The sequence below is a fragment of the Schistocerca piceifrons genome, chromosome 3 (assembly GCF_021461385.2).
Source record: "Schistocerca piceifrons isolate TAMUIC-IGC-003096 chromosome 3, iqSchPice1.1, whole genome shotgun sequence".
NCBI classification, from domain to species: domain Eukaryota; kingdom Metazoa; phylum Arthropoda; class Insecta; order Orthoptera; family Acrididae; genus Schistocerca; species Schistocerca piceifrons.
In genome coordinates, this window is record NC_060140.1 from 309,979,085 (window position 1) to 310,113,686 (window position 134,602).

Consider the following 134,602-nt stretch of genomic DNA (forward strand, 5'->3'; position numbering starts at 1 on the left):
TTCCGCATTGAAACTCTCTTTGTCTAACACGCTGTATTCTCCATGATTTTATACACTCACGCAGACCTTTACTAGTGATCTTCTCAGAGCAATAGAGCCGCTGAGTCAACAATGTGCCCCGAAACTGGGCACGGACGGCGACGAGCGCATCACTGTATCCCGTGTGAAAACTCCCTTAAGGGTCTGTGTAAACCGAGCAGGCGATTCACTTGAGAAGCTACACTGTGGCTCAGTGAGACGAAGTCGAAGCTCTGAGTCTCTCGTGTGAAAAGACGCATAAGGTACAATGTAACACGAATCGCTTCAGCTCTCTGCAGCTGGATGCACGGCCTCCCGTGTGAAAGGGGCCTAAAAGAGGGCGGACACTATATTTGTTTTAGGCTGTGCCTAGAAGGAGAACTAACGGGTCGGAGTGAAAGTCTCAAGGACTCAGAGCTAGACAGAAACAATTTCTACGTAGAGAAAATCATAGGAATGTGGTCATTCATAATGACAATGCACCTGTTTTATGAACGATACATTTAAATGTGCACTGAAGGTTATTCCATACAAATTTGACAGTTGCAGCCTCTGTCTGATGAATTTACAGTGCAGATTTTGTAATGAAAAATATTTCGCATCAGAGGTTACTGTACGTAATGCAATGGCTTTCACATTGTATTCTCTTAAGGGAAAAGTTAAATTGCTGGCGTTAACACAAAATCTATTTTTCAACACACTTTAACAAGGACGCACTTCAAATGATCCAGGCATTCAAGAGAAATCAAAGACTTATTGCAATGATATTCATCGCTACAGTGCAGCATTTGCTGTGGTCAGTTCTGAGCCCAAAATTTCAGACACAGTTATATGTGGAAGGTATCACTTTAAGATCACTACGTTTTTTATTATAGGTCAGGTCCAATGACTTCTATGTATGGTCGTTTACTATGCTATACACAACTATATTTTTATGACAATGACAGTGTGTCTGCTATAGACTGATCAACTATCAGATCAGATCAGTTGTGTTGTGCTATACTGATAATGTAATGTATGAAACTGCTACTGAATTAGGAAGCACTAATTTTTTGTGTGTTTGTTAACTGCGATGAAAGATTATTGTGCAAGAGTGGAAAACGGAAAAAAAGAAAATGTATAGTTGGTGCTGATAATAAAAATTTAGATCTCTGCCGTTACAATGATGCAATTCAAACAGATGTGACCACTATTTTTACCACAGTTGATGGCGAGAGAGGAAAGCGGTGCGATCTTTCTAGAAACACCGACACAATCAAAAACATCTCGGTTTTAGATTCCTCACTGGATTCATTACCATATCCATTGTTATTTCCTAACGTAGATCCCGGGTGGCATGCAGATTTGTTCCATAATACACCAAATAAGACCACTGCAAGACAGCCTAGAAATAAAGTTACTATGTTGCAATGCACGCCATCGAATTTCAAATAGAGATAGTTTCAGCCTTTTACGTCATTCACAAAAATAATTTTTGCAGTGGGTTGTTGTTATGTATCTTCGTACTGAAAATAAAATGCTCTATTTCATAAGGCAGGTCTGTTCTAATTTGAGAAATCCATACTAACTTACGTGACAAAATTTACCACTAAACCCAAACGATGCCGGAAAATACTGTAAGAAGAGTTATTTTACGAGTATCTTCTTCATTTAATGGCCTCCCAGGAAATGTTATCACAATTATTGAGATACGATGTCCATTGTTCAACATTTCAGGAATCCTTCATTATTTGTTACAGCGGTTTGAAATCCTAACTGGCCTGAAATTATTAACAACGTTCATCCACATGAATCTACAAATCTCGATCCATATATTATTGTGCTGGTATTCAAGGCTACATTAAAAGAACAAAACAGGTTTTTGGTAAAGTAATTTACACAACTGAATTTCAAAAAGAAGGTTGCCACGTGCCCATATTTTAATCACTTTATGTGAAATCGATTAAATAGTTGACATTTTTGATATTGATAAAGTCGTATGTGCAGAGATTCCAGATATTCGAACATATAGTAAATTACAGGAATATGCTGCGAAACTTAGGATGCATGGACCTTGTGGTGCACTTAACCAAAATTCTGTGTACGAGAGATGGTAAACGCACAACAATCAGTTAGTGGATATCCAGTATTGCCAGCTTCTTGTTAAGTTTAAGTCGCCTGTTTGCAATGGAAAAATCTATATTACTACTACTCTTAGTGAAGAATGACTGCAGCGAAGAATAGCGACATATTTTAATAAGGCAGAAACTAAAAAATTGAGACAGCAATTCTTTTGAAGATGTAGAAGTCATGTATTTCAGAACCAACTTAAATTTGTGAATACAATGAATGAACTCGTGTTCTTCGTGATGCTCAGATCATAATTCTGCAGACAACTAATGAAGAAAGTTGTTTGCAGAATCTTTCCATCCACGCTGTTCGTTCCTTGTTGAGGACGAGAATAGTTGTTATGGCTCGCCTTGATAGTAATTGCAGCTGTCCTGGCCAAGGTGATTGCATGGTGCTCAGAAAGGGACCCTCGGTATACCGGCTGTTGTACGCATTTTCTTTCCATTATTGACGACCACAGAGTTCGTGTTGTCTGCAACAACGACGATGTAGCATAGCTGCGTCGACCACATTGGTGCTGCAACAAAGAAAATTGCCAGATGAGCGTATGTGCGGTTTAGATATTCGGTGGAGAAACATACGCCTTGTTAGGGCCGTCGAAGCCCTTAAAAACAACTTGACAGTGCGCGAAAAGTTAAAAATTGTAAGGCGTATTTGCCTGTGAGACATCGATGCCTAGACTGATTATACATTTGGGAAGTTTTCCGTGTTTTCACCGTTTGTGTGCAATAGCTTTCTTGAAATAACTAGCCTGGCCGTAGTCCTACTCTGAAACTAAGGGAACACCTTTGGGAAAGGCTGGAATGTCGTTTTGGCTCCATTGCCCAACATCACTATCTTCTCTGGTTTCGCATTCTGAAGAAGAATGGGCTACCTTTCCTCCACAGACATACCGTTTAGTTCAAGCTGTCATAATGACGAAAGGTGAATACAACCCGTATTAATCTCCACTAAAAGGTTCCATTGTACTTTTGATCACTTAAAGCATCATTCATTAGCAGAACAAGAAATGGGAGAAACGATAGCTATACCACTCAGGTCACTTGTGGAGTATAGACATAGGTGTAGAACGACGCCATGTTAGAGTGGTTTAAGCCTACCTCATACGACGAGTGAAAAAAACTAAGCGGTAGATCAGACCAGTGGTTCTCAACTTTTTCATCTCAACGCTCCCTTTCTTCCTTGGAGAGATGACCGGCGCACTCAAAGTTTATCTTTTACACAGGTCCTATTGTGTTGAAAGTACTGCTGTAAGCATTGGTGAAAACATGGGATGGTCCTTACACATAATAACTTTATATAAAGTAACTAAATATTCTAATGTTAAAAAAAATGTTTTGACTAATCACTGACATTTTTCAAAATTAATTTTTAAAAGAAAATCGTATATTTCATGTGATGAACATACTTTTCTAATATTCATTGTAAAAATCATTAAAGAGGTATTATAATCAGCTGAATAATTAGAAGGTAAGTCACAGATACCATAACAAATGCCACATGGGTAGTCCGTGCCGAGCCGGTTAGAGGAATCCCTAGTCAGAACAATGAGTTTGAGCTCATCCACTTCGAGACCACTACTGACTTTCATACAGAATGTTTGCTCACGTAACAGCTTATGGATGATGGAATATTAATCCTTACAAATTTGTTTCTAAAACTGTTTTCGTATTTATGTGTCTTTCCTTGATCTGACCTCATTCATAAACAAACGGTAAATCTAAATATCGGCTTAGTCTATGATGTTGAATACGTATTATTGTACCAGTATTTAGGAAATTAAATTCACGTACCATTTTGTCTGTTGGTAACTAAAGTAAACGCTGAACACATGGCTCCTCACCCTCTCCTCCCCCCACTCCCCCCCCCCCCCCCCCCCCCCCCCAACTCGATTCTCACTCTCTGCGTCCTTTTCGTTCAAACGTCACCTCTGGAAATGAAATAACATCCACGATGAGAACCACTAGACTGATACACACTGAAATACGTGAAGATTAAACTGGTCGTTAGTCATGTGGTGTCATCTATGACAAGATTCAGGAACCGCGGTGAGAGCGGTGGTGACGTAACGTAGAGATACAACACATGCACCGTCAGTTATTAATACCGAAGCTAAGCATCTGTAATAGCAGGTACAAATGGGTGCAGCTGTTTGCGAGTAACGTGGCTGAACTTGTCTTTGGTACAGATTAGCAGAAGTAGAAATCCCACGAGATCAGTTTGCAGCACGAAAGACAATATTAGGCAGGACCTGTTTAACACCCACAGCTATAAGAGGCGCCAGATGTGCCACAACTAGAAGATTTCTCTACGAGACGTGTCACAATTAGCAGCGGCCAATTGGATGCCGTGCTGAGAGGGGCACTAGGGGTGTTCAACTGCAAGATGTCTCGTATTACAATTATTAGCGAAAACTGACACGGGTGGAAGTGTACAAGGTAAAAGAGGGGCGCCAAATGAAAAGTCATTCGTGTAGAGAAATGTTGTCAAACTGGTCTGGGAATAGGTATTTAGGGAACGGCATACACTATGCCATCAAAAGTATCCGGACACCTGGCTGAAACTGACTTACAAGCTCGTGGCATCGGTAATGCTGGAATTCAGTATGGTGTTGGCCCACCCTTAGCCTTGATGACAGCTTCCACTCTCGCAGGCATACGTTCAATCAGGTACCGGAAGGTGTCTTAGGGAATGGCAGCCCATTCTTAACGGAGTGCTGCTGCTGCACTGAGGAGAGGTATCGATGCCGGTCGATAAGGCCTGGCACGAAGTCGGCGTTCCAAAACATGCCAAAAGTGTTTATATGATTCAGAGCAGAACTCTGTGCAGGCCAGCCCATTACAGGGATGTTGTTGTCGTGTGGCCGCCACAGACCGTGAATTATAAACAGGTGCTCGATCATGTTGAAAGATGCAATCGCCATCCCCGAATTGCTCTTCAATAGTGGGAAGCAAGAATGTGCTTAAAACATCAGTGTAGGTCTGTGCTGTGATAATGTCAAGCAAAACAACAAGGGGTGCAAGGGCCCTCCATTAAAAACACGACCACACTATAACACCACCGCCTCCGAGTTTTACTGTTGGCACTACACACGCTGGCAGATGACGTTCACCAGGCAGTCGCCATACCCAAAATCTGCTATCGCATAGCCACATAGTGTACCGTGATTCGTCACTCCATACATCATTTTTCCACTGTTCAATCGTCCAATGTTTTCGCTCCTTACACCAAGCGAGGCGTAGTTTGGCATTTACCGGTGTGATGTGTGACTTATGAGCAGCCGCTCGACCACGAAATCCATTTTCTCACCTTCCGCCTAACTTTCATAGTACATGCAGTGTATCCTGATGCAGTAGTGTGTTTACATTTTGCGGCGTGCACTGCAGCTGTAGCGTTTATAAAGTTAAGAACTGACAAACTTATTTGCGCACTGTTATATAGTTATTAAATTTAATAGTTTTCAGCGGTCTTTCTTGCCGTTTGTGGCGAAATAAGAATTTAATAAACTTTTGAAAACGTTCGCTCGCTGTGTTTTTTAGAGTTTTCTGTGTGTTGAAGTCGTTTAATAAATTTCGTGCTTTAGTATTCAACTGACGTTTATTATTGTTTCTAGTGAATTACTTCAGTAAAATTTTCATTCAGTGTTTTAACTTCGTTTAGTGTTCCAGTGGCAGGTTAAATTTTTTGGTTTTAGATAATAATTTTGTGAAGTTTTGTATTGGTATTGGTATTAACTGTGGTGTAGTAGTATTAATACAAGTAGTTGCTTTCTTAGTAGGTAGAGAATTTCGAGACCATTATTGTTAGTTCTACAAATAGTTCTATTGGTGTAGCTGAACTTCGGTAACGTATAGTTTTCTCACTAACTGTAAAATTTTACCATGAGTGTGAAGTGTGGGCTCAGTAGTAGATTTGTGAGTAGTAGGTTAGGGTGTGGGATTTGTACAAAGTATATTCATTGGGGGGAATGCAGTGGGGAAGACAGTGGCCATTTTAGTGAGTTCCTCTCCTGGGGATGCTGAATCTGTAGTAGAAATAAGTTGATAGAGGAGCAGGAGCTTAAGATCTGTGCCCTTCAGGTGCAGTTACAACGCGCAAAGGTGGAACTACATAGGTTGAGGAGGGTGAAGGGTGGTGGGGAACGGGAACTGGCAGTTGGCAAGAAGGCAGCTAGGAAGAGGAGGTATTCAGACAGTTTTACTTTGCGTATATGCAATAGATTTGACCAGCTGTCAGAGTTCAGTGGAGAGGAGTCTCGTGTAGCTGTAGATGTAGGGAACATGCAGCAGTCCCCAGCAATTAGGAGGCCTAGGTTAGTTGCAAAATCTTACAGAAAGAAGAAGGTTCTGCTGCTAGGTAGTTCTCAAGGTAGAGGTGTGGTCCAGCAGTTGCAGGAAGTGTTGGGGAGTGAGTACAATGTCACCAGCATTGTGAAGCCTAGGGCAGGGTTGGCTCGAGTGACTGACAGCATAGGGAAGTTATGTAGGAATTTCACGACCGGGTAGTGATAGTGGGTGTAGCAGGGAACAGTCTTGATAGGCGCGGGGAATATGATGTAGGTGGTGACCTGGTGAAGATAGCTACTCAAACTGGTGACGCTAATGTGCATTTCGTGCAACTGTGTCAGCGTCATCATTGGCCTCACCTTAATGTGGCTGTCAGGCATGTTAGAATGGGGCTGGGGAGGGCGCTGATGGCAGAGGGCACGGGTCACATCTCAGTGGTGCCAGTTGGGTCTATCAGTAGATCAGATTTCACTAGGCATGGCGTGCACCTCGGTAGGTTTGGGAAGGGAGGCTGGCTAAGCTTATAGGTGACAGTGTAGTGGGTGGTGGTGGTGGTGGTAGGGTCACTCATGGAAAAATTCCTGTAGTAGTTAGTGTTAGGGCTGCACCTTTTTTAGACTGATGTCAGTTGATAGGTGTACCTGCTTAAAGGAAGTCCCTCTATCTAAGGGCTCACCTTTCGAGGATGTAATGTTTCCAAGTAGAGAAGGAATTAGCATATTTCATCAAAATATAAGAGGTATTAGTGATAAAGTAAGTGAACTGCTTATAGATGTTGACTCTGAAATTATTGGTATATCAGAGCACTACTTAAATAATTTGACAACTCAGAGGCTTCCTTTACCAGGATACAGATTAGCTGGCTGTTTCTCAAGGAGTTCCTTGTGGGGTGGGGGAGTGGCTATGCACATAAAAAACAGTATTCCATTTGAGTCCATAGACGTGTTGTGAATGGGCAGTTGAATTTGGTCTAACTAAATTTCTAATTGTTGTTGTTTATAGGTCCTCTAACTCCAACTTAAGAGCATTTCTACTCAAGCTAGAGAGGGTTCTTGATTCACTTTGTAGGAAGTGCCAGAAATTAGTTTTGTGTGGTGACTTCAATATTAATTTTCTATATGATGGTGCAAGAAAAAGGATGTTGGTAGATCTCCTAAATTCATATGCTCTGAGGCAGACTGCGTTTTTTACAACTAGGGTGCAGGGGAACAGTAGCACAGTCATAGACAATATTTTTACTCATTCTTCATTACTAGATGGGCATTCTGTTAGTAAGAGCGTTAATGGCCTTTCAGACCATGATACACAAATTTTAACACTAAAAGGCTTTTGTACTCAAACCAGTGTTTCATTTAATTACAAACTATGTAGGAAAGTTAATCCAACAACAATAGAAAGTTTTTTAAACCTTGTCAAGGAACAAGAGTGGCAGGATGTTTATAGTGCTGATAACATAGATGATTAATACAATGCTATCCTTAACACATTTCTCATGCTCTTTGACAGTTGCTTTCCATTAGAACGTTCTAAATGGGGTATTAGCAGTAATAGGCAGCCCGGGTGGCTGACTAGTCGGATAAGTATATATTGTAGAACGAAGTGGGAATTATATCAAAATATTAGAAGTTGTCACAATCAAGCTACAGTAGCCCATTACAAACAGTATCGTAAGGTGCTTAAAATGTTATTAGGGAGGCAAAGAGTATGTGGTGTGAAAATAGAATAACTAATTCACAGGCTAAAATGAAAACCATATGGTCAGTTTTGAAGGAAGTGTCTGGTCAGCAGCACAAGGTCGATGATATAAAGTCAGTTCGCAGTAAAAATACTTCTGTTACTGATAAATCAGATATATGTACAGTATTTAACAACCATTTACTGAGCATTGCTGGTGAATTAAATAAAAATTTAGTTTCTACAGGAAATTGTATAAATTTCTTGGCAAATGCTTTTCTGAGGTTGATGTCTGAAAAACTCCTCTGTGACACAGACAAGAGGGAGATTGAGTCAATAATTAAATCACTGAAGACTAAGGACTCTCATGGTTATGATGGAGTGTCTAACAGAATATTAAAGTACTGTGCTGCACATGTTAGCCCTGTATTTAGCCATATTTGTAATTTTTCCTTTAAGAATGGTCAGTTTCCTGAACGATTAAAGTACTCAGTAGTAAAGCCGCTTTATAAAAAGGGAGAAAGGGATAATGTAGATAATTTTAGACCTATTTCTATGCCATCAGTGTTTGCAAAAGTTATTGAAAAGGCTGTGTATGTAAGGATAATTGATCATTTTATATCACACGATTTGCTATCAAATGTACAGTTCGGCTTTATAAGTCGTTTAACAACTGAAAATGCTATATCCTCTTTTCTCTGTGAGGTACTGGGTGGGCTAAACAAAAGTTTTCAAACGCTTGGCATATTTTTTGATTTAACTAAGGCATTTGATTGTGTTGATTTCAAAATATTTCTCCAGAAGTTGGTACATTACGGAATATGGGGAGTAGCTTACAATTGGTTCACCTTTTACTTCAGCAACAGGCAGAAACAGGTCATTATTCACAATGTCGATAACGGCTGTGATGTGGGGTTTGAGTGGGGTACTGTCAAGTGGGGGGTGCCCCAGGGATCAGTGTCGGGGCCACTCCTGTTCCTTATTTATACAAATGATATGCCCTCTAGTATTACAGGTAACTCTAAAATATATCTGTTTGCTGATGACACTATCTTGGTAGTAAAGGATGTTGTGTGAAACATTGGCTCAGTTTCAAATAGTGCAGTAAGTGACATAAGTTCATGGCTTGTAGAAAATAAACTAACGCTAAATCGCAGTAAGACTTAGGTTTTACACTTTCTAACACACAGTTCAACCAAATCTGACGTTTTAATTTCACAGAATGGGCATATGATTAGTGAAACTGAATTAGTTAAAATTTCTAGGTGTTCAGATAGATAGTAAGCTGTTGTGGAAAGCCCACGTCCAGGATCATGTTCAGAGACTTAATACTGTCATTTTTATTATTCGAACGGTATCAGAAGTGAGTGATAGTTCGACACGAAAATTAGTCTACTTTGCTTATTTTCATTCGCTTATGCCGTATGGTATTACATTTTGCGGTAACTCTTCTCATTTTAAAAGGATATTTTTGGCTCAGAAACGGTGGTTCGGGCAATAAGTGGTGTAAGTTCACGAACCTCTTGTCGACTCCTGTTCACGAGTCTGGGTGTCATTGGCCTCTCAATATATATATTTCTTACTGTCATTTCTTGTTAACAATATTAGCTTCTCCCCAAGATTAAGCAGCTTTCACTCGGTTAATACTAGGCAGAAATCAAACCTGCATTTGGATCGGACTTCCTTAACTCTTGTGCAAAAAGGTGTGCAGTATGCTGCTGCATCCATTTCCAATAAGCTACCACTCGAATTCAAAAATCTTAGTAGTAATCCACGCGCTTTCAAATCGATACTGAAGAGTTTCCTCATGGGTCACTCCTTCTATTCTGTCGAGGAGTTCCTTGAAAAATTAAGCTGTTTCTTTTTGTATTGTTGATTGCGTTTACTTAAACTTATGGACTGAATTTTTTCGGGATCATAAACATTTATTTTTATCTGTTGTTACTTTTATGTTGTAAGTTCATGTACTGACAAGTTTCATGACCTTGGAGATTTACTCTTCAATTTGGTCCTACGGAACTTGACGTGTAAATAAAATAAATAAAAAAGTTTGGATTTCCTGTGTGATGGTGTGGATAGATGTCTGCCTATTACACATTACGACCCTCTTCAAATGTCCGCGGTCTTTGTCAGTCAACAGCAGAGGTCGGTCTGTACGCTTTTGTGCTGTGCATGTCCCTTCACGTTTACACTTCACTACTACATCGGGAACAGTGGACCTAGGAATGTTTAGGAGTGTGGAAATCTCGCGTACAGACGTGTGACACAAGGGACACCCAATTACCTGACAACGTTCGAAGTCCGTGAGTTCCGCGAAGCGCCCCATTCTGCTCTCTCACGATGTCTACTGACTACTGAGGTCGCTGATATGGAGTACCTGGCAGTAGGTGGCAGCACAATGCACCTATTATCAAGTAGTATGTTTCTGGGGGTGTCCGGATACTTTTGATCACATAGTATATACAAGTAATCTGCTTAGGTTAAGAAGCTATAATTAAAATTAATGTGTATATACGTACCGTAGAGTTTCGGTGACCGGTTAACGCAGCCTAAGGTACGATGGCTTTCCAGTGACCTTTTTGCGTCGTTTGTCTGTCCGCTATTTGCGTTACACCTTCGTCAAATGCTGTGTTCTCGATGCCCTCATTGACGTTTGCTTTCTGTGCTCTTTCTGAAACGAAGAGAGATAAAAGAAAGTAAAATGAATACGTTTTTTAAATTTCAGTACGTATCTATCGCTGACCCTGATAATGTATTTATAAAAAGTACAATTTGTGGAAGTGATGTACAGTGTGGTGTTGATATCATATGAACAATAACTTACAGAAAAATCATTAATAATGGTAACGTAGTGAGAATGGAAAAGTAGGAATTAATTGTATGACATTGATAAGTAAAATAACGTAGTTAATTAACCAAACATGGCATCAAACTATTAGTGTGGCAGAGTTACTTAAATTCGTGACCAATACGAAGTGATACAAGATATAGTCCTGACGATTTTAAAGGCTTTATGCTGTTTCTGAGTTTAAGAGACAGTGTCATTCGCAAATTGAAACATTTCCGTCATCTTTCCCATATAGTGTAGTAGTAGGACAAAGGCATCAGTGACCCGATACATTTGTATTGAGGCAAGAATATCTTTGGTTAAATTAGGGTATTTAATGGTTTTGTGGTTTCTAAGAGTGCGTGAGTGGTAATCACGCTTTCAAGAAGCTCATTAATGACACATAAGTCCATGGTCAGCTACTTTCATGCGTTCAACAACTATTAAATGTTGTGGAAGCACTGTGCAACATTTTGCTTCCACAGATAAGGTATAAAAATTTGTGAAAACCGTATTGTCCACTTCTTATTCGACTTTGATTTGACAGTCACACAGCTTATTACTGATTAGAATACATATTCGTAAATTTTCATCCCACGACCACACGAATTTCCATGTATATAGTCCCAACCCAACCATACACACACAGTATCTCTCTCTTACACAGAGATCGCACCTCTCAATTTTGCACTCCACATTCATGTACAGGTCAACACAGTGCGTTTATATCGTTGTTTGACTGAGTCATGTGCTGTAATATTTCCATACTGTCTGAAGCAAGAAAGTTCAATAGTAATTTGACGACCTGGACATCAGCCGTAGATAGATGGGTTATGATGCTTGGTGTCTCCTGTACCTCAAATCGGCAAATAACCACATAGGATGGGCACTGTGTGTTTCCGCTGCTGACAGGGGAATATAATGTGTTTAATGCCCTATTTCTCTCCTCGGCTATCACGTAATGGAGAGTCCACTGTCCCAATTGATTTGGTGTCAATTCAGATGAGGATCCAAGGCAAAGGATCATTTTAGAAGGTAGTTTATAATTTTCTATGTATGTTTCCAAAAATTTCAGCTAATTTTTGGATAATAAATTAACATGAAACGGACAAGGAAATCCAGAAATTACAAGCTAAATTCAAAACACGATACTTTTCAGCGCTGGCGTGAGAATCAGGTCACGAGGATTGGCTTGCAACCTCACTGCCTGCAGAGAACATTCCAATCAGGAAAATGCACAAATTCAGAGATTGACTGTACTTGTTCCCACCAACAAATTATCCGATTCATGAGCCTTCCTCCAGGAAATACTGCCTTTCCCGAAAAAAAAAAAACATTTCCTCCTTTTACCCTCTCGCATAGTCTCTGGCAAGCACGTAAGTGTGACTTGCAGAGTAGACCTGCAGATGTAGGCGTCGCTGGCCTGTGTTCACAACCATAGTGCTACGTGCCTGCATGTAACGGTGAGTGCACACTTTATTTTTTAATGGGTTCAGGCGATTGCACATATCACGTAAATTATGACTTGGAGATTGAGAGTTTTTGTTATTACTGATCTTAACTCACTGAAAAGGCATAACATACTCCTCACGTTACCGGATGACTGCTTTTCAATTAGGCTACTATGTTTTTGAACGGTACTTTCTTAGAGGTTGTGCTAAAGCGATTCAGCTCTTTCGTGGGTTATGGGTCATAAATTGTCCCACGAACTCTGAGCATCGATTTGAGTCCTGGGACCTAATGTTATTCGCCTTTCGGGTGGTGCTCCCATGTGAGGACGACTGTACTTGACCTGAGAAAAATTCGGGACAACTTTATACTAACAATAGAGAAGGCTGTGACTGATCATATTGACTGGCGCGTATACACACATCAAAAATAGTTTTGCATGATCCCGGTTTCCAGAACTCCTGAAGATAGACGTTAACTGTGGATACTGTACCACAGACACAGTTCCTTTGCTGTTCGGAGATGTCACTAAACCAGCCCAAAGATTTAAACAACCAAGCATGAACAGAGCCTATTAGACTGAGGGCGTCCGACAGCCAATCAGTTCCAGTCATTCCACCATGAAGGACGTACACGGCTCGTGTTGTCTGTAGTTCAACCATGCCTAGGCGGTCAATACCACGGTTCGATAGCGTCCTCATTGTTACTTTGTGCCAAGGACTGTCAACAAGGGAAGTGTCCAGGCGTCTGACCCAAAGCGATGTTGTTCGGACATGGAGAAATTACAGAGAGACAGGAACTGCCTTACTCAGGCCGCCCAAGGGCTACTGCTGCAGTGGATGACCGCTACCTATAGATTACAGCTCGGAGGAACCCTAACAGCAACGCCACCATGTTGAATAGTTTTTTTCCTGTAGCCACAGGACGTCGTGTTACGACTGAAACTGTGTACAATAGGCTACATGATGCGTAACTTCACTCCCGACGTCCATGGCGAGGTCCATCTTTGCAACCACGACACCATGCAGCGCGGTACAGATGTGCCCAACAACATGCCGAATAGACCGCTCAGGATTGGCATCAAGCTCTCTTCACTGATGAGTGCTGCATATCCCATCGACCAGACAATCGTCGGAGACGTGTTTGGAGGCAACCCGGTCAGGCTGAACGCCTCAGACACACTGTCCAGCGAGTGCAGCAAGGTGGAGGTTCCCTGCTCTTTTGGGGTGACATTAAGTGGGGCCGACGTACGCCGGAGGTGGTCATGGAAGGCGCCTAACGGCTGTACGATACGTGAATGCCATCGTCTGACCGATAGTGCATCCATGTCGGCAGCATACTGGCGAGGCATTCGTCTGTGTGGACGGCAATTCGCGCCCCCATCGTGCACATCTTCTGAACGACATCCTTCTGAATAGCGACATCGCTCGACTAGAGTGGCTGCATGTTCTCCCAACACGAACCCCGTCTACCTGTCTTTCAGACTGCCTGGGATAGACTGAAAAGGGCTGTTTATGGACGACGTGACCCACCAACCACTCTGAGGGATCTACGCCGAATCGCCATTGAGAAGGGGGACAATCAGGACCAAGAGTACCTTGAAGAATTTCTGGATAGATGCCACGATGAATATAGGCATGCATCAATGCAAGATTACATGCTACTGGGTATTAGAGGTACCGGTGTGTACAGCAATCTGGACCACCACTTCTGAAGGTCTCACTGTATGGTGGTACAACATGAAATGTGTGGTTTTCGTGAGCAGAAAAAAGAGCGGAAATAATGTTTATCTCTATTTCAATTTTCTGTACAGGTTCCGGAACTCTCGGAACCGAGATGATGCAAAACTTTTTTGATGTGTGTACGTGTACGCTGTAACCTAACTGTTTCGTGACATATGCCAATTTTTATTGTTTCACACTTTCCAAAAGATGTCTGAAGTAAGCAAGTCTTCGTCTTATTAACTTAAGGATCATTTTTATAGTTCCTTACTCCAGTCGATAAAAATGGAACCCTTATAATATCACTTTGTTGTCCGTCTACCTGTCTATCAGACTGCCTGACTCTCTGTCCGACTGTTAACGACACACTCATCTCAGAAACGGGTGGAGGTAGGAAGTTGAAATGTATCTCACATACTGAAGTCTACGGTCCCTTGACAATGTAAAAAATTTAAGTTTCTAAGTCACAGCAATCAAAAGATACTATCATTTATGTCACATGCTTTGATACTCGCAAACGCATTCACCAAATCCTTCCAGTTGACCTAGAATCACAAAATTTGACAATAAGCAAGTTTCCACAGTACAAGGAAAGAAAAAAATCCGAAAATTGTTAATTTGTATATTTTACAGACAATACAAGACAATGAGATCCTGGATTATCTTTTCTCACTAGCAGACGAACTTGAGAAGTCAGAAGTTGAAGCTGATAATATAGAAAAGGACGATACTACAGCTTCAGAGACATTTGGAAGATGTATGCCACATATCAGGTCAAAATTGTCAACGGCAGCTGGCAGATCACAAATTTTACAAATAATATTGGCAGTAGACTTATAACTGTCTATCCTCAAATTTTCGCTGATTAGAATGCTGATGAAAAGGCTGAACACAGCTCTCAAGATGTTAGTGGCTTTGATAGTGATTGTGGTAATGATACATCATTCTTCGAAAACAGTATGATTCTGTCTAAGAAGCCAAAATCTAAAGTGGATTTCACTGTGTCAGATAATGAATTGTTTGAGAAACCTTTTTGCAAAAATATTATGGAGCACATATGTTTGCCAAAAAAATTATATACTGCTCCAAATAATACGTATAAGTAAAACGGAAAAAAATAGCTGTTCTTGAACTGCGTAATTCATAGGCATGCTCATAATAACTGGAATCCTTCACCTACTGGTAACTGATAATTGCCGTAGTGCAGACCCAATGCTGAAAGTGAGTTCAGTTACAATCATCATGACACTGTCAAGGTACAAGAAAAACGCACAGAACCTGCACTGCAATGGCAATAGTGTTAATTTTCCTCCAAAAACTGGTCCATATTGTAATAAAATGTGTAAAATTGGACCACTTATTGCGTCACTGAACAAGAACTGTTTGGCAGAATATGAGCAATCTTCTGTACTGGCAACGGACGAATTACTGTTGGCACTCAAGGGGCACACATTTCAGATAGTATACGAAGCCCATAAAAAGGGTTACAAAACCTGGTGTCTTGCATATCCTAAAAGCAGTTTCATTTCAAGCTTTGCAGTGTACACCGGTAAATCCAGCAACCCAATACAAGACTTCAAGAATTACCAGACGTGTAAGCGAGCAGTGCTGGAGCTGTGTGAATCATTTGCTTTACACGGACAGAAGCACTGTATTCGATAACTCTTTTATTATAGAAGATGAAAAGATTGACAAACTGAATTCTTTACAGTTGTGGAAATGTAAGAGGAGAGGATTGTCATAAATATTAGCATACATAAAAGGTGATTACAAACGTGGAGAGTTTCTGTTTGCAGTACGGTGTGGTGTAACTACTTTGAAGAGGTAGGACAAAAAAAGCAGTCTGTGTGATGTCTACTCACAACGACCCAAAATAAGTCAAATTTATTGAAATAAAAATTAAAGATGGCTCTAATATAAATGTATCTTGTCCTGAAGTAGTATGCCATTACAACAACACAGTGGGCGGAGCCGTGAAGTTCGATATGCTACGGGAACGTTACATGATAAGCAGACGATCTGTAAAATTGTAGCATGGATTACTTTATTTGTTGTTTATTTGGCTATTATCAACTGATACGTCTTGTATAAAATACCGGTAGAACGGCAAAAGAGAAAACAGCTGACCTTTCGTCTAGATTAACAACATAACTGATTCATATGTATTCATCCGAAAAAAAGAGCGGTTCGGTGCCCACTTTTCTAGTCTGCTAGTTGATGTCCAGCTAGTGAAAGCAGATAAACATGTCATGAAAGACAGTGGCACTAGGGAGAAATGCAGGTACTGCATTATAAAATCTAAAGATAAAAGAACAAAAGTAATTTGTGATGCTCAGATGTACCACTTTGTGCCAGACTGTGCTTTTCTTTCATGGCATGTAATAAATTAGTACATGTATAGGTAATTTGTCAATTACATTATTTCCTACCAAAGCCTGTTTGCGTCTAAAAAAGAAAATTACAAAATCCTCGAGTCAACTGAAAACTGTATTCACCGTGAAAGCTTGCATTCGCATGTAGCAGACATCTACTGTATCTTCTAGATGCTGCAGAAACTTCGAATTAAGAAAGCAAATGTGCGTAACAGACTGGCTTTCGTACAGCATTGTCGGGACAACGACATTATGCCGCGGTTTGCTCACCTGCGGCACGCTACCCACACGACAAGGACTAACGGATTTTACAGTGTGCTAGTTTGGCCCTGGTATGGGAGCACATTCGCATCGCGAGACTTGAACTAGACAAAATTGGACGTACTCTACTCGCATTCCACCAACGACTGTTATCCACTCTCGTCCTGTACGTGGGAGTGGGTGGATAGAAAAACCTTCGCATCCTGTGGACTCTGCAAGCGCAAAGCTATTTTGAAACAAAGTAACAAGTTGCCCCGACTTCCGGAGGTACACAGAAAATCAACACCAAGGACTCGAGGACCATCATCAGTTTGACTGGAAAGGAGCTTTACGAGGCGACAACATCCATGCTGTCAAAAGGAATAAATTTGGCACCGGTTCCAAACACATTAAGCAAACGGGAGATCATCAGCAGCATCGAGCTAGCCATTCTGGGGCTGCTCTCTGATACCGCCGAAGAAGTGAGAAGAGAGACCTGCAGAGCCCTTTACAAAGCAAACATGCCGAAAACTAGCGTCTCCTCGGCATAACACAGAGCGACATGTGACTTTCGAGAAGACAGTTGACATAGGCAGTGCGACGATGGTGCTACGATCAGCTGACTACTGGGAGAAGATTGAGATGCTATTACAAGACCCGGCTTACAAGCCAGTAGGAAAGGATCCTATACCATCTATGACTAGGAAGTCCAGATCACTCCTAAACAACTCAGTCCAGTAGTGGAAACGATAAATTCACCATGCTGAATAGCTAAACACTTGGCCCAGTTACTTTATAGTAAGTGTTTAGCTATTCTCGTGGGTCACAGCACATATGTCAAGAGTTCAACTGAGTTTATGAAGATGCTTCAGAGGATACATCTGGTCAAGGGTGGTCTCGTGGTCAGTTTCGAAGTCACTTCTCTCTTCATATGGATACTGCTAGAGGACTGCTAGGCTTTTCTAGGGACCTACTTGACGAACACACTGTGGAACTGTTGCGCGATACGCTCACTACCACCTACTTTCAGTGTGGTGGAAAGTTGTACCAGCAGTCAGACAGGTTTACTATGGGAACCCTCCACCCCCATCCCCACTCCTTGCGCCAGGCATCGCAAACCTATACCTGGAATACTTCGAGGAAATGGCTCTCAAAACCATGCGTCTGAAACCAAAGCCATTCTACCGATACGTGGACGACACATTCCTGGTGTGGCCACAGGGTGAAGAAAACCTGCAGGAAATTCTTGACCTCATTAATAGCATACACGACAATGCAAAGTTCAACAAGGAGGCAGAAGAAAACGGATGGCTCCCTTTCCTCGATATCCTGATTCCTGATAAGGAAGAAAACTGATCGCACACTGCGACATTCTATCTATAGAAAAAAGACACAAGCAGAACTGTACGTAACCGACTATAGCTGCCACCATCCAGCGCAACGCAAATTCGCAAGAATGGCTACTCGGGTACATAGACAAGAGGAGCTCTCCAGCCGAGAAAAAAAAAAAAAAAAAAAAAAAGCCATCCGAAACAAGACATGAAACGTATAGCGTTCCTTCCATATGCTTCCATATGCTGGGCCCCACACGACCAAAATCGCCAGGATATTTGAGAAGAACAACATTAAAACCATTTTCCGCTCTTCGGATAAAATAAAAAGTACGCCTGGCTCAATGAAAGGCAAATAGCACTATGGATACCTGGAGCCTACAGCATCAGTTGCGAATGTGACAAGCAGTATATTGGCCTGACGTGACGCCGTGCGCCGTCATGAGATAAGCGTTCGCTTCGGAAACCGGAAATTTGTGGTAAGGTCTTATGGGAGCAAACTGCAGAGGTCATCCGTCCCTAAGCCTATACACTACTTAATCTAGCTTACGCTATGGACAACACACACACCCATGTCCGAGGGAGGACTCGAACCTCCGACGGGGCGAGCCGCACTGTTCGAGACAAGACGCCTAGACAACGCGGCTACCCCGCCATTCACTTCGTCCAAATGGACAAATCCGCAGTGGCATATCACACTCTCAACAAGGTCATATGTTTGATTTTGAACAGACAGAGATGTTGCGCCAGGTGAACGTGTTCTGGGACTCGATCACCAAAGAGGCAGTGGAGACAGGGATGCATGATGATCATGTCAACCGGGATAGCAGTTTCCAGCTGGGCTCTGCATGAGATGTAGCGCTATCAAGAATACGCTGAGTGCGCTCTGATTTGAAAGCGGCTAATGGAAAAGACAGGCGTCACCAGGACGCGACGGCATGACCCTCCAACACGCCGGAAATCCCCGCCCTCCCGCCACCGCCAGCGATTCCATCCCTCCTCCTCCTCTTCTCACCCCTACCCACCCCATCCCCCTGTCTATGACGCCAGTTCAGGAGGCACGCGATTGACCAAGCAGTTGCAGGCGATACAGAGGAGCCTTCAGTCCAACGTCTATAAAGATATGAACTGAACACGAACCCGACATTTCGCCTGTAGATGACGAGTAGGAAACCTGTCGAAACTTTGCTGTAATATGACGCTGATAACCCGTGAAGACTTTACATCGAAATTTGTCGAGAAAGCCTGCGTTCCCATATAACCATTTCCAAGTTACAGTCTAGAACTTTAAGAGAATATTCCAGAACATTGTGTAATGAATGTACAACTCACCTGAGGCTGGCACGTTCCAGGGCTGCTCCTCAGTGGTAGTGAACACAGCGTAAACGACGTACGACACGGTGGCAACCGCAGCCGACAGGTAGAAGACCGTGTTCCAAGCCGCGCGCGTTGGCTGCAGGCAAATGTTTTTTGCGTTATATTTTAAGCGACTAGACACAAGGTCCAGAGATTTCAGTTAACTTCAGAATGGTTTTACCTCCTTAGTTCCTTGTTGCTAGTTTAGTGATTATTTCACAGTCAGTGCAATAATTGGGTATCAATAATCAGTCTTGCTGTGGCTACGGCACTGTGCTTTTGTCTGTGTCGTATGTGTGTGTGAGTAGGAGTACTTCTGCTAGAAAAAGAGCTAAAGCTCGAAAGTTAGTGTGAATGTTGTTGTCTGTTACGTGTTTCTTTACTTCACGCATTGACATGCTCTAGGTGAGTGTTGCATTTCCCTTATTTTACATGCTGAACTAATAATAAATCCTTCTAGGCTGGTCACCCTTTCTTTTCTGTATGATGACATACTGTCACCTTTAATTGTTTTTTTCGTTGTAGCTGTGAACAAAAATAAATGCAGATTTATGTCTTACGTCACAGCATGGGCAAAACAGCAGAAGAAGGCTAAATAAAGCGAACGGCCCTCCAGCGAGGGACGAACCGATAGCTGAAATTGTTTCACCACGTGCCACATGCTACTACTACTGCCGTAAACAAGCTTTCGTCAACATAACGATGGCTATTACGAAGAGTTCACAATAGGAAAGATACGAACAACTCAATCGTAATTGCAGGAAAATCATAAGTCAGGAATTTTATGTAATTAACAGACTTTTCTTGGGTCCACACGCTAGTACGGGTCCACATGCTAGTATGATGCATTGACTCGAAAGATAGACTGCAAGGAATGCAGAAACAACGAAAGTCAGCGTCTCGTGGTTTTTCTGTTCCAATCGACGTATGGCATTTTCTTGTATTAAAAAAAAGTCGATGAAGTTTCTAACATGTTGTTCAAATACAGTCAAAAAAACGTTTACGTACCCTTCTTTATTGTGCAAGGAGAAATGGCAACCACGCTGTCATTCGATTTTGTCTTGCTTATTGTGGGCTCTTTGACAAGGTGAGTTTTCATTTTCACACACTTTTGCACTTTACAAAAAACATTAGATATACTTCAGTGTTTATATTTCATATATGAAGACAAAATCAACAATTCCCTGAATTTCAAGTGACAGAGTTCGAACCCCCGGATTCGGATTTTGATAACTGGCTAAAAGATTATTAAGACATTTAGCCGTGGAATCAATTGACAATGCCGTTGCTGCCTATCAGAGCAATATATCCTCCCCTCCTCTTCCATATAAATAGATGGAGTTTCAGTACTATTCACAACACAAGGTACTTCCAAGTGTCAACCAGTTAATTCATGGTTTAGTGTATCACTTATTCACTCTCCAAAAATCACGCCAATTCCAAAGTGTCTGGTGAATAAAAAAAGGTAGAAGAAGTTAAGAAAATAGTTGAATATGTGCTGCAGGATTTTATGAAACCTTTTACAGTACTGATGTGGGCAATTATACTGCAGGTTACGAAGTCTTATGAACTTATTACTCTCATTTAATCGTACTGTACCGTTTGTTTTACTTTAGTAAATTTGCGATATGATGCTTTATACTAAAAGAAGATTATGTCAAGTGTTTTCATAAAAGTGTTGGGAAGTCATGTGTTTTGTAATATTTCTATGTTTATTTTTTACCTGGAAGATACAGATTGAATAATATTTTTAGTTTCATCTGTTTTTATGATGAAATATTTACCTTCCTACTGTATGTTACCTTTATCCAAGGATTGTTCGTTTAGTGCACTAAGAACATAACTTGACTCGATTTTTTAGTGACTGAAATATTATCACATAACCTCTCAGTCGGTGGAGTTCATTTTCTCCGCTCCTTCCGCGTGCTCTACTTTTTTTTAACAGGCAGTGAACTGAATTCGTTTTCTCTGGTGACACCTACTTTACAGGATGTACCGTAGTTAATGTAGAAGATATACATGGGTGGAACTACAGAACAATACAAGCATAGATATTACAGTAAACACGGGTCTGAAAGCGAGCCTTTCACGAGATAATAGCAAATGCGATGAAGCGTCACTGCCTTTAGTATGAATTTTATGGTAAGTAATACAAACGAATTTGAAATGTAAACTTTCTAATTAAGTTGCCATCTAATTAGGTTAAGGAAAGGCCACCTGCGTTTATAGCATTGATAGAGCTAGAAAATTTTGACAGTGTCGACTAGAATACTCTCTTTGAAATTCTGAAGGCAGAAGGGGTAAAATACGGGGAGCGAAGGGCTGTTTACAGTTTATACAGAAACCAGGCACACGGCATTTACTAGACTCGAGGGCCATGAAAGGTAAGCAGTGATTGAGAAGGGAGTGAGTCACGGTTGTAGCCTATACCGATGTTATTCAATCTGAACAACAATAAAGGAACCGAAGAAAACTTTGGAGTAGGAAAAGAAATAAAAACTTTGAAGTTTTCCTATGACATTGTAAGTCTATCAGAGACAGCAAAGGAGTTGGAGGAGCAGTTGAACGTAATGGACATTGTCTTGCAAGGAGGATATAAGACGAAAATCAACAAAAGCAAAACAAGATTAATGGAATGTAATCGAATTAAATCAAGTGATGCTAAGTGAATTAGATTAGGAAACGAGACACTTAAAGCAGCAGATGAGTTCTGCTATTTGAGCAGCAAAATAATTAATGATGGCCGAACTAGAGACGATATAAAATATAGACTGACAATGACAAGAAAAGAATTTAAAGAAAAGACATTTGTTAACGTAGAATATAGATGTAAGTGTTAGGAAGTCTTTTCTGCAAGTGTTTGTCTGGTGTGTAGGCATGTATGGAATTGAAACATGGACGATAAACAGTTTAGACAAAAGGAGATTAGAAGCTTTCTAAATGTGGTGCTACAGAAAAATGTTGAACATTAGATGAGTAGGTCACATAACTAATCAGGAGGTACTGAATAGAACTGGAGAGACAAGAAATTTGTGGCATAACCTGACTACAAGAATGGGTCGGTCGATAAGACACGTCCTGAGACAGCAAAGGATCAACGATTTAGTGTTGGAGGGTAGTGGGGGAGAGAGGTATAAAGGGTAGAGGGCACCATGAGATGAATACAGTAAGCAGAGTCAGGAGGATGTAGGTTGCAGTAGTTATTCAGAGATGAAGAGACTTGCACAGAATAGAATAGCAAGGAGAGCTGTATCAAACAAGCCTTCGGTCTGAAGAGCGCAAAAACAACAACTAATTAGTTTTGAATGTCAGCAACGGCCCGTGATAGGAGAATGTAATAGTTGTATGATGGGGTATTGGCATATTTGGCTGTTAATGTAAGACGACACACAACGCATCAGCTGATGTCAGTACTCTGGATTTTACTGTCTGGGATCATCTCAAAAGTAAAGTGCACAGCACCCCGTTGATAAGGTTGAAGAATTTCAGCGGCGAAATTTACAGTCTTTTCAACATATATGAAATAATCTTGTTAGATATGTCATTGCTGAAATTTGAGCCCAATTAGACGGGTACTTAATCGAAAAATTTACATTTCGAATAAGTTTGTACTAACTAGGACAATATTCTATACTGAAGTCAGTCGCAGCTACTACGCAAACATTCGCGATTATCTGACACGCCGCTCGTTTACACACGTTTGCTAGGGCTTTTTTCTTCTATTATTGCTTTCCTCACGTTACATTTCGCTATTAATTGTAAAGGACCCAATATACAAGACGCATTAAGTTGACTTTTTTTTCCTACTCCACCCACCTTTTCATCTCAGAGTAGCACGTGCAACCTACGTCCTCAATGATTTGCTGGATATACTCCAATCTTTGTCTTTCTCTATAGGTTTTACCCTCTACAGCTCCCTCTAAGTATCATGAAAGTTATTCACTGATGTCTTAATAGATGACCTACCATCCTGTCCCATTTTCTTGTCAAGGTTTTTCCTATATTCCTTTCCTCGCCGGTTCTTTGGAGAACGTCATCATTGCTTACCTTATCAGTCCACCTAATTTTCTACATTCTTCTGCAGCACCGCATCTCAAACGTTTGATTCTCGTGTTACCGGTTTTCCCACAGTCCACGTTTCACTACCATACAATACTCTGCTCCAAACGTAATCTCAGAAATTACTTCCTCAAGTTAAGGCCTATGTTTGATACTTGCCAGTGCTTGTTTGCTTTACGTGTGGCCCTCTCTCCGCCCGTCATGGGTTATTGTGCTGCCTAGGTAGCAGAATTCCTTAACTTCATCTACTTCGTGATCACTGATCCTGATGATAAGTTTCTCACTGTTGTCATTTCTGCTGCTTCTCATTACTTTCGCTTTTTTTCGATTGACACTCAGTCCTTATTCTGCACTCATTAGACTTTTCATTCCATTCAGCAGATCCTGTAATGTTATCAGCGAATCTTATCATTGATATCGTGTCATGTTGAATTTTAATTCCATTCTTGAACCTTTCTTTCATTTCCATCACTGCTTCTTCCATGTACAAACTGAACAGTAGGAGCGAAAGTGTACATGCCTATCTCACAAACTTTATTAATATGAGCACTGTGTTGTGGATAATCCACTTTTATTGGCTCTTGTACATACTGTATATTACTCGTCTTTCTCTGTAGTTTACCCGTATTTTCCACAGAAGTTCGGACATCTTGAGTCACTTGACCTAGTTGAAGGCCTTTTTCAGGCCGACAGATCCTATGATTGTGTCTTTATTTTTCTTCAGCATGGCATCCATCATCAAGCGCAACGTCAGAATTGCCTTTACCTTTCCTAAAGCCAAACTGATCGTAATCTAAACACATCCTCAGCTTTCTTTTCCATTCTTTTGTATGTTATCGCATTGGCTTACTATGGCTATAACATTCCTAATGAATCCAGCAAACTAGAAGTGAAACAAATCCTACTGGCAGAGGATGGGATTGTTTGAAAAGGACACGGCCAATTCGTTATTCTCACTTGTTCAATCCGAGATCGTGCTCCGTTTCTAATGAACAGGGTCTCCGAGCAACGTTAAGCTCTGCGCTTCCTTCCTCCCTCCGAAGCCGGACGGCAGTGCACGGTACCAGATGGTGTTTAGTTTCGTCTGTTTCTCCAAGCTGTGGGTGAATTGACAACTTACGTTGTCGTTGGTGAAGGCACCGACGACGTAAGGGACTGCGATGCCCGTCAGGTTTGCGAACATATTGACGATGCCGACGATGGTGCCCGCGTAGTTGGGCGCGATTATCTGCATGTTGAGGTAGGAGCCCGTGCAGTCGGTGGCTGTGCAGAAGCCGCTGATGGCCAGCATCGCGATGATGGCTGCGCTGTCACAGCCCACCAGCGCCACCACAACCAGCGCCACTGCGGGCACCAGGGTACCTGCACACACGACAAGCAGCGTCTCTGTCGAACCCCTTCATCAGCTTACAAGCCAAAATTATTGAAAAGTGCTACACCAGGAAAGGTAAATGTGCCTCAGCATCAAATAATCCTGAGAAAATAGGGATCATTATAACGAATACAGGGATTAAAGACCGCAAGATCGTTGTACCGGGACTGACCCCGTAATATCCACAGCCTCTAAAAGTAAACGCAAAATACACTGCTGGAAAATGTACACCCTTTTAGAGGGTTCCAGTTCACTCAAGATTTATTGTTGCAACAGTGTACAGTGTACAGGAAATGATTTTAATTACATATCAATCGCAGACGTACCGGAAACACCCATATTAATGCGTGGTGTAGCCTACATGGGCGGCAATGCAGGCGGTGACTCTGGCATCCAGTCGATCGACAGAAGGCGAATACTGTCCCAGGATACCTTATGCCACGACTGTTCGACCTATTTATGTGTTTCTGTAACAATTGTTGGTTAACAAGTCACGAGTCAGTTCCCATTCCATCATATCCCACACATGCCCGATTAGAGACAAGTGTGGAGAAGATGCTGGCCAGGGAAGTTGCTCCACGTCTTGGAGAGCACACTGAGTTTTACGGGCAGTGTGTGGGCGGGCATTATCCTATTGGAAAAGACATCACATTCCTGTTGCAAGAAAGACAAAAGGATGGGTCTAACGACATTCACTATGTACCACAGAGAAACATCAAAGGCGAACGAGACTTGTAGCTTATTGCACCCCAGATCATAATGCCTGGGGTGGGGCCAGTTTGTCCTGGACGAATAAACTCTACAATGCAGCGTGTCGTACGCGTAAACGACCATCATTTGCCTGCAGACAGAATTGCTTTCATCGCTGAAGACCATTCCATCTTCCAAGTGACCTTCTGATGGTACCACTCGAGGTGGACGCGTCGATGCTGTGGGAAGGGTGGAAGATGGGCTGGAGTTGTGCGTGCCTGTAGTCCCTGTAATAAACGATTCGCAACAGTTCATGTTGACAAGTCTGGTATTACAAGCCCTCTTATTTGTGCTGTGGTTGCTGTGCAGTCTGCCACTGCTGCCCTTACAATATGATGATCGAGGCTAGCGTCTACGTTGCGAGGACGTTCAGAAACTCGTCTACAGGTGTCATAATATTCACCTAACCACTGATGCCACCATCGCTGCACAACTGACGTCCAACTTGTGTGGCAGTTCTCCAAAATGACCATCCCCTCACTAGGAAGGCCACAATATGATCTCTTTCAAACTCACTCAGTGCGTCTCTGTGGCATGGTTGGCTGCTTGCGTCACACGTTTGCACCACACTGAGCCTTGAGCCTTCTGGTTGTGATCATCCCCTGTTACAGGCTAGACATGAATGGCGCTCTGGTATCTATGCCCCATCTCTTGTTGGACGACGTTAAAACCATTCTCAGTACATCTACTATCCGCCAGGTGGCATACGTCGTCATCGGATCAAAATCGAAGTTGTCTTTGAAGGTGTACTAATTTTTTCCGGTAGTGTAGGTATACTTAAATAAGGAGATAAAATTCGCTTGACGCTTTCCTAAAAGAGAGTTTCCACTGCTCCCCAACTAACTACATAAATGTAGACCAGATATGGCTTAAATTGAAGGAAATAGTATCAGTGACAATTGAGACATTTATAACGAATAAATTAATGAAAGTTGGTACTCATCCCCTATGGTACACAAAACAGATCAGAATAGTGTTCCAAAAGCAACGAATAAAGCATTCCAAATTGAAAAGAACACAAAATTTCTAAGATTGGCGATGTTCTACGGAAGCTCGAAACTTAGAGCGGACTTCAATGAGGGATGCTTTTAGTGGGCTCCAAAACGAAACTTCTTTTCCAAATCTGTCTCAAAACCAAAGAAATTCTTGTCATATGTGAAGTACTTCATAGGCAAGATGCAATCAATACCTTCACTGCGCCTCTCCAGTAGTAATATAAGCAATTACTAAAGAGGAATTATTAAACTAAGATTTGCGAAATTCCTTCACTAAAAGAAGACCAAGGGTAGCGAAGCAGCTTAAATCACTTAATAAAGTAATCTTTTCGGTTACGATAATATAAAAATTAGGTTCTTTTCAGAAGATGCTTATATAGTAGCCTCTCACTTAGGAATCATATACAAGCGCTCGCTCGGTAAAAGATACGTATCCAAAGACTGGAAAGTTGCATAGGTCACACTATACTCAAGGAAGGAAGTGGGAGTAATTCGATGAATTACAGACCCTTATCACTGACGTGTATTTACGTTAGGATTATGGAATACAGGCTGCGTTCGAACATTATGAGCGAGCTTGAAGGAAACGGTCTGTTGACTGACAATTAGAATGGATTCAAAAACTATTACTCTCCGAAAATTATTTCGAGCAGTTAGTCCACGAACCCACGCGAATTGTAAATGGTTGCGAAAACACACTTGACCTCTTAGCCACAAACAATCCAGAGCTGATAGAGAGCATCATGACTGATACAGGGATTAGTGATCACAAGGTCGTTGTAGCTAGGCTCGATACCGTTTCTCCCAAATCCAGCAGAAACAAACGCAAAATAATTTCATTTAAAAAAATCGGATAAAGTGTCACTAGAAGCCTTCCTAAGAGACAATCACCATTCCTTCCGAACTGACTATGCAAATGTAGACAAGATGTGGCTCAAATTCAAAGATGTAGTAGCAACAGCAATTGAGAGATTCATACCTCATAAATTGGTAAGAGATGGAACTGATCCCCCGTGGTACACAAAACAGGTCCGAACGCTGTTGCAGAGGCAACGGAAAAAGCATGCGAAGTTCAGAAGAACGCGAAATCCCGAAGATTGGCTAAAATTTACAGACACGCGAAATTTGGCACGGACTTCAATGCGAGATGCCTTTAATAGGTTCCACAACGAAACATTGTCTCGAAATTTGGTAGAAAATCCGAAGAAATGCTGGTCGTATGTAAAGTACACAAGCGGCAAGACGCAGTCAATACCTTCGCTGCGCAGTGCCGATGGTACTGTTACCGACGACTGTGCCGCTAAAGCGGAGTTATTGAACGCAGTTTTCCGAAATTCCTTCACCAGGGAAGACGAATGGAATATTCCAGAATTTGAAATACGAACAGCTGCTAGCATGAGTTTCTTAGAAGTAGATACCTTAGGGGTTGCGAAGCAACTCAAATCGCTTGATACGGGCAAGTCTTCAGGTCCAGATTATACTGATTAGGTTCCTTTCAGATTACGCTGATACAATAGCTCCCTACTTAGCAATCATATACAACCGCTCGCTCACCAGTAGATCTGTACCTACAGATTGGAAAATTGCGCAGGTCGCACCAGTGTTTAAGAAGGGTAGTAGGAGTAATCCATCGAACTACAGACCTATATCATTGACGTCAGTTTGAGTAGCGTTTTGGAGCATATACTGTATTCAAACATTATAAATCACCTCGAAGGGAACGATCTATTGATACGCAATCAGCATGGTTTCAGAAAACATCGTTCTTGTGCAACGCAGCTAGCTCTTTATTCGCACGAAGTAATGGCCGCTATCGACAGGGGATCTCAAGTTGATTCCGTATTTCTAGATTTCCGGAAAGCTTTTGACACCGTTCCTCACAAGCGACTTCTAATAAAGCTGCGGGCCTATGGGGTATCGTCTCAGTTGTGCGACTGGATTCGTGATTTTCTGTCAGGAAGATCGCAGTTCGTAGTAACAGACGGCAAATCATCGAGTAAAACTGAAATGATATCAGGTGTTCCCCAGGGAAGCGTCCTGGGACCTCTGCTGTTCCTGATCTATATAAATGACCTGAGTGACAATCTGAGCAGTTCTCTTAGGTTGTTCGCAGATGATGCTGTAATTTACCGTCTAGTAAGGTCATCCGAATACCAGTATCAGTTGCAAAGCAATTTAGAAAAGATTGCTGTATGGTGTGGCAGGTGGCAGTTGACGCTAAATAACGAAAAGTGTGAGGTGATCCACATGAGTTCCAAAAGAAATCCGTTGGAATTCCATTACTCGATAAATAGTACAATTCTCAAGGCTGTCAATTCAACTAAGTACCTGGGTGTTAAAATTACGAACAACTTCAGTTGGAAAGGCCACATAGATATTGTGTGGAAGGCGAGCCAAAGGTTGCGTTTCATTGGCAGGACACTTAGAAGATGCAACAAGTCCACTAAAGAGACAGCTTACACGACACTCGTTCGTCCTGTGTTAGAATATTGCTGCGCGGTGGGGGATTCTTACCGGGTGGGATTGACGGAGGACATCGAAAGGGTGCAAAAAAGGGCAGCTCGTTTTGTATTATCACGTAATAGGGGAGAGAGTGTGGCAGATATGATACACGAATTGGGATCGAAGTCATTACAGCAAAGACGTTTTTCGTCGCGGCGAGATCTATTTACGAAATTTCAGTCACCAACTTTCTCTTCCGAATGCGAACATATTTTGTTGAGCCCAACCTACATAGGTAGGAATGATCATCAAAATAAAATAAGAGAAATCAGAGCTCGAACAGAAAGGTTTAGGTGTTCGTTTTTCCCGCGCGCTGTTCGGGAGTGGAATGGTAGAGAGATAGTATGATTGTGGATCGATGAACCCTCTGCCAAGCACTTAAATGTGAATTGCAGAGTAGTCATGTAGATGTAGAACCAATTTTTTTATTCTCATTCCAGTAATGAGTGCTATCGACAGGAGTTCTGAAATTGATTCCATACTTCCACATTTCCAGAAGGCTTTTGAAACCGTTTCACACAAAGACTTCTAATTATATTAAGTTTCTGTGGAGATGTGTAACTAGAATCTTAATCTCCTGTCTGAAAGATCATAGTATGCAGTAACTGACGCAAAGTCATCGAGTAAAATAGAAGTGACGTCTGGCGTCGCGAGGGAGGTGTTATAGGCCCGATTTAAGAGACAATCTGACCAGCCCTCTTAGATTGTCTGCAGATGAAGCTGGCATTTGCAGTCTATGTAAGTCATCAGAAGATCAAAACCAATTGTAATATGATTTACACAAAGTATCTGTGTGATGTGAAAAGTAACAGTTGCCTCTAAATACGGAAATGTCTGAAGTCATCCATATGATTAAGAAAAGAAATAAATTAAATTTTGGTTATACGATAAATCACACAAATTTAAAGGCTGTCAGTTCAACTAAATACTTAGGAACTACAATGCGAACACCTTAAACTGAGCGATCACATAGGTGATGTTATAAGGAAGGCAAACCAGAGACTGCGTTTTATTGGCACAACATTTAGAAGATGTGACAGAACTAATAAAAAGGCTGCCTACACTGTGCTGGTCCGTACTCTGCTGGAGTACTACTTTGCGTTATGGTATCATTACCAGGTAGATTGTGGAGAGACATCGAAAAAGCTCAAAGATGGGCAGCTCGTTTAGTATTATGGCGAATCAGGGGAAAGAATGTCAAAGGTGTGATAAGCAAGTTGAGGGTGGCAATCATTAAAAGAAAGGCGTTTCTCGTTGTGGCGAGATCTTTTACGAAATTTCAATCATTAACTTTCTTCTATGAATGTCAAAATATTTTACAGTCGCCAACCTACATAGGAAGAAATGATCATCTTAATAAAGCTCTGCCGAGCGTCTAAGTGTGAATTGCAGAGAAATCATATAGATGTAGTAATGAACCATAGTTTTAGTTACAGTTTGTTTGTGTCAGAGGGGGACATCCAGTGATAACACATTCGACACGCCACCCTACCCCGTGTGTGGGTGGCGGGGGCAACTTTACATACAACCTCCAATGGGAACCCCCGTTTTTCATTGCACATTACGATTCTACGGCAAAATCTACATACTTTTTGTCTGAAGCATTTTATTCGGTTCGCCACAGATGGCGCTGTAATCGGAGGAGTAGAAATGGGTACACAATCGTAATTTGCGACATACTACTCAATGGCCCTAATTGAAATGATCCTGGTTTATGGAGAATGTATGAGAAATATTGAGGCTGCTGTTGCTTTATATGCCGAGCGTCTTCGAGAGAAAGCTCTCTCTCGTTCGTTCTTTTACGAGGTTATGAACGCCTTTGTCTGTGATGGCAGAGTACAGACCATCAGATGGAAACGAAGCAAACGTGTTACAGGAGAAGCTAATGAAATAGGTGTGCGCCACAACTCACAGATGAGCGCCCGGGAACTACACCGCGATTTCGACATATCTGTAGGTAGTATTGTCACAATATTGCATCGTCCAATGCGTATAGTTTTCAGGATATTTCAGTGTTTTCAGTCAAAATGAACACCCTGGTCACCCAAAATGCAACTCCCTGAAGGGAGCATCCAAGTCGCGTGAAATTCGCAGCATGCGTTTGCGGCGACGTGAGATACACATTATTAGCACTTCGCACCTGAGAGCCCTATATAAAACGGGGAACAGATGGCCGTGTGTAATTGTTCTTTCGTGCTGTTGTTTTCGTAAGCAGCTTCAGTGCGCCTCGTAGAAGACAGCGAGCGTCTTTCGTAATTCGACCGAGGAAGAGTAGTTGCCTATATGGACTGCGGACTATCCTTCAGAGAAATCGGTGATCCGTGTCGGACGGAACCAAGCGACTGTGTGCGGATCTGTAATCGCTGGATGCAGGAGGGAACGACGGATCGACGACGGGACCTATTGCACACACCTCGTTGCACCACTACACGGCCGGCCGTGGTGGCCGAACGGTTCTAGGCGCTTCAATCTGGAACCGCGCGACCGCTACAGTCGCAGGTTCGAATCCTGCTTCGGGCATGGATGTCCTTAGGTTATTTAGGTTTAAGTAGTTCTAAGTTTTATGGGACTGATGTCCTCAGATGTTAAGTCCCATAGTGCTCAGAGCCATTTGAACCACTACACGTGACGAAAGGTATATTGTGCACATGGAAGTGATGGATCGCTTGCTACATCACGAACAAATTCCGTATGTTGAGCAACAAGCAGTGGTCGCACGTATCATTCGACGTCATTTGCAGCAGAGTGGAAGTGCAAGTGTCCATTGTTACATTTACCACTGAGTCAACGCTACAGGAGTTTGAACCGCTAACGGTGTGACGAACGACGAACATGGATAACCCGAATGGATTGACATTGTCTTTATCGACGAATCCCGATGCTGTCTGCCCACGACGATGGTCGGATTAGAGTCTGGAGACACCGCGGTGAGAGACTGTTGAACTATTGTCTTATGTATCACCCTACTGGTCCTGCACCCGTTTTATGGTTTGGGGTGGTATTGGACTCCATTCCCGCAACCCCTCGTACACATTGCAGCGTTACATCTCTGAAGTTTTGGAACCTGTTGTCCTCTCATACCTTGCCGACAGCCACATTGCAACAGGGTTGTGTTCGACCACACGTGGCCCTCAATGTTCAAGAGTTCATCATCGCCCATCGCATTGCACTGCTCCCTTAACTTTCCTGTTCTCTCGATCTCTCGCCTGTCGAAAACGTCTGGTCGATGAATGTGGAACTACTGGCTAGGGAAACACAACACACTGCCTTACCAGAGCGACTTTGGCAATGTGTGGGAGCACTGTGGATTGTTATACCCCAACAACATATCAAGAGCCTTCTTGAGTCAATGCCGAGGCGTCCGCGCCACGATGTTATTCATAATACACCACCGCCGACGCTGCTACAACGCCGGGTGCCGATCAGTCGCCACCATGCTAGGTAAAAACACAGGTTGAGTGCTCAGTTCTTCACAGTTCTCATCCTTGCAAAGACATCTTGCTCTTTCCAGAGTTTTCCTTATCCTTCTGTCCTTATTATTAATCTCAGAGTGCATTTAAGTGTGTCCTTCAAGTCATTAGCGCTCTGGTGTCAGAAACAATGATTATTGTTCTCTTATCTGCCAGAGGGGCAGACCCTATCCTGAATGGCTGATTAAGTTTTGTGTAGGAGGTTCGTAAGAATCATGTGAGCCCACGCCTTTCCTGTATAGTTTTGTCAGTGATATACTTTCCACGTAATTCTCATCGGTTTTAAACAAACTGTGTGATTTCCTCATGTGTCTTCTTATTATGTTTTTTGAACCTGCTATCTTATGCTCCCTTATTTTCTAGTGAGTAATTAATCCAGTAACGCTCATATACTACGACAAAAACCCATGCCTGCAAGTAGGAGGTGTCAGCATTTTAGCAGATAACCATTGCTGCCAGATTTCCTAGCACTTAGTGAATCATAGCAGAAATCATTCAAACCAAGCAACAGTTCAACAACACAGCGCAAACAGATGTAAAGCATTGTGTGTAAACAGACGAAAAGACCCATTATTGTTTGATCAATCATTTGTCGAACCATCACTAGAAACAGTTACATCCCTTAAATAATTGGGAGAAAGTGTATTGTGGCGTCCCTTTTCTAGATTTACGTTTTTCTCTTGGTCTCCAGTCTTCTGATTGATGCGTCCCGCCACGATTTCCTCTCCTGTGACAACCTTTTCATTTCAGACTAACAATTGCAACTTAACGTCTTCATTTATTTACCGGATCCAAATCTCTGTCTTCCTGAATAGTGTTTACCCTCTAGAGGTTCTTCGAGTAGCACGGAAGGTATTGCTGGGTGTCTTATGAAGTCTTATCAGATGTCCTATCATCCTGTCCCTTCTTCTTGTCAGTGTTTCCATTTGTTCCTTTCCCCGCCGATTCTACGGAGAACCTCCTCATTACTTATCTTGTAATTAATAAATGGACAAGGTGCCTAAGATAATCAAGTACCAGAGAGAAGAACTACAAGTTAATCAGAGACACGAAGCAGAAAACGTCATAATGTGCTTGAATTGTTTCTTTTGTAAAAGCATAAATATGCTGAAACAATGTAAAATCGTTTACTCCTCCTCTAGCGATTCCTGTTGTGATTGTTACTCTTATTTCTCTTTATTGTTTCATCTAAGTGTATTCAAGTTGAAAATATAATTTCAAAGAAAAGTATTACTTAGAGTCGTGTACATTATTTAGATATCCTGATTTACATCCCATTTTCATGAAATCAGTAAAAGTGGTCTTCAGCAATGTAATAATTGAAGCTATTGTGGGAGAAATTTCCTTCCGCCTTCACCGACAATTAGTGAGTCAAATTTATCTGCAAAACGGAATTGCATCTTTTTAAAATCATATTAAAGAAGTCCGATAATTGTTCTACAGGTGGTAATTTCAAAGGAATCCCAAAAGCCGAGGTTATTCGAAATTTGACTTGGAGTGTATCTGTTAGACACAAAAGTCAATAACTTTCATATTTAAATGTACGGAACTATAGTGTGGATGCTTTTAATAGTATTCAGACTTGGGAAAAATTTCCAGAGATCGTAGTTATACGTAAAACTGTTTTGTGCTTCACACAGGAAAGTGATATAACTGATCTTACAAAATGCATTGCACTGTGCTGTCTGTGATAATGATATTTATTCTGCTACCGATTTCGGTCTTAAACCAGTAGCAGAATAAATACGACTACCACAGAAAGCACAGTGTAATGCATTTTGTAAATTTTGTACGTGCTGTTGACCAGCTCCTCAAAAAGATGTGATATAACTAAATAAAATGCCTACAGTCTCCCATCACGTAAAATACTTAAGAAGTAACAAAGTACAATATTTTTTTAAATTTCATTTAGCGGAGCGACCATTTAAAACTAATTGTAGGAAAGCTAGATGCAAGGCACGATTTGATCCCTCAGGTTTTCTTAGCACCATTGATTAATACTGTGTTTCCTGTGGTTCTGGTTGGAGTCCAGACGGTGAGTACACATAAAAGCAAAACTCGCAACATGAAACAAGACGGATGGTCGTCGAAAAACTGTGCAGAAAATAGAAGCAACAGCTCGGCAGAACGCCCGGCAGCTCACACGGCTTGACTGTCTGGAAGAACGCACAAGAAGTGATATCGTCCCTTGAAGGAGCTAGCGTACAAAGGCCCTGTAACACGCCCGGGTGTACAACTGGAGGGAGACCTTTAAACTGCACTCACGTTGACCATGCGCCATGTCCACGCCACGTAGCCGATGTTCCAGCTGCCGTCGTATAATTTCTGCTCCACACTGCTGATGGCTTGCCTGAAATTATGTATATAAATATGCAAGCGGGTTTAGGGGAACTACTCAACACTAAACACAACACTGTCCTACGTCTGGTCTGAACAGTTATATTCTGAGACGATAAGAAAATCGCAGGTTGCACTGTTTACACACTAAGTCACAAGTGGTGATGCAAGTTAACATTTTTGCAGATTTGATGAGTGGTCATAATTATCATTCCCTTATTACTGTACAGTATTCTTGACGATGTTAATGTCTGTCACTATTGTACTTCACGCTGTCACACGTATTTCAGGGTCTTACTTCGACCGAACCTTCGGTGATGTATACACAGGCAATGTTGACCATCTTTCCACAATTATCACTTGGACGAGCGTACGCGCAACCGACACGACGCGGGTGATTGTTGAGGATGCGGATGCCGAATGGTCGAACGAAAGTTCTTACGCTCGTCACGTACACACAGATAGTGCTACAACGATGAAAATTAATATTACGACGATGTCAAACCTTATTTTCATGATTTAAAGAAGTATTCATGATATTAAAAGTGTAATTATAATTTTATTATTTTAATTTTTGTGCTAAGTGTATCAAAGACTTTCTAGTGCACGGAAGACATTAGTATTGTTTGTACTACGAAACTATATATGATTGTTAAGGGTGAAGCATGTAATAATTCGATGTAAGACATTTTGTTGAGTCTGAATTTTGTTCTCGTACTGGTCGGTAGAGAAGGAAAAGTTCCTTAATCGATGTGAAGGTATAAAGGCTGTAAAAAGGAGAGAGAGAGAGAAGGTAAATACAATTTATTCAAAACAAATATCTCGAAGGTGTAACGCTTTGTGATTTCCTATAACTAAAAATTGCAAGGTCTAATCTGAGCCTGTCCTGAATAACAGCGAAGAACATTTATGTTATCATATATTTTCTTCGTTTGATCACGGTTGTGATTCGCATGTTTCTTTTTGTTACGCGACGTGTTATGAATATTTTCATTTTACGCGCAAAAGTGCACACAGCTTTAATCGAACCTGCGTCTTTCGGAAACGATAACTTTTAATCAGTACAATTACGCGAATACCGTTCAAATCGCAACCGTGATCGCAAAAGTGTTTCCTGGACCAAATAATTCTTATAAAATGTGTATTCTCCAAAACGAGCAGCATTGCACTATCGCTGACTCGCAACAATCGAAAGAATAAAATCAATGCTTAAATAAAATTGTCACCTTTTAATAATTATTATTATCCCATTAAATAAATAAATAGCAATTCAGTGGCTATACAATCAATAAACAGAGGGGGCAATTCAACAGGCAATGATGACCTTTATCTTTCCACAATTATCACTTGGACGAGCGTACGCGCAAACGACACGACGCGGGTGATTGTTGAGGATGCGGATGCCTAATGGTCGAACGAAAGTTCTTACGCTCGTCACGTACGCACAGATATCTGGTACCAGTCCTTCTTGACACTTGTAATAACATATCACTGTTCGTAAAAGTTAATTTACAGTTCGCAGTTCTCACTCGTACGTTCGTGCGCGTAACCGTCGCGACGCCGCTGATTATTGCTGGTGCGGAAACGCGATGACCGAAAGCATGTTCTCACGGTCGCTACGAGCCACTGAGCCATTGACACTTGATTGCTCTCCTTTGCTGTAAATTATTTTACTGATTCACATTAGTTTCATTCTGGGAGGCCAAACACAACGAGGATGATTGATATTGTACGACACGACACGCAAACGGGCGGATACACAAATTTGTTATTGGCGGCACTGCTCATTTTTAATTACTTCTTTACGCACTTTCCAGTGAATCCACTTCCATATCTCATTACTTCACAATAATAGTACTTACTGGCCACTCTTGAACCTCGATAATAATGCCTTTCCCATGCAGAACTTTCCACAACACAACATAGCAACTCCCTCCCCCGTGGTCGACTCTGCAAATGCAGCCGCTCGCAAAGATACTCCGCATCCAAGCCAGCGATCCGTTTTACCTATACTTTATTGATCGTCAGTCTGATAGTACTGATAGACGAAACATCCAATGAAGAGCAGCGTGTACTGGCACAGGTTGCTTAGTAAGCGGAAAAGCGCCACAGATGTGCTCTTATAACTCTATTGGCAGACACTACAAGAGCGACGTCATACATAACGCTGTGCTTGACTATTAAAATTTCGAGAGTGTGTGTTCCTAGCAGACAAACAATATACTGATTTCTCCTAAGTAGATCTCGCGCAAAGGCGATAAAGATAAAATTCGAGCGGAGATCGTACAGAGGTTTATCATTAATCGTTCTTCCGCCATATCATTTGTGACGAGAGAAGAAGTGACGGAAGCGGACAACCTACCCTCCGACACGCAGCATAAAGTATCTTGCCGCGTACATGTAATTGTGTACATGGACCTTCAGCTTATTTCTCGCGATGTGTGTCTGAATGGTCAAGGGTCCAGAGGGCTCTCCAACGCCTGCGATACCCCGTTTTCGGAACGAAAGAGGGTAGCTGTTCGGTCGCTCATAAATGAGTGTTGCTGTATACTATTTCATTCAGGATAACTTAAAATTATGAAGCAAAACATTAATGCTGATATCTTGTCCATACTATTACTCATCTCTCAATATAGCTATAAATAGATTATAGAGGTATGCTGTTTATGAAAATTTGAAATTTTTGCACACATTACTTACCTAGCGCATTTATTATGCGGAAGGTCCAGATCTTGGATACAAATTCCTTTCGGAGCAGGAAGTTGGTAAACCACACAAACGCCACACTTCCAGCTGCACCAGTCATGTGGGGAACGGCTGATATGATTCCATTCTTTAAAACAAAAATTTAAAAAAAGGCACATATGAAACCATTTATAACCCTATATCCAGATAAAACTACTATTTTACGCCTTATATAATTTTCTTTTGGTCAGAAACATTGATCCTCAGACAGAAGTAAATGTTTTAAATACGGTGACCGTATGGTAGAAGTGTTTACGCTTGTGTGTGGTGCTGTACACTGGTTTTTCTTATATACATCAGGAGAAATGCCTAGTTCTCGTTTTCCATTCACATTGTGCAGTTTGAATCATTACGAAATCAGTCACTATTTGTTCAAAAACGTCACATAGTTTATCATAACACCATTACCGTAGCTTACAACATGATTCGACATTGCACTATCAGTAACAAAGTGTGGGAGACATTGTTTAAGAGGTGTACTGCTGTCCAGTGATGACCCTTTCAGGTTTTAAACTGCTGACAACTCAGTTGTGAATAAATAGTGTAATAGTAACTGCCACTTGCTACTTTAAATGAAATAAGTAATTACCGACACTATTTTTCTACCTTTATGAACGACATAAAATTCGACCCGCAACCGTCGGAACACAGACATTTCCTCAGGGGCATAAGCCTGCTTATCAGCTGGTCTCGCCAGTAAAATATGCAAGCAGGTGAGACAATCGATTCAAGAATTTCAGAAGCGCAAGCAAAATCAACATCTAAGAAATTTAGTGAAGTGAGAATTTGCCACACATCCCCCCCTCCCCCCCCCCTGAAATAAGGAAGATAATCATGACTGTTAAAAGGTGATGATACCTCCAGTAAGATACTACTAATAATATGTAGCCCTTCAATTTGTTAATATTAATTCCAAGTATTTCCCCAGAAATATTAAAATAATTATGCTTTTATTAGGCCTCCTTACAAGAAAGATGACTCTACATTTATAACTACGTGCCAGTCCTACCTTTTAAATCGATTTTCAAAATTTTTGAGAAGATAATGTCCTCGAGGGTGGGGCCTTTGTAGTAATGAGACACTTGATTGATCACAGTTTGGATCTCAAAAGAGGTGATCTGTTTAGACTTCCACTGAGCGTATAACGAAATTGTTAAATGATAAATTATCCCCAGTGTGGTCTTCTGTGACTAATCAAAGATATTTAGTTGTGTCAGTCATAGTCTTCTACTAGCGAAAGCAGTTTTTTTAGGATACATGTTTCAGCACTTGCGTTATGCATGGTTCCATCATACGTCCATTGCTTTCCTTGCTTTGTGTTAATGAGCTACCATTCTATTTGAATCATGAAGAAAAATTTGTCCTTTTGTAAACTATAAAAGAATTATTTGTGAAGCCGATTAGAAAGCAATGACAGAGAAAATAGGAAACAGTAGTAAATTAATTGGTTTCACTAGGAAACAGTAGTAAATTAATTGGTTTCACACGACTTGACTAGCTATATATCTGAGAAAAACGAAGGTCATTCAGTTTTGTACTTGCTATGAACGTAGTTTATCTACAAAAGTATAAACAGGACAGAAATAATTTCGTGAGTGTACATACTGATAAAAACTTAACTAGGCAAAACCATGCAGTAAATCTGCTAAAACAGTTACGTTCAGCTCATTTTAATATAAGAATAACTGCAAACTTTGGGGATGGGGAAACTGCTATAGTAACACAATTTGCATATATTCATTCACCCATGTCCAACAGGATACCATTCTGGGGTAATTTCTCGCTTAGGTCAAAATTATTCATCACATAAAAGAAAGTAATTAAAAATATACACTCACAGATAAAAAATCGCAACACCAGCAAGGAGTTGTGCGACTTAAACAAAAGTTGGCAGGCGTGTTTTAACATCTGAAGGATGATATCAATTCAAATTTCGTGCCAGTCATATAAGAGCGGCGCTAGTAGTGCAACTAATGAGAATACAAAACAAGGTTGTAAGGCGTCCAGATTTTTCGGACTTTACATGAGCTTGATCCATAATAACAATACGATACAGTATGACATCCTCAGAAAATAATAAATTATATCAACAAAAAGCAATTTCAGTAATCTCATGTACCGAAAACTAAGAAAACAATATCTACCAATGTAAGAACAGTGGCATGCATAAGTAAGTTAAAGTGAAACACAATTTGGAGGTGAACCGAGCATGTGGTTAATGGCATTGGAAAACTCCACTTAACAAGACAACGGAGAGCTTCAGCGCAGAAATGTATAAGCCCAGAACAATACATTATTCCTTTTAACTTAAATACGGCTGGGACCGAGGGTGAGTGGCTGGACAGCTTTAACAGGGCTAGGTGGCGACCCGGCAAGAAAAATAAAATTCTCCTCTAACGAGATGGCGATTGGCTGAAGCCATACTGGGCGATGCAGACGCGACACGGTAGGGAGATCCCCATTATATAAAAGCATTTTGAGAACTAAAATTTCTAGAATATCTCTTGTCTTGCGGCGGACCACACAAGTGTGTGGAAAATAGCGAAGGCGTTGAGAGCTTTGCTTTTGCAAAGAGTGGGCGATATGCTTCACATATCGTGGTGACAGATGACAAAGAGGTAGTTAGTTATTCCTGCGGGAATTTTTGGGGGCAAAGAAATTGTGCACATCGCTCCAACCCTTAGCAAGTGTGCAATAGCCATTATTTTGACTAGGGAAAAATTAACGTTCTACGGAACACAGGAAAGTTGAGACTGAGTAAATTCAGTCAAGGCCAGAGTACGGAATTAGCGTTTCAGATCCAGCACGGAGACAACACTGTTGCTTGGTAAAGTACCATCGCGCATTAAACCACAGTAAATGTTGAGCCGAGATAATGCTCACTCCAACTTCCGTGTGCTTTGACCACTGAATATCAAAAGCTAGGATACTAACCAACCCTCACATTGAGTGCATGAGAGGTTTTCATTGGTTTAAAAAGTAAAATTGTTCTCCACCAACTCAGTGCATTGACCAGCTACACCATCGTAGACGTAAATTAGCTCATGAAGATTTTTAATCATTCTTGCCTGTGATAAAGATTTTCATATGTAGAGATAATGAATTAATGATCGCCAATTCAATATGTCCAAGAGTTAAATATTTCGTTACTGAGTGTTGGAAGTAATTGAACATGATTTTTGTGTATCACTAAACCCTTGAAAGCACAGGTGATAAATTATATGTGGAATGAAAAAGGGAATAGTTATTTTGTCCTTCTAGAAGTTCTACTTATGTGACAGCAGCATTTATAATTGCCCTTACCGGGCCAAGTTCATAGTTATATAGAATGACTGTTTAATACCCTGGGTGTGAGAAGAGAGTTCAGATGTTTTCTCCAATTCGCGCGCAATCACAAATTGCTATCCTACCAGGATTCGAAATTACAGCATTCTGATAGATTGAGGTTTTGCTTTTGATAGGTACAAAGCACATAATCCTCCCAAACAATAAGCTGATGCAAAGTGAAAAAAAAATGCAATTGTAAATGTGACTCAACTGTGTAGTAAGTGTAGATAGAATTGTATTCATGTATTTCTTATATGCTGGCGCAACACGTCGTTGAATTGGGTTGTGCTGAGCTCTGACTCAACTCCTGTAACCTAAAGACTATATAAAGGACGAGGAAACAGGTTAGATTATTGAATATAGGACCGTGGATGATATTTTGGGGTAGAATCAAGTCTCATGATAAGATGTTAACGCGGAGTCAGGTTCAGAAAATTCGCGACCAGCAACGCTGTGTGGAACGCTCAAAAAGACAGAAAATAATAGATTAAGACAAAGAGAAGTAATGGATGATATTGATAGGATCGAGTTCGGCACGCAACAGATAGATCAGTGTGAACAACACGAGACAGAACACGTAGGAATACCGAATGAGACCGAAAATGCAACACATGATGTTCAGTATGGTCCGCGCAATGGACGTGAGAATGGCGTTGCTAATGAATCAGACACTGAGTCTGTAGATAGTGAATTACAGCATATTGAACCAAACGTAATCATACTGAATCAGGCAGGTTTGCAATTGAATAAAAGAACGAGTGTTAGTGTTCCTACACTATCTTCGGAAGTGAAGGGAACGGTTCACAAGAAACGAGATAGGAAACAGTTACATCAGATGGCAACAGGCGAAAATGATGTAGATGAAAAGGTCAACATATCTGGAATGTTGCAGCGTTTATTATAACAATCTCAGGAATCAGAAAAGCGTTTAGAAGGGCGCATAACACAAAGACAAAAAGAATTAAAACTGGGACTGAAAGAAACTAAAAACGAAATACAAAAAACGCGTGATAATATTCAAGGCCAATTAGATCAAATGCGAACTGAAGCTAAAAAAGCGCAAATCACGCTTCAAACACTCGTTACAGGGCACAAACAATTGAGAACAGACAATGACACTGTCCAAACAGACATGGTTACGTTGCGTGAAGTTACACAACAAACTGTCAAAAAGGTTAAATAACAAGTCGAAGCTTTAGCCATCAAAGCGACGACGAAAGCGAAACATGTTGTTGCTGAGACGACGTCTCACAAGAGAACGACAAAAGCTCGTATTTTAAAAATACAAGAGAAAAACGAACACCAATTTCAACGACTGAGATCGGAATTTTTATGTTCGACTGAAAGTCGAGATGACGTAGAAAGCGTTAGTGAGGAGTCGCAGACGAAGACAGAATCAACTTTAGTGTCGGTGGATACTACTGTGAAAACTGCAAAATCGACAGTTGCCGATAATACGAGAGAAAGAGTACGCGAAATTACGTGTGACGTAAGACGGAAAGGCACATGTGGATGCCAGTACGAAACCGCAAACCACGAGCGGTAAATTCCATGCCATTGCCTTCATTCTACACGTTCCGCAATGTGCGGTGTCAAAGGTGTTCAGTACGTAGAGCAGAACAAGGTGGAATTGCCACGTGGTATTTCGGATAGTCCATGGCTAATAATAAGACATCATCAGTGATTTTAAGCCGATGCCATATCAGAAAGGTGAACGTCATTCTAGGTTTGTGCCATTAGGCAGGTTCTCCAACTAACGCTGCAGCACAATAGACAAAGCACCCTGTGAAATGGAATGCGCGCCTCATAATGTGGCCGTGTGAGAAAGGTTGCAGGGGCGTGCGCCTCGGTTCTGTCATCGCAGTGTGTCTCCAACCGGCCGAAAGTGGGCAAGCAATGTTGACATCCCCTTCCGAACAAATTAAAGAACTTGACCAGCGTTTCGGATGAAAATTGATCCCCGCGCATCGACCACCTTACCCTGCACAGACTCTAACGGACCGCGGCTTGTTTCCATTGCTTCTTCGCACGCCGTAGTTAGGAATTCGTCGAGGCAGCGTCGCTGACTGTAACGTTCGGCAAAACATGGCGCTTGGTGGCTGCGTCACAGGGCACGTGGGAAAATGTGCCTGCGTTTGAAGACTACATTGTGGACCTATAACGTATCTCGTAACAGTTTCTAAGCAATGACACCCATCGTTGCAGTCTCTGTGCTGCATAATCGGGAAGTTTAGGAGAGGATCGAATAGCAAAACGAGGGGCTTGCGATTAGCATATTAGGCTTTGCACACTAGAGATATGCATGAAACTTCTTGACGCTGTGTAGAATGCCAATGACTTTCTTCATTTGCAAGTAATTTCACCGTGCCATATATAACGTTTTTGACGCAAACTAAATGGATTGTTCTGCGTCGCCAGCACATTGTCGCATAATAGTGCACCACTGCTGAAACGTGAGCCATTGGTGGCCAGCGTTAAGCGTTTGCCTGGCTTGGGCGTTACTAAACAAGGGACCGAGTGCCTCCACTTTTTACTCGTATGTTGCAAGAAAGCTTTCTGCCATGTCTCTGACCATAGGAATTTAACTCCATTTTTACATAACCGAGTAAGCGAGTAGCAGATTTGGGACACGATGGAAATGGATTTTCGTAATGATAAACTTTGTCCAAGAATGACTGCAGTTCTTTGAAGTTCTTGGGAGCTGGTAAGTAACTGATTGCATTCACATGACACTGTGTGAGCGTAAGTCCGTCATTTTTAATATAAGCCTAGGTACTTTATGCTTGGCTCAAAGAAACTACTCTTGTCGAGCTGATAACCCATATAATGAGCTTGAAACCGCTCAGACAAGATCTGCAGATCTTGCAGGTGCTGTTCCTACGTGGATTCGATAATTAGCTAGTAATATAAATGTTGTTGTTGTTGTTGTGGTCTTCAGTCCTGAGACTGGTTTGATGCAGATCTCCATGCTACTCTATCCTGTGCAAGCTTCTTCATCTCCCAGTACTTACTGCAACCTACGTCCTTCTGAATCTGCTTAGTGTATTCATCTCTTGGTCTCCCTCTATGATTTTTACCCTCCACACTGCCCTCCAATGCTAAATTTGTGATCCCTTGATGCCTCAGAACATGTCCCACCAACCGGTCCCTTCTTCTTGTCAAGTTGTGCCACAAACTCCTCTTCTCCTCAATTCTATTCAATACCTCCTCATTAGTTATGTGATCTACCCATCTAATCTTCAGCATTATTCTGTAGCACCACATTTCGAAAGCTTCTGTAATATAAATAGTTAACACAATTGGGGATACCTTGGATGAGTTGCTCAAGGTATCTCTGAAATACCACGGGAAGAATGCGAGCCCAAAAATGATAATCGGTTATAACAACACACACCGAACGGCGTATTAATCACTAAAAGCTGTTTCTTCCTGTCATCTACAGGTGCTTCATTATAGGCATCAGTGGGATCTATTTTAGAAAGATAATGACTGGCCAAGTAAAAGGATACATATCAACGTTAGGTTCAGCATTAATGGTAGATTTAAGAATTACAACATATTCTAATTGATAGTTTTGTCTTCTTTTCTACTTCCAAGCGCATTAGACTTGAGTTAGACTATACTGGGGATATTACTCCTATGCACTGTAATCCACAAATCGGTGCTTTAAGTTGATCGTGCATGACGAGACCCACTGGATGAGCTCTACAAAACTTACGCACTGCCGAATGCTTTAAAGATACATTGGCTAGGAACCTTATGCAGGTTAAAACAATTGCATATTCTGGGCAATTAAAGTACCAAGGTCTTTGAATGGAACCTCGGTCGCGTCCAGATTCACTTAGTCTTTAATATGGAAACCAAAAAACTACAGAAGTGTGTATTCCAAAAATGTCTACTACTAACGGGGTAGGTTATCGAGCAAAAATTTATACTTAGTTTGGGCTGTGACGTGAGGTCAGTACAGGGTGTACATACAGCAGCTGTGGCGAGCCGATGCACCGGTATGTCTCTGCATTCATCAGAAAGACAGGCCGCTCCCAACTGGAATTCTGCTATTACTCCATTAGTTTCCATTTGCAGCATCAGCTTCTGCTGCCTCTCTGTTGCTCTATTGGCATCGCTACGACAGTGCGACGGCTGTCGTCGTTGCTGCCCGGCGACCAAGGCAGACACTTGCTAGACGTACCAGTTTGCGGCTTGAGAAACAGATGATTTCGTACCTTCGGCAGCGATCTTCACACAACTAACTGCACTAACATTTCCAGAACTCTTAGACGATGACGTGGAGGTAATTTTTGTACGAGCATCCGCTCGGTTTCCGGCACGCGTAAGGCGAAAGAAAGCGCTTCTGTTGCTGTGCGTCTGTGAACGATGAGGGTGGCGGATCGCTAAGAACTGCATACCGCCTCATCGGACAACCGGATGATTGGGTGCCTGATAAGCCAGATGATGATTTTGATTGAACACAGCGTCGACTACTACCATGAAAGAAGTTGACATGGATAATATTGTAAAACATAGCTTGCACTGATGCTGTTACTTCGTGTACCTAGTCATTTTTAGGGGCTGGGTGCATGACTAAAAGCTTTGTATTAACTTCTCTCTATTTGGAGTTAGACATACGCTCTAATAAAGAAAAGCAGGGGCCCCACGAAGACAGACCAACAAATGATTACGAATTCAGAAAAATTGCATAATTTATTCAGATACGACAAATTGAGCAAGTTCATAACATGTCGGTCCAACTCTGGCCCTTATACAAATCTGCTGTTGACAGAGATGTTGGATATCGTTCTGAGGGATACTGCACTAAATTCTGTCCAATTGGCGAGTTAGATCGCCAAAATCCAGAAATGGTTGGAGTGTCCTGCCAATAACGCTCCAGACGTTCTCATTTGGGGAGATATCCGAAGAACTTATTGGCCAAGATAGAGTTTGGCAAGCACGAAGACAAGCAGTAGAGACTCTCAATGTGCATGCGCGGGCATTAACTTCCAGAAATATAAGCCCAGGATGGCTTACCAAAACAGGGCGTAGAATATCGTCGACGTACAGCTGTACTGTAAGACTGCAGAAGATGGCAAGCGAAGCGGTCCTCCTATGAAAAGAAATGGTACCCCAGGCAGTCATTCCTGGTTGTCGTGCTGTATGGCGGGCGACAGTCAGGTTGGTATCCCATCGCTTGTTTCTACTGCTTGTCTTCGTGCTCTCCAAACACTACCTTGTCCAGCAAGGTCGCCGGATTTCTCCCCAACTGAGAACATTTGGAGTGTTCTGAGCAGGACCCTCCAACCACCGTGGGATTTTGACGCTGTAATGCGCTAATTGGCCAGAATTTGACACGATATCTCTCACGAGGACTTCCGACAGCTCTGTCACTCAATGTCAACGGAAATACTGCTTGCTGCCGCCAGAACATGAAGAACCAAGGATCCACCCTTCACAATGAATAGCTTCAAAATGACAAAGTCCTCGTCGCCACTTTCCTATCTACATCTACATACATCCTCCCAAAGCCAAAGCGTGGCGGAAGGTACCCTGTATGAATACAACTCATTTCCTTTCTTGTTCTACCCACAAATAGAGCGACGGAAAATGTCTATCTATAAGCCTCCGTGTGATCGTCAATATCTCCTATGTACGTTGGCGGCAGGAGAACCGTTCTGCAGTCAGCCTCAAGTGCCGGTTCTCTAAATTTTCTCACTAGTGCTCTACGAAAATAATGCCGTCTTCCCTTCAGTGATTCCCATTTGAGTCCCCGAAGGATCTCCGTAATAATTCCGTGTTGTTCGATCTGCCTGTAACAAACCTAGCAGCCCGCCTCTGAATTGCTTCGGTGCCTTGAGAAGTACTTAAGCATAGGTCGCACTACCATCCTATACGCCTTCTACTTTACAGATGAAACACGCTTTCCTAAAATTCTCGCAATAAACGGAAGTCGACCGTGCGCCTTCCCTATTACAGTCCTTACATCCTCATTCATATAATGTTGCTTTTCAACGTTACACCTAGTATTTAATCGACGTGTCTTGTTGAGCAGCAAACTTGTAATGCTGTACGCGAACATTATAGATTTGTTTTTCCTACTTATCTGCATTAACTTACATTTCTCAACCTTTAGAGCTAGATGCCGTTCATGACACCAACTACAAATTTTATCTATGTTATCTTGTATCCTCTTACGATCAGTGATCTTCGAGATCTTCCTGTACACCACAGTATCATCAGGAAACACACATTTGTTATCAGTCACGCTGGTTGTGGAGAGATCCCAGTGGAAAAAAGAGGTGGTCGATGACGATGGGGTTTACGAAGTGAACAGTTGGCCAGAGGCAAAGTCCAAAACATAGCGAAAGTCGTCATGTCCACACGAAGAACTATCCAGGGACTGATCCAAATCGAAAAATGTAAACACCGCCGAGGCCAATCACTCTACTATCAATGGCGCACATTGAGGGACTCATATAATAATGAAGAATTAAGGGAAAAGTGTGGTTTCACGGTACTTACTAGTACTAGATGTAGACGTATATGTACTCTCGCGTCCATGAACGGGCCGACATGATGCACGAGAGGCTGCGGAGGTCTCTGCAACTGTGCTCTGAAGATTGAGTTATGTCTGACTTTTCCTCTAAGTCGATACTCAGGCTGGGCGGGGAATCACCATCCGGCGGTGATTCTATCATGTTATCCAACATGGCATTTGCCAAATACCGTGCGCAATATAACAAAGGATCATTAAAGTTAAGGATCATGCATCCCTACTCTGAGGTTTTGCTATTATAGATGCACCCGCACTTTCGGATATATCCTGTTGTAGATGCGTTCCACTCCCTAGAGCACATGAATTAGTGTCTATTTGTTCTTACGACACTCACCATACATGTAATAGGAGGTTGGTCTGGAACAAAAATGGTCCCCTCTGGGAACCAATCAACCCCTCCACACAGCCCCTCCCAGACATCCTCACCCCTCCCCTAGGAACAAATCGACCCCCAGACATATTACAACCCCAGAAAACCTTTTCTACGTATTACATGTATGCTGTTCAGCCACGTAATATTATTATTTCCCATGAATTTTGACTACATGAATTGTAAGATCCATGTGTGCAACACCTTGCAGCTAAAAGAATTCACTACGCTGAAGAAGCGAGGTTAACTTGTAAAAAGACGTTTTTGTTGAAATGTAAATGATGTTTTGATTTAAACGTCACCAGATCAGTCGAAAAATCATCGAAAAATCACTTGCCTTCTTTTAGATCTCTATGTCCAGGACATATTCGTCTTTTTGTGCTATGATAGGAACGGTTTTCATCCTGCTTCCCAAGTTTTACTCTACCATGATTCTGACATTGCCATGGGTTGGCAACAGACGTAGATTTTTGTTGACTCGGACCACGGCTGATCTGGTATAGGACTTTTTATTGTCTTTCGAATCATGTTGCTTGTATCGGGGCAAAGGAGGAAGCTTTCACAAAACAACCGGACGATCATTAATTACATGTATTTGTCTACGTTCTTACAACATTTGAACCGATTCGCACAAGTTTGAAACATAGAGGTGCCGTGTATAATAAAAAGACTCACAAAATATGTGTTTTTTGTGTGTAGTATTCGAATGAAGTTAGATTTTTGAAAGTTGGCAGCAGCTCGTGGCCTGGTGCTTAGTGTTACTGACTCTCGATCACGGAACCCCGAGTTCGATTCCCGGCTTGGTCGGGATTTCCTCCGCTCGGGACTGGGTATACGTGTTGAACTCACTATCATTCCATCATCATCGACGCGCAGGTCGGCGAAGTGACGTCAACTAAAAAGACTAGCATGAAATGCCACATGCACATTTAATTTAATTTTGAAAGCTTTTTTCAGTTTTATTGTAAGTATGCATATTTTGTTTATTTGATTCACTTTAAACCGTCACCGCGCGTTCCATTAACGTAAGAACTAATTTTACGTGCTACATGTAGCTCTGCTTTATACCATCATATCTCGACAACAGGTAAAGATTACTGGATAAAAATGTTCGTAAATATAGACGTGGTGCGCTTCAAAAATCTCCAAGAAAAATGTGTTTTTCGCATGTTTTGCAGATAAAATCCGAAAGGTGCACATGCAAACGATACCATCAGCTGAAAATTAGTTTCAGCCTAATTAATATCTTTTGCAAAAGGAATTAATCGATTTGCACAATTTGCCTGGGTTAGCTACGATTCGTCGTTCAAACCTTCCTTGATATACTGCAACATAGGTACGGAAGATAGAACTTTGAATGGCTTTGCAAATGGGCGCTAGTCCGGGCTTAACCAAAAACATTTTGCAATATGTTCCTAGCTCAAATAGGAACTGAGCAACAAGTCACCGCCTCCTCCCCCCACCACCCTTCAAACAGTGATTCTGCGTGCGGGCTTTCCAGACATACTTGTTACAGAGCTTCCGCGCTGTCACGAATAGTCTTCCACAACCTAGGAAACGGCCAGGATGTAGCCTTTTATTGATATACACTAATGAAACAAAACATTATGACCACTTCGTACTGCAAGACTGAATGTGGCAGGATTTGCGAGCACGTGACGCGGCAAGGAAAATATATAAGCGGAGCGAGACGAATGGTGAATCACTAGCGACGTTGCAGGACGAATTGTGGAAATCCACTGACGTAAGGAAGTTTGACAAAGGGCACGTTATATTGGCCAGTGCCTGGAAAGCTGCAACTCGTAAATGGCGAAGATGGGTGGCTATTTGCATGCTGCTGTTGTGAGTATGTATGAGAGTGGTTGAAGACCGGTGGAAACACGAATAGGCAACAATGTGTTGGATGTCCATTACAGGTCGCGGAGGCCGGAGGCTTGCCACCTCTGTAAAGCAGGATAGGGAGCGATCTGTGGCATATCTCTAGACAAAGAATAACGGTAGTGCAAGCACACGTGTTCATCGCAAGTTGCTGAGCATTGGGTCCGCAGCAGGTGACACCTACAAGTTCGCATGTTGACCGAAAGGTGTCATCAGTTACAGTTGAAGTTGGCATAGTGTCATTGAGATCGGGACAATGGAGCTAAGGAAACTTGTCGACTAGTCAGATGAATCAGATTTCTTTTTACACCAGGTCGATGGTGGTTTCTGGATACACCATCATCCAGGCGATGAGCTGCTTGAAAAATTTGCCGCGCCTCGGTCGCAGACCTGTGGGGACAGAACTGTGCTATGGGGAACGATCAGCTGGGCTTCTATGCGGCACCACGACATCGTGGACTATGGGAACACTAGTGCGGACTACTTATATCCTTTCATGCTAAATGTCTTCCCCACGCTGACATCTTCAAGCAGGATAAGTTTTCGTACCACTGGGCGAGTCTCGTGATACAGTGGTTTGAGGAGCATGACTGAATGTTGATGTGTTTACCATTAAATTTGCGTGATCTGAACCGATGGAACACAGCTTGAAAGTGTCAGACACCATCTCTGCTCCAAAAAATCATCGGCCCGAAATTTACAGAAACTGCTGATCTTTGCATAGACATCTGTTGCCATATACCTCATAGAGATCTGTTAACGTCTTGTTGAAGCCGTGTAATTTATTTCCAGGACAGCTATTACTCTTATTAAATGTTAGATTTTGTAAAAATATACGATCTGCTGTAAGACAATTTGATTAGGCAACATGTAACATATGTAGCAAACTGACGATAATAAAGGCTATAAATAACAATAAATATTATTTTATAATCTACGTTGACCTACGAAGCTATTATCTCTCTTCATTTCCTATGATCTTCTTCGCTTCACAACTCTTCACCACATTTTATATCGGCCAGATTGCAACTGATCAATTAATTCACACTTCCGGCATTCCGTGCTCGAGTTCTGAGATCGTTAGGTTTGTTCAAGAAACTTGCAGTAATTTCCTTTTGAGAATGTGAAACAATGCAGACACTGAATCTGTATTACTAAAGGATACTTTTAGAGTTTTGGAAAAACTACTAGTATACACTCACACTTCGGATATCATAATGCAAGACTTGGCCGAGGTATAGCGGCAGCGTGACCAGCAAATAGAAGCTCCAGTCGAAGGTGATCATGATAGCAACGAGAGCCCAAATGGCTGGCGTTTTTATAATGCTCTTCCATGGCACGGGAAGATTCTTCTGTAACATCAAAGAAGAAAAGTATTTCAGTCAATGTAAACAATGACTTTTTTCTATGTAGGTTCAACAAAATACGCAAAGATATGTTTGGTTTATTAATACAATTACGCAGACTATCTGTAACTGTGACGTCGTCTCTCCACTTGATGGTTGGAGAGACGACATCAAAGTTACAGATCGTCTGCGTAAACCAGTTACGTTGGCCACTGATGCCTCGTAGATATGGATCGTGATAGCCCCTTCTGCGTCAACCTCAAGATGGCGTACTGAAGCGCCGAAACTGGTAGCTGCACAATAAGTAAAATCTTGAGGACGGCTGCAGGCGTTTCATTTTGTTACAACACTGACTGTTAAGATTCAACAATGTTCAAAAGATTTCTAATTGCGGTAAGAAGTTTTAGAGATTGTTCAACAGATATACATGGTGTTACAAAAAGGTACGGCCAGACTTTCAGGAAACACTCCTCACACACAAAGGAAGAAAATATGTTATGTGGAGATGTGTCAGAAACGCTTACATTCCATGTTAGAGCTCATTTTATTACTTCTCTTCAAATCACATTAATCATGGAATGGAAACACACAGCAACAGAACGTACCAGCGTGACTTCAAACACTTTGTTACAGGAAAGGTTCAAAATGTCCTCCGTTAGCGAGGATACATGCATCCACCCTCCGTCGCATGGAAACCCTGATGCGCTGATGCAGCCCTGGAGAATGGCGTATTGTATCACAGCCGTCCACAATACGAGCACGAAGAGTCTCTACATTTGGTACCGGGGTTGCGTAGACAAGAGCTTTCAAATGCCCCCATAAATGAAAGTCAAGAGGGTTGAGGTCAGGAGAGCGTGGAGGCCATGGAATTGGTCCGCCTCTACCAATCCATCGGTCACCGAATCTGTTGTTGAGAAGCGTACGAACACTTCGACTGAAATGTGCAGGAGCTCCATCGTGCATGAACCACATGTGTCGTACTTGTAAAGGCAGATGTTCTAGCAGCACAGGTAGAGTATCGCGTATGAAATCATGGCGGTGAATTGAGGAAGCACAGTACATACTGACGAAACTAAAATGAGCTCTAACATCGAAATTAAGCGTTTCCGGACACATGTCCACATAACATATTTTCTTTATTTGTCTGTGAGGAATGTTTCCTGAAAGTTTGGCCGTACCTTTTTGTAACACCCTGTATAATTTCAGAGTCAGCGTCTTGTATCTTATAATTTACTTTATGAGCCCACCCCAATAGTAAACTGTCGTTAAAACACACTTAACTTCTTAGCAACTAATAATCCTGGGCTATTAATAAGTCCATGTTTACTGGACTTTTCTTTTCTTGCTTTAGGTCACACTACCACCTCCAATAGCTGTTGGTGGAGTTCTGGTTGACCACGTTTGTCATATGGGACATGAAGTTTGGATCAGCTAGTACACATAAACAAAGGCTACCATCAGTATCAAAACTTGTATACGAAAAACATGCGAGGCAATACTGCTCCTACGTCTGATCTTAGAAGAAAGTCAAACCTTCATTCATAGTATTCGTAGACTTTGAGAAAGCTTTTGATGGTATTGCCTGGACTACACTCTTTGAAATTTTAAAGGTAGCACGGACGAAATACAGTGACCGAAAGGTTATTTACGACTTGTACATAAACCACACTACAGTTATAAGAGTCGCAGGGCAGTAGTCGTGAACGGAGTGAGTTCAGGGGAGAGAGCCTATCCCTCACGCTACTCAATCTGAACACTGAACAGGCTATAAAGGAAACCAGAGGGAAATTTAAAGTTCATGGCGAAAAAGAAAAAAAAAGCTTTTGAGGTTTGTTGTTGACATTGTAATTCTTTCATAGGGGAAAAGGACTTGGAAGAGCATTTCAATGGAGTAAGTAGTGTCTAGAAAAGACATTATAACATAAACACCAACAAAAGTAAAACACAGGTAAGGGAATGTAATCGAATTAAATCAGGCGATCCTGTGGGAGTTAGATTAGGAAATCAGACACTAAAAGTAGTAGGTACGTTTTGGTATTTTGAGCGCAAAACAACTGATGACATCTGAAGTAAAGAGGACATAAAAATAGATTGAGAATAGCAAGAAAAGCATTTATGAGCAAGGGAAATTTGGTAACATCTAATATATATTTAAATGATTGGAAGTCTGATGTCTTGCTAATCATTTACTAATTCAGTAATCAGCAAAGAGATGTAACATCTCACCATAATTTACAGTGAGTGAATAGCTACAACCCAGATGTACGGCGACGTCGCCAGTGGATTATTAGCAAGTTAATACTTGCTGCAGGAAGATGTCCAACTTGGGTGCTATGAGGCCTCAGTATCACTGCACCAGGGGTGCTGCAGACTCATCACGAAAACAATAATATGCAAGCACATTACAATAATCTTCACTAAAACCACGGCCACATTATCTAGTACTCTTTTTACTGTATGGACAAACATCTGGCTTCGCTATGAACTTCATATTCTTTCATTACCTCCATGCAATAAATATGGAAATGCAGTTCTTAATTATTTGGTCTCACTTTACATTTCACATTCGGGTAGGAAGTTGTTGTTGTTGTGGTCTTCAGTCCAGAGACTGGTTTGATGCAGCTCTCCATGCTATTCTATCCTGTGCAAGCTTCTTCATCTCCCACTAACCATTGCAACCTACATCCTTCTGAATCTGCTTAGTGTATTCATCTCTTGGTCTCCCTCAACGAATTTTACTCTCCACGCTGCCCTCCAATACTAAATTGGTAATCCCTTGATGCTTCAGAACATGTCCTACCAACCGATCCCTTCTTCTAGACAAGTTGTGCCACAAATTTCTCTTCTCCGCAATTCCATTCAATACCTCATTAGTCATGTGACCTACCCATATAATCTTCAGCATTCTTCTGTAGCACTACATTTCGAAAGCTTCTATTGTTTTCTTGTCTAAATTATTTATCGTCCCTGATTCACTTGCATACATGGCTATAATCCACACAAATACTTTCAGAAACGAGTTCCTGACATTTCAATCTATACTCGATGTTAACAAATTTCTCTTCTTCACAAACGCTTTCCTTGCCATTGCCAGTCTACATTTTATATCCTCTCTACTTCGAACATCATCAGTTATTTTACTCCCAAATAGCAAAACTCACGTACTACTTTAAGTTTCTCATTTCATAGTATAGTTCCCTCAACATCACCCGATTTTATTCGACTACATTCCACTATCCTCGTTTTGCTTTTGTTGATGTTCATCTTATATCCTCCTTTCAAGACACTGTCCTTTCCGTTCAGTTGCTCCTCTAGGTCCTTTGCTGTCTCTGACAGAATTACAATATGATCGGCGAACCTCAACGTTTTTATTTCTTCTCCATGGATTTTAATACCTACTCCGAACTTCTTTTATTTCTTTTACTGCTTGCTCAATATACAGATTGAATAACAACGGGCATACGCTACAACCCTGTCTCACTCCCCTTTCAACCACTGCTTCCCTTGCATACCCCTAGACTCTTATAACTGCCATCTGGTTTCTGTATAAACTGTGAATATCCGCCGGCCGCTGTGGTCAAGTGGTTCTAAGCGCTTCAGACCGGAACCACACGGCTGCTACGGTCGCAGGTTCGAATCCTGTCTCGGGCATGGATGTGTGTGATGTCCTTAGGTTAGTTAGGTTTACGTATTTCTAAGTCTAGGGGACTGATGACCTTAGATTTAAGTCCCATAGTGCTTAGAGTCATTTGAACTATTTTTTTGTAAGTTGCCTTTCTCTCCGTGTATTTTACCCGTGCCACCTTAAGAATTTGAAAGAGTATTCCAGTGAACACTGTCAAAAGCTTTCTCTAAGTCTACAAATGCTAGAAACGTAGGTTTACCTGTCCTTACTCTATCTTCTAAGATAAGTCGTAGGGTCAGTATTGCCTCATCTGTTCCAACATTTCTAAGGAATTCAAACTGATATTCCCCAAGATTGGCTTCTACCAGTTTTTCCATTGGCCACATCTGCCAGTAAATAAGCATGCCCTATCAGAGCTGGGAAAAACAGTGCAACTAAGTTATGGCATGTGTGTGAGTCAGTTAACTACTGTACGGCTACTCCTTGCTCACCTATCGGCTTGATACTTCTCACTACTATCAGCCATCACTGAAGAGGACCCTCCACACCAGGTTCTCAGCAGGGAAGCTGCGGAGTCAACTATAAATTCACCTGTTTGAAGCAATGGAGAGCTATGGTAGGTGTGTGCGCTTATGTTACCTTGGCAGCTGACTTTATCGTAGCTTCGATGTAGCTGCGTTCGACTGGGTCGATGTACGGGTGCTGTGCCGGCGAATCTGCAGCCTGCAGGAACCAAGACACACTCCATAGAATCCCAACGCCTCCAAAAACGTAAAAGGAAAGCGGCCAGCCAATCACAGTCTCGCAAAGGGCGCCCGTCACCGCCATGGACACCAAGTTTCCAATAAACATCCCTGTCAGCAACGCGAAATCTCTTTAAGCCAAGGGTATCATCTGTCAGACTAACTTGTTAAAGCAAGTTGCTGTGAGAAATTAAAATAACATAGTGAGTAAAAAAAAGCAATAAACTTCCTTATAAACTAAAATTTATGCCTCGGATTATGTGACTTATATTCAAGTCGACACACTTACAATAGCGATAAACCACATCTTGTATCTCCGTATGGAAGAAAAGTGGTGCATGTCGATAAATCAGCCACAAAATTGAGAGCATCATCATACAAGTGATATCCTTCCACAAGGTCTGCTGCTAATGCAAACATGTCAGGGAACAGATATATAGAATATAACTGACGAGAGGAGAAAATGCAACAATGTAACAAACGGAGAAACCAAAAGGGAATATAGATGTTAAAGAAAGAAACTGACGGGAAGTGCAAAATGAAAGAGAAGGCTGCAGAAACGCGTGCGAATATGGGAAACTGGATGCCGCTTAAAGTAAGCAAAAGAAACAGTTGTGAGAAAAGAGCAGCAGCTATATAAATATAAAGAGTTCATATCAAAAATCAGCACAAATCAAAGAAATAGAGGTTGAAAGGTGGGAGTAATATGCAGGGGGGATCAGAAACATTTTCAAAAGCTTGTAAGGGTGTTGTAGGATAGGTTATGCCGAGAAATAATTGTTTAGAATCGATACGTTGCACCGTTACCTAGTTAATTAGCATTGAAATTAGCCAATCAGGCCACTGCGCGCGCAAATTCGAGCACAATTAACGTCGGTTCTTCTCATAGGTGGATGCTAATACAAGAAACTGCTTAGCCTTTGGCTCCAGTTCGTTCTTTACCATCATCCCATGTCCAGTTTCTGTATCGCTGTCTTGCTCGGTTTTAGGGAACCAAATGAGGAACACGTTTGCCAACACCGTCTCTGGCGAGCTGCTTGAATCTGCTCACGCAACGGCCTAACTGGCTAAATTCAATGCTAATTGATTCGGAAAGGGCACAATGTGTCCAGTTTTTTTTCTGAACACTTACGTCTCAGCACAGCCAAACCTACAACACCCTTACAAGCTTTTCAGACTGTGTCCGACCACCTGTGTGAAGAAGAACTGTAAAAATCAAACTTAAAGCCATGTTTTGGAAAGGGAGGATGAAGTGGATGTTGTTGAGATGGAAGATAAGATTTTCGTATTACCGAACTATCAGTTTAATAAGTCATGGTTGCAAAGTACTAACGTGAATTATGTACAGAAGAGTGGAGCGATTACTAGAAGACGGCTTGCGTTAAGATCAATTTGGGTACCGGAGAAATGTAGGAACACACGAGGCAGCACTTACCCTGTGGCCTATCTTAGGAGTTAAACTGAAAAAGAAGTCACCATACATTAATAGCAATAATAGATTTAGTTAAAGCTTTTGACAATCTTGACTCGAATACATTCTTTAAAATTCCCACGATAATACGGGTACGATGCAGAAAGTGGAGGTTTACTCGTATCTACAGCTTCTACAGAAACCACACTACAGCTTAAAAGTGGACGAAATGAAACGGACGGGAAGAAAGCGAGAGTTTTTTTGTCTATCCCCAGTGTTATTCAGTACGCATATTAAGCAAGCAATAAAACGAACTGTGGAGTAATTTAGAAAACGAATTAAAGTTGAGGGAGAAGAAAAAAAAGAGTTTTACCGATGATACCATAAATCTCTTGGAGACAGCTAAGGACTTGGAACATCTGTGGAAAGGTATTAACGCTCTATCTAAAAGAGGGTAGAACATCAACAAATATAAAACAGTAATAATAGAGTATAGACGAACTAAACTAGGTGATGCTATGGGAAATGAGACACTGAAAGTTGCAGATGAATTTCGATATTTGAGAATAAAGAAAAGAAAAGAAAAGAAAAGGCTGACGAAGGCAGAAGGGAATGGACACAAAATGCAGACTGGTAATATTTTACGATATAAATTTCAGGATTTTGAAATTTTTTCTGAAAGTAATTGGAGTGTAGTCTTGTTAATTTGTTAATAGAGGGAAATACGTGTGTGTGTGTGTGGTGATCGTGGTAGGAAACATTGTTGAAGAAGACCAAGGATTGTCTGCAACAAGTATGTTCAGATAGATATAGGGTGCTGTATGCAGTGGTGAAGTGACTTGTACCAGACAGTTTAACGTTGAGAACTGCATCAAACCAGTCTTAGGACTGAAGACCACAACAACAAAACACGTGAACGAGCTGGATAACATCCTCTGAATGTTGACAGTCAATGTCCCAGGTTGTATGGTGGTTGTCATGTTCCTGACGTTTTGTCCGGAGCTGCACTGGACGTTTTCAGAGGCACCCCTGGTTTCGACTGACGAGTTGGATGTCGGAGATCGACGGGAATACCATGAAAAAGGGCCGAGACAGAAGTTTACACGTGATCGGCAGAGGTAATCCTTGTCAAAGATAAAACATAACTATCGAACAGTTGTCTTTCAAAAATGGAACTATGTGATTATGTAGAGCTAATGTTCATCAAATATTACTAAGTTTCAAGATTTCTTCATTTGTGTGAAAATCTTTAAGAGATTGATGAAATAGCCATTGCTATGTGAAGTCTTCTCGAATTTCACTCTTCGTGAGATACCATGTGAGAAAAAACATGTGTCAAGTATCCGACAGTCCTAACGAGAACGTACACCATAAATGACCCATACCTTAACATGGTCTACTATTTACTGAAAGGAAGTTAAAACAAAATTTGTTGATGCTTACCTAGGAAAATAAGGGAAAATAGGCTCCTTTCGTGGTCAGGTGCCCACGTGCAAACAGTCGTCTGAATAGCTGGTATTGTGCCACCCTTGAAATAAAAAAGACTTTCTTTATGTTTGATCCTAGAGACGGATAAAAATAAATAAGTTCACTTTCAGTTGAGCAATTAAGCTGTAAGTTACGCTGTATGGATTTTCTGGCTGGGAGATTCCCAGTGGCAGATTCAGCTGCCTAATTTGAAAGTTTAATTTCTATTATTCTAAAATTGTGAAGGTTTTGTGTTTAAGTGTACTGGTAAGTGTAGGTGATTGTAATATGTGTGTATAGTGTGGTGTCATGTTTTTCATGATGATGATAGAAGAGAGAGAGGGTGAAACCCAGTGCTAGTGGTTTACTCCTGTCGAATAGCACCAAAGGGGTCATCGAGATTAACATCCTCATCCGACGCAGGTCTCACTATCAACAGTGCCACAAGCCCTCATTTCACGAGACGCTGTAGAAAAGTTTGGATTTTAATCTAAGACATTGAAGCATAGACGGTTTATCAGGGACTTTACGCCACCATCCCTAGTCCCTTTTGCCACGATGTAAAAGTAAGTAAGCAGCAACAGGTGCCGTACCCAGGCGGTTAATCACCCAAGTACTGACCGCGGCCTACGTTGCTCAACTTCGGTGATCTGAAGAGGAGTATATTTTTTTCATTACTTTTCATCGCCTAAAAAAAACATTTTACAAACGTGAAATAAAAATTGTCATCAAATTAAATATATTCCGCTTTTTCTGCAATTCTGACCTTTTTTAATATATCAAAAAAGACTGAAACTGAGGAGTGCCTTTGTTGCACCAAACTAGTGGTAAAGTGTATGGAGGGGACTGACAGAACGTAATGTATAGCTACAGTCGCAGCAATAGAAAAAAGTTAAATGTATGGGTAAGGGAGCCAAGGAATAAAATCGAAGGGTGTAATCTATACCACCAATAACCGTTACTGCATTGTGCGCTGGACTGGAAACAAAAACAGCCGAGGATCGTTCCTCAGTTAAAAAGAAAAAGGGGGCACACACCGCAGCACAGTGCAAGGGGTCATGACAAAACTCTCCCAAAGCTTAATCATACAAGTACGACTTCTCATACTGAATAAGTTATATTCCATATTCATACGTGCACTGTTGCATGACATCTTTTACTTCAAGCTTCTCCTATCCCTGGTGATCCAGCTACTCGTGAAGCGTACTCGATAAACAATTGGAAAAATATTGTCTATATTTTGGGAGTGTATTTAACGAGGTACGGCCGTCAGTAGTAAAGCCAGTAAAATGAGATACAGCTTTCATTGAATGGATATCTGTTGGACTCAAACATTTTATGCACTTATGCTCGAGAATACAAGGACATGTAGAACGCACGGTGGCCTAAAGCCACAGGTCGTTACTATTTGTGAGATAAATACAACGGATAACTCTAGCTTGTCTTCCGGAAGGGCTTGTGTGTTGCGCCAGAATTGTAAGGCAATTGAATGCAGAATATGTATTGTAGTTTTTAATGTGATCTATCTTTGTCTCGGCGTATTGATGATTAAAAATACCTTGACAACTGAAAAAGTGTGTGTTACAGGAGTCGGCGTTCTGTAGTTCGTGATTGCAAAAGTGTGACACACGATGTCTGGGAAATATATTGAACACCTCTCGTGCCCCTATAATTTGGTGCCTTTACCTAAGAATGTTCTGTCTAGACGCTAGATTATTCTCAGAAGATGCAAGCTGTTTTTGTATCATCGCTAACATTAGAAGATGTAATTTTAAGTTTAACTAGAAGTTATATCATGGTGATATTTGTCTGACGACATGTTTATGTTAGTTCAGTTATGAAATTGTGCACCAGTGCATACCAATAAATTATTTCAATACGCTAATCAGTGACGTTATTAGCACATTAAGCATTCATCAAATAATTAACTATGAAGATGGAAGAAGTAAAAGTACCTGAGCGAGTCCCTGGCAGAATCTGTTAATAAACAGCGCGTAGTAGCCAGCCCAAGCAGACAGTGGTGTCAGAATCGCCAGCAGAGATGAGACAAGAACGCTGAATAGCAAGACGACCTTACCACCGAAACGGTCAGCGAGCACACCGCCTGGAATGTGACCAAGCGTGTATCCGTAGTAGAAGCCGGCCAGGATCTCTCCTTGCATCTGCGTGTCCCAGATGAATTCCCCATCCTGCAATTAGGATACGAGATTTGACCTGTTTATTTAGTACCAGAAATGAGAACGCTACTATCGGAAAACATCATCTGCACAATACCCAAGATTCCAAGAGCCCGCAAGTGCAAGAACTGCCGCACAATCAGCTTAACAGTTCAAAGTTGCTGACAAGAATAATGCACAAAGAATGTAAAGGGAAGTTGAGGACGTGTTAGGTGACGATCAGTTTGGCGTTAGCAAAGGGCACCATTGCGGTTGATAATGCAAGCGAGATTACAGAAAAATCAAGGCACTTTCATAAGATTTGTCGATCTGGAAAAAGCGTTTGACAATATGAAATGGTGCTAGATGTTAGAAATTTTGAGGAAAACTGGGATAAGCTACAGGGAGAGGCGGGTAACATACAACATGCACAAGAGCCAAGAGTGAATAATAAGAGAGGAAGATCAAGAACGAAGTGCTCAGATTAAAAGGGTACAAGATAGGGATGTAGTCTTTCGCCCCTACTATCCAATCTATACATCGAAGAAGCAATGAGGGAAGTAGAAGAAAGGTTCAAGAGTGCAATTAAAATTCAAGGTGAAAGTATATCAGTGAAAAGATTCGTTGGTGACATTGCTATTCTCAGTGAAATTGAAGAAGAATTACAAGATCTGCAGAATGGAATGAGCAGTCTACTGAGTACAGAATATGGATTGAGATTAAATCGAAGAAAACCAAAAGTAATGAGAAGTGGCAGAAATGAGTTCGGCGAAGAACTTAACATCAGGATTGATGGTAACGAAGTAGATGAAGTTAAATAATTCTACTAACTAGACAGTAAAATAGCCCATGACGGACGGAGCAAGGAGGACATCGAAAGTAGACTAGCACTGGCAAAAAGCGCATTCTTGGCCAACATAGGACTTAATTTCAGGAAGAAATTTCTGCGAATGTACGTTTGGAGCGCATCATAGTATGGTAGTGAAACTCGAAATGGGGGGAAACTGGAAAAGAAGATAATCGAAGCATTTGAGACCTGGTGCTACGGACGAATGTTGAAAAATAGGTGGACTGATAAGGTAAGGAATGAGGAAGTTCTGGGCAGAATCGGAGAGGAAAGGAGTATATGGAAAGCAATGACAAGAAGAATGGAATAAATGGTAGAAATCGGTTAAGTCATCAGAGAAGAGCTTTCGTGGTACTAGAGGCAGCTGTAGGGGGTAAAAACTGTAGAGAAAGACAAATATTGGAATTCATCGAGCAAACAATTGAGGACGTAGGTTGAAAGTGCTACTCTGAGCTGAACAGGGTGGCATAGGAGAGGAATTTGTAGCGAGCCGCATCAAACCAGGCATAACAGACTAACAAAAAGTAATAGTTTAATACACATCCAACCGACGTTAAGGACTAATTTCCAAGACCGTAGTCGCTATGAGTTGTTTAAGAGTGTAACTTGTGTAAATAACGCGCTGTGGTTTTGTTAAACATTTAAAGTTGCATATTTATGATCTCGAAAAGTGTGCATTTTTTGGAAAATTGTAACAAAACTGTAAATAAAGATGAAGGAAAACTACACGACGGGGCGTTTTCAGAAATATGACTGGGCACAATACTCTGCTGTAAATTGCAAGTACGAAGTTTCCCAAAAGGCTGAGGCACATATCAGATGTGTAGGTATGCAGATCACATGCACATCCTGTCACAATGGCATACAGAATACAAATGATGAGTCAGCTGATAGTTGGATTGGTGGGGGAAAACAATTATTTCTGGGTAATAAAGCGTTATAATTGATATTAAATGATGACGATAAAAGTAATAGGTAATTAATAATGGTGACACAGTCACATGTCTTTAACAATGGTGATGAAAATTACGTATATGTCATTAATTACACTATCTGGGCAACATATTGTGACAGATCATTAACAAAAGTGATCAAGATAAGTGACTGACGTGCAGAAAACTATAGACGCCTTGCCTCAGGAGGACCTAGACCTGTGGCCTTGAAGGACAAATGTCTCAGGACGGTAACCTTGACCGAAGACCTTTCGATGATCTAGCAATAGCCGGCCGTTGTGGGCGAGCGGCTCTAGGCGCTTCAGTCTGGAACCGCACGACTGCTACGGTCGCATCTACATCTACATCTACGCAGGTTCGAATCCTGCCTCGGGCATGGATATGTGTGATGTCCTTAGTTAGGTTTAAGTAGTTCTAAGTTCTAGGAGACTGATGACCTCAGATGTTAAGTCCCATAGTGCTCAGAGCCATTTGAACCATTTTTTGATCTAGCAACAATTCAGACTGCGTATGGAGTGGTACATCACCACTACTGTGGAATACAAAAACGAAAGGTCGTTGTTTTGTAATTTATGTTGTAGCTAACATTGTTGGGTAAGCAAATCCCTCTAAATTGCCTATCTTGTTTTTCAAATCATTGTGCAGTCGATCAGCACACCAGTTCCCTACGGAATCCAATCTGACATAAATGGGATCTGGTTGCGAATGGATACAAAACACTAAAAAAACGATTTGTTTACAATTAGTTATTTTATTAAATTATTACTTACTAATTGTTGAACTTATGACTGCTCAGTAAATTGAGAGAAAAGTTTAAAATGTCTCAGAGGTCCCATCTCAACTGCCTTCGGTTGTATCATCCTACCCATCGTATTTTTCTTATTCATGTTCTTCTTTCCTGCTGCTATCTTCTTTCTCCAAATCTTCCTTCGGTATATTTTCTGCATGCTGAACAGATTTGTGCCATTGTTCGATTGTAACGTTTTTGAAGGCCTCGTGAGGTAAGTGCTCATCATCTGCGGTTATGAACACGTTGTTTTCCGCGGCTACTTCTCTATGGACCTGGGCGGAAATGAGCTCAATAGTGTTGTCCTGGTAATGATAAGGCGGTAGCCCATTTCACTTGTCAGTACATCCATCTCATAACGATTCTTCTTAGTTTAAACTAACCTTCTCCATTATCTCAGCTCTTGTATCTGCAGCTGACAAGGCAAAATTTTTCACGGTTAGCGAGGTGGCTACGTCAGCCTTTCGCTTCATGACTACGGATAAATAAAAAAAAAACGGTCTTAAAACAATTTTGAAAGTTAGATGTGTTCATTTCTGACTGATAATCATCTGACGTGTTTGTTTTGCTACATCTGCAAACTAATTTACTCTCTTTAATGAAAGCAGTCTACATTCACCCGACAGGCACAACAATCAGCCTCGCCCAACAGGTACCTTAAGTGCCCTGCTTTGGCTAGAATTCTGCCAGATGTACTTTAGTAAATCATTCTGAGTAACCAAGTTTCATCCAAATAGAATATAGGTCGCATGTCACCTGAAGTACGCAGCGAATTAACCTTCACAAAAATTTAATTCTGGAGGTCACTATGTCGTTGCATTCGAGTAGAAATTGACTATCATCATTTTGAAGGAAGGTTGTATTTAAATCTTAAATTGTTTAATGAGCGTCCCACAGATCTATCAGAACTTGAAAAATTTATTTCTTTAATTAAATTGTTCTCAATTTGTCTAATGTTGTGTACTCACCATGTCGTAAAATTCCTAAACTTCCTGCCTGATGACGATTTTATCAAAGTCGCTCAGTTTAGTTAAAGAACGGTGCTGTTTAATGTATTTTCGTGGGAGAATCGGATGTTGGTCGTTTTTCCTCACGACACACTCCTTGAATAGTTCTTAAACCAACGCCATAATTTGCAGCAAAAATAGCCCGTACATTAGTGAGGTTTTTTCTTACAGTGGTCGTTTTTTCGGTAACATATCACTACATTTCTTGATATCATCGCTGTTCATTATGTCTACTTCTGCAAGTTTCTCCTAAGGAGTGAGTATGTAGATGCAAACACTTCACTAGCGTGGTCTGCAAGATTTTTAAATATTTATAGACATTGTCGATTATGGATTTCCTGTGCTTTCTTCAACCGCATTCTTCCTGCTGTCAAAGTGCGTCTTCTTGGAGTTATTTGTAAATCTAGCTCCACATGGCACAGGGAAAATGTCTCTTTCTTCCAGCTTTTCCATTTTAAGATTGCACAAACCCTTCCAGTTAGTAAATAAATTGCACAAGCAATATCATAAAACAACTTTTTTACTTCAAGTCAAACTGCCGAAACTAATAACTATGTACGAAATGGTAATCGAGAAATGTGCGAAGATCTACAAACTGTGCCGCTCCTGACTTCTACTGGACGCTCCGAGTTGCCATTTTTGAATGCTGCAGAGAGAGCGCTACGCGAGACAAGGCACAAGTGCAGCACCAGTGCGGTCGCAGACACCTGCCAATGCGCTTGAGCAGAGCTGCAGTGTGAGAGTACCATGTGTAGCAGTTTGAAACCGGAATTTCGTTGCAATAATTACACGTCTGTATTCTGAAAGTGATAAACAATATTTTATTCAAAATAATCTCCACTGCTATTTATAAATTTCTCCCACCTCTCCGGCAGGCTGTGAATGCCACAGCAAAAAACAGTTCTTCTTTTGAACTGAACCAAAAATGTCCAAATGTGTGTGAAATCTTATGGGACTTAACTGCTAAGGTCATCAGTCCCTAAGCTTACACACTACTAGACCTAAATTATCCTAAGGACAAACACACATACCCGTGCCCGAGGGAGGACTCGAACCTCCTCCGGGACCAGCCGCGCAGTCCATAATTTGCAGCGCCCTAGACCGCTCGGCTAATCCCTCGCGGCGAACTGAACCAGTCAGCGATCCATTTTCGTACATTTTAATACGAATTAAAACTTTGCTCAGAGAGTGAGAGAGAGAGTTCCAGTGAAGCAAACAGATGATAATGGGATGAAGCCAAGTGTGGAGAATAAGCCGCGTGCCCTAGCATTTCCGAGTTGAACGCCTCGATCGTTTCCCTGCTCCGTTTTGCTGTGTGTGATGGGACGTTATCATGGAGCGACATGACTGTGTTGCCTTTTTCCATATTCCGGTGGTTTTTCATGGAATGCTCGATGTAAATTGATCATTTACTGTTGGTAGCAATCAGTGTTGACGGTTTCACCACGTTTTAGCAGTTCGTAATAGATGACACCCTTCTGATCCCACCAAACGCAGAGCATTTTGCCCGTTCCTATCACTAGCCGTGGATCCACATATGCTACCGTCTTCAACAACAGCAGTAGTTCCAGCAACACAATTTCATCGTCGGCTCTGAGTTTCGTTGTATGTACAGTACTGAAGTAAGACTGTTCATTGGTAGATGTCTTCTTTCCAAAGCGAATTGGTCTTACAGCAAATGTCGATGGTTTGTCTGGATTCATCCATGATTTACGACGCTGAGGATTCTCAAAATATATCCATTTTTCATCACCTGCCATTATTCGAAGGAGAAACGACTTTCTTTTGTATTTGGCGAGCGGTATTTCACAAGTGGTCTTTCGATTTCCTTGCTGTCTTTCATTCAGTTCATGCGGATCCCATTTTTCCACTTTCTCCACCTTTCCCATAGCTTTCAACCGAAGAGAAACGGCTTCCTGTTGAATTTGGGTGTCATCTTCATCCAATAAGGCCTGCGATTCGTTGTCTTAGAACTTTTTTCTGTGGTTTCCTGGGCTCGTCTTTCTCACGACAAAATCACCATTTTTTTTAATTTTTTGAACCACTCGAAACACTGTTTTTCCAAGAGCATGTTCCCCGAAAGCTTCGACAAGCATTCGATGCGGTTCTGCAGCAGTTTTCTTCAAATGATAACGAGTTGGAAACAGATGTGAGTATATGGAACTTGGGTTACTGTGTGTTGACATTGAGCGTCAGCCGTTGCAGGAAGCAGATGGCCTGCAGACGCGGTCTCACGAGCCCCACACTGACGGCTAGCACCATCTATAGGGCAATTCCGGTTTCATGCCTCTACACCTGGTATATGTGTAGCAGTGAGCAGAAGTGACCAGAGCCTACAAGCAAACATCTCGGAAGACTTCTAGGGAGCAATACGTCGCGTGATTACCTCGCGCACAGCATGATGCTAAGAATGCGTGTACTCTGGACGCGGCCACACAAAGAACTGCCAGACGCTTCGGAAGCCCCGAGACGACAGAAGAGATGGTACATTTCAAAGAGAAAACATTGTACGCAAATTAAGTGCAAAACAATGAATATTAGTGTCCGTTGCTGTCCTCGTTTGGCCGAAAGAGCGTTGACTCACTTTGCGTCCGCTGGGGCCCTCGAGCACCTGCTCTCCTGGACAGGCGTCCGGGTCGTGGAAGACGGCGCCACCGTCGACGGCCCCTCTCTCCCGCAGCGCCGTCCCGTTCACCATGTCGACGATGGCTACGGAAATGTTGACGCGCGTCGTGTTGCAGATGGCCAGGCCGAGAGTGTTCAGCAGCAGCATCGTGTAGCGCGTCTTCCAGAAGCCTACGGCACATACCGTACGGATTTTAGAATCGTCTCATTTGACTGGAGTGAGGAACTGTTCTGCAGCGTACCTTCAACCTTCTGTCATCGCTTTGGCTTTCGTATAGCCATCTGCAGAACTGAAATCACTGACAATAATTACTAAGGTTAGAAACGTAATTCTCGGCAAGGTGTTTCTGGAGACAAGCTCCCATCATCCGGTTGCCTGTGTTAATCATAAACATGCACTTTAAAAACACACTATGTCCAAAAATTTCTAAAAATAAAAAATATAGAAATAAAGTTTTTCGGACATGAAGTCGTCTTTAAAAAACAACAAGACCAGATTATCTGCTCCACTTATCCATACTACTGCCCATTCACCAAGCCTCCCTTTTGTATAGCGGTAAACACCAGAAGCTGTAATTAGGTGAAAGAGATTCTGCTGTGACTTCTTCGCTGAGAAACCTGCGCCATGATGTATCACCTTTCAGGCAGAGACCATGACAAGGACTTTTATCTGTAGAAGCTCTAAAAAAGTCGCTCAAAAATGTATAAGTACGTCTCAAAAGAGCCTATAATTAAAACGAACAATACGAAAGCAGTTTTGTCAAGACCAGTATAAGTTCCATCAGCTGCCTCACCAGTCACCGGCTAATTCAGTAAATATGTTTACCTCCAACAGCCTGTACTGAGCCACCAGCTGTTCCGTAGCGTTCCAAAAATGTTATAAGGATCTTGTTGAGACAACATATCAACGGTTATCTACGCAAAACCACTCATAATTACCGTACTAACGCTAACCTTAAAAATAATCGAAAAAACCATTAAAGAAAGCATTATCACTATCGCCAGTTTGTACACTAAGGAAACCAATAATTCAGGCGTATTGCCCTACCCAATTCACGTTAATGTTACACCAATGTTACATAACCCAGGATCCCGGGATCCCGCACCCGCTACCAAGACAAACAGCGAAAGTCCTGATAAAACGAAATCAAATGCAAGTAAGTAGAGTGCAGGCTAACGGTATATTGAGATCGCTCCCCCCCTCCCACCCTCCCCCCCCCCCCCCCCCCACCCGTCGCAAAACACAAGGCGACTTACAGCAAATAGCCACACTTAAAAATGGTTCAAATGGCTCTGAGCCATATGGTCATCAGTCCCCTAGAACTTAGAACTACTTAAACCTAACTACCCTATGGACAGCACACAACACCCAGTCATCACGAGGCAGAGAAAATCCCTGACCCCGCCGGGAATCGAACCCGCGAACCCGGGCGCGGGAAGCGAGAACGCTACCGCACGACCACGAGCTGCGGACAGCCCACTTAAAAGCCGGCCGTCGTGGCCGAGCGGTTCTAGGCGCTACAGTCTGGAACCGCGCGACCACTACGATCGCAGGTTCGAATCCTGCCTCGGGCATGGATGTGTGTGATGTCCTTAGGTTAGTTAGGTTTAAGTAGTTCTAAGTTCTAGGGGACTGATGACCTTAGAAGTTAAGAAATTTTTGATTAAATCAGAATTAATTACCACATCCACATACCGTCATTGAAGGAATTCTTGCACTTTCATTAATAGAATCAGTTTCAAACTATTTAAACACACAATAACAATTGGCCTCTCAGTAACTTGTAAGAATTTATAAAACTACTCATTTAGAATTAGACACGTGTCCCTCAGGCACACTATCACTTCAGATAGAAACATAACAGTAATGTTATAGCAATTCGCAGCAAAATATATCCAGGGAAAATTTTATCCATGTATATCTATAGCAACTGGGCGCCTTAACTCCGTCGCGTGAAATAAATACAGTAACTAGGATGCACTTAGACAAGGACCAGCCAAACTGTTTTCAGTGGTGGTTAACACTGGCAGTATCAATCTACAAACAGAATGTACCAGCACTCCAGTCCCTAGTAAATGTTAATCATCACATCACATACAGCTCTCACTAGAACCTTGTGTACTAAGCAAGTTGCAATTAACATATCTCAGGACAAACTCAGTAGGAGTAGAAATGGCCGGCCAAGAAAATGAAGTCAACAGCACTCAATCCAGTAGTCGATTCCGGCCACAATTAACAGCACAAGCAAGGCCCTTACCCTCTTGCTTGTTCAACGAAGCCAGCCGCTGCAGATCTTGGTGCCAGGGGACATGCAGGAAGTGAAATACACCAATGGCTTTCCAGAAACATGACTGCTTCCACGCCGGCGATATTTGCTATTGCGCCGTCACCTGGGTAAACAGCCCCTTTTAGATGTGCTCTTACTGCTGCCTTGCACAGGGCCTGTACTGTCTGCCAGACTTCCCAAACGACGTTACTGCTAGGCGTCCCAAAGCAAAATCCTCGTTACTTGCTAGAGCTTATCCGTCGCTCCCCGATCGGCCCAGTAGGTGGCGCCACAGCGTGCTTTGTGCACACCACTGGGAAGATGGCCCATACTGGCGGCGAGAATATCACTGATCGAGCCACACAGCTCACCAGCAATGTACAGTTCGCAACGCCCTAGCTACAACAAGAGCAAAGATACAGATAAACACGTTTTCTTCAGCCTCTACAATAAAGGACACCGTGTACAATAGGCGTGTTTTGTGGGAGGAGTGTTGGCCTGTTTTAACAGCCTGTTCCGAATGTTGGCTATTACATCAATGGCAAGAAATGTTTTGCCAGCTCCTGATGTATAGACTGCCCTGCACAACAGGAATGTTGTACTATTGCAGTATCAGCCTACCTTACGGAACTGCTCTGCAGAAAAGCCTTCATTTCAGGAGCAATAAAAACTGTTTTCATGCCTCTGACTTCTGGGCTGCCTGGCATTAGTATTGATCGGTTCAAATGGTTCAAATGGCTCTGAGTACTATGGGACTCAACTGCTGAGGTCATTAGTCCCCTAGAACTTAGAACTAGTTAAACCTAACTAACCTAAGGACATCACAAACATCCATGCCCGAGGCAGGATTCGAACCTGCGACCGTAGCGGTCTTGCGGTTCCAGACTGCAGTGCCTTTAACCGCATGGCCACTTCGGCCGGCGGATGGACAGAGAGAGAAGAGGGGATAGAATGGTAACATGGGGGAAGGAAGGGGAGAAGGAAAAGAGGAGGGCTCTTAGCATAGCTCTGTACCACTGTAGTCATTAAATGTGCTATACCTACATGTTAAATAAGTCACAGCTGCAAAATACTAACGCGAATTCTTTACAGACGAATGGAAAAACAGGCAGAAGCTGACCTCAGGGAAGATCGGTTTGGATCCCGTAGAAATATTGGAACACATGAGGCCATACTGACCCTACGACTTATCTTAGAAGCTAGAGTAAGGAAAGGCAAATCTACGTTTCTAGCGTTTGTAGACTTAAAGAAAGCTTTTGAAAGTGTTGACTGGAATACTCTCTTTCAAATTCTGAAGGTGGCAGGGGTAAAATACAGGGAGCGAAAGTCTATTTACAATTTGTATAGAAACTAGATGGCAGTTATAAGAGTCGAGGGACACGAAAGGGAAGCAGTGGATGGGAAGGGAGTGAGACAAGGTTGTAACCTATCCCCGATGTTATTCAATCTGTATATTGAGCAAGCAGTAAAGGAAACAAAAGAATAATTCGGAGTAGGTATTAAAATCCATGGAGAAGAAATAAAAACTTTGAGGTTCGCTGATGACATCGTAATTCTGTCAGAAACAGCAAAGGACTTGGAAGAGCAGTTGAACAGAATGGACAGTGTCATGAAAGGAGGATATAAGATGAACATCAACAAAAGCAAAAGGAGGATAATGGAATGTAGTCGAATTAAGTCGGGTGATGCTGAGGGAATAAGATTAGGAAATGAGACACTTAAAGTAGTAAAGGAGTTTTGCTATTTGGGGAGCAAAATAACTGATGATGGTCGAAGTAGGGAGGATATAAAATGAAGACTGGCAATGGCAAGGAAAGCGCTTCTGAAGAAGAGAAATTTGCTAACATCGAGTATTGATTTAAGTGTCAGGAAGTCGTTTCTGAAAGTATTTGTATGGAGTGTACCCATGTATGGAAGTGAAACATGGACAATAACTAGTTTGGACAAGAAGAGAATAGAAGCTTTCGAAATGTGGTGCTACAGAAGAATGCTGAAGATTAGATGGGTAGATCATATAACTAATGAGGAGGTATTGAATAGGATTGCACCACACATGACTTACATGAGTGCAACATACCAAGATTGGAGCATATGCCAATAGGCCAAGTGCGCCACTGCGCAGAACTCAGAAAGATGTTATGTGTGCAGGAAAGTTCCGAGAACAAGGAGAAACTGCAGCAATTCGCAGAGCATTCAAGTGTGCCAATGATCACGTTGCCGTAACTGTGTCAGTACGTCTCCCACTCACGAACACATGAGACACCGTTACGCTGTGAGACACGCCAGAGGTACATCCACACCTCTCCATGCTGGCCTATTATTACATAACTCGTGAGACATACGCAGATCAGTCGTTTGTGTGGGTGAAACGTTAGCATAATGTTCATATTGTGGGGCAAAATAATTTCCTGCCGAATCACCTGGCATGTATTATAGGAATGGTCAGGTTAAAGTTGCCACAACCTGACTCACTACAAACTCAACTACATGCGCTGACACAAGGGGGAATGCTACAGGCAAAATATTTGTTATGGCATGAAAATTTAATGCAGCATTCCAGAAAATGTCATTTGATACAACAGTATCACAGTGGGCACAAGTTTGAAGAGCCCTGGGCAGATATATGACTGGGTAGGATCCATGTTGCCACTTCAAGACAATGTGTCACAGTATTTCCTAGGTAACCCAGTCCTCGAAGCAGACAGATGATGGGAGAACAATTCCAGGACACATTGCGAAATCATTATTACAATACAAAAATGCTACATACACACAACAAACTAATTGCACAATATAATCTGTCTTAGAAAGTACGCCGAGTGATGAGTGCAAATTAGTTATACGATCCGATAAACGAGCGACAGTGGAGCACGAACGCAGTTTGAATCCGTCCCAGTCGCCTGAGATTGCAGTGGTCATACCCGCAGATGGCACTAATGCCTGGGATATCACTCTACGCTGAAGCAACACGGGTGTTACACGCGTATCTGCACTGCACTGATTATATGACGGTCTGCAATAGCCACTCATTTTCACCCATGAAGATGATGGCTACTATTCCGGCTCCATGCATGTTGACCCGTTGTCTGGTGAGAGCAGGCGAAAGAAGGCGACCGCAATCGAATTCAGTGCGTACCACTTTATGAATCGCAGCGACGTTCCTAACAGTCTATTGAGCTGTTGCCAATTATTGCAACAATTTCTGATGGATACAAAAGCAAAAGTTGAGACTGAACGTCTCCAGTATATACCCCAGTAGCCAAGACGTTTGCATTTCGAGAACTAAGTACATCTTAAAGACGCACTTGCAGAAGAAGGAAGGATATCTGTGGATAAACATCTACATTCATACTCCGCAAGCCACCGTACTGTGTGTGGCGGAGGGAACCTTAAACCATAACTAGTCATTTTCGATCGTGTCCCACTCGAAAATACGATGTGCATTCAAGTTCTAAGGCCTCCGATTTTTTTTCTAATTAACTACTCACCCGAAATCGATGAAACTGGCGTTACTTCTCGACGTAATCGCCCTGCAGACGTACACATTTTTCACAACGCTGACGCCATGATTCCATGGCAGCGGCGGAGGCTTCTTTAGGAGTCTGTTTTGACCACTGGAAAATCGCTGAGGCAGTAGCAGCACGGTTGGTGAATGTGCGGCCACAGAGAGTGTCTTTCATTGTTGGAAAAAGCCAAAAGTCACTAGGAGCCAGGTCAGGTGAGTAGGGAGCATGAGGAATCACTTCAAAGTTGTTATCACGAAGAAACTGTTGCGTAACGTTGGCTCGATGTGCGGGTGCATTGCCTTAGTGAAACAGCACACGCGCAGCCCTTCCCGGAATTTTTTTGTTGCAGTGCAGGAAGGAATTTGTTCTTCAAAACATTTTCGTAGGACGCACCTGTTACCATAGTGCCCTTTGGAACGCAATGGGTAAGGATTGCACCCTCGCTGTCCCAGAACATGGACACCATCATTTTTTCAGCACTGGCAGTTACCCGAAATTTTTTTGGTGGCAGTGAATCTGTGTGCTTCCATTGAGCTGACTGGCGCTTTGTTTCTGGATTGAAAAATGGCATCCACGTCTCATCCATTGTCACAACCGACGAAAAGAAAGTCCCATTCATGCTGTCGTTGCGCGTCATCATTGCTTGGCAACATGCCACACGGGCAGCCATGTGGTCGTCCGTCAGCATTCGTGGACCCACCTGGATGACACTTTTCGCATTTTCAGGTCGTCATGCAGGATTGTGTGCACAGAACCCACAGAAATGCCAACTCTGGAGGCGATCTGTTCAACAGTCATTCGGCGATCCCCCAAAACAATTCTCTCCACTTTCTCGATCATGTCGTCAGACCGGCTTGTGCGAGCCCGAGGTTGTTTCAGTTTCTTGTCACACGATGCTCTGCCTTCATTAAACTGTCACACCCACGAACGAACTTTTGACACATCCATAACTCCATCACCACATGTCTCCATCAACTGTCGATGAATTTCAATTGGTTTCACACCACGCAAATTCAGAAAACGAATGATTGCACACTGTTCAAGTAAGAAAAACGTCGCCATTTTAAGTATTTAAAACAGTTCTCATTCTCGCCGCTGGCGGTAAAATTCCATCTGCCGTACGGTGCTGCCATCTCTGGGACGCATTGACAATGAACGCAGCCTCATTTTAAAACAATGCGCATGTTTCTATCTCTTTCCAGTCTGGAGAAAAAAAATCGGAGGCCTTAGAACTTGAATGCACCTCGTGCAGCGAGGGAAAAACGATTCCCTATTGCCTCCGCATGAACCCTAATTTCTCGTTTCGTCGTTATACTAAAGTGAAATGTATGATGGCACCAGTAGAATCGTTCTGCAGTCGGCTTTAGCTGTCGGTTGTCTAAACTTTCCGAGTAGTGTTCCTCGAAAATAAAGTCGCCTTCACTTCATGGATTCCCATTTGGATCCCCAAAGCACCTCCGCAACATTTGCGGGTTGTTCGAACCTACCAGTAACAAAACTAGCAGCCTGCCACTGAATTGCTTCGTCTTCCTTCAATCCGAACTGGTACGGATCCCAAACACTCGAGCGGTACTCAGAAAAAGGTCAGGTCGCGCTGGCATGCTGTATGCAGATTCCTTTACAGATGAACCACACTTTCCCAAAATTCTCCCAGTAAACCGAAGTCGGCCATTCTCCTTCCCTACCAAAATCCTCACATGAACGTTTCATTTCATATCGTTTTGTAACGTTACGCCTAGATATTTAAACAACGTGATTGCGTTAAGCAGAACACTGATAATTATGTATCCAAACATTACTGGTTTGGCCGGCCAGAGTGGCCGTAAGGTTCTAGGTGCTGCAGTCTGGAACTGAGCGACCACTACGGTCGCAGGTTCGAATCCTGCCTCGGGCATAGATGTGTGTGATGTCCTTAGGTTAGTTAGGTTTAATTAGTTCTAAGTTCTAGGCGACTGATGACCTCAGAAGTTAAGTCACATTTTGCTCAGAGCCATTTGAACCATTACTGGTTTGTTCCTACTCATCCACATCCGCTTACATCTTTCTACATTTAAAGCTAGCTCTCGTTCATCACACCAACTAGAAATTTTGTCTAAGTCATCTTGTGTTCTTCTACAGTCTCTCTGTTTCCACATCTTACCCTACACCAGAGCGTTATCAGCAAAATGTCAAAGATTGCTGCCCCCCCTGTCTGCTAGATTATTTTTGCATACAGAAAATAATAACAATCCTGTCACACTTCGCTGGGACACTCCTGAAAACTCTCTTGTCGCTGATGAACACTCGCCATCGAGGACAACATACTGGGTTCTGTTACTTAAGATGTCTTCCAGCCACGCCTGAGAACCTATTACATATGTTCGTACCATCGTAAACAGTCTGCTGTGGGGCACCATGTCAAGTGCTTTTCGGAAATCTAGAAATATGGTATCTGCCTGTTGCCTTTCATCAACTGTTCGCAGTATATCATGTGAGCAAAGGACAGCTCACTTTCAAACGATTGACGCCTTCTAAAACCTAGCTGATTCGTGAACATAAGCTTTTCGGTCTCAAGAAAATTTGTTATATTCGAAATGAGAATATGTTCAAGGATAGCGCTGCAAACCGATGTTAGGGATATTAGTCTGTAGATTCTGCTAGTCTGTTTTTCTTACATTTCTTATGTATAGGGGTCACCTGCGCTTGGGAGTTTGCAATGGGTGAGAGCTTCGCGTTATATGCAAGCTAAGTAAGTGGCTAATGCCGTAGAGTACTCTTTTTAAAACCGAATTGGGATTCCATTCGGACCTGACGGCTTATGGGTATTCAGCTCTATCAGTTGTTTCTTTCCACCAGGGATGGTTATTACTATGTCTGTTCGATGGTCGTTTGTACGATTCTCCTGCATGAACGGTTTCTTAAATGTAGAATTTGAAACATGGGCTTTCGTTTTGTTATCTTCAACTGCCAAACCAGACCAGTCAACGAGTGACTGAATGTAACATACCTATTTTACATAGAAGCAGAATTCTCTCGGGTTCTCAGCCATGTCTTTTGCTAGATATGACAGTGGTAGTTGTTTTATGCTTCGCATGTAGATCTTCTCACAGACGCAAGTATCTCTACAACCCTTTGCCTGTTGTCGTTTGCATGAGCAACAGCCTTGCTTCCTCAGCATTTTCCGAACTTTGTTGTTAAACCATGGTGGCCTTTTCTGTCCTTAATCCAATTGGGGCACAAAGTTATTCAGACCACGATTTACAGTCTATGTCAACTTTTTCATAATTCTTTCATGTTCATCTTAAGGGGACAGTGTATGTGAAATTCACTGAAATTTTACATTTTCTGTTTTGTACTCTATAATGTACTTTGGACTTTCCTGCACATTTTGGTATATAATACATTACAATCAGACAATTGTGAGACCTTCAAATAATATTTTGAATGTTGACAAGTGACTGTCAAATTTTGCAGCTACGAATATACTGCCACATTTGAGCAGTCGTAGCTTGGGAACTACAGAGTCTAGAAGGCTGTGAACTGCTTTATTTTGTGCCCACTGCTGTGTCTCAGAAGTTGGCATTACGAATAAACAAATCAGTCCTTTGTTTCTGATACTAGTTTTCGTTGAAAGTTGTGTGATTATCGGCTAGTTTTGTAGTAAGCTAACTTCTGTTGCTTTTTATACGTAAATAAAATGACTAAGCGTTAAAGTAACTTCAAGAAACGCAAATACGCGGTTAACAGATATGTAGGACCTGCATTTTCTTCTGAAGCACTTGAAAACACTTGTGATAGCAGTGAAGGAAACCGCAATAATGTTTCTGAAGTGACCATACTCCCCAGGTTCATCGAAAAGGAAGGTAACTTTAGAAATGAATAACAGTGATAAAAGTAATGATATTATGGAGAATGTCATTATTTATCTGCAAATCCTTGCACCAGTTCTTTCTGAAACTGTCTCTTGCTGTCTTTGTGGTGGTGAAGTTAAACTTTATGAGGATGTTGGATTCAGAATAGGTGCTGCACCTAAATTAATTATTAAATTTCAGAAGCGCAAAAACGAAAAAGCATTTCATACTTCATCAAAGTGTTCAGGTAATGAACTGTATGAAACTAATGTCAGACTGTTCTATGGCCTTAGATGCATTGGTAAAGGTGCAAGGGCTCGTAATGTTCTCTGCACTGTGTTGAATTTGCCAAAACCACCTGCCAGGTATACGAAATGTGCAGCAGCCATTGGGAACTCTGTAAATTCTGTAACTGAAGATTCAATGGCTGGTGCTACATCAGAAGCTGTTGAACAAAATGAGGGTGACACAGACATCGGCATTGCAGTGGATGGATACTGGCAAAAGCGTGGGTTTAGTTCTAAATATGGTTTTAACATCTGCAATAAGTACTGACACTGGAAAAGTTTTGGATTTTGAAGTTCTCAGTTACTACTGCCAAGGTTGTACAGTGAACCAGAAGAACAGATTACTTCATAAGCAGCAGTGTATAAAAATTATGATGGCACAAGTGGAGGAATGGAGGTAAAAGGAACAGTTAACATTTACCAGCGTTCGCAGAAGGACAGGGATGTCAGATATGTGAAATACTTACATGATGGAGAGAGCAAGGCTTTCATTGCGGTACAAAACAGTAAGCCATATGATGTTCCTATACAAAAACTTGAGTGTGTAGGACATCTCAATAAAAGGACAGGAACACGTCTGCATAACCTAAAAACCAAACTAGGTAACACAAAATTGTCTGCTGGCAAGACAATAAAACGTGCTGGAAAACTAATGGACAAGGTAATTGATGAATTACTGGAATATTATGGGAAGGCCATTAGAGATAACTGTGACAGTTTAGAGAAGATGAAAAGAGGTGTGTGGAGCACTTTCTTTCATCGAATATCAACTGATGAAAATGTCATACCCCCACCAAACACTGGGTGTCAATATAGGCAAGCTGAATTTCCTTTCACCCTGCATGAATTTACTCACGAAAACTCTCTTGCTTTGGCAGTAATGAAGGTAATCAAACCTATTTACAGAGATCTGGCAAATCCTGAGCGACTAAAGAAGTGTTTACATGGGAAGACCCAGAATGTGAATGAGTGCTTCAAAAATGTTGTGTGGTACCGTGTGCCTAAAAAGTATTTGTTGGCATTATGACTCTAAAGTTAACAGTGTCTGATGCTGTAATAACTTTTAATAGTGGAAACTATGAAATACTTAAGGTTATGGAGAAGTTAGGGGTAAGATTTGGACAGAACACAGCTAAAGGACTGCGGGAACTGCATGAGCTTCATGTACGTGAAGTAGAGTTAGCTGCTCAGCAAATGACAAAAGAAGCAAGAAAACAAAGGAGGAGGCAAGAAATGGGCTGTTGTGGAACTGAAGAAGACATGGACTATGGGCCAGGGCAATTCTAGTGCATAAAAGACGCAGAAATGTAAGTCTGTATAAGAATTTGTAGTAAAAATGTTTTAAACCTCAATATCTCTGAACTACATTTTTTGCAATAAATAACCTGTTTTCTAGATAATTACTGATGGTAGAGACATGAAATTTTCACAGCATGCCAAGTGTGAGATTGAACACATACAGAACTAGAATAATTAATATATCCTGAGTTGTTTTGTTTTTATGTTCATTTATTTACAGAATTCTGTCAAAAAATTGAGTGTTTGGAAAAGAAAGGATAACATGCCCCGCAATACAATTTTAGTAATAATTCTAGTTCAGTGTATCTAGAAGGTGCGTTCAATAATTATGGAAAATTGTAAGTTGGTGTCTTAAAAAGTTTGGCATAATGGGTCACAAAATTCGACAATTTAACATTGGCGGTATAGGACATACAATGTCCTCTTAATGGAACCAAATGATGTCAGTTCATAGTCTGAGATCCTAAGAAATGCTTATCCTCACTCTATCAGGAACATCCTTCTAGCCTTGTTGACTGATTTATTAACTTTATTACCCTTAGTTGCTGTAATGACATCATGATCACTAATTGCCATCTCTATTATGAAGCTGTTGATAAGGTATGGCCTGTTTGTAGCTGCAAGGTCTAAGATATTTCCACTGTGTATGGGCTGCTGAACTAGATGCTCAAGACAGTTTTCTGAAAAGTGTTCGCAAGTACTTCACGAGACTTTCTGTCCGTCCCCCTTGCAATGAATCCATAGACGTCCCAATCTATACTCAATAGGTTAAAGTTGCTTCCAATGTGTCACTATGAATCTTTGACAACGGTTGTACAATTGAGTGACTACGTGTTGAACCATGCATTAACTGGTATAGAGGATCTATGTATAGGCATGTGCAACAAACGATTAGTAGATAATGGTTTGCTGGAGCCTAAAAGCTAGCAAGTGCACCACACTCTCACAGAGGTCAATCGCAAAATAAGTTACGATGTTGACTACCTACTAAGTCTACGTAGATTCACGTAGACCTCTCCTGAATGGTGACCAACGAGTGGCAACGAGCTAATGGGGTGCATAGGACTAAACGTGGTGATCTGTTCCTTCTAGACACACTCCGTGCTACAGCAAAAAACTTATTAGTATCTATACTACCAGTGGAAGTATGATTGTAAGGACACGTCGCCAGATCTGCTATTGGCGTTACATGGAAGAATGACAACACATTACACGTTATGTATACCATTAAATATGTCACACCATGACACCCCATCGTACAATATAAGCAAGTCCTGTGGGCAGACTCAAGTGCTACATGTGTGTTCGTTAATAGTCTGGGATGAGTGCACTGTGGCACACAAATAGCCAGGCATGACACTCAACAGAAAGCTGCAAGACATCCATAGTAACAATACTGTCATGGGTGGCACAGTGGTACTAAAATATGTGGACTTCCACCAGACCTTGCCTGTGACTGCCAGGGTAGACCTGCAGATGTGATGGTTGTCTGCTTAAAATACACACCAATGTCGACACATGTGCTCACTCTATCATTACAGAAAAGCATGAGAATGAACTAATGAGACAACTCTGCACACATCTTCACACATCTGCTAGCATTTGGTGAGGGGCGTCTACCTAGCTACCTTAGGGAAGGATGATACTGTCATCTGAGCTATGTAATGTTATATCAACACCTACTGAGCTCTTATCATGGTGTATTCCGATATACTTTCCAATTATCTGAAAGAGGATTGGTTGCATGCGAAGGACGTCCTTGCGCTCAGAAACGACATGATATCCATGATCCATAGTGAAATCATGGGAATGCTAGTTGCTGATGTAACCTATGCATGTCTGTCAACACCATGGTCGATGATGACAATTCGGTATTATTCATGGTGGAATTCCAGTAGTCACTGACATCACCTCGCACAATGTCACACCATTTGATGCTGAAAACTGGAACATGGATTATGTTACTATGAAACGTGAATGCACCAAACCTGTGCAGCCGAACACAACTGTGCATGCAAAGATGTTACTTAATGAGACTGAAACAACTATCTCAACAGGTAGAATCGCCAGTGATAAGTATACATACCTCACATACTCCTAATTCCATACGACATCCTGGCACCATCTCATAGAATGCAGATCACCCCACAACTGAAGATCGCCATGACAATAAAGCACAGGGGCAAAGCAGGGAGGTATGTGGCTTCAACTTTATGACATCCTTTTTATCACATGTCCAGCTGTAGGTGGCATGTAACTGAGTGATTTCATCCAGAAATTTATACATCGTGTTACCTAGGAATAGTACACCTACTGTTGTAGTCTATATAAGTTGGTACTATCACAAATAAATGTATCCTTAAAAACCATCTGTTCTGTATGCATTTCGTCCCAATATCGATTTTTTTCAGTTGCTGGAGCTTGGGACATGAGGATGGCTGGGCTCGAGCACCATCACACAAGTGGAGCTGAGTTATTCACAAGTGGACGAGGAAATTGACAGATAGGGATGCAAAGATCTGATGAGCAGAGAGAGGTGAGGAGGAGATGGACCACAGCAACTGCGTATTATATGTGACATACACATACACATGTGAAGTTGTGAAGAAGGTGCTAGTACTATGTATGTATGTGTAAAACTCTGCCTGGATCCCTGGGCAGGAGGTGCACAAAATCTGACACACAAACTCCTTACCCTGAAAGAACCAACATGGCAGGTTTATAACACCCCAGCTCTAATATTTATGGGGATCCAGACATGCTTGTTTTTAAGCCACTGTTGTATAGCTGCAGTGTACATCAAGTGTGTTGTTTGGGAATAGTATCAACCTGCCTTATCGACCTGCTTTGCAGGGCAACCGACTTGTCAGGAGCAAGAAACGGTTTTCCAGCATCCAAAGTGTAGGCTGCCTGTCACAACATGCATGTTGTGTTGTATTAGCATGACCCTGCTTTATCAGCCTTAATGGCAGCCTACACATCATTGGAAAAAAGAGACACTTATGCTGGGATATAGACTGAAAGGAAGGACAGAAGAGGTGGACTGACAAGGAGGTGAAGAACTGATGGTCAGAGAGGGGGAGGAGGGAGGAGATGAAACAAGAGATGTGCACACTGTATTCGAAAAGAAATATATACAGTCAAAGCCATGGGAAATTTTATGAGTATCAGCACTGTGGGGTTTGTAATCTACTTTCTCCAATAGGAGTGCAGTTGTAGGCAAAACTGTGCTTTTCCTGTCCCAGCTGTACAGGCTGTCCTTCATCACAGATACACGTGTGGGAATAATGTTGGTCTGTTTTATCAACCAGTTTTGTAGGTAGCCTACACGCCAGGGATAACGAACTGTTTTAAGCTACCCTGTAAGACAGGCATATAGCATTGGTCTAGTAGCAGATTGCTTTATCAACTTGATTTGCATAGCAGCCATCATGTCAAAGGCAAAAAACGATTTTTCAAGCCTCTGTTGGATAGGCTACACGACAAAAAAAGGCATGTTGTGGCAGTAGTATTAGCCAGCTTTATTGACTTGTTTCACACTGGCTACACTTGCATGGCTGAGGCAACATTGACGCAGATACAGGAGGGAATGGACAGGGAGAGGGGGGTAGGAAGGATCTGGATAGGGAGTGAAGGGACTGTAGGGAATGGACATAAATTGGGAGGAGGGGAGGGATAGAAAAAAGGGGATGAGGAGATGGATAGTGAGGAAGAGATGGATAGAGAGAGAGGAAGACAAGATAATAGGGAGAGATTCACAGGAGGAAATAGACAAATAGAGAGAAGAGAAAGGAAGTTGGGCACACAGGTGGAGGAGGTGATGAACAGGGAGAGATGAAGGAGGAGGGGATTGGCAGAGAAAGTAATGGGTTGAGGGGAAGATGAAGGAGCAAGGGGGAAGGTGTGGAGTGTAATGGGAAGGTGTAAAATGGAGATGGGGAGGAGGCAATGGACAGAGAGAGGGAGAGGAGAAGATGGGACTGAGGATGATTTGGGTGAGGAGACTAAACAGTGGGGTCATCAGTCTCATCGGATTAGGGAAGGATGGGGAAGGAAGTCAGCCATTTGCCTGAGGCGATTTAGGAATATCAAGGAAAACCTAAATCAGGATGGCCGTATTTGGGATTTAACTGTCGTCCTCCTGAATACGAATGCAGTGTGCTAACCACTGAGCCACCTTGCTCAGTGGATAAGATGGTCAGAGAGGAAGATGTGGTTGTAGAGAGAAGACACAGGAGATATACAAAGAGATGGAGAAGATGGAGAGATAGAGAAAATAGGGAGAAAGAGATGGGACGATAGTGGTGGGAGGATAAGGTGGTCAGAGAGACAGGGAAGGAAGCAATAGACAAAGGAGGAGGAGAAATGGGCAGAGAAGATGAGTAGCAGAGACAGACAGGGTAGCAGGAGCAGGAGGAGATGCATAGAGAGTGGGGGAGGAGATGATGGGTAGAGTGAAAGGTGAGGAGGTGGTCAAGTAGGAAACAGAATATGAGCAGATCGTTGTGAGCAGAAGATGGACAGAAAGAATGAAGAGGAGCAAGAGCTGTAAGAGACATGTAGAAACTGGAGAGGGGCAGTCAGCAGGTGAAAAATGAAGAGGGTCTGAGAAAGCAGATGGAAGAGAAAGCAGGTATGAGCTGGAAGACAGAGTGTGTGTCAGGAAGCAGGTGGAAGGAGACCTCTTTCCTACTGACACCCTTTGTTTCCCGTCAAACATATAGGAATTCAATCATTCCATAGAATTTCCTGTTACAGTATAACATTCTTGTTTAATGAAAACGATATTGTGATTTACACAGTCAGATGCCTCTGGCAGATCGCAAAATGTAACACTAGCCTGTAGTTTATAAATATATTCTCCCTGTATATGTTGGTAGTCTTGTCAATATTGGTAACTTTAAGAAATCCTATCTGGGATTTTGACAATATACTATTGTTCGATGGCATATATTTCAAAAAGACGATTATATTTTCCATTTCTAACGTTTAAGAAATATTCCACTGATAAATGACTGGTTACACAGATAATTTAATATGTTGCTGAACCCAGAAGCACACTATTTAGTTGACTCTGTCGATATTTTATCGTAACCACTAGAATTTCTCGATTTTAAAGATTTTTATGGTGGACATTAGTTCTACTGTTCTCGTGAAGGTCATATTTATATTACTGTAGTTATTTGTCATGTCTAGTCTGAAATATTCCATGGCAGCATTTACTGAACCTGAGGAATCCATCTTATCAGTAGCAGTTGCAAAATGCTTGAAAACAGTTTTGCAATGCTCTTATCAATGTATCACACTTCATGCCATCTGCTCCTATACATGTCTGATTCAAACCATCTCCTTCCATACTGTATCCCGTACTGTTTTATTTTGTTATCAGGTGTGATGATCTTTTACTTATAGTGTATTACTTTGACGTCTGAATTATCGTGTGTGGAATAATATCCTGATAGAACCATGCCATAACACTGTGTCTCCAAAAATATTATAAAAATCTTTCATATCAACTTATTACACTGTTGTTGTTGTGTTGTACAGAAGGATTATGTTGGTCAGTACTTAAGTAGGATAGCTAACTACTTTCTGGATACAGTTCGACTTTGGACATAATCATTGTCCTAGAATTCATGATGGCAAAAATGATCTTGAAGGTTGATTACATGCTGGGGCAGCTCAATGACCTTTGACCTTAAATGCATGATGTCATCATGCCACTTCCCTCATCCCTGTCCTCCATCCACAACCTACTATTTTATCAGCGAATAAAACGAAACTGCCAATCTCATCTCAGTATTTTACCAGATATTAAAACGAAACAGCAAATTCATATACACCACACTTCGTGTTATTTTTAAATTCCATCTTAAGCCGTGCCCCTTGACCTATTTAAGCCGAGATACACATATTTTGCTGTTCTCCAATCACAGCCCAGTATTTTTCCAGCCATTAAAACGAAACAGACTTTCAATATTCTACTATAAATCCCACTTTTCAACATTTTTCATCTTCTTCCCTTAGTTAGTCAGCGATCTTCTAAGCCAAAATACACATCTTTAACTCTCCTCCAACCACAGTTCAGAACTTGCCATCCATCAGAATAAGACATTCAATCAGTAGATATCCCGGAGCCATTGTCTATCAGAAAAGTGAAAAAGCTTTGTCAGTAGACCATGCACAACTTTACGAAGTGTGCCTCCCAAGAGGCAAGGAACAAAGTTCGATCTTTCTACCGCACTATTGCAAGGCATAATAGACGTTTGATCTTTGTACCAAACGTGGTGCAAGAAACAATGGGCCCTCCCCCAATTTAAATGTTTCCTCACCAAAATAGTTTTACAATTGTACAAAAAAAAATGTTGCCTAAAATAATATAGTAAGAAGGCTACGCAGTAACAGCTGATATTTGAGCACAGCAAGCGATACTAAAAGTTATGTGCTTTTGAGAGGTCTTTAATGCATCTTACCACATAAACTGCAAATCTTTGTAATACACAAGTATAATTATAAAAAGCACAATTACGTATGTAAGCTTTGATTAGACTCTTATGGTGGCTGTGCAGTCTGCTTATGTCAAAGACGACGATTGACAAGCTTCCGCACAGAGGAGAAGTCGATCTCTCATTTTGATAAAAAAAATTTGGTCTTTGTATCAAAATAAAATGGCACTTAAAATTTCTGTGCTGTTTATCAAATATTTCTTCTACACCAGCACAAAACACATGTAGCTCGCTTATTGGGTATTACCAATCTAACTTACAGATAAATGTGTACTTTTTCATAAACGTATTTCCATCTCTGTACCACTTCTTACAGAAACCTCAAATTGTCAGTCTTATTTATCAAAGTACGTGGTGTTTCTTCTATAACAGTACAAAACACACCTGAATCGCTTACTGGTACTACTCACGTAACTTACAGGCTAAAATGGACTTGTCAACAGCAATAGTCCATTTTGTACCATGTTTTAAAGGAACCAAAAATTATCTCTATAATTTTTCAAAATAAGTACAGAATCTTATATAACATCACAAAACACATGTAGCTAGCTCATTGTGACTACTGTTGTAATTTACAGGTTAAGATATGCGTAGTGATGAAAATAGTTCGACATATGTACCAAAGTGGCAATGGCCTTGCCGCAGTGGGTACACCAGTTCCCGTCAGTGCACAGAAGTTAAGCGCTGTTGGGCGTGGCCAGCACTTGGTTGGGTGACCATCTGGGCCGCCACGCATTGTTGCCATTTTTCGAGGTGCACTCAGCCTCGTGATGCCGATTGAGGAGCTACTCGACCGAAAACTAGCGGCTCCGGTCAAAGAAAGCCATCATAACGACCGGGAGAGTGCTGTGCTGACCACACTCCCCTCCTATCTGCATCCTCAGCTGAGGAAGTCACGGCGGTCGGATGGTCCCGTTGGGCCACTTGTGGCCTGAAGACGGAGTGCTGCTGCTGCTAGGTACCAAAGTAACAATGTTATGCCTGAAATCCATACAACACTGAATGACTGGAGGTAACACCTGTACATTTCCTGTACAACATTTCTTCTAGCTGAGATCATTTGGGAATTTTAATTTCACCCTCTGTTTCCTACAAGTTAAACTCCCTCCTCCTCCCGCTCCCGCCTCGCTGTTCTAGCAGACTTTAGCAAACAAATGATCGTTAAGTGTAGTTATTACGTCAGAAATAAACTCTGGAAATGGGTTTCTGTTTATTGATAGATGCGCAGTGTCAAGACTACTAAAATTAGGTACAATGTAACCATTCTTTTAAGGTGATGCAAACGGGATGAATGTTTATAAACAGAATTTCTTTGTCTATCCCTTACTGTAGTGACTACCTCTGGATCCATTATTTGCTGTGAGTACGCCGATGGTATTTACAGCAAACACTGGTATCGTCTATCCTCCCACACATATCTTTTTTTCCGTATACTGTGGTTAAAGTGATTTGTAAGTCTTCGCTGTGCATCTTCTTCCAACAGCAGATTATATTCATCCATCTCAATTGTTTTCGCCAAATACTTTGGTTTTTACGAACTTCCAGCACGCTGAAGTAACTGTGGCTCAGCAACTTCTGTTAATCAGTACAACGAAAAACTAATCCAAAGTTGCAAATCTAACTTTTTTTGGTCACTCGATGACTAGTTTTCGGGCTGAGACCGATTTTCAAACCATCGTAACATCTTCAAAAATGGTGTTTCAGGGGATGTGAAACCCGTGTCAAAAAATGTGCAACGAACAGTTATAGCGCTGTAGCTGTTCGGTGCACATTTTCGAAATGGTTTTCATATCTTCGGAAATACTATTTTTGACTATGTTACGATGAGTTGAAAATGGCCCTTGGCCCGAAAACTAGTCATTGAGTGAGCAGAAAAAGTTAAATTTGCAACTTGGAGTGGTTCGTTGTACTTTAGTTTGTATTCTTTACGTATTATCCTTCCAATTTCAGTATCTTTTTGCTTACCATTAACACATTAATTTCATTTAAATGAGAAATATCCTTTATAGGGAATGGCTTACATCTGTCTTATACATTGCTGTTTTTCGTAAGTCCTTCAGAATAACGTTATTCCTAATTCTATTTTTGATAGTGTTGTGGAGAAAATGTCCTGGATTGAGGAAAAGCGTGTTTCCCATATTTAATGTAACACTAACATTGTCCTTGTTGGAATCTGTGTTAACAGTATCCATATAGTTTATAGATAACAGCATGTTCTTCATCCAAGGAATACATAAATGTATCTGATAAATGCGTGTTAGAGACACTTTATAAAATCAGTAAGATAATTAAGTCTGCGACAATTTGTTGTAATTTCGTTGGAGCCAGTTGTTCAATGCTTATCTGTAACAATATAAAATGGCGGCGTGCATTGATCAGCCAGAACATTATGATCACTGATCTACTACCGATATAAACCCGTCCAGGCGAGGAACGACTACTAGTCAGAGACACACATGGTGCACATAGTATCAGCGTGTTGTCTATGTGTATAATAGGGAAGGCGAACGATGTATCTGAAGTTGACTGAGGACAGATTGTAATGGCCTGGAGGCTCCGCAATAGCATTTTGGAAACTGCATGCCTTGTCAAGTGTTTGAGGAGTGATGTGGTGAGTGTCTCCAATATGTGGCGAAACCATGGTGCAACCGCGTTCAGACGTCGTGAGGTTGGGCATGGTACCCTGACCTCAGTTAATATCCGCTCAGCAGATGAAAAATGGTGATCCTCTGAGGATGACACGGCGTTCGGATGGTCCCGGTGGGCCACTTGTGGCCTGTACACGGAGTGGAGTGGACCCAAGTGCTGGCTATTGTATTGGCAAGCCTGGATATGTTTCTTGGCAGTTTCTCACATCTATTTGGGGGAATACTGGGCTGGTATCTACATTCCATCACAGCTAATATTTAGCAACAGTTCTCATACTTTCACATGGGAAAACAGTAGATGCAGGCAGAAGAGGTACACTAATTTTGTCCTGTGAGGGAGGGGATGGGAAGGGGTCCCCAATAGGAGGGGCAACTGGCTACCCTCTACAACCAACACTGCCAAATCTAATAATTAACACGTCTGTTCCTGTGAAGGTATGGGATAACTGGATACCTCAGGAAGCAATTATGATAGCTGTAACCGAATGGGTTGTCTACACTCATTTTGTTTTGAGCATTGCTCATTGTACAGGGTGATTCAAAAAGAATACCACAACTTTAGGAATTTAAAACTCTGCAACGACAAAAGGCAGAGCTAAGCACTATCTGTCGGCGAATTAAGGGAGCTATAAAGTTTCATTTAGTTGTACATTTGTTTGCTTGAGGCGCTGTTGACTAGGCGTCAGCGTCAGTTGATGCTAAGATGGCGACCGCTCAACAGAAAGCTTTTTGTGTTATTGAGTACAGCAGAAGTGAATCGACGACAGTTGTTCAGCGTGCATTTCGAACGAAGTATGGTGTTAAACCTCCTGATAGGTGGTGTATTAAACGTTGGTATAAACAGTTTACAGAGAATGGGTGTTTGTGACAGAGCACTTCATCACTGGCCTCCAAGAAGCCCTGATCTTACCCCCTGCGATTTTTTCTTATGGGGGTATGTTAAGGATATGGTGTTTCGGCCACCTCTCCGAGCCACCATTAATGATTTGAAACGAGAAATAATAGCAGCTATCCAAACTGTTACGCCTGATATGCTACAGAGAGTGTGGAACGAGTTGGACTATCGGGTTGATATTGCTCGAGTGTCTGGAGGGGGCCATATTGAACTTCTCTGAACTTGTTTTTGAGTGAAAAAAAAACCTTTTTAAATACTCTTTGTAAAGATGTATAACAGAAGGTTATATTATGTTTCTTTCATTAAATACACATTTTTAAAGTTGTGGTATTCTTTTTGAATCACCCTGTATTTTCTTTTTCTTTTTTTGTTATTTCGAAATGAGTGAAGGGATACTCCTGGTCCATTACAGGATTCGAGTGTGACTCTCATGACCCCAAGAAGAATCAGCGATCACTTTCATTACGTGTCAGTTCTCTTTTCATAGACACGAAGCTCAAGGATATAGCCTGCCAATCCTTCACAGCGGACATAGGGTTTTCGCAGCCACACCTCTCGCCTCAGCGCAGCGATCAAAGTTCTCTTTTGAATACGATAGTGGCAGACCCTCTAGCAAGAAGGTTTGTTTACTTTGCTTATTTTCGATCTAATGCTACCTACGACGTAATATCCAAAAAAACTCGCTTTCATGAAGAATGTTCTTCGCCAAAATAAGATATATTGGAAACACTACTGAATTTCTTTACCAAAGTCGGATGGAAAACTGTTCAAGATCCAAGAAATTCTAGCACCACTATCTGACACATATATTATGTTACTGTAATTAGAGAATAATGACTCACTCAAAACGAAGAGCGGCGTTTATTCCATGAAAACTAAGAATAACATTAAAACGCCTCATTGTTAATTATACAGTGAGATGTACACGATGCTGCTGGTTCAGTTTCAGTAAACACACGACAGAAACGACAGACCGATAAATCAATCAAGTATCAAGTTAGAGTTATCTGTCCTAGCAAATCAACTGAAACTGGCGACAGCCTGCATAAATCAGCTGGCTGTGTTAGATTTTACGACTTCGGATTAATAATTAAATTCTAATGAAAGTAAGTGATGTCACAATATTGTATACTGTCTGTGGACATTAGTACTGAGAATCATGAAAATTTAATAGCACTTAGCATTATCAATTACAAGAAGGCGATACCAACCGATTACTGCTGATTTACAAACAAATAATCAGCAAAGACAACAAACTATGTCATGTGCTCTTGAAATAATACTAAGTAAATGTCATGTCACTGAAAAATCGTAAAGTGACAATTGGGAATAAAATGGTCAGAAGAAAAGAAATAACACACCATGGTAATGAAAAAATTGTGCCACGTTAAGAAAGTAACAACAGTTAGGCCCGGTAACAAATTTAAACGAGCTGTTTAAATGTAGAAACGAGTGAGGAAAAAAGAAAGAGATAAGATCAGTGATGTAAACACACCCTAACCAATGGCTCACCCGCTCTATCCTGCGCCGCCGTCGTCACAGCTGTTGTCATTCTGTTCCTGAAATAAATCGCTCGTCTGCTGAACGCATCTTTCGCAAGAAGCGCTGCTGCCACCGTCTGTACGGCTCGGCGCTAGCGTATCTCTTTTTATACTCTTCGGCGCTTCGAAAATAAAACACGAAGAGTGGCGAAGGGTAAAGAGGAGACGTGTATTTCAACAGATGCTGAGATACTCAAGAAGCCTCCCAGTCGCCTGTCGCTACCGTGTGTCGCCAAACAGCCCCGTTACATTATTTTACTTCGACTCCTTGTTAGAACATATGAATCTCCCGTTCAGTTAAAGGTGAATACGTACTGAACACAGCGCAAACATCTCTCTCGTCGGGCGGCACACGCATCATAAGAGAGGAACGTGATCTGGACACAAACGCTGCTCGCAGGTTCCTGTTTTCGTTCGCAAAAGAAGCGAAATACGGGACGAAGTTGTAGGTTTACACGAACAATATTGTATACTCTGCAAACCACTGTACAGCTCATGGGGGAGGGTGCTTAATATCAGTATTGTTGCTTTTTATCCTACACCCTTTACATTTTGAACAAGGGAAGAACAATTTTCTATACTCATCTCTACGCACCCTATGTACATGTATACTGTGCAAACCACTGTACAGCTCATGAGGGAGGGTGCTTAATATCAGTATTGTTGCTTTTTGTCCTACACCATTTACATTTTGAACAAGGGAAGAACAATTTTCTATACTCCTCTCTACGCACCCTAAATGTCTATCTTGTCTCGTGATTCCTACACTAGATATGCGATGGTGGCAGCCTAATGGGCGCACAGTCTTCTCCGAACAGTTGTTCTCTAAATTTATCCAACATGTTTTCGCGAGAACTAGATCGTTTTCTTCCAAAGATTCCCATTCAGTGCCACATTTTCTTACATTCGTATGGGTTACACTGACATTTTACAATCTTCGTGGAGCGCCTCTGCTTCGATGTCAATTTTCATGACTGTTTGAGAATGACTTCAAATATTGGAACATTACGCAGATGTCTTCTATTCGATTTCCTTTAAAGAGCAACTTACTTTCCCAGAATACTTCCAAGACATTTAAGTACCCTTCCGATTACGCAATACTAAATGGTAGTGTGGATAAAAATAAGAAAAAATGTCCAGTAATCATGGGCTGCAAAATGCATATCTTAAGATCCACGAGCGTTTGTTCATCTTCGTTGCTGTGAAACACAGCTCTTCTAGTGGTCAGGTGCTCACATTTCTTACGGTATGCATTTTAGAGCTCATGTTTACTGGACTTCTTGGTACACTTACCCTTAATCACCATCCCTGAAGGTTTGTGACTTCATCACGGAATCATGCTGTAAACTTATTTGGCGAAACATGCTCAAAACGTTTACTACTAACTTTGTAAATGGGTATATCTGGTTCTTTCTCTTTGCTATAGGCTATACAAAAAAAGTGGCAGGTAAGTGAATCAGCGGAAAATGATACACTTTACGAAGCCTGGAAGATGCTTCACAATGTATTGTAAATTACTGTCCCGTCGGAATATACGATTAGAAATACATGGAACGAACGAAGTGACCCGGTTAGTGAGGCTTGCTTGTGCCAAGATTTGGGACTTAGAACCCCAGAAACTTACTAGTCCAGTGCATTCAGATGTTCTATATCTTCACAAAGTTTACCTTCTCATTTTACATTAAGATTCCTACATATTTTCAAATTTAGCATCCGAGCTTCAGATTTATAGCTTTACATCTGGATAACGTAAAGACTTAAATGAGACATAATCTTTGGAGAATTAATTAAAAATAATAAATCACATTCCCATAATGGTGGGGCCATCATTTTCAAAACTGCTACAATTACTAATTAGGCAGAAAATTACCTTCAGTGTTCTCATACGTCTCATGTTGCTTAAATTCGCTATCGCAACGTCGCCGAAACCCAGCAGAGTTTACATGTGAACGGATGGTAAACAGCTCCATTTGCAATTCACCAAAGGCGTGTTTGTCTGCGTGGCGGAGCTGCGAACGGCTAGCAGTTACAGCGCACCGGTAATTATTTCGACCTTGCATTAACAGAGCGGCAGTTCGTTGGCCGGGCAGCTGGAGCTTACGCCGCTAGGACAATTTATCTAAGTAGCACTTCACTAGAGTAAGCTTTGTTTTCTGGAATACCGATGTACTGCTGTTTCGATAAATCGTCTGAGAGGTCATCTTTCTGAAGATTGCAGGTTGTTGTTGTTGCTGTTGTTGTCTTCAGTCCAAAGACAGATTCTTGGTTCAAATGGCTCTGAGCACTATGGGACTTAACATCTGAGGTCATCAGTCCCCTAGAACTTAGAACTTCTTAAACCTAACTAACCTAAGGACATCACACACATCCATGCCCTAGGCAGGATTCGAACCTGCGACCGTAGTGGTCGCGCGGTTCCAGACTGTAGCGCCTAGAACCGCTCGGCCACGCCGGCCGGCTTTTAAGTGGGCTGTCCGCAGCACGTGGTCGCGCCTTTAACCGCGTGGCCACACTGGCTGGCGAAGACAGATTCTTCTCTCCGCACTAGTTTATCTTACGAAAGCCTCTTTGTCTCTGCATAGCTATTGCAACTTGCATCCTTTTGAACCTCTTTACTGTATTCGTGACCAATTTTCCCTCCATACTTTTGTACCTCTCCCGCCCATCTCCGCACATTTCCTATTCTTCAAGTTGTGCCACAAAATAATTTTTTCTGCATTACATTCAGTACATTGTCTTTAATAACACGATCTACCCTTCTTATATACAGCATTTTCCTTTAGTACCACTTTTCAAATGCTTCTGCTCTCTTTTTGTCAGAACTGTCTGTTTTCAATGTCTCACTTCCGTACACAGCTACACTCCTAAAATTTATATTCAATGTTAACAAATTACTCTCGTTTAGAAATTGATGGAAAGAAGACTTACAAACAAATAAGGCAGAAGTGGCACTTAACATTCCTTCGAAATTTATGAAACCAATAAGAAAAGTGGCAACCAAACAGCTATTGAAATTGGTTTGTAGAATCTATGAAATTGGATACGTACAATTAGACTTTCTGAAAAAAATATAACCTACGCAATTCCGAAGACAGTAAAGTCAGATAAGTGCGAAAACTATACCACAATTAGCACAATATACTTCATGTCTCATGCAACAATGCTGCTGATAATAATAATATCCGCTGAGATGACAAAAGCCGCGGGATAGCGATATGAACATATACAGATGGCGATAGTGTCGAGTACACAAGTTATAAAAGGACAGTGCAGTGACAGTTCCGTCATTTGTACTTACGTGATTATATACACATACATATACATATACCATATGAAAGGTAAAGGCACCAGTAAAATGGAAAGAAGACAAGGATTTCTCGTCAGATGAGTGTAGGATAATATCAACAACAGCTGAAAATGGTATAACGGGATTAGGATTCGTTATGAATACGAAGGTAGAGCAGAGAGCGTGTTACTATGAGCAGTTCAGAGATATGGTTGTTCTTATCAGAATCTACAGCTAACCAACACTGACAACGATAATTCAGGTATGCATGCCGACGTCGCAATGTGAATATGAAGAAAGTATTTGAGGATACTGAAAGAGTAATTCAATACGTAAAGGTAGATGGAAATCATGGGGGACTGGAATGCAATTGTAGGGGAAGGAGTAGAAGAAAAGGTTACAGGAAAATATGGGCTTGGGATAAGGAATGAGACAGGACGAAGAATAATTGAGTTCTGTAATAAATTTCAGCTAAAAATAGCAAATACTCTGTTCAAGAATCACAAGATGAGCAGGTATACTCGGAAAAGGCCGGGTGATACGGGAAGATTTCAGTTAGATTACATCATGGTCAGACAGAGATTCCGATATCAGATACTGGATTGTAACACGATTCAGTAGTTATGAAGAGTAGGATTAGTCAGAAAGAATCACTACGCAGAGAAGTGGGATACGGAAGTACTAAATAAGGACAAGATACGCTTGAAGTACTCTAAGGTTACAGAAACAGCAATAAGGAACAGATCCGTAGGTAGTACAGTTGAAGAGGAATAGACATCTCTAAAAAGGACAATCATAGAAGTTGGAAACAAAAGGATAGGTACAAAGATGGTAGCTGCGGAGAGACCACGGGTAACAGAAGAAAAACTTCAGCTGATCAATTAAAGAAGGAAAATGCTCAGGGAAAGTCAAGAATACAGAAATACAAGCCGTTGAGGTGTGAAGTAAACAGGAACCGCAGGGAAGCTTGGACGAAATGGCCGCATGAAAAACGTGAAGAAATCGAAAAAGAAATGACTGTCGGAAAGAAATTCAAAACAACCTTCGGTGAAATTAAAAGCAAGAGTGGTAACATTAAAAGTGGAGCACTAATTCCTCTGTTAAATGTAGAGGAGAGAGCGGATAGGTAGAGAGAGTACATTGAAGCCCTCTATGACGGGGAAGATTTGCCTGATTTGATAGAAGAAGAAACAGGAGTCGATTTAGAAGAGATACGGGATTCAGTATTAGAATTTAAGAGAGCTTTGGAGGACTTTTAAGATCGAATAAGGCAGAAGGGATAGATAATATTCCACCAGAATCCCTAAAAGCATTGGGCGAAGTGACATAAAAACGGCTGTTATCGTTGGTGTGTAGAATGTATGAGTCTGGCGACATACCGTCTGACTTTAGGAAACATATCATCCGCAAAATTCCGAAGACTGCAGGAGCTGACAAGCGCGAAAACTATCGCACAATCAGCTTAACAGGTCATGGATCCAAGTTGCTTAAAGAACAATGTACAGAAGAATGGAAAAGAAAATTCAGGAAGTTTTAGATGACGATCAGTTTGGCTTTGGACAAGGTTAGGACACCACTTTAGACAAGGTTAGGACACCAGAGAGTCAATTCTGACGCTGTGGTTGATAATGGAAGCAGCGCTCAAAAAAATCAAGACATGTTCATAGGATCTGTCGAGATGGAAAAAACATTCGACATTCTAAAATGATGCAAGATGTTCGAAATTCTGAGTAAAATAGGAGACGAGTAGTATAAAGTATGTAGAAGAGCCAAGAGGGAATAATATGAGTGGACGACCAAGAACGAAAGTTCGGATTGAAAAGGGTGTAAGACAGGGATGAAGTCTTTCGCCCCTATTGTTCAATCTGCATATCGAAGAAGCAGTGATGGAAATAAAAGAAATGTTCATGAGTGGAATTAAAATTCTAAATGAAAGGATATCAATGGTGACATCTCGATCTTGAGTGAAAGTGAAGAATAATTACAGGATGTGGTGAACGGAATTAACAATCTAATGAGTACAGAATATGGAGTGAGAGTAGATCGAAGAAAGACGAAAGTAATGAGAAGTATCAGAAATGATAACAACGAGAAACTTAACATCCGGATTAATGGTCACAAAGTAGAGGAAGTTAAGAAATTCTACTACCTAGACAACAAAACAACCGACGACGGACGGAGCAAGGGGGACATCAAAAGCAGACTAGCACTGCCAAAAGGTTATTCCTCGCCAAGAGAAGTATACTAGTACCAAAGATTGGCCTTTATATGAGGAAAAATTTTCTGAGAATGTACGTTTGGAGCACAGCATCGTATGATGGTGAAACATGGATTGTGGAAAAACCGGAACAGAAGAAAATCGAAAAATTTGAGATGTGGTGCTACAGACGAATGTTGAAAATTAGGTGGACTGATAAGATAAGGAATGAAGAGGTTCTGCGCAGAATCAGAGAGGAAATGAATACTTGGAAAACACTGACAAGGAGAAGGGATAGGATGATAGAACATTCGTTAAGACACCAGAGAATGACTGCCATGGTACTAGAGGGAGCTGCAGAAGGCATAAACTTTAGAGAAAGACAGAGATTAGAATACATCCAGCAGATAACTGAGGACGTAGGTTGCAAGTGCCATTCTGAGATGAAGAGGTTAGCACAGGAGAGGAATTCGTGGCGGTCCGCATCAAACCGGTCACAAGACGGATGACTCACAAAAAAAGAAAGAAAAGAAAAAGGCACCAGAGAGGCAGTTCTGACGTTGCTATTGACAATAGAAGCAAGACTGAAGAAATGTCAAAACACGTTCATACGAATTGTCAACGTACCATATCTTTTGGAGTTTTTTCCTTCATAGCACCTATTTACGCAAAATTCTGATCGCTCGGATACTTTTGAACACGTTTCTGTTGAGCAAAGGAGACATTAGAGACCCAGCACGAACGAGACCTGTACGATACTAACAGAAAGGATTCGGTAAGTTCTCAGCCGTGGTAAAGATAGCATGTTTCTATAAATGCCACTGAATACTGCAGAAATAATCGGCCAATCTTACAAATACACTACCAAAACTGAAACTCTATGTTGAAATGGTCCAAATTTCTCTAAGAACTATGGGAGTTAACATCTGAGGTCATCAGTCCCCCAGACTTAGAACTACTTAAACCTAACTAACCTAAGGACACCACACTCATCCTTGCACGAGGCAGGATTCGAACCTGCGACCGTAGCAGCAGCGTGGTTCCGGACTGAAGCGCCTAGAACCGCTCGCTCACAGTGGCCGGCTGAGTTGAAATTTCTGACTCTTTAGAAACATATATAGGAGTACAGCAAAGATGAATAATAGGTAAAAAGACATTAAAGGTACGTTCATCCAGATGTTCGTTGTCAAATGCACTGCCTGACGTAGAAAAACAACCGATATTAGCCACTAAGGCAAACCTGTAGATATCCAATGGGAACTGACAGTATATAATGTCCATACTGCAGAAAACTTAAAGTAAACGTGGAATAGGGAACTATTTTACAGACGTCCTGGGACAAATGCTTTGGTGACACCATACCGCTAACAAATGGACAGTGAACCAGGTTAGAAAGAATGATTAAAACTAATAAATCGTTTCAAAACAAATAATGTATCACAGAAGTAGCATCAATCATATCAAAATTGTGACTTTGTTGGGAGTTCTTTATCCACAAAAACAATAAAGACGAGTACTGCATTAGAATTACGCTAAATTTGAAGAAATTGAAAAGAAAGATCGTAAAACTATTAGTAAAATATATGACTCCACACACACCAATAGAATTTGAATGAAGAGGAGGGCTGATGACACTACATCGCATAGATAAGTGTCATAGCACTGTTACTTCACGTCTAGTTGACACTGTTGATACTGCAACTGTTGTTAATACTAATGAAACGCCATTCTAGTTGCTTTTTTCTGGAACTTCATTAAGTTCACACGACCGGTTTCGGCCTCTGTATTAGGCCATTGTCAGCTGTACCGGGAACTGCGACATGTTAATACATAATATGATGGGCATGTAAATATCTTTGTTTTTTGTAATAGAAGATGAGCGACAGTTCTGATTTATTTACAGCACAATTGCAGAAATAATATACAATGTACATTATGCTATAAAGAAGCAATTGCAAATGATAAAAAGCACAAAATTCGAGGGTTGGAACTTTAATAGTGACAACTATTTACTTACAGCTCGTACAAAATAGATACGTGTTTCAAAGTTTTATTGTCCTTCAAAGTAGTCACCAGCATTGTGTGGAAGTCGTAGGATACACTTAGCAGTGCCAGTTGTGTTGACAGTTCGAGCGGCGCTGTCTGCTGCCGACGAATTTGTAGCAGTTCTGAAGCGAATGCCGTGAAGTGTTTCCTTCAGTTTAGAAACCGAGTTGAACTTAGGACGACTTAAGTCAGAGGAGTGTAGTAGGTAGTATAGCACTTAGCAGCCCCATCGGTCAAACAAATCAGTAACAGCTTGAGCATTGTCCTGGAAAATGGTGATCAGGTCCTGCAGAAAGTGTCATCACTTCTGTCTCTAAGCTGATCACCGCGCGGGATTAGCCGAGCGGTCTGAGACGCTGCAGTCACGGACTGTGCGGCTGGTCCCGGCGGAGGTTCGAGTCCTCCCTCGGGCATGGGTGTGTGTGTTTGTCCTTAGGATAATTTAGGTTAAGTAGTGTGTAAGCTTAGGGACTGATGACCTTAGCAGTCAAGTCTCATAAGATTTCACACACATTTGAACATTTTGAACATCTAAGCTGGTCGTAGGTTGTGTTCCAAAAATTAACAGCATAGAGACAGAAGAAATGACACTTTCTGCAGGACTTGACCACCATTTTACAGGACAATGCTCAAGCACGTTCAGTGCAAGCTGTTACTGATTTGTTTGACCGATGGGGCTGCTAAGTGCTATACCACCTACTGCACTCCCCTGACTTAAGCCCTCGTGAGTTCAACTCGATTTCTAAATTGAAGGAAACACTTCACGTCATTCGCTTCAGAACCGCTACAAATTCGTCGGGCAATAGACCGCGCCGCTCGAACTGTCAACCCAACTGGTACAGCTAAGAGTGTCCTAAGACTTCCACAAAGGTGGCAACGGGTTATACACAAAGCTGGTGACTACTTTGAAGGCCAGTAATACTTTGAAACACTTATCTGTTTTGTACGAGCTGTAAATAAACAGTTGCCACTATTAAAGTTCCAACTCTCGTATAGTCGCGCCCAATGACGTCGTGAGAGAAATGGGTGTGTCGTACTTGTGAATCTTTGCGAGAGCCCTCAACTGTTTCCGGTGGTTCTAATTTTACTTTATGGGTCGTATCTTCACACTCGACTTAGACACTTCATCCATTGCAAATATTCTACACTTTCATTAATTCGAAATAATAAATTTCCGCTTTTATTTTTAGAAACATGCAATTGAAATTCTGAAACACATCTGAATATAGCACTTTTAAGGTAAAACATGTTACCAGTTTTTTGGTTAGTACATTTTTATAATTATGACACCACCATTTTCTCATGAGGTCATTGGGAGATAAACTCTTTTTGTTTTATCGTTTATGTTAGTATTTTATGTGAAAAAGTGCATTATAATTTTGAAACATATCAGAAAATCATTTTAAGGTAAACATAGTTAACAGTTTTAAGGTGTTGGATTGTACAGTCTTTACAAATTTTCTCATGACGTTACTGGGCGCGAAACTTCTTTAAATCCACTTGACTTCTACCGTTTTTACCATTTGGCGTTGCTTCTTTTGCAACATAACGTAAGTTCTACATTTACATTTACAAAGATACACCGCAAGCCACCGTATGGTGGGTGGCGGAGGGTACTCTGTGCCACAATGTGTCATTTCCTTTCCTGTCCTACCCGCAGAGAGCGAGGAAAAAAAGAATATTTACATGCTTCCGTAGGGGTCCGAACTTCTCGATCTTATATTCGTGGTCCTTACGCGCAGTGTATGTTTGGGCAGTAGAATGGTAAGTTGTATATTACTTCTGCACTTGCACCGATCATACAGAAGCACTGTCTCTCATTTCCCATCATAAAAAAACAAAAATATCTATACGCGCATCATATTTTGTATTAATATTTCTCAGGTTCAGGTACAGATGATAATGGCGTAATATAAAGTCCAAAACTAGTCGTGTGAACTTAACAAAGTAACTAGAGCGGGGTTTCATTCGGTCTCATAGTGTGGACGTACTTATAGAACGAGTATCAAATGATTCACCAGAAGCCTGTATCATCAGCTCAAATATCAGATTAACTGGCTAAAAGATATTAAGGAAGGTTTACAAGCAACGAATATGACAGAAAGCGTAATTATGAGTATGCAGTATTCCTACTGCAATCTGTCTCTTGCTACGGAACCATATTTTGGCAAGCAAAACATGGACATAGTCTTCTAGTAAGAGAATAGAGGTATTAGAATAATGGCTAAAAGTAGCAACAGAGCACCTTGTAAAACTGTTTCGAAACATTTGGGTTTTCTCACTGCTGATTATGAGTTCAAGGACACTAAATATTTAAGGTCATTAGTCTACTGTTAACCCCCTCCCCCAAGACTGAATCAGTTACCCCATCTATCTGCCCGTCTGTGTCTAGAGTAAATTCTGTGTGCAAGTGACAAAGTGTTCTAAGTGTTTGTATAGCGTGTATCTGAGGCAAGACGTGGGTACCAGCCTCATATTCACCTAGTGGGATGTGGAAAATCGTTTAAAAACCACTTCCAGTCTGGCCGACAGACCGCCCTCCATCATTAAGTCAAGGATTATTTAGACAACTAGAATAGGAAATGGTAAGAATAACCATCATTTAACAATAAACAACTGCCATTGTACAGTAAACTGTGACAGTTTGATTACTGATATTATCTCTTCCCCAGGATCTTTGATAGAAAATTATAACTTCTCACCATTTTCTTGAGCTTTTTTAATGTGGTTCAACATGAAGAATTTGGTAGAACGGCGGATGTAAAAGTATCGTCGAAACCGTAAAACCAATCTAAAGTTGTGTGTGTGTGTGTGTGTGTGTGTGTGTGTGTGTGTGTGTGTGTGTGTGGGTGGGTGGGTGGGTGGGTGGGTGGGTGGATGGGTGTGTGGGTGTGTGTTTGCAATTGGTGTAGTGTGGGGACAGTGAAGAGTGATATGATGAAAACGATGAGCGCGAAAGTATTCTTTTCGTAAAATAATATTAGATAATATTATTGTAAGCATATATTGTTATTTCAAGAAATTGTTCCCTTTTTCATTAAGATGACTCGCCAGAGATCATTGTGTAAATGATTTATGGATGAATAAAGGATTGAATAAGTACATTATAAGAAATCGCTTAGCTTTTGAAACACGGGTAGTGTAGCAGAAATTCAAAGTGAAACTTAGAAAGAAAACTGTCTTTACATGACGAGAAAAATGCAAGAAATATTGCAATATTCCCATGAAGAAAGTTTGGATTGATAAGAAATCAGAAATCCTGAGACCGAGTATCAATATAAAACGCAGTGTTTCAATAGTCAAAACGAAGAAAGAATGTACGATCTAACCATAATGTAAACAAAAACTCACTTTTGCTGTCCTTTGGCCGCTTCGTTACATCTGTCGACATTGCGTTCCTCAAGTAAACCACTCGCCAGCTGAGTACCTCTTCGCCTCCTGCCCTGCCCCTGACTGCACCTCTTGTGTGTCGACTCGTTATATAAGTTTTGTAGACTGCAGTCGCAAATTAGGAGAGGGGCGATGGGGAAGCGCGAGAGGTGTGTTTCCACATTGTGCTATGTGTTTCATCATGAGCTGAGACGCTCAAGTTATCACTTGATTCCCTTATCGCTGCCAGGACTCGTGTAACTCACTTTGCGTCATTTTCATCTGACACTTGCTTCGTGGCTAGGCCGAAGATCCTGCGTTCTTTCCATGGCAAAACTAAGCACGACGCAACATGATATAGTAGGTTGTCTGCTTGTTGCAAGGAAGGAGTGCTCATCTCGGTCCTCGAGCCTCTACTTGCGAGTTTAAGATTTCATCTCGACAGAAATGGAATTAATCAATAAGAAAAGGCACAAATCTAAATGAAGCTTTATGCAGGACAGCAACAAGTTATCTGTTAGAAAAAGGTACTGCCGAACTTGAGCGTTTATGAAGTTGGTAAGGATTCCATTCTTGTTTAATGACGAACTCGGTGACTGCGTTCTAGCAAAACATCAGCTGAAGGAAAAATAAGCTATAGTATTTCATGTTTTGTCGGATGCAGCCTACAAATATCACAGCGTGAGTTGCAACAAATACACGCGCAAATATCTCCGTTCATACAATGACACAGTACAGGGCGAATCTCTCACTAAACATCTCGGGCCTAAATGTTTGTAGTATCCCACAGAGGGCAGGAAAGCGATCTTTCACAATGTTTTCGTCATTAGTCAGTGCAAATATCAAAGCTTTCTTCACTGCTACCTTTGAATTTCAAAGACTGATTTTCAGTAAACATTTCAAAAAGATTCTCTATATCTACAAATTCTATAAATGTTCATTTACAATCTGGTAAGATAAACTGTATGGTTAGTATTGCCTCACATGTTCCTATATTTCTCTGGAGCCCAAAACGAAATTTCCCCGAGGTCAGCTTTTACCAAGTTTTCCAATCTTCTGCAAATAAATCGTGTAAGTACTCCTATTTTACGACCATGATTTAAACTGATTGTTCGATAATACTTACTCCCAAAAGCACGTGCAGTTATTGGAACTGAGGTTATTACATTCTTCTTGAAGTCTGTGGGTAATAGCTTGTCTCATGTACCACGCAAACCAAGTGTCTTTTTTGGACTTAGTATTTCGGTGCCCATCTCGCAGTATCTTACGTCCCACCTCATCTGCATCTCCTATTTCTCACCTTCACTTAATATTGTCCTCAAGTTTGTTTCCTTTGTATAGCCATTATGTACATTCCTTGCACCTTTCAGCTTCACTTCTTTACTGGGTAAAGACTTGTCATCATAGCCCTTAAAATTTCTCCAATGTTCTCTTTACTGAACTGTTTCAAGAAGCCGTTGTCAGTCTATAACGAGACGATTAGTTTAACAAAAACTATTTCATGTTCCTTTAGAAGTGTTCACGTGATTACTAATATTGTACGTTGACTGTTCCGATCTATGAGTGAAGTGAGCAAAGTGGCATCGTGTGACGCGTCCGTGTAGGCCCTTCATTAACAAACATTGACTCCACACTTCAAGGGACTAGTGTAACAGACCATTGTATTTGAACGATACTAACGATAACATAATACCTCAGAGTATGAATTTTATTTCTATCTCATAATTATCTACGAAATTTTCAATCTTCGGTTGTTAAGAAATAAGAGAACTGATAGTCAGTCTTCCTTCTCCTAAACTCGCTGCTAGAGGGTTGTATCAACTATTGTACAAGGAAGTTTGTTGCGAATTAATAATATTTTTAAGTCACTTACAACTTCATTTTTCTAGTTGAGTGTATTATCTTATGGTTCCTGCAAGATGAAATATTCTATATATCTTTTTAATCTTTTAGATCAGTTGGATGTAATCAATCTGGTGATGCAATGATCGCACACAATGAACGCGCCACCGTTTTCATATTTCAACATTTGCAAGTCGAACGTCCCGTCTATGTTTTTAAAGAAGTCCGACTGTAATAATAATTATTATTATGGATATTGCTTTTCTGCAATTACAATTACCAATAACACGGTCTTGAGTCACCAAATTTGCTAATTTTCGACAATGACACCTGGGCCTATAGTTACACTAGTATGAGTAAAGAAAGACTCCATGTTTTCTCTCTAAATTTTGTAACTAAACATTTTCCGTTCTTGCTGGGAATATGATTCGTCCTTCTGTCGCCAACATTTTACCTTCTTATTTAAATTTGAAATCACAAAAATCGTTACCACAGGAAGGTGGCTACATTACACTGTTGACCGTCTTATAACGTGATTTGACAAATATTCTGCGTATAAAATGTTATTAGCATTGCATTACTAGAAACTGCTTTTTTCTGTTTCATCCACTCTACTGACACAAAACTGTTTGAAGGTGAAGAAAAATAAGAGATACTGAAGAACAAAATGTCAACAGAGCGAATTACAGAAAATTGACGAAAAATAACTGAAAGAAAATCTTTGGGAGTAAACGGTTCAAATGGCTCTGAGCACTATGGGACTTAACTTCTGAGGTCATCAGTCCCCTAGAACTTAGAACTACTTAAACCTGACTAACCTAAGGACATAACACACATCCATGCCCGAAGCAGGATTCGAACCTGCGACCGTAGCGGTCGCGCGGTTCCAGACTGTAGCGCCTAGAACCGCTCGGCCACTCCGGCCGACTTTGGGAATAAATGTTAATGATTTCCATTATGATGCAACGTATAAAGTCAGGACAACATTACTTATTTTCCTTTACTTGTGCATATCATAAATGTCATGGGTTAATCATTCAGGGCCCATTTTATTCGAAATTTGGTCATTTTTAAATTTTGTTGATAATGTGTAATAATTATGCAGTTACACTGAAAAGATTGCTGTCCTTTACTGAAGTGTTATCTCAGAGAGGCACTTCAGAAGAGTCAGTTAAAAAAGAATTAAATCAAATTTGCTTTGAGTAAGTCTGTATGGCATTGTAGATTAGTAGTATGCAGCAAGAACTGTCCACTGTCAAACAAATATTAGATAATACGTCACCTTCTACTACTAGGGAAAGTGGTGACTACAATAGTCTTGCGCAAAATGACAGAATGTGTAGAGATGAAATAGGTCATGCCTGTCTGCCACCTAACCATATGTTGTATGGGGTAGGGGCAGCATCTTCTTAGTAATTCGTTTTGTTAGAAGAAATTTTATTGTAACACTGACAGTTCAGATGTTTACATACGACAATCTGTTGTGTTCATAAAATCTTTTAAGGAAGTGTTACCTATATCTTTGTCAGATAAACAAAAAATACATTTCACTACAGGTTTTGTTCAAGGGGATGCTCCCATTTGGCCAGCTGAAATGGCTGAAAACTGTCAAAGATATGAACAGTTGGAGAAATCTTTGTTGTCGAAGTATTGGTCAAATTGCATACAGGGAAGACTCCGCAAGGAAGTGTTTAGCCTAAAGCCGTTCCACAGTAAGCAAGGTGCCCTTCAAAAATATTTGGAATAGTATTTAAATAAGACTAGATATTGAGAGAACCTATTCTGCATAGACACATGTCGTGAATACTAAAAACGGAGTTCCGCCTGCACACAAGAGAAACCGTTTGTCCACATTCCAGAGACAAAGCCAGAACACTTGATGTCGATACCAGATTCTGTTGATTTAATACATAAAGATTCTAAGGTTAGTAATAAAAATAATAATTATGGTGGCTTGGGTCTGCCCACTCCAGCACACACACATTTCTACAGTCATAGCAGATGAAAAGACTGTCACATTCACTTTGCGACACACCCAGCGGCCCCTCCGCTGATGACGCTCAGCCTGTGGACTGAGGTCTGCTGAATTCTAATGAAAGAAGAAGAATCAATAATAGATACCACCCAAGGTATTTTAGTAATGGAGTAGGTCAACGACAATACCACAACAATAATAATCAGTGGAATCCCTGCACTGGAGGCCACCATCAATTAAAAATAAATGATACTCACCAGAAAATGTTCCAGTACAAAACTATGCTGGTGACATGAGTTGGCGAACGCAAAACCAGCAGTAAATATTACTGAGGTGACTGAAGAATCCCATTCAACTATGACCAATTTATCAAACTAGCAGTCGCATTTCACACTGCAGTGACAGTCGTGGAATGAAATAGGGTCAAAGAATGAACCTGTTGAGATATAATGAGGACATGGACATTAGAGATGAAGTGCCGTAAAGAATGTAAACATATAGTTCAGACCACTATTAATGCTATTGTGGAAAAAGTTCCGACTACAGTAGTTACTTGTATCCCAAGAGAGAGTGTGAAGGACACGTAGCTATGGTAACAGGGGACTTACTTCAGTAGACTATTTCCTGAGTGGAAGGTAGCGTGAACTGCCTGTAGACTTCCAACTACTGCTGTCCTGCAAGCTGTAAGTGGTACAGAGTACGGAACTTGGTGAGGACGATTAAGGGATAAAGGTAGAAATCTCTAGAAGTCCCCTCTATTGTGTAGCTTCAGAACACTCCTCTGACACTAACTCTTGACCCAGCTACTCATTAATGGCCCATCTCAGTTTTAAGAAGACATCTCGGTAGCAACGGCTGGCACCGAGACTAGTCGAAAATAACGAAGTTCGGTTTCCGGCGCCCTGCGGCATGGACACAGTATCTACTGGTGGTCTCAGCGCCCTGCCCCCACCCCCTCCCCTCTTGGGTCCTGACGACCCTTATATGGCTCGTGTGCCTGCTTCCCGAGCCGGCCGGAGTGGCCGAGCGGTTCTAGGCGCTACTGTCTGGAACCACGCGACCGCTACGGTCGCAGGTTCGAATCCTGCCTCGGGAATGGATGTGTGTGATGTCCTTAGGTTAGTTAGGTTTAAGTAGTTCTAAGTTCTAGGGGACTGATAACCTCGGCAGTTAAGTCCCATAGTGCTCAGAGCCATTTGAACCAACCTGCTTCCCCGACTTTCAGTGTCACTGGTCACATACGCAGTGCTCTTCCACTACCATATTTGGTCATGTCTTGCGGCTCTGTCCCGCTGCCGGTTTTGGCCTTCACCCAGTCACGTACTCTCCCCTGTTTGTCACCAGATGATGCGAGGCCGCCTTGCTTTGCTATCTCTTTCAAACATTGTGGCAATGTTTCCAGGCTCCCTTGGCCGGCTTCGGTGGAACAATTCCTAACTTTTTCATTTAAGTATATGGCTCCCGGAAGTGTGGTTTGCAACACCTCCTTTCCCCCGGGGAAATTTTATAAGTTCTGCCCTCAGAGGTAATAAAATTTCTGTTCCTATTGTTCGTGCCACTGGAACCATCGGTTCAACAACATAGGTTTTATTGAAATTACAATGGAATGAATACCCCTAGCTGCATACATGCGTTGATATAAGCCAACGGGGACAGTTGCAAATGTGCGACCTGACCGGGACTCGAATCCAGGATATCCTGCTTACGTGGCAGACGGTCTATCCATCTGAGCCACCGAGGACACAGAGCACAGTGCCACTGCAGGGACTTATCTGTGGCATGCCTCCTGTGAGACCCACATTCCCAACCTATTGTCCCGCACTATATTCATAGTGCCCATGCCCATTATACTCATTACTCGCGGCTTTTTGCCGATTCCCGTAAGAGTTCGGGCACTGTTTGTGCATCCGCACAGAAGAAGATGGTCAAATGGTCGGTGAGCCTTAACTATATATATCTGTTCTTTCGGGCCATCTTCATATATATACAGGGTGGTCCATTGATCGTGACCGGGCCACATATCTCACGAAATAAGCGTCAAACGAGAAAACTACAAAGAACGAAACTTGTCTAGCTTGAAGGGGGAAGCCAGATGGCGCTATGGTTAGCCCGCTAGATGGCGCTGCCATAGATCAAACGGATATCAACTGCGTTTTATTGTTTACATATATAACATGTACATTGGAATACATCATATAACTCTACCGGGATGGTAGATTCATCTAGCGGTATAACAATATACAGAATTGTTTACATGGGCACTTTTTAAATGACGTTGACACTCGATATTCATATTTTGAGATTGCTCAGAATTCTATTCATTTATTACATAGGTGTACTAAGTATGTACATTTATTACACTTTTCTCATCACTACTTGTCATATGCAGTACATTATTTAGCTCACCGTTTGAAAATTTGTTTTGTCACTGAATAGATATGTATTTATTACATTTATTGTGATACTGTTTAAAGTATGTATTATCTTACATCATCATTCGGTGAGTTCCATTTCGCTCACAGTTTACTTTCATGTTTTATTAATCACTTACACTTTTACAATTATCACATTTCACTAATATCTGGGAGTCTGTTTTACTGCTGCTGTTATTTTTCGACTATTCGTATGCAGTTACATTAAGGCTTGTCATAATCATTACTAGCTTTTCTCTTTATCGTTGTCTACGGCTCGTGGGCCAGTGGCTAGCGTTACTGTCTCTGGGTCACGGGATTCCGGGTTCAATACCAAGCCGGATCGGGGATTTTCTCCGCCTGGGGACTGGATATTTGTATTACCTTCATCATTTCATCATCAATCGGGAAAGTGGCGAGATTGGACAGTGCAAAGATTGGGAATTTGTACGGGTACTGGTAACCACTCAGTTCATTACACCACAAACCAAATATCATCATCATTATCGTCATCCTTATAGCTAGAAAAAGGTATTATCTTTTGTCTGTACGTAGTGTTGGGGACTCTATCATTTGTGTCTCTGTTCCTGTCGTTCTTGGGAACCGCGGTGAATGACTCCACTCTCTACACGCTACTTTGTCTGGAAAGGGGGAAAGTCTACAGCCCTTTCTTTCTCTTCCGCCTGATTACTCATTTCGGAGTGATGGGTGGAAATATATCTGACCAGCTCCCTGGATGTGCTTATAGTTACGACATTATTAGTCACACACATTGTTGCATAGCATTTCTCACTAATCTCACACACACGTTTAGCGCATCTTCTACGGGTTTTGGTATATATACATAAACAGCAAGCTAGACTTACTAGTAACAGTACAGATCCTATGTATCCCCACATGGAATAATCACTCATCGACCATCCTCGGAGAGTAGTGCTTTGTTGGTACTCGATCTCGTTTTGTAGATCCTCAATTTTGTGTCCTGCGGCTTTTAAATAGTCTAAATGCTGTACGACATGCTAGAGCGACAGAATTACAGGTATCTCTGAAACTTTCGTCTTTTCATCCTCTATTACGCAACAATCAATATCTGAAGTAGGTACAATATTCTTCTTACTGCTATTACTACGGATTACATGACTGGACTGTAGAATGATTGCCGGCCGGTGTGGCCGAGCGGTTCTAGGCGCTTCAGTCTGGAACCGCGCGACCGCTACGGTCGCAGGTTCGAATCCTGCCTCGGGCATGGATGTGTGTGATGTCTTTAGGTTAGTTAGGTTTAAGTAGTTCTAAGTTCTAGGGGACTGATGACCTCAGATGTTGAGTCCCATAGTGCTCAGAGCCATTTGAACCATTTTTGTAGAATGATTTGTGCCCCATACTGCTTACATTTACTTATAAATTTCAGTTTTCCTGTCCGCTTAGAATGAGATCAGCAGGAGGTGAGACGCTGCACATATCATTAAGCTTTCGTCCTTTGGGACAACGAATAACCAGTCGTTGTTCCGTGTCTATCTGCGTCCAGATACTTTCGTTTAGTGCTATATATTTTAGATTGTAATTTTGGGGTATTTCTCGTACCGGCTGAAATATCCGTGCTTCACGTCTCTCATGGTCGTACGTAGACATGAGCACGAAATTTTGTCTACATATCTGATGTTTCGCGTTTACGCTTGTATAGAACAATTGGTGACGAGAGAGCTCCGCATCAGGAACTCTTTCTCTGGTGCGATGTAGGTAAACAAATGCTTCGTTTTGTCAAATTCTGCGAGTAATAGCCATATTATGTACAGAGTATACTCATTATTATAAACTAAGGGTACATTTAACACATAAAGTATTGCCGGCTAAGAATACGTCTAGGTCTATTATACGTAATAACTGATATGCTTGGTCCTCGGTAGTTTCAATTGGAAACTTTTTACACTTTAATTCGTCTTTAATTAAGTCCAAATATTTCACTACCTGTACCGGACTGATAAATGGTGGTTCCAACAGACCTGTCTGTGTGTTTGCAATGATGGTAATTAACAAGTAACATTCCCTTTCCAGTTGGTTAAACATCGCGATCAACTGCACTAATTGTTCCGTGATCGTTATCAATATCCTCGCCAGCTGTATTTTCTTCTAGTGCTATTCTCAAACTCTTCAAACTGAACTCTTAATTTCCGGATATCGCCTGCTATGATCTGATCATTCTTTGTTACTGCATCTTTCGTCTGATTGAACTCCATTAATGATGCTCTTAAAATTGTTATCCGTTCCTTAGATAACCTCGAAAGTTCCCGTTGTTGATTCTCTAGAGCATCTATTTTGGCTCTGATTAACGATGCGTGTTCTTCATCGCGAGTACCGAATAATATCTTACTCGTTTCCCAATAAAATTTAGGATCCGTCTTTTCGAATGTTCCAGTTTGTGTCTGGCCAGTTCCCTGTCAGTCCCTTAGCTATTTTTCCCCTCTTGCCCTTTCACGGCCTTTTTTGTGTGCTCACACTCAGCAGTATTCAGTTTCATTTGGTTTAATCTCGTCTTTACAATGTGCTATCGCCCTTGTCGCTACTTGTTGCGTATTCTCAAACGTATCATACAGTTCCCTCAAGTTAAAGTAACTTACTATTCGCCAGCTAACTGTAGCTTGGTTGCCGTAATAAATTCCTCAGGTTGACTGGAAACGCTGCACTTGTATTTCCTGTGGTGGCATCCATTGGTGCGATATATGGCCCATCATCGTGCTTCCGACAACTATCATTGTCAACACTGCCTGCATTCCGCCGTCTGCAAACAGAGGAATTCTTTCAGTCAGTTTACATGGACTTTCATACATTTCTGCCTCTTTATCCTAATCACTACATTAGGCCCCTTTTGCGTCAATGACAGTGTATGCTCCTCTCCACTGGCTGTCGAATTCCTTTCAGGAACCCCTTCCCACACTCTCATCAAATAATAGCAAACTATAATTTTTCCGGAAAGTCTTAGGGTTCTGCGTTTTATCATAATGTACCTTACTTCGTTCTTTCTGCTCTTGAGTAGCTGCCCTTACCTCTTAATACAGTATCTGCATCCTCTGGCGTTCTTTGGTTGAGTAATAGTCATAATTATAGATTACATTCGCAAGTTTCTTTTGCAGCAGGGCTGATATATTACACTTTCTCCCAAATAAAAGTTCGAATGGCATGTACCCGTCGTACTTGTGGCGTGGTACGGTACGCGAATGTGACATATAGTACCCATTCGTCCCAATTTGTTTGTTCGTTGTTAATGCAATGCCTTAGCGTTTTGGTTAGCGTCTGATGCGTGCGTTCCAGTGGGGCATTCGTCAGTGGTTGATGGCTAATTATTTGTACCTTATGAGACTTTAGATTTTTTCACACACATTTCAGTGTTTCGCTGATGGAATTGCTAACCATTTGCTACCCACATCGCTTAATTAAGGATGTCGGAATTCCGAATTTTAGGATAACGTCTTCTACTAGCTTCCTTGCCACCTAATCCGCATCTTGCCGTTCATTTGGTTTGTCTATGATTAATTTAGTTAATGAGGCTTAGAATGTTAATATGTATCTGCCCTGTGTCTGACTGTGGTAAGGAACCGACAATGTCAGTATCACAGCGTTCAGATATGAATTCCATGGTAGGCGTCAACTCTAGAGATCGGTTTGTGTTTGCTTGCGTGATTTTATTCTTCTGGCAGCTCTGGCATGTCTTAATGAACTTTTCAATATCGAGTTTCATCTCAAACCAAGTGGAGTACTGCTTCACTTGTTCCTACGTTTTTAGATTAGATTAGATTTTCTTTCATTCCAATTGATCCGTAGTGAGGAGGTCCTCCAGGATGTGGAACATGTCAGAAAAACAACAATACGTGACAAATATTTACAACTAAAACAAATAAGCTAATGTACCATTCCACAGGTCCCAAGTCTAATGATCGTCATTTTTTAATGAGCACTATATGAAAGTCATTTTACAAACACTAATGCACTGGATTTAAAATAAAAAAGGTTTTTATTTATTTATAAGGTAATAAACATGTATTACAACTACTATAACACTTATTTACAATGAACACATTACTGCACTGAAATGGTGCAGAAGTTAGATTGTACTTACACACAACACATTTACAATGAACACATTACTGCACTGAAATTGCGCAGAAGTTATATTGTGTATATATATATATATATATATATATATATATATATATATATATATATATACAAATCAGTTGGTTTTACTGAGAAATTCATCAATGGAGTAGAAGGAGTTGGCCACCAATAAATCCTTTAGGCTTCTCTTAAACTGAGTTTCGTTGGTTGTTAAGTTTTTTATGGCTGCTAGCAAGTTATTGAAAATGTGTGTTCCTGAATAATGCACACCTTTTTGTACAACACTAAGTGACTTTAAATCCTTGTGAAGATTACTCTTATTTCTAGTATTGATTCCATGAATTGAGCTGTTGATTTGAAAAAGTGATATATTTTTAATGACAAATTTCATTAAGGAATAAATATATTGGGAAGCAGTAGTTAGTATCCCTAATTCCCTAAACAGGCTTCTGCAGGATGTTCTTGAATTCGCACCACATATAACTCTTACTGCACGTTTTTGTGCCCGGAAAACTTTAGCTTGGCTTGATGAATTACCCCAAAAAATAATCCCATATGAGATTATGGAATGAAAGTAAGCGTAGTATGCCAGCTTTTTCATTTTTATATCCCCTATGTCTGACGAAATTCGCATTGCAAACAGAGATTTGTTAAGACGCTTCAGCAGTTCTGTGGTGTGCTCCTCCCAGTTGAATTTATTATCAAGCTGTAATCCAAAGAATTTAATACTGTCCACTTCTTCTATCTTCTTGTCATTGTATGTTAGACATATACTCGTGGGACACCCCTTACAAGTTCTGAACTGCACGTAGTGTGTTTTTTCAAAGTTTAGTCGCAAAGAATTCGCTAGGAACCAGTGATTAATGACCACAAATATTTTATTAGCTGATCTTTCTAAGACTACGCTTGATTTGCTATTTATTGCAATGTTTGTACCATCAGCAAACAAAACGAACTTGGCATCCGGTAATGTTACTGATGAAAGGTCATTGATATACACAAGAAAAAGTAAGGGCCCCAAAATGGAACCTTGTGGGACCCCACATGTAATTAGTTCCCAGTTGGATGATGCCTGATAGTTTGATACATATGACTTTCCTAATAACACCCTTTGTTTCCTGCCAGAGATATAACACTTGAACCATTTTGCAGCATTTCCTGTTACACTATAATACTCTAATTTACTTAAAAAGATATTGTGATTTACACAGTGAAATGCCTTTGACAGATCACAAAATATACCAGTTGCCTGCAATTTTTTGTCTAATGAATTAAGTACATTTTCACTGTAAGTGTAGATAGCCTTCTCAATATCAGAACCTTTTAGAAATCCAAACTGTGACTTTGACAGTATGTTATTTGAGATAAGATTGTTATAAAGCCGACTGCACATTACTTTTTCCAAAATTTTTGAGAATGCTGGCAACAATGAAATTGGACAGAAACTTGATGCTATTTCTTTATCTCCGTTCTTAAACAGTGGCTTAACTTCAGCATATTTCAGCCATTCAGGAAATATTCCACTGATAAATGACTGGTTACACAGATAGCTTAATATGTTACTTAGCTCAGAATCACATTCTTTAGTTAACTTTGTTGATATTTCATCATACCCACTAGATGTTTTTGATTTTAAAGATTTTATGATAGACATTATTTCTGTTGGTGTAGTGAGGGTCAAATTCATATTATGGAAGTTGCTTGAAATTTCTGGTCTGAGGTATTCCATAGCAGCATCTACCGACCCTGGCAACCCCATATTTTCGGTAGCACTTATAAAATGTTTATTAAAAAGTTCTGCAACACTATACACATCTGTCACCAATGTATCATTTACTCTTAATGCTATTTGTTCCTCTTCATGTCTGGTTCTACCGGCCTCCTCGTTCACTATATCTCATATTGTCTTTATTTTGTTATCTGATATGACTATCTTTTCCTTGTAATATAGTTGCTTTGACATCCGTATTACAGTCTTTAATATTTTGCAATATTTCTTGTAATGTGCTATAGCATCACCATCGGAACTGTTTCGGATTGACAGATACAGTTTTCTTTTTGTTTTACAAGATACCCCTATTCCTCGAGTAATCCATGGCTTTTTTGTAGACTTTGCTCTAACCTTGGTAAGTTTTGGGGGAAAACAGTGTTCGAATAAGGTAAGTACTTTATTAGCAAAAGTGTTATATTTTTCATTCATGCCATGAGCACTCGTCCCTTGCCCCCCTCCCCCCCACCCCCTGCTTATTGGTGACACATGCATTTGAGTGAGGATGGCTGGCTTCTCTTCTTGACTCAGTTCGGTGTCTGAGCGCTCCAATGGCCGTTCTACATTCTCATCACGTGTTTGCGACTCCACGTCATCTGTCGCGCCCGTTATCTCTGTTACACCTGTCTAGCCTTACTCCTCCATGGCCAAGGCATCTGCGTCATGAACTACACTCTCTCCCAAGCTGAGTGTTGATTCCTCTGTTACATCACGCACGTTCCTAATGTGGGATAACGCATCTTCCACTCAGGTATGCTTTCCTTCTTTGTATATAATTTTGTAATCATACTCTTCCAATTTTAACTGAATCTTCATTAGACGTGACGACGGATCCGATATATTGCTCAGCTTGTGGTCAGTCACTATTTTGAATTTTCTGCTGAATATTTTCGGCCTATTGAATTTTACAGCTCATACAATTGCGAGCATTTCTCGCTCTACTATACTACAATTCTGCTCAACCTTATTTGGTGTTCGTGATATAAGCGCTATTGGTAAATCCTTCCCCATTGGTCCTTGGGTGAGACGCGTCCCGAGCTCAAAACTACTAGCGTCCATCGTAACTGTAAATTCTGGTTCGAAATCAGGTAAGGGAGATCAATTTGTCCTTTAGCTATTGGAAGGCTTCCTCCTGGTGCAATCCCCAGTCATAAGGGAGTCCTTTCTTCAATAAATTGTGCAGTGGCTTTGCTATTTTACTGAAGTTTCTTATGAAGCAAAGATAATACCCGACGAGGCCGATAAAAACCTTCCACTGCGTTGTCTTCTTTGGTTGAGGGTAATGTTTGATGGTCTCTATTTTAGCAGGGTCAGATTTCTGTCCAAAAGCCGCTAGCACATGGCCCAAGAAGGTGACCTCCTTCCGCAGGAATTCGCACTTACGGACGTGTAGTTTCAAATTGCCTTGTCTCAGACACTAGAATACCTCTTCCAAACGGGCTTTGTGTTCATCTAACGATGCGCCTACTACAGCTACGTCGTCTAGGTGTATAAATACTCGACTCCCTTATCATCCATCAATCGCTGAAATGTCGAATGTGCGGTTTTTAGTCCCATGACCATCTTGTTATATTCGTAATGTCCTTTGGGCGTACTGAAGGTGGTCTTTTCCAGATTTCTCATCTATTAATAACTGGTAATATCCGTTTGCTAAATCTGGCGTTGAAAAACACTTCACCCAGGGTGTCTAGGACCTCATCGATTCGTGGGACTGGAAACGCTATGTCGAGGAAAATACCGTTGAGCTTTCTATAATCAGCTATTATCGGCCATTTCTCTCAACATTGGCGTCTAGTTTCTTTGGCAACATTAGGAAGGGGAACTTCCAGGAACTGTTAGTACGGGATATTATCCCATCTGCTAGCATTCCCTGTATTTCGTCCTCTATGGCTTCTTGCTGAGCTTGCGATATTCGATAAGGCCATTGGTTTATAATCGTGCCTTCTGCCTCCGGTATCAGAGGTATATGATGCTTCACTAATGTGGTCTGCGTTAACTCTTTACTAGGTACGTGAAATACATCACTATATTCAGTGCATATTCTCTTGAGAGCCTGTCCTTCCTCACTATTCAAATGATTGGTTCGCATTTTTTCCTGGGGGTAACTGCTTCTCGACTTTGCCACTACCTCCGGTTTGGTTGCTATTTCTCGAACTTTGAAGCTACTAGGGGCTGCGAGTACTTCCAGGGTCTCTAAATGACTCTCTTCATCCCTAGTGTTGCGCATACTAGTGATGCAGGTTCCCTCCCGCACAGTGCCTAGTGCTTCCAGGATATACACGTCCGGAGGGACTTCTTGCCTGGGGACCAGAATTTCTGTTTCTCTCACTCGGGTTATGTGAACTTTCACGAAACGTTCCTTCTGGAGACCAATTACAATTTCTCCTTTACGCTTACGTGCTGGCGAGCGCCCTTGGTTGGATTCGTTGTTTCGGGTTTGTCACCATTGCCCGGACATGTGTTCTCTAGTGATCGTTCTCTCAGTGATTCGCTGTGGACGACTGGTGATGACGTATAAGGAGACGGATCATATAACGGCGCCATAAGCATCTTCTTACCTAACCCTTGGCTCGTGTTGCCCGTGGCGGCTAGCGACGCTGTTATTGTGCCCCAGGCTGTTTGCTTTCCCTGCCTCTGTCTATTTGCACCATGTCCCTTATGCTTCTGTGTTTGACTACAAATGCGTTACTCGTTCGCCTGGTAACAGTGGTAGTGTTTGTAGTCCTGTCCAGTTTTAATATCCTTACCCCTTCTACTGCTTCTTTCAGCTTTACCCATTCGTCATGCAACTTAAATTTCCAGTGTGCGTGATTGAGTACTACCTTACGTTTCCTCAAGAAGTCCCGTCCTTATTGTTCTGGCCTACGCCTTCGCCAGCACACCGGTTGGCACCAGAAAACACTGTATAGTAGGCGTTGAACTAGGCGCGTCTATGACAAGAGAAGATCGAGACACGCCTCCAGGCTACGCGCCGATAACGCCCCCTGGGCAGCGTGGTTATAGGCCGCCGCCGCTGACCGAGCTATCTCAATCGCTCCATCTCTCAATCTCAGTTCCCCAATACGCAGCATCGGGACTCAATTGGCATTGCACGTCAGTACGTTGCACTATGCCTTAGTATTCCACAGTGATAGTCGTCACCTCACACCTTAGCTAGCTGCGAGAGACCGTTAGTCATTGTATATAGTTTTAATATGGACACGGACAAGATTCAAGAATTAGGCTATAGATTACTGTTAACCACAGGACTTCAGATTGGAAATTATTGAAGTGTTCAGTTGGTTCCTGTAATAAAGTTTATTTCAACCACGTGTGCATTTTGTGTTGTAGTGAGAGGAAACCGGCCACCCACCTACCATACCATCCTCTCCTCGTCCAGCTAGGAACCACAAAACATTACAGGAGGGGACAGCCACAACACTAATAATCCAACAAATGGTAAATCGATGTCGTCATTTACAATTTGGAATTCCTGATTGTATTCAACGCCCGTCTTATGTGTAAGTGCAACTTAACCTATTCCTCAGTACGGATGTCTTCACTGGCTACACTCCTGATTGTCACTGCCTTCCTCATGCCCACATCTTTTCTCCTTAAGGCGATGGCTTTAATCAAACTCAAATGGGCTTCGCTATCTGTTAATACACATACGTCCAGCTGATGTTAGTACTTTTCAATTGTATGACACACAGTTGTTCTTTTCTGCGCAGTCTACTGTGTGAATTATCCCTGGTACACAATAATAGGACTGCTGCACTAAACGTGCGGTTTGTTTCGCGATGGGCTTTTCCTACGGATATTAGCCCACCGCCTCTCGTTGAAATCTCTTGCGTAATGCCCGGTGCGGTGACTGATTTTGCTCGTGTACACGGGGTGTGTGCCCTGTTAGATTGCATTGCATGCATCTGACCGGAAGCGGAAACTCGGATCGTGGGCCATTCCCTCTGAACTGGCGAGCACCAATCTCGGTAACAGATAATGTAACACATTCTGGGCGAGGTTTGGTTGTCTGCGATTGGTTATCTTTTTTCTTGAACACTTTGTCTACAGTCACGTGCTATCTGTTTGTCCCTTCCACAATTGAAGCACTTTGCTGTTATTTGGCGGGCATGTTTTGGGAATGTATTTTTCTCGATTTGATGTAATAGCACATTCTTCAGTGAACACTACATCCACTGCCACTGACAGAGTTAGCCGCCCCTCTTGAGCACGCATTACCATTTTTATCCTGTCATCGAACAATCCCTGAATAACTGCAGCTCAGTCCAGTGTACCAGTGTGCTACCGGAAACTCCATTAGCCTTAAATATCCTCTTCATAGTTTCATGGAAACGAAATTGTAACGTATCCACATCAGAGCCCCGCTGAACCGCACTTGTATTACACACATAGTAATCGAGGATCCGATTGTTCTCGTAATTTTGAAGTACCGCTGACCAAGTCTCAGTATGATGTCTTATGAGCAGTTTGCCGTGGGCAAACCCCCATTTGTCCTATAACGTACTTAAGAAATACTTCGTTTGGTCTTTGGCTCAGCTAACTCACAGGTGCAGTCACAGTTGTCCAGAAATTCTGAAAGCTGTTCCCTGTAACCATCCAGCTTCCTAGGCTGTAATTTCGTGGCTTCACTATAACTAGGATATCGACTGTTTACGCTAGTCGCAGGTCACTGTACTGAATCAGCGGCGTTTTACATTTTGCCCACTGGCCTTCTGTAATGGATGAACTACTTGATGCGTTAACTTACTCGCTGTCTGGCTTCTGATACAGTGAGGTCCTAGCTATAAGTGGTACAGAGTACAGAATACAGTGAGGATGATTAAGGAAACAGGGTAGAAATCTCTAGAAGTCCCCTCTATTGTATAGCTTCAGAAGGTTTATCTTACAAATAACAAGAAAAGAGAAGTGCAGCTCCCATGTTAAAAGAGGGAAACACAGGCCGATATCAGCGCCTCTAGTGGTATAGACATGAACTACAAAAGGATAACATTTCGGGTTGCATCCCTTCTAGTTTATGTAAGTTGTAGGTATTTTTATTGATTTTTTGCTTTTATTTTTCTTATCTCAGTATTCTGGGCATGATATGTAATTATTTTGGCTAGCATTATAATAAAATAATTTAAACACAGCTATAGCACACTGCAATACAGCTGTGACAAACCTATTATTCAGGAATATTTGTAGTCCAATGTAGCTGCTACGAATTTTATTTGGCTTCAGTTGTTTACACTACGAGCTTGTCTCGACTTACTGTCAGTTTCAAGTGTTGCGTCTAGTTTTTATGACGCACAAAACGTACTGCAGCTAAGTCGAGAAAAGCTTGTAGCCTAAGTAACTGCCACAAGCTAAATAAAAACTGTAGCAGCTAAATTAGACTACAAATATTCCTGAATAATGTCATACTTTGGCGTCTTACAAGATGCAGGGTCAATGGAGAAAAAAAACTTGTTATTAAGAGAATAATCATCAGTTAAAGAGGTTTAATTAAGAAATCTTTATCACAGTGTTAATTAATGAAGAATTCTAAAATCTGTTACAACTATGTTTCTGAGTAAATTGTAGAAAACTTGCACTACTATCCATTAATTTCTTAAAAAAATGTTCCTACATCTTATAACCTTATGATTGTAAATGCTTCAACACAAAAAATAAGATATCAATATTAAGCAGCAAAAACAGGACAGGTGGATAAAGCAGTGAAATGAAAACAAAGATTACTTTTTATTTCTCAAGCACACAATAAAAATTTAACAAACACTTGCCATAGCACCATTAGTGCTCGGTAGACCTAATTCATTATTAACAACTGTTTCACCTGATTCAACACTGATATTAGCAATTTCGCAAGGAACACCTGCCACATGTTTTGGAAACACACCCCTGTTTAGCCTATATCTAGTTTTATTAATAAAATCTTCTTCGAAAGAATGATCTTCACAAACAAAATAAGTAGCACTTTTCACATCACGTGACAGTTTACACATTTCCACTTCAGAAGTAACGCTTGATGTTGTTTTGGAAACCTGTGGAAATGCTTGTTGCTAACTTTCTCCGTTTAACCCATGTGATGTCCAGATGAACAGCTGGAGTTCTTACAGTGTTTCAACGTCAATTTGTTTTGTTGAATATTCTGAAAAAAACATAAAATTCTTCATTAAATAAAACTACTACTGACATATCAAAATTATTTAAGTAAACAAATGGAAACCACACAGCTCAATTAACGACAGAAAAGAATACGTTTCGTTTGTAGGCTACGAGATTGTCTACTGAAAATTAAATGTCTTACCTTAGGATTAACTGTGGACATTTTTAAGCAAGAAATCTCTTCAACTCCAGGATGAACTTAATGAAATTAAAAGTAAATAATCTGTTTACAATCAAGATCAGTAGCACGTAAATATGAATCAAATACAAAGACAATTGTAACCGTAGACTTCAGCACACAGCAAGACGATAGAATATCAACAACTGCCATTGCACAGCTCTCATTAGTCAATTCCAGCATCGTTTGACCCATAGCGCCTCTAGTGGTCTGGAAAGAACTATGAGGCTTGTTGCCTTTTCTCTCATATAGCTTTCACCCACGTGGTTTCTCTGACACTACTTATTAATGGTCCATTTGCAGCTCTAAGAAGACATCTTGATAGCGACGACTGACACCGAGGCTAGTGGAAAATCATGTTCGGTTTCCGGCGTCCTGCGACATGGAGACGGCGTTTACTGGTGTCTGTGGTGCCCTACTGCCCTTCGGTTCTGACGAGCCCCTATTCATATGGCTCGTGTGTCTGCTTCCCGAACTTTCGGAGCCACTGGTCACGTTCATAGAGCTCTTCCATTACCATATCTGGTTAGGTCTTGCAGCTCTGTCCTGCTGTTGACTTTGGTCATCGGTCAGCCACGTAGTCAAGAGTGTACAAGAGTGTACACTTCCCCGCTTGTCGCCAGGTGCCGCAAGGCCGTCTTGCGTTGCTGTCTCGTTCAGACGAGGTGGCAATGTTTCCGGACTTTCTTGGTTGGTCTCTGTGGAACAATTCTTGACTTTATCATCGAAGTATGTGGCCCGCAGAAATGCAGTTTGCAACATACTTACACAGGGGCCACTGTGAATGTGAGGACATCGAGTTTATTTAGTAAGATTAGTAAATTTACGAAGGTGCTCACATATCCAGTACAAAACTGTAGGATAATTGTAGTGGTCGGTATCAGGCTGCTACATGTGCAGACTTGGGTTAGATGGTCGTAGGAAATGTAGCCACTGTCTGCTAGTTCCTAATTGTAAATGGTTTAATCGTCAAATTATTTTGGCGTTGATTTTTTGGGGGTGAATGGCACAAAAGCAGAGCTATTCTTTCTATTTGAATAATAGTGATGAAAAAATTGCTGTAGATTTTCTAAAAACAAGAGTCAAAGATGGTAAATACTTCCAAGGCTCCAAATATAGGTTTATTGAGACAAAATCAGTAACCAACCTGCTCACTGTAGTTTACTGAAGAATAACAAAGATCACAAAAACGACAAGGTGGCAGAATCATCAACTATTAAGTCCCAGCAGAATGCTGAACTAAAAGATATGTTAAGAAAAAGCCATTTATCATACATACTTATCTATATCACATGGAAGAACTTCCACACAAAGTTTAACGCTAAAACTCATACTCTATCAAATGGACAAAATGAGCAGTGGTTACCAAAGATTGCAGATTATAGAACCATCACTGTCAGCTTATTGCAGCCCACTATTAGCCGTGGCTAAACACAGAGTTCATGTCACTTTGTACTAGACGCATGGGCTAGTAATCAAACCATTGCTATGGTTCATACTAGAGTGAAAAATCTAGATGATCAGCTACAAATATTACATGGTGTTAAGTTCCTTACGACGACTGATCTGAGAGATTTGTACTGGCAGGTGCTCCTCCCAGAAGAATCTAGAAAAATATGCAGCATTCGTATTTGCAGCAAGAAGCTATGAATTTGTGTTACATTTTGGAGTGAATGTGAGATCAGGTATCTTTATCACTGCATTAGACACTGTATTAGGGCCTCACGTATTGGATGAATTAACCTTACATGTAGATGACTTAATAACAACTATCCCAACTTGTGAAAAACATACTGATTTATTAGAGAGGACATTACAGAATTTTCAAGTGCAGGAGTTATTCAAAATCTCCGAAAACCAATGTTTGGGAGAGAGAAATCAAATATTTGGATCATGTGACTTCCTCTACAGAAGCAACACTGGATCCTGCAATTACGACAATAAAGAATTTTCTTGATCCAAGAGCTTGAAAACAGCTACAGGCATTCTTAGGATTATGTTTATTTTTTCGACTTTTGTGCTTGATCATCTTTTAAACAGCAATGCATTATTAAGCTTATTTAAGAGGAATGCACGCTGGCGTTGGTCAAAGAACTGCCTGGAGAGCTTTGATGCAATAAACATGCCTTAGCAATTCCTGAAATTTCATGTCACCATGACTTGTCAAAATATCTCTTTAATGTCTCTGGTGTATCTTTCTTGTGGTTAGGCGCATTTCTATTTCAGTATCATGAGGAAAGTGGTAAACATCATATTCACGGAGTGCGTTTTGGCAGCTGAACACTTGTGAACAATCCTATTCTTCCAGAGAACTTTTAACCCCAGTCACAGCAAGGGCTATATTTTTGGGAAACATGTTATGGTTTTCTGTTATGACTAAAATTTAAGTTTTCTCATGATGTGTAAACTGCTTCATGCACACCTGGCCTGTTGGTCATTATTCTTTCAGGAATAAAATTCAAAAATAGTACATGTTTGTGGAGAAAACAATGTTGTAGAAGATGCTTTGTGACAGTTACCACACAGTTTACAAGAATTCTTGGAAACTGTAGAAGCAGCCTGAGATCACAGAGTGTTATTTATGAAAGACAGCAATTACAGACAATATTTCTTCAACATTTGTAGCAATATGACAGATTTACGGTCTGCCGACCATGGTAGGAAGAAAATTACTTATTTAAAACAATTCACTAAAAATATAACACACTGCTATAAAATTCGTAATGATGTACTGTTCTGTTGGCGATAAGTGCATGGTGTGTTTGAATTCCCACTGTATGTCAAGATGGTTTGATTTGGTATACTCATGTTGCATGTGGACAATGTATGTCAAGATGCTTTGATTCGGTACACACATCTTGCATGTGGACACTACATGCGGCGAAGTGCTAGAGAAAGGCAAATCGCTACCATTAATTCCCCAAAATGTGGATGTGGATGCAGCAGCTATTAAAAACCTGTATGGGATGTCAGAAAATAAAGCCAACAAACTACGTTTTTACACAGAACTTCACTCTACACTATCAACGAAAGCATTGCAAATCATATCTGTCGATATCGCTGGATCTCTTGCTTCAGATAGGCGTGGCATCAAATATTTAGTAGCACCTTATAACGTTTTCAAAATGTCAGATTATATGCTACAAAATCCACCAACACACCTCAGAATATCAAAAGAATTTTAAACGGCTACATACCATTAGTAAGCAAGACTGGTACCTTACTTTCAGACAATGCATTAAATTTCACCAGTAGAAACTGGAGGACATCTTTACATGAACACAAAACAATGCAAATATTTAAAATCGAATTTCATCTAAAAAATAATCCACTGGAGAGATTTTTTTCGGAGTTTCAGCGCTACAGTACATTCAAGCGCATTTATGCAACCAACCAACAAACATGATGGTTAGAATTCTTGAACTACCTGAGCAAATAGTAAATAATCTGTCACTCTATACTACAAAGTACCAACTGGCTGAAGTTTTATGTAAGGTAAAGGAAAGAAACGAGAAGACTGACCGAATTCTAAGACTTCCAAGAGAAAAATGCTCCTGGGAAGATGAGGTAAGACAGACTTTCGTTACAGTTACAGGCCAAGCACACTTCAGAAAAATTTCTTATGATTAGAAATTAGGTCACATTATAAAGATATCACAGAGAAGACTGTGTACTTTTGAAAACTCACTCAAAATCTTCTCTTCACCATCCAGAACCGTAAATGGAAACTACTTGACACAGGCCCTTACAAAATAGTCAATATTTCTCATGAAGGTAGCTACTTGTTAGTCTATCTCAGAACCAGCAAAATAAACAAATTATATTCTCATCACCATCTTAAGAAGTATTTCCACTGATGATTAACCTTTTTTGTCTGTTACTAACATTTGTAAACAGATGAATAATTGGTTGTGTATTAGTGATTAACTTGTGATGCTTGGAGGAAATCTTAAGAAATGTGTTTATACATGGAATCAACATGGATTGGAAGAAATCTGTATCATCAGTGCTGTTTATACTTGTGCTATTTTTGCTTGTGGATGACCTAGATGACCAGTGCATAAATAAGAGATCTTTGCTACAAACTTTGCACTCATCAGTCGGAATGAATACTAGACACTGTCCCAGCTGTGTCTCACCATGCCTAACTGAAATGTATATGCGTAAATACTAGCTGGTAGAGACACAAGGCAGAGAGACAATCCTAGTGTTAGCATTTATCTTGTGTGAGCTACAAACTATGGCACAGAGAACTGTCTGCTACAGCATTCCACAAAGTCATGATTTGAATAAGGAATTTCCATTAGAAGAATTACTGTGACGTTATGTTATTTGAAGTTACTGAACTTAAGTGACCAGAAAGGGGAAACATTTGTGTATAAGGCTAAATTCTTTACTTTGTAAATAATTCATTCTATCTTTTTCCATGCAATTAAGTATTTACATGTAAGAAGTACCCATTTGTCTGTTTCTCCTTTTACTTCTGAACTAAATGAAATTGGAGACTGCTCCCCTGGCCCCACATTCACGAAATCAGGCAGCCTCCAGCCTAATTTGATAATAAAAACAGTTACGATTTTTATATATTATTTGCCTTATTCTGTTTTGAAAAATTCCATGTCGAAGGATTTAATGCAACAGAAACCAAAACAATGTGAATTATTATAACGAAAATATGAAACAAATTTTGTTATCTGTATATTTTTCATTTATTTAAAACATATGAAACAAACAACATTTATAATTCAACAAATAAGGATTACAAGAATATTAAAACTTTAAGCTACACTCAATGGGTGAGCTTGATTTTGAGAAGAAAGTGTCTGAAGACATGGTGTAATAGCAGAAAAAGCCACAAGAAGTTCTTTGCTTTCATTTAACTTTGTCTAGTAAACACGGGCTCTAAAACGCATATCTGAAGAGCTAGGAGCATTCCAAACCAGCTCTCCCTGCACTATTACAGGCAACGAAAGCAACAGTTATCCATCCATTACCCAAACTCGAAGAAGATGAAGTTTTCATTAGAGAAAAATTAAACCTCGCCCCACAAAACAATGTAGGTCCGTTTAAAAGAACAAATTGAGCAGTTTTACCTACTCCGCGTACTTCGTTCTTTTTGCCCTTCGAGGAAGATGCGGAAGCACCAAGAGTACCGTCCACATTTACAAGTGTTTTGTAGACAAGGAATCGTCGGCGACGACGATAACAACATCTACGAACCATTGTAAGAAGCAGTGCCTCAGTGGCTATTCACTCACACAAGAGTGAATGCGCTACACAGCGCTCTCTCTCGCACGCTCAAGGTCACGCGTTATACTGTGGTGCCATCTATTGAGCACCCAGAGAGTAGCCCAGAGAGCATCCCAGGGTGCCCCAGAGAGCTACAACACCAAGAAGAATCGCTTCTCGGCTTTTGGCAAGATCAATGTGTAGTATTGTGGCCCTTAAGAGGGCCTTTTGTTGAGAACTGCTTCAATGGTTATACACTGTACAGTCGCCCACAATGCGACAATCTTCCAAAGAAGGTGACCCACTGGCCTTAACCTATAAATGAATATTGGAATCAGAATTTATCTTAACACGTCTACGACAAGTCAAAGACAAACTACCATGTGGCATAATGTAGGAACCCTCACCAGAGATAATAATCTCTGATACAGGTATAGTACGGTAGGCCAAAATTTCACGGGTTTCAAAGGATTCCAAACCAGCTCTCCCTGCACTGTTACAGGCAACGAAAGCAACAGTTATCCATCCATTACCCAAACTCGAAGAAGATGAAGTTTTCATTAGAGAAAAATTAAACCTCGTGCCACAAAACAATGTAGACCCGTGAAATTTTGGCCTACCGTACTATACCTATATCAGAGATTATTATCTCTGGTGAGGGTTCGTACATTATGCCGCATGGGAGTTTGTCTTTGACTTGTCGTAGACGTGTTAAGATAAATTCTGATTCAAATCTTCATTTATGGGTTAAGGCGAGTGGGTCACCTTCTTTGGAAGATTGTCGCATTGTGGGCGACTGTACAGTGTATAACCATTGAAGCAGTTCTCAAAAAAAAGGCCCTTTTAAGGGTCACAATACTACACATTGATCTTGCCAAAAGCCGAGAAGCGATTCTTCTTGGTGTTGTAGCTCTCAGGGGCACCCTGGGATGCTCTCTGGGTAACTCTCTGGGTGCTCAATAGACGTTGTTATCGTCGTCGCCGACGATTGCTTGTCTACAAAACACTTGTAAATGTGGACGGTACTCTTGGTGCTTCCGCATCTTCCTCGAAGGGCAAAAAGAACGAAGTACGCGGAGTAGGTAAAACTGATCAATTTGTTCTTTTAAACGGACCTACATTGTTTTGTGGGGCGAGGTTTAATTTTTCTCTAATGAAAACTTCATCTTCTTCGAGTTTGGGTAATGGATGGATAACTGTTGCTCCCATGTTAAAAGAGGGAAACACAGGCCGATATCAGCGCCTCTAGTGGTATAGACATGAACTACAAAAGGATAACATTTCGGGTTGCATCCCTTCTAGTTTATGTAAGTTGTAGGTATTTTTATTGATTTTTTGCTTTTATTTTTCTTATCTCAGTATTCTGGGCATGATATGTAATTATTTTGGCTAGCATTATAATAAAATAATTTAAACACAGCTATAGCACACTGCAATACAGCTGTGACAAACCTATTATTCAGGAATATTTGTAGTCCAATGTAGCTGCTACGAATTTTATTTGGCTTCAGTTGTTTACACTACGAGCTTGTCTCGACTTACTGTCAGTTTCAAGTGTTGCGTCTAGTTTTTATGACGCACAAAACGTACTGCAGCTAAGTCGAGAAAAGCTTGTAGCCTAAGTAACTGCCACAAGCTAAATAAAAACTGTAGCAGCTAAATTAGACTACAAATATTCCTGAATAATGTCATACTTTGGCGTCTTACAAGATGCAGGGTCAATGGAGAAAAAAAACTTGTTATTAAGAGAATAATCATCAGTTAAAGAGGTTTAATTAAGAAATCTTTATCACAGTGTTAATTAATGAAGAATTCTAAAATCTGTTACAACTATGTTTCTGAGTAAATTGTAGAAAACTTGCACTACTATCCATTAATTTCTTAAAAAAATGTTCCTACATCTTATAACCTTATGATTGTAAATGCTTCAACACAAAAAATAAGATATCAATATTAAGCAGCAAAAACAGGACAGGTGGATAAAGCAGTGAAATGAAAACAAAGATTACTTTTTATTTCTCAAGCACGCAATAAAAATTTAACAAACACTTGCCATAGCACCACTAGTGCTCGGTAGACCTAATTCATTATTAACAACTGTTTCACCTGATTCAACACTGATATTAGCAATTTCGCAAGGAACACCTGCCACATGTTTTGGAAACACACCCCTGTTTAGCCTATATCTAGTTTTATTAATAAAATCTTCTTCGAAAGAATGATCTTCACAAACAAAATAAGTAGCACTTTTCACATCACGTGACAGTTTACACATTTCCACTTCAGAAGTAACGCTTGATGTTGTTTTGGAAACCTGTGGAAATGCTTGTTGCTAACTTTCTCCGTTTAACCCATGTGATGTCCAGATGAACAGCTGGAGTTTTTACAGTGTTTCAACGTCAATTTGTTTTGTTGAATATTCTGAAAAAAACATAAAATTCTTCATTAAATAAAACTACTACTGACATATCAAAATTATTTAAGTAAACAAATGGAAACCACACAGCTCAATTAACGACAGAAAAGAATACGTTTCGTTTGTAGGCTACGAGATTGTTTACTGAAAATTAAATGTCTTACCTTAGGATTAACTGTGGACATTTTTAAGCAAGAAATCTCTTCAACTCCAGGATGAACTTAATGAAATTAAAAGTAAATAATCTGTTTACAATCAAGATCAGTAGCACGTAAATATGAATCAAATACAAAGACAATTGTAACCGTAGACTTCAGCACACAGCAAGACGATAGAATATCAACAACTGCCATTGCACAGCTCTCATTAGTCAATTCCAGCATCGTTTGACCCATAGCGCCTCTAGTGGTCTGGAAAGAACTATGAGGCTTGTTGCCTTTTCTCTCATATAGCTTTCACCCACGTGGTTTCTCTGACACTACTTATTAATGGTCCATTTGCAGCTCTAAGAAGACATCTTGATAGCGACGACTGACACCGAGGCTAGTGGAAAATCATGTTCGGTTTCCGGCGTCCTGCGACATGGAGACGGCGTTTACTGGTGTCTGTGGTGCCCTACTGCCCTTCGGTTCTGACGAGCCCCTATTCATATGGCTCGTGTGTCTGCTTCCCGAACTTTCGGAGCCACTGGTCACGTTCATAGAGCTCTTCCATTACCATATCTGGTTAGGTCTTGCAGCTCTGTCCTGCTGTTGACTTTGGTCATCGGTCAGCCACGTAGTCAAGAGTGTACAAGAGTGTACACTTCCCCGCTTGTCGCCAGGTGCCGCAAGGCCGTCTTGCGTTGCTGTCTCGTTCAGACGAGGTGGCAATGTTTCCGGACTTTCTTGGTTGGTCTCTGTGGAACAATTCTTGACTTTATCATCGAAGTATGTGGCCCGCAGAAATGCAGTTTGCAACATACTTACACAGGGGCCACTGTGAATGTGAGGACATCGAGTTTATTTAGTAAGATTAGTAAATTTACGAAGGTGCTCACATATCCAGTACAAAACTGTAGGATAATTGTAGTGGTCGGTATCAGGCTGCTACATGTGCAGACTTGGGTTAGATGGTCGTAGGAAATGTAGCCACTGTCTGCTAGTTCCTAATTGTAAATGGTTTAATCGTCAAATTATTTTGGCGTTGATTTTTTGGGGGTGAATGGCACAAAAGCAGAGCTATTCTTTCTATTTGAATAATAGTGATGAAAAAATTGCTGTAGATTTTCTAAAAACAAGAGTCAAAGATGGTAAATACTTCCAAGGCTCCAAATATAGGTTTATTGAGACAAAATCAGTAACCAACCTGCTCACTGTAGTTTACTGAAGAATAACAAAGATCACAAAAACGACAAGGTGGCAGAATCATCAACTATTAAGTCCCAGCAGAATGCTGAACTAAAAGATATGTTAAGAAAAAGCCATTTATCATACATACTTATCTATATCACATGGAAGAACTTCCACACAAAGTTTAACGCTAAAACTCATACTCTATCAAATGGACAAAATGAGCAGTGGTTACCAAAGATTGCAGATTATAGAACCATCACTGTCAGCTTATTGCAGCCCACTATTAGCCGTGGCTAAACACAGAGTTCATGTCACTTTGTACTAGACGCATGGGCTAGTAATCAAACCATTGCTATGGTTCATACTAGAGTGAAAAATCTAGATGATCAGCTACAAATATTACATGGTGTTAAGTTCCTTACGACGACTGATCTGAGAGATTTGTACTGGCAGGTGCTCCTCCCAGAAGAATCTAGAAAAATATGCAGCATTCGTATTTGCAGCAAGAAGCTATGAATTTGTGTTACATTTTGGAGTGAATGTGAGATCAGGTATCTTTATCACTGCATTAGACACTGTATTAGGGCCTCACGTATTGGATGAATTAACCTTACATGTAGATGACTTAATAACAACTATCCCAACTTGTGAAAAACATACTGATTTATTAGAGAGGACATTACAGAATTTTCAAGTGCAGGAGTTATTCAAAATCTCCGAAAACCAATGTTTGGGAGAGAGAAATCAAATATTTGGATCATGTGACTTCCTCTACAGAAGCAACACTGGATCCTGCAATTACGACAATAAAGAATTTTCTTGATCCAAGAGCTTGAAAACAGCTACAGGCATTCTTAGGATTATGTTTATTTTTTCGACTTTTGTGCTTGATCATCTTTTAAACAGCAATGCATTATTAAGCTTATTTAAGAGGAATGCACGCTGGCGTTGGTCAAAGAACTGCCTGGAGAGCTTTGATGCAATAAACATGCCTTAGGAATTCCTGAAATTTCATGTCACCATGACTTGTCAAAATATCTCTTTAATGTCTCTGGTGTATCTTTCTTGTGGTTAGGCGCATTTCTATTTCAGTATCACGAGGAAAGTGGTAAACATCATATTCACGGAGTGCATTTTGGCAGCTGAACACTTGTGAACAATCCTATTCTTCCAGAGAACTTTTAACCCCAGTCACAGCAAGGGCTATATTTTTGGGAAACATGTTATGGTTTTCTGTTATGACTAAAATTTAAGTTTTCTCATGATGTGTAAACTGCTTCATGCACACCTGGCCTGTTGGTCATTATTATTTCAGGAATAAAATTCAAAAATAGTACATGTTTGTGGAGAAAACAATGTTGTAGAAGATGCTTTGTGACAGTTACCACACAGTTTACAAGAATTCTCGGAAACTGTAGAAGCAGCCTGAGATCACAGAGTGTTATTTATGAAAGACAGCAATTACAGACAATATTTCTTCAACATTTGTAGCAATATGACAGATTTACGGTCTGCCGACCATGGTAGGAAGAAAATTACTTATTTAAAACAATTCACTAAAAATATAACACACTGCTATAAAATTCGTAATGATGTACTGTTCTGTTGGCGATAAGTGCATGGTGTGTTTGAATTCCCACTGTATGTCAAGATGGTTTGATTTGGTATACTCATGTTGCATGTGGACAATGTATGTCAAGATGCTTTGATTCGGTACACACATCTTGCATGTGGACACTACATGCGGCGAAGTGCTAGAGAAAGGCAAATCGCTACCATTAATTCCCCAAAATGTGGATGTGGATGCAGCAGCTATTAAAAACCTGTATGGGATGTCAGAAAATAAAGCCAACAAACTACGTTTTTACACAGAACTTCACTCTACACTATCAACGAAAGCATTGCAAATCATATCTGTCGATATCGCTGGATCTCTTGCTTCAGATAGGCGTGGCATCAAATATTTAGTAGCACCTTATAACGTTTTCAAAATGTCAGATTATATGCTACAAAATCCACCAACACACCTCAGAATATCAAAAGAATTTTAAACGGCTACATACCATTAGTAAGCAAGACTGGTACCTTACTTTCAGACAATGCATTAAATTTCACCAGTAGAAACTGGAGGACATCTTTACATGAACACAAAACAATGCAAATATTTAAAATCGAATTTCATCTAAAAAATAATCCACTGGAGAGATTTTTTTCGGAGTTTCAGCGCTACAGTACATTCAAGCGCATTTATGCAACCAACCAACAAACATGATGGTTAGAATTCTTGAACTACCTGAGCAAATAGTAAATAATCTGTCACTCTATACTACAAAGTACCAACTGGCTGAAGTTTTATGTAAGGTAAAGGAAAGAAACGAGAAGACTGACCGAATTCTAAGACTTCCAAGAGAAAAATGCTCCTGGGAAGATGAGGTAAGACAGACTTTCGTTACAGTTACAGGCCAAGCACACTTCAGAAAAATTTCTTATGATTAGAAATTAGGTCACATTATAAAGATATCACAGAGAAGACTGTGTACTTTTGAAAACTCACTCAAAATCTTCTCTTCACCATCCAGAACCGTAAATGGAAACTACTTGACACAGGCCCTTACAAAATAGTCAATATTTCTCATGAAGGTAGCTACTTGTTAGTCTATCTCAGAACCAGCAAAATAAACAAATTATATTCTCATCACCATCTTAAGAAGTATTTCCACTGATGATTAACCTTTTTTGTCTGTTACTAACATTTGTAAACAGATGAATAATTGGTTGTGTATTAGTGATTAACTTGTGATGCTTGGAGGAAATCTTAAGAAATGTGTTTATACATGGAATCAACATGGATTGGAAGAAATCTGTATCATCAGTGCTGTTTATACTTGTGCTATTTTTGCTTGTGGATGACCTAGATGACCAGTGCATAAATAAGAGATCTTTGCTACAAACTTTGCACTCATCAGTCGGAATGAATACTAGACACTGTCCCAGCTGTGTCTCACCATGCCTAACTGAAATGTATATGCGTAAATACTAGCTGGTAGAGACACAAGGCAGAGAGACAATCCTAGTGTTAGCATTTATCTTGTGTGAGCTACAAACTATGGCACAGAGAACTGTCTGCTACAGCATTCCACAAAGTCATGATTTGAATAAGGAATTTCCATTAGAAGAATTACTGTGACGTTATGTTATTTGAAGTTACTGAACTTAAGTGACCAGAAAGGGGAAACATTTGTGTATAAGGCTAAATTCTTTACTTTGTAAATAATTCATTCTATCTTTTTCCATGCAATTAAGTATTTACATGTAAGAAGTACCCATTTGTCTGTTTCTCCTTTTACTTCTGAACTAAATGAAATTGGAGACTGCTCCCCTGGCCCCACATTCACGAAATCAGGCAGCCTCCAGCCTACTTTGATAATAAAAACAGTTACGATTTTTATATATTATTTGCCTTATTCTGTTTTGAAAAATTCCATGTCGAAGGATTTAATGCAACAGAAACCAAAACAATGTGAATTATTATAACGAAAATATGAAACAAATTTTGTTATCTGTATATTTTTCATTTATTTAAAACATATGAAACAAACAACATTTATAATTCAACAAATAAGGATTACAAGAATATTAAAACTTTAAGCTACACTCAATGGGTGAGCTTGATTTTGAGAAGAAAGTGTCTGAAGACATGGTGTAATAGCAGAAAAAGCCACAAGAAGTTCTTTGCTTTCATTTAACTTTGTCTAGTAAACACGGGCTCTAAAACGCATATCTGAAGAGCTAGGAGCATTTCCTCATCTTTGCTACTATCAAACACATGTATTCTACCGAACAAGTGTTCAGAGAAGGTATTCGTTTTAGAACCAGTATTTACTGGACTATTTTTGTTTCGAAGGATCGTTCTGTCTTATTCTTGAATATTGACCATTTCTTTTGGGACACTCCGTACTCTGTCCTGGGTGATGGCCGCCCACCTCAACCAGAAGCCTGAAGTATCGTATCCCCAGTGGCGATTAAGATGATAAAATAAAATAACTGAAAGAATAAAGGATATGATGAGAATCTTTAATATGGTATGGAGTGTCTTCTTAATCATTCCAGAATCAGCTTCAATTTTGATTAAATGAGTTAAGATTTTTAATACATGGCATACTATTGATTATGCTGAGTAAAAATGAAGGTGGGTGAAAACAGTTATTCTCTGATGAGCCTATGGCACATTTTTTTCAGTTGTGCCTACTGTGGAAATTTTAACCAAATGGTTGCATAACTTTGAAAAAGTCTAAATTTTGAGATGTGCTAAAAGTGAAAAATCTTCGGCTTTAAAATATCTTGTGGAGATGTACATGGAAAACTATTTTTTGGTCTTCCAAACAACGGAATGACTGTATGTGGATGAAAAATACTTATCCTGATTATTTGAAAACAACCCTGAGGCACATTAATGTGGAAAATTTTTAATTTCGAGTATAATTGCTATCCGAAAAACCAACGTTTTAGAGATTTTGGTTGAGTACCTGACTAAATATCATTGGAAGAATAGAATCAAGAACTTAATTATTACTGCTTCTCTTAGAGACTATTGGAATGTCTTTTCATTTCTCAACATATTCTTCTTTAAATGAGACTAAATTGTGGAAGTCATTAACGGTAGAAGCTAGATAGCGTTAAATGTCGGATATGTCGAGGGGTGGGACAGACATTAGTGAATCATAAACTATACACTTTATTAACCTTTAATACGTCAAAGGTGTCCAGTTTAACCACAAACAGCCATGATCAAAATATATCCATTATCATTTATGACGAATACAAGTCCACTCATTATTTCAAGAACCGATTTCATTCACATCTTACTTTTCCTCGAAATCCTAACACCGAAAAACTTCTTCTCGACGTCTTTGTCATCCATGGTGATCGAGAGTCTGGTAAAAGAAATGAACTCATCCTTTTTCGCAGCTTAAAAATTTCACAGAAAGTTCGCACATATCCTCGTAATGTACCTGTTCTACCATCACTTGTCAACTGGGGGTCCTAAAAATTAGCTCTTATTACAGCGATGAAATACGTGTACTGTTAAATTCTATACATTTCACTAACACCCTCAATCCCTGTAGTCACTCATACTTGAAAATCAAGATCAACTTCTGGGATTTTCGGAGTTTCTGAACAACATTCTAAAAACTGACAGGAAATCCAAGAAACGGTAGCAATTATAAAATGATCTAGACAAAGACACATAAACCTGGCCAAATTTCACGAGTTTCAGAAAATCTATTTGCAGTAAAAATACTCTTACCTTTACGCGATTTGTTAACAATGACAATGCGTATGTAAACTACGTGACGCCTTTGAAAATCTATTTGAGAGAGACTGTTTAATTAAATTAGCGTTAAAGACTGCACAGAACCAGCACAATTTTGAGCATTATCATATTTATCCTCAGATAATCTAAAAACTGGACTAAATAAATTCTTCGCTTTAACATGATGATTTGTCTAACTGATTCATGTAATAAGTTCAACGGAATAAGTCTGCTGCTACAAAGAGATAATCTGAATATAGTCCAAGAAAAAGCAACTAACTGCTGCGTTTATGTCAAAGCTCGCCTTTTACAAATAGATTGTAGGTGGGACACAACCATATCACTTTCCGAACCTTTTGTCTGTGCAAACAAATGATGATGATATTCTGGTATGTTGCCAGCATTTGGAGGCTCTTAAAGGAAACCTTACAAATAAATTTCAGAATGTCCTTCAAATGACAATTATCACTGTAGGGGGAGGTGATAGAAACGTCAACAATTGAAGAGATAAAATTAAAATTAAGAAAAAGATGTCAAGGATTTTGGGCTTCAAAGGCAAATTCCAGTACAGGTAAATGGGCTCCAGCAAAGAAATTTTTCATTGATTTCCCGTCATCATATTTAACTTACAGAGAATTTAGTGTGGTCAAAAATTTATTGAGACAGAAAAAAAAGATTGTGAGTAGTGAAATGTGGCGATTAAGATTGGTGATGACAAATATGGCACAAAATATCGGAAAATTAGTCCCATTGTATCAATCTCAGGCTGCTGACTAATAATATAATATTAATTTTCAATCATTGTTTATTTTGTTATTCTTTTTTGAGTTACATACCAATATTCTTACAATGTTTTAATAAAGTTTGTTGGAAAAATCCCTCACCCAAGAGGAAAGGGTCAGGCGGCAAGTTCACCTGACAATAAGCTCAAACTTCCCATTGCGAATCCTAATGATAACTTTTAACGTGGAACTTTAGTGTGTTAAATGGGTGAAATTTTATTTGTTGACACGCCGTTCTTCTCAATTTTGAAAATGTGTAATGAAAATGCATTGTTTATTAGTTAATTAGATTATTAGATTATTAGTTAATGGTTGCTAAAATTTCCTAGTCTGTTTAGTGAAATTTGTTTTTATTTGTCCGCCTGCTTAGCTGAGTGGTTAAGTGTTTGCCTCCCATGCAGTGGGCCGTGATTCGATTCGCGGCCGGGTTGAAGATTTCCACCCACTCGTGGAGTGGATGTTGTGTTGTCCTCATCATCATTTCATCCTCATTACTGGCATGCAAGTCGCCTCATGTTGCGTCGATTGAAATAAGACCTGCACTCGGCGGCCGAACTTCCCCGGATGGGGCCTCCCAGCCAATAATGCCACATGCTCCTTTCCATCAATTTTCGTTTTTAAGTGTAGTGCCTCTACAGTCATATTTTTCACACTAAACGATTCAGAGAGGTTCATGGGGAATAACTGTTTATAAACTTTTATTCGAGCTATAATACA

At 40.9% G+C, this 134,602-nt stretch overlaps 1 protein-coding gene across 1 annotated transcript; it reads right to left on the reverse strand.

The window, feature by feature from the left end:
* Positions 1–2,331: 2,331 nt before the first annotated feature.
* Positions 2,332–89,549, reverse strand: LOC124789411 (sialin-like). The gene is made up of 11 exons (XM_047256755.1): positions 89,453–89,549; positions 66,662–66,873; positions 60,283–60,516; positions 58,304–58,388; positions 55,346–55,560; positions 50,938–51,087; positions 37,569–37,701; positions 24,563–24,804; positions 19,360–19,480; positions 10,607–10,758; positions 2,332–2,644 (listed from the first exon to the last, which is right to left on the reverse strand). Exons 1-10 carry the CDS (start codon positions 89,490–89,492, stop codon positions 10,637–10,639), a joined length of 1,554 nt encoding a protein of 517 aa, XP_047112711.1. The 5' UTR covers positions 89,493–89,549; the 3' UTR covers positions 2,332–2,644; positions 10,607–10,636.
* Between the last annotated feature and the right edge of the window lie 45,053 nt (positions 89,550–134,602).

Bases quoted from the DNA above. Each gene is read 5' to 3' on its own strand.
- LOC124789411 (XM_047256755.1), bottom strand. From the start codon at position 89,492: ATGACAACAGCTGTGACGACGGCGGCGCAGGATAGAGCGG. The intron at 58,389-60,282 runs GTACTTTTACTT...TTTTATTTCAAG, and splicing joins TCTGCCAGGGACTCGCTCAG to GGTGGCACAATACCAGCTAT. The intron at 19,481-24,562 runs GTAAGTTGTCAA...ATTTGCCTGCAG, and splicing joins GTGCCTTCACCAACGACAAC to CCAACGCGCGCGGCTTGGAA.